This window comes from Mixophyes fleayi, chromosome 5 (genome assembly GCF_038048845.1).
Source record: "Mixophyes fleayi isolate aMixFle1 chromosome 5, aMixFle1.hap1, whole genome shotgun sequence".
NCBI classification, from domain to species: domain Eukaryota; kingdom Metazoa; phylum Chordata; class Amphibia; order Anura; family Limnodynastidae; genus Mixophyes; species Mixophyes fleayi.
This window is the reverse complement of record NC_134406.1, coordinates 214505910-214650088: the sequence shown is the minus strand read 5'-3', so window position 1 is coordinate 214650088 and position 144179 is coordinate 214505910. Positions and strand designations below refer to the sequence as shown.

Sequence of the window (144179 nt, the reverse complement as noted above, 5' to 3'; positions counted from 1 at the left end):
TTTACTGTCAGTCTATTAAAACATCAAAGGTGTCAATGTTTAAAGTATCAAATAGTGACACTACCATTAAGAGATTAAATCATTTGTTGACTGATGCACAAACCATATTTAAAAAACACTTAAAGAAATGAAAGCCAACGTTTTATTAGATAAAAAAAAATACTCAAAATTTGACAAAGCTTAACCTTATACCCAAGGCTGGTGTAAGTTTTCTTGGTGCCCTAGGCAAAGCATCAGCCTTCTGACCTGCCTCCCCCCAATACCTTCTTCCATTTACACGCTTGACTTTTGTACAATAATAGCTCTTGCCTTCTACTGGCTGGCAAGGCTGCAGTCCAGAAACACTGATGGCTGATGCAGAACAATGTCCCGGCTCCACTGCTGACTAGGAGAAAAAGCAACATTTTTAGAGGGAGGGTTCCAACTGCCAGATTTCCATACAAAGCAAATACATTTATTTGTCATATTAAGCTGCTAAAAAGAACTTGTGTTTACTTACCCTATACACACTAATCACTATACACAGGTTACACTGACATCAAACACCTGGCACACGCTCATCACTATACACAGGTCACACTGACCTCACATACTTGGTACACACTGATCACTATGCACAGGGCACACAGATAAAAAGCTGATACAAAAGTGATCACTATTCATAGATTATTGTTATTATTATTATTATTATTATTATTATTATTATTATCTTTTATTTATAAGGTGCCACAAAAGATCTGCAGCGCTGTACAGACAGCAAAGGATGAAACAGTACAAGGCATACAGGTAAATAACAAAACAATGTGCAAATGAATTATCGATCAAGCTGAGGAGAGGTGGACTGGGCAAGGAAGTCAAGACCAAAGCAAGCTGAACCTGTGCCCAGAATTGTGGGCGCAGTTAACAGGATCAGTGCCCAAGGTGGAAAGGCAAAGGCACATATACTAATCTGCCAACCATCTTTTCTCAAATATTCCACCCCCTGCCTACAGCTTTTCTCACATATTTTCCCCTGCCCACAAGCTTTTATTTCACATGCCACCCTTGCCCACAAGCTTTTATCTCACATGCCACCCCTGCCCACAAACTTTTCTCTCACATGCCAACCCCTGCTCACAGCTTTTCTCACATATGCCACCCCATGCCCACCAGCTTTTTTCACACCCGCCCCTTGCCCAGAAGATTTTGTCACAGATGATCCCCTGCTCACCAGCCTTATTCACATATGCTCCCTGACCACCAGCTTTTCTCTCACATGCCCTTCTTTTCCGAGAGAACAATATTACCCCTTCTATACCGATTTTCCTCAAGTGCACTCAGCTGCACAGGAACATTTGCAGCAGACCACCTCCACTGATTAATGTGTTACTGCAGTGTCACGTGACACTGACACTGAGAGAGACAGAGCGACAGAGCGTCAGGAAGGACTGCCCCTGCTGCTGTGTTAATGTATCCAGCTATGTTGCCATTAACTCTTCAGGCTGATCGCTGCATCATGGGGGTGGATGGGTGGGTGGAGTGCCTCAGTGGTGTCTTAAGCTGCCTAATGGTAACACCAAACCTGTCTGTACCATATGGTGTTCAACCAAGGGTTGAGACAGAACTAAAGAAATTAGGAAATTCAGGAATTTTGTTAACTGTAGAATGGAGGGAGTGGGCCACTCTAATAGTTTTAATATTGAAGAAAGGCAAATCGGGAAGCATTTGTATATGCAGAGACTTTAAGTAAATGTTTAATCCTGGGCTGCACACAGTACAACATCAAGACTGAGGACATCTTTGCAGCTTTGTTGGGATGAGACCACTTTATAAAAATAGATTTGGCACAACTGTATTTACAAATGGAAGTTGAAATACATCAAAGAAGTACTTGACAATCAACACACACAAAGTTTTATTTCAATACAACCATCTTGTCTTTGGAATAACTTCAGCTCCAGAAATTTGGCAAAGAGCCATGGATCAAATGTTACAAGGCATACCTGGTAATCAATGCTACCTGAATGGTAATATTATTGCAGGAAAAGATGATGATTATCATTTAAACAATGTTAAAAGTATAATCATGAGGCTACATGAATATGGGCTGACAGCAAACTGACATAAATGTGAATTATTTAAGGAGGAAATTTCTTACTATGACCTGTAATGTAAAAATATAACAAATACGGTCTGCACAACTTCAAAATTGAAACAGTGCTGCAAGCAACACCACAATCCATGGACCAGTTGTGATCTGGCACTATTTAGGTCTAGTGAATAATCACAAATTTCTATCTCAAATATTAATTGTATTACACTCAAAGAATACCCTCTTACAGAAGGGAAACAATGGAAATAGTCTACAAATTATGAGAAGGCTTTTCAAGAATCTGATCACATCAGACAAGATGTTCAAGCAATTTGACTTATCACAACCTATCAAACTAGCTTGAGATGTCTTGCCATATGGAATTGGGACAGTATTATCACATACTCTACCAGATGGCATGAGTGACCTATCACATTTGCATCGTCAGCCTTAAAAGTGTCTGAAAGTAATTACACACAAGTTGATAGTGAACCTTTAAGTCTTGTAGGAGAGTAAAAAAATTCCAACAATATCTTTATGGACAGAAATACATATTGGTCACAGACCACTAAACTCTTGCATTTGTATTCAATCCTCAGAAGAAATTTCTGCAATGACAACTACTACATTACAAATATGGTCCTTTTTCTTTGGAGCTCACACTTGAGATTGAATTGAATTATTTAAATAGCTACCTGTGTCAGACAAAACTTCCTGCTTCCTAGTATCTGACTCTTGCTTGTGACCATTACAATCCAGTTAGCTGGCTAGACCAAACCTTAACATGTGACCCGAATTATCCTGTTTGCTGGTTGAATTAAGTCTTGGCCGGGGACCTTGATTTTCTTGTTTGCTGCCTGGACTAGATTTTTTCTATTGCACTTTTGTCTCTGGTCTTCACTCTCTGGATTCTGCGCCACATTACTGTGCACACCTTGGGTATAGACTTCCACTTGTGCTACTCCTGAAATTTACTTTACTGACACTACTGCTTTTCCTACTGCTCCTGCTTTGTCAAATTTCATTAGTACTGGTGCACCTCCACACTACTACAGCAATACTGCCAAAATACTTGAATTACAACTTGCACATTCCTTAATGGCTTAAGGGCATCACTTAAGGGCAGCACAATGGCTTACTGGTTATCATTTCTGCCTCACAGTACTGGGTCCATGAGTTCAATTCCCAGCCATGGCTTTATCTGTGTGGAGTTTGTATGTTCTCCCCATGTTTGTATAGGTTACCTCCCACACTCCATAAAAAAATACTAGTAGGTTACCTTAATTCCCCATGTATAAGACGCACCCTTTTTTCGAAAAAAAATTGGGTCTAAAAACTGGGTGCGTCTTATACAGTGGCAGCGGGGTAGGGGGAAACCAGAGGGGGGAGTGGTATTAGGTAATGTTTTGACTGCATTCATGAGGGGGCAGCGGTACAGTGGCAGCGGTATTAGGTAACGTTTTGACCTAATCTGGGGGGGAGCTGTGATCGGGGCAATGCAGGGGCTTTCTGCCGGCGGCTGCACATTATGTGCAGGTCTGTTCGGCAGAGACAAGCAGTGTTTTAAACACAATCAGAGCAGCCGGGCAGCACACTTTCCCTGCCTGTCTCTGATGAACATAGTGTGCAGCCGAAGGCCATATATGACAGTGATTCGTCATCAAACACAGATGAGGACAAGCTAATGGATGAGAGTTTTGACAGTGATGAGTAGTTTTATGATGAATAAAACTTGAGTTCAATAACTTTATGTAATAAATTTTATTTCAAATTTGGGGGCCCAAAATTAGGGTGTGTCTTATACATGGGAGCGTCTTATACATGGGGAAATACGGTAATTTGCTACTGTTAAATACTCCTACTACTACTCATGCAGTCTGTGTGTGAGTGTGTGAGTGTGTGTGTGTGTGTGTGTGTGTATGTTAGGGAACTTAGACTGTAAGATCTTGTTGGGCAGGGACTGATGTGTGTGAGTTCTCTGTACAGCCTGCAAAATTAGTGGTGCTCTATAAATGGCTAATGATGATGATGAGCACTCACTACTGCCAAAGTAGTATTGGTTGAACTTGCATACTGCATCCTGCCAGTTCCACCATTCGTACCTGCTTTATCAGTGTGCTATTTTTGGTGCATCATTCATCTAAGCTGTCATCATCATCTAGATATATATAGAAGAAGCTTGTTTGTTGGTGAATATCTTCAAGGGAAAGCTGCCAAATCTTACATAGTTATTTAGTATCGAAAAAAGTAAGATACTAGACAACAGCGACAACGCAACAATGCGACAAAGCGTTAGAGCAACAAATATTAAAAACATAATTTTTGGTTGTAAACAATTATTTGACTGCTGGAAGGAAACTTCGCCATAACATGACATAACGACAACATGACAGAGCAACAAATCTTTTTTGCTAAATTGCATTTTTGGTCTATTTACAAAAAAATTTGCTAGTATATAAAAACTTCTACACAATATAAATCGGACTCGTGCTCCACTTGAACCTGCTTGTTTATTTATATAGTGCCATCAATTCTGCAGCACTGCACAGAGTATATTTGTCATTTACATCAGTTCTTACCCCATTGGAGCCTACAGTCTAAGTTCCTTACCACACAGACAGACACACACACAAACTAGGATTAATTTTGTCAGCAGCCAAAAAGCCTGCTAGTATTTTGTGGAGTGTGGGAGGAAACCAGAGCACTTGGAAGAAACCCACGCAAACATGGGGAGAACATACAAACTCAACACAGATAAAAACAGAAGTGCTAACCACTGAGCCACCATGGTGCCCAGAATGATACTCTCAGGATAGCCTATTAACTTGTATACTATCACACCAACCTTTGTCTTACCACTACTCAAGAATAAGACCGGGGGCAACCAAGTAGTTGCAACCATATCAATTTCCATGGGAATGGGAGTTGCTAAAGGTGAAGTTCTTGGCAACAAAGAAGGGGATTTGTAACAATAACAAGCAATTCAAAAATATGCATTAAAAAACAACTTGAAAGGAACAGCTACAAAAAGTTCATGAAAGAGCAAAATTTAATATTAAATTGTATTTCACAAAACTTACCTGCTTCACACTCCTGTGCTGCTGATTTCCTCTGCCTCTCAGTAGAAGTCAGCACTTCCTGGTTCAGGCGGTCACATGATCGTGGTTGGGAGGCGGCATAGTCAAATCTGCAGAGTATATAAATCTCACTCTGACATTGCAGTTGTGTCAGAGCAACAGTTATTCATACCCAGACTGACTCCTTGTTATGCTGTATTGATGCTAACCTTGCCTTCCATTGTATTTTCTTCTTGGATAGTGCTTACACCTGTTAATCCCTCATATACCAGTCCTTGCCTGTATTGACCACTCTCTCTCTCTCGGCTAGCTGACCTGCTTTTGGATTTCCCTTTTGCTCCCAGTGTTACACCTAGTGGCTGATCACTTGCATGTTCCCGGCTGCAAAAGTCCATCCTGCCTTGTGGCGGTTCTTGGTGAAGACCAGGGACCCGTTAGACTCTGTGCCTCTGTTTGGCCAGTGCTAAAACAGGCTAACATGTGTATCCATCACCCCATGGCTCTCTTCCTGACACAATAGTTACAGTATTTAATTAGAAAATTAAATCATGCTAAGCAAACATGTTGTTAAGTACAATAAACAGGTTATGATTTCCTGCACATATGCATAGGAAAGATATATACATTCCTGGAACTATGCAAATTAGGCGTGTGTAATAATACATATGGAATAATGCACTCCCTACTGTAAATTATATGAATAATAACAGGTGTCCCCAAGGACTTCTGCAACCATATAAAAGTATGAAGCTGTAGGAAAAGTGCTCTTATGTAAGTCTCACAATTCTGAAGGGAGCTCTAATACTTGTAATAATGTATATGCTGGGGTAAATCCTCTGAGCTTGCACTGAGCTGACGCATGCACAGTAAAAAGTAAACAAAAAAGAGAGAAAAAAGAACTGGATCTTAAAAGTGCACTGTGTAGTATTGGGTCTCTTATTTGAAATGCAGATGTACCAAGTAATTGGAATAAAACATAACTTTTATTAGTAAAAGATAAAAAGTTTGATTCTAAAAAGCAGCGAAATATAAATGTGAAAAAGTGAAATTAAAGTGTTTTAAAACTTGCCGTGTTTTACTCCGGAACCCGTAGCAGTGATGGTGGCTCCACCACTGACAGACTGGTAAATGGACCCCTACTTTAAAATATAAGATAGTGGAAATCACCTAGGAGCTCCATGACTACATAAATGCATACAAATGAGGTACAATTGGGTATTGATTTTTAGGATGACTTCTAATTTATTGTAGGGAGTATGTTATTCCTTATAATACATAAGTTACACACAACAGTGAAGCAGCACAATGTTACTAAAACATAAAAAATGGAGAGAAACAGACACCCAGAATGACACAAAGGCATACATTTTTTAGAATACACAGGTTTTCTTTTTACAATTTTTGTATTACATTAATTACTTAGGAACTATTAAAGAAAGATTTCATATAGCTGGATCTGGATCCATTGATTTTAAATTTGTACAGAGTTCTCCCAATCATGGATTATGGAAAGTATTGTTTTAATGAATATTTCCCTACTCCCTTTCTAGTCAAAGACATTCCCCAATTTTTAGCACCTGTGTATGGGGCATAAAATATAGTTGATTTTACATCTTGGACACCAGCTACCTCTGTATAAATAATCCAAGCTAGATAACAAACAAAGCAGGTTGTTAACAGTGAACACACCACATCAAGGACATAAGTAAGTGATATTTGACTCACTGCTTACCAATTACACACAATTGACAAAAACCAACTTGTGGACTGGTTGATTGAAGAGCAAATTTAATTTAAATTAATTTACTACATTTTGTGCTGCTGAGGTCTATTACACGCTTTATTAGAAATGTGCATTTAATACAAACCTTAAATTGCAAAGCACAGTTGTGTGTTGCTGTGACAGCTGTGACACCACTGGGCCATGGAATAGAGGATTTGGGAAAGTAACTTTAGCTATTTCAAGATTTTGTTGCTCAATTATATATGAGTTTAAGCCAGTTATCTACTGCTTTAAATAGCAAATCTTACTAATGTTGTTTAATGCCAGTAAGAACATGCAAATGAATATGGGGTTGTACCTATTGGCTACAATTACCCCATACTCACTTTCACTTACCTGCAGTCAGCAGTGGCAGCATCATGGCAGCCTTTTTGAACATTGTATGCTCCCACTCCCAAGGGGGTCAATGGTGTGCTCTCCATTGACCCCAGACTGCAGGTATTACATGCCACATGTCAAGCTCAAACGTTTTATTAATGCCAATAGGTAACCTGCCTTGAACCTATTTTTCCTGAAGAGTGGTAAAAAATTATCTACAATGTCTAACACTATGATAAGTTTGAAATATAAAACAAAGATAACCAATGGACTTAAAGCTTGGTTTGTAAACAAAACACATTCCATGCTTCCTTTGGCTAACAAATGTACTAAACATTATCTATTCCCATTAATTCTGTTAAAAAATGGAACACTATAACTACAGGTGAGTGAATTTGACAAATTTTGTTAAATAATTACTTTGGATCTATAGCCCAATAGCTCTATTTTAATCAATGCATTCAGCGGAATCTCTATTTTTTTTTATTAAAAAAAAAAGTGGGTGCAGGAATAGTAATGACCAGTGTTGCAAATCCATGAAAATAGTTCTAGCAATACAATTTTTTTGTTTTTATTGAAACTGATGAATCTTGGGAGAACATTTTGAATATATTGATTTTAAAACAATTTCAAAGTCACCTAAAATCTGATACCCCATGGATCTACTAGTTGGAGAAGGAAAGGATTAAGGAAACAAAATGTAGTGTTCTCCTTTAATGATATATCACATGGATAAAGTATCTTTAGGCAGCATGATATCAATCCATATTAGACTAAATTATGGTAAATATACTTACATGGATTATAGAATAATTGCATGTGTTCATTATAACTAATTTATTGCTAACTTCAAATTAAATATATAGCTATTCTGTCTCCACTTTATTTTTAATTGTTGTAGGTACACTGTGTATTGTTCTAAATATATATACACAGAGGTCACAGCAACATTTGCAGGATAAAAGCTATATTATTATTGCAGAAACAATATGTGAACATCTTTTTTGCATTAGTGTATTGAAATATGTAATAGCATTTAAATATCAATTAAGCAATGCTCTTATCTACTTAGTGCACACATCACTGTAGCTTTTTCCATTGTTACTATGACTACTGATGAAGCACACTGAAGTGAAATGATGTTGCTAAATGTTTGAATAGTAAATCATTGAGAATATCGCATTTGTATAAATTAACCATGTCCTAGCATATAGCAAGTCTCAAATATATAATATAAAATTAATAATATCATTGTTTTTAACTGTTTTTTTTCTATCTTATAATTATAGAAATGCAAATGTTTCAGGCCAATGTCCTGTACATAAAGCATAAATATAAGTTCTGTGTTTTCAAAATGTGATTTCTACAGCAAGTTGAGCTGTTATGTGTTTTGCTGGGTTCTGGAGTGATTTCTGTAGTTGTAAAGAGTGGCTCCAGCCTCAAATGTTTTCATGATTCTCTAATACTTACCTGTAACAAGTACATCATTTAGCCTTTTCACACAATGGAAGGATTAATTGTATTATTATTTATATACTTGGATCCAGTTGTTGGCTTATACAGGATATACAAATCTTGTACTAAGAAATGATAAGTTCACCTTAAAATATATTAAAGTGCAATTTTTATTTTATTCAGTGCTCCAAAAGTTTTTGTACCTAATTTCATGAAAAGTTGTATACTGTAGTTTGTGCTAGAAATCCATTATTGCAGGACTTGGATGGATTAAGGAATAATCCACAAAATATCAAATACTAATAATAGCAAAGGTGTTAGCATATTTCCACCAGGAATGTATCTTTTTTAGCAAGTACATTATATTATTAAGTAAATTATTTTGGTTTATATAGAATTATCCAGAAATTCACATTATTAATTAAATGCACAGGGGCATTTTCAATTAGCATTCCCGTTCATGGTAATGCGCGTTACTGTGAAAAGTACGCAGTATTGACGGTAATACGGTACCGCAATAACACGGATTTTCCTTCGCAACACTGTGGAGTGCGCACGAACATCCACGTCATTGCGGTACCATGGATTGCGTTTGCGGCACGTTCCACCACGTTAACGTGGACGGGAAACCTAATTGAATACCCCCCACAGTCTTTAACTGCTGGAAAGAGGTTTTAATTTTTCACCTTACTCGATCTCACAATTGTTTACACTTATGTGATGTTCTAGTTTACATTTAATTGATTAGACTAGTAGATTATATGTATGTATATATAATCACTAATGGGGCTTTCCTTGTTATTGGAGTCCATATCTATTGTAATTATTTTATTGCTATTATTTAAGGGGGAAGCATTGCACCATGTTTCTGCCCTTTGTAATTTCCATGTAGTAATTGCAGCACTACAAATATATCTCTAAATTTGTACTACTGATTTCAATATATTTTATCCTTGTTTTGTTGGCCATAATAATGTTACTAGAAAATATATTTGTATTTGAGTCTTTGTGAACACATGCTTTGGTACCTAGGATGGAGTTTTTGTGCAGTGCTTATCTAGCTCAACATAAACCTACATGATCTGCTTGATTCACAAAGGCCCAGGTGACAGCATTATCTGAGATGGGACCTTTGGTCCCATTCCCGCTAACTTAATCACAGTCACTGATTGAGGTTAAAAACTCAAACCCTTTCACTGCACTCCTCTATGCAAATATTCAACTTTACCATATATTATGCAAGTTTTTATTCATATGCAAAACATAAGAGAAAACTAAAGTATATCTTTCAGTATAAAAGCCTATAACACTATACCCAAAAAGGATATATCTGAGAGCTGACTTTCGGCACAATAGACCCCAAATTCCAATTGAAGAAATGTGTAAAAAAATCTAAAAAAAAAAAAAAGGATAAATATAAAGATAGCCACTACTCATATGCTTAGGAGAGGATCAATGCTGCCCCTTCATAGATATTGTTGTGTGTCAACTTCTAATGAATTTATACTAAACAAATAAAAAGTAAAAAAAAGAAGAAGCTCATTGGACCTTCTCTAAAGTTAAAGTACAGCTACTTTAACTGTGGAGAAACACGTTAGATTGGCTCCTAAAAATTACTTATAAGGGATTCAAGAACAACCTGACTTGCTATATTGAGTACCGTATTTCCCCATGTATAAGACGCACCTTTTTCCCCAAAATTTTGGGTCTAATAACTGGGTGCGTCTTATACAGGGGTAGTAGCACTTACCCTGTCAGATGACTCCTCTGTCCGGTAGGGTCTTCTCTCCGTCTGATCCTGATGCTGGAAACCCGATTAAGGTCCTCTCTGCGATGTCCGGATGTTCTTTCAGGACCTTGACAAGGTCCTGAAAGGCATTCTTTCAGGACCTTGAGGTCCTGAAAGGATTGTTAAGGTCTTGAAAGGACATCCAGACATCGCAGAGAGGACCTTAATCGGGTTTCCAGCATCAGGATCAGGCGGAGAGAAGACAGAAGACTTTACCAGTGAGGAAGCATCTGACTAGGGTAAGTCAGAATTCACTATAGCATTGTCGCTCCTCTGTATAAACTGCACAAATACTCTGTGAAAAAATTGAGGATAATATTTATCCTCAATTTTTTCACATGATTTATATAGGTGCGTCTTATACAGTGGAGCGTCCTATACATGGGGAAATACGGTATATGAAATTACTTAGCATTTGTTGGACCTAAGTATTGACTCTGCAAGATTTTTTGGATCGAGTTATGAGGAGGCTAAGACTGTCGTGGTGAGAGTGCAATTTGCCAATCAAATACAGAATTGTAGTGCAGCTGTAGCTGGCAGTGTCAGAAGCCGCTGGCACGGACTGCATGAATCAGGCTCCTGATTCTGGTTTTACCTCTTTCAAGCTGTCTATACACCCAAACAATACTTCAGTGGATACAATCCTTAAAAAAAAAAGACTGATGCCTTTAAAGGATCTTTGACTTTGTTTATTTGTTACCGATTTTAACAATCCAGAGTGACTTTATGAGACATCAATTATTGGAATACTTTCCCTATATTTGCACAATAGATGAATTGTGATCATAAAGACAAGATTGGAGTGGGTCTAGTTACTAATTTACGAAGTGAGCTTAAATTCAGGAACATATGACTAACTTATTAAATAGGTGTACTGTGGTTTTGGTTTCTATATATATTTCTTTGGATATTTTGTTTTAAATAAACTGTGGTTTTAAAAAATTACTGTGGTGGTGCTTTTACTTTAGAGAAGATCCTGTCAATATAGATCTAGGTCAATATATAGAGACATCATCTGAAGGTGAAAATTACCAGGAATATCTGTAAATAGATACTCAATTTTTCATATATTATTGTTCTAAAACAGTGGCTACATTACAAATTATACTGTCTCAAACTCATGATGATTACATTTATAAGTGGGATAAGTGCCTGAATCTCCAGCAGCCCCTGCAGAAGTTTGCACATACACATTAAAGCCCCTTTGGGACATGTGCCATCCTCCATATAACCGCGCCTATTCCAATCCTTTCTCTGCTCACAGAGGGAACTCAGAATATAAGCGGCACAATGTCCATGCTAAATATCCTGTTGCCCTGCTTAGTGGCTTACAGTGTTCTGTCGGCCTTGTAATAAGGTACCTCTTGTTACAGGTCACAGATCTCTAGTGTCACATCTTATATCCTCAATAATTTACAGTAAGGGGGGTATTCAATTGTTAGCGAGATCCCCGGAAAAACGAGTGCTCAAAATATATTAGCGTTAATACGGTAATATGCGCGTAAATACCGTTAATACGGTTGTTAACTCGCTGAATTTCATCTCATGAAATTCAGCGAGTAATTACCGTATTAACTCTAATATTTTTAGAGCGCTTTTCCGGGTATCTCGCTAACAATTGAATACCCCCCTAAGAGTGCATTATTCTTTGTAATACACTAGTTTTCCTAATGAACATTAAAGTAATGTTATCAGCAAGGCCTGATTATCCAATTGGTTGAGTAGACTGCAACCCAGTACGCTAGATCGTGACCCTTTTAAAAGCCAAGTGGAGATGAGTTCACAAATCACAGGAATATAAACAATGTTTGGGGGGGTGAAGGATTTTAAATTAAGGAGGGGTTTATTTTAACCTAACGCATATTAGCCTAGCATGGAAGGCGAGGGGGCACTACGTGCGTATTAGCCTATGGTGGCTTCAACCATTAATCAGACCCTGGTCATCAGAACTCACATATCATAAGCTTGGACATCAGAACTCCCCGTTTATGAGATATTATTTATAGCAGTTTAAACATATATTAGGAAATGTTGTTGTATTATATATGTATTACTGTATATTCTAAAAACAAAATGTATAATTTGATGTACGTTATTACATTTTAATGAATAAACAGTAATTGCTTTACTATGCCAGCACATAAGGAAGACTACTTTATTGAACAATCAAACTACTGTTAGCTGACTGCAAAATATTTTATGGTAACTATGTACACAGTTTGAAATACCTTTTAAAACACACTTAGCATTTAAGTAAACATTGAGTAAAAGGCAAATGCTTCAAGAAAATAGCAAATAAAATTTTGGAAACTTAGGAAGCCGTATATAAGATTCTTAACACCAGAGTTTTAAAACAAAACAGTATATTTACTTTATTACATTTAGCAGCACCTTCTGCATATAAATCCCTTAAAAAATAAAAATCGCAAACAACAATTTAAAATCAACTGTGGCATTCACTAGTGAGGACATTTTCCTTAGTAGTTTGATCCCAAGTAGAAGGGTCCCCGAATAAAGATCAAGCCATGATTTCTCAATAACATACTTTTTACATGAAAAATAGCCTGATATTCCAAGTAGTCTAAAATTAACAGCAACAGCAGCCCTAAGTTTCCCGAAATATACTTGTACAACCTTAGAGTTTAAATGTAGAAGGTCTGACCTTTTACAACCCTAGGACTTAGGCATCTGAGCAAAACACTCAAATTATATTCAGCCATTGGCCACCCAAATAATGTCTAAAATCAGTCACTTTTCTAGCCAAAGTGAGTGGGCTGGGTTGATTTCTGGGTAACATGATTCTGGTTAATGTTAGCCCTGTGTTCAATTGTGCTTCATTCAGTTCAATTCCTGTAAGTAGCATAAACAGCACAAATGCATTTTTAAGCACTTTTGCACTTTAAAAATATGTTTTTCAGGGATGTCTTCAATTTAATGTTATAATGCTGAACACATTAAACAGTATAGGTTCTTCATGTGCTGATGCCTATATTCAGGGAACTAAAAATTATTATAATGAGCCTGAAAAAAAAAATAGTAACTTTTCACCTTGGCAAAACCATGTTGCATTGAAGGGGTAGGTAAATTTAAAATATGTGGGACAGATTTATAGTTGGGGTAGGGCATGTCCTAGATCAACTTTACATTTCTGTGTAAAAATAATACTATCAATCATTTGTGAGCTACATAAAAAAACAACCACTATTTATCTTATGTGCACAATAATAAACTAATTTCCACCCCTTGCGTTGTAACATGGTTTTGTCCAGGAGAAAACTTAGTCAATATTTTGCCTTACTTTCCCTAATGAATCAGGCCCAATATGTGCTGACACCGGAGTGTAACACGCCTAAAATATTCTGTTGCACTTTTAGGAGCTTTGATTAGACCTTCACTTAACATTCACAACCCTGCAACTTACTATCAGGGAAGGTTTATGTCAGGCAGTCGGCCATAGAGATTTAATGGGTCTTTCATTGCTCCCTGGAACAGGTCCAGGATGTTCAGGTTACTGTTATGTTTAAGGACATGGTATACAAGATCATTTCTAAATGGGCTGTATGTTATTACAGGTTTGAAGTTATAGAAAACTGAACTATTATAGTCATTGTTTTGTTTGATATTCATCATCTCAGTATGTTGAGTAGTGTCCTGTACATGGATGGCATTCAGGGCCGGATTAAGGGAATGGAGGCCCCTGGGCTAAGGGCGCCTCCATTCCCCCGTGAGGCCCCCATTGTAAGCCGCCCACCGCCCCCGTCCCCCGTGAGGGCCCCCCCCCCAAAGTGCTTACCTGTCAGTTCAGTCCTCCGTCCCCGGCGCGCTGTAAGCTCCTTACTGAGGAGATCTCGCGAGAGTTCACTCACGAGATCTCCTCAGTAAGCAGAGTACTGAGCGCGGGGGACGGAGGACTGGACTGACAGTGCTCAGCAGCATTGATCGGGCTGGGGGCGCCCCTGCCCCCGGACCAATCAATAATGCTGCTGCGGACTTTAAAGGGCCCCCTGGATGCCCGAGGCCCCTGGGCTATAGCCCAGTTAGACCTCGGGTTAATCCGGCCCCGATGGCATTATTGATAATGTTGGGAACAGACAAATATTAAGATTTTACATTACTCAGGACCGTTGGCCTAAAGAAAAGACTATTAAGCTTTAATGTCTATCCCTAGCACATCAGGTTTGCATACGTATATAGGATATAAAATAGTTGATTATTTTAATATGTTAAAGTTAGTGTTAAAAAGAAAGAAAATGAAATGCAATCTAATTAAAAACATAAAATGATTTATTAAATAAAAGTCTAAAGCATACACTGGAAATATTATTTTCATTTTGTAGCTATTCTGCTCAGCAAATATATTTGGTTCAAAAGTTATAGCAAGGACCTAATTGAATGTATTCTTACCTGCAAAAGTAAAACTCTGTTAATATTATTATTTTTAGATTTTCTATGCTGAACAGTAGAATGTGTGGGGGCGGGGGGGGGGGATAGGCAACTCCTTGAATCATATCCTTAAATGTTTAATTCCCGAAGAATCACACACTGGATAATTTAATGGTTCATGGAGTCTATCTTATTGAATTCAGTCACCTAAGTGGACAACCCCACCTATGGCATATATGATTTATTATTTGATAGGACATACCACCCATTCACTCATCATTAAATCATCTCCTAAAAAAATATTACATATACACATACATTTATACATATGTACGTTTTATATATCCCCTTTTCTTACTTGTGTTTCATTACATATGTTACATTTTTGATAACGATATTAACATTTTATTATATATTGGTAGAAACAAGAATTATTTGAAATTTGTTCCTTTTATGAAACTAATATATACTAAATGTGCTGTACATGAAATCAATGGAGTGCAGTATGTGTATTGCTATTTGAAGGAACCACTAAACAATTTACAATGATGTATGTTATCCAGTAAGAATAAAGATTCTATCTTCTTCAAGAACCTGTGCTCCCCATGGAGAGATATTTGACTGATTAGTATTTTGTTTGATTTTAGTTTAGTCTTTAAATGAAAGTGCACACACAAACCAAGACATTCATCTTCGCTGCCTATAAAGTGCATTGGAGAGCTGAAGAATTTCTCCAGGGAGACAATTTGGCTTATTCTTCTAGAAAACAGAAGATTAATACCTTGCATTCATTGGCAGTTAGTAGGTATTACTTGTCTCTTTGAATGCCACACAAGACTATTTGGCATGTAGATTGTAGTTGAATTAGTGTTACGTTTTATAGGATATTAGGTATCATATCCTTCCACTTGTAAAAATATGCTGGATACTAAGGTGATGGCATATAAATATAAACATTTTGTTTGCTCTAATTTTAATACAGAGTTAACCAACTAAAGCTCACTGTAGAAAATAGGCAATTGAGAGTACGCTGTTGAAATAGACCTAAATTAATGCTCAGACTTCTGGAAATGTAAATGAGGCAAAGAAATACATTTTCACTTTGTAATTCTGTGTATGACACCTTCAAGATGATGCTCGAAAATAATACTGATATAACAGCCTCTATTTTATTTGTCAGAATGGCAGACAACTTACACAAAAATTCATCCTCTGTGATATCTAGCACTAATCTAATACAGTTCCACTCATTATTACATCAGTCAGCTTGTCCAGTATCGATCACACCACCCACAGCAAACACACTAAGCTCAACAGATCTAGAGTGATTGACAGGTGTCAAACCCATGTCTTCCTCCCACTGAGACTGACTCATTCCACCTCCCCTAGATAAAGGTTATTAGCACAGGTCTCTGCTTGGCCTGTTTGCAAGGCTTTATTACAGGCACATCCTGCAGCCTGCTAGTTTAGCTTTGCTAAATACATGTGGTAAGTCACTCACTTTACCACACTGTTGTATCATTTTTTATTTCTCACAATGTTTAAATTTACCGCGATTCAGTTCCTGTGCTCATTCCCGGAATTCTGTTTATGAAAAATAAGTCAAATGATTTAAAAGTCTATTTAAGTACTAAAGAAGCATGCTGTTAAGAAATACTTGCCAACTCTGTGTGGCAATCTCCCACATCTGCCCACTTCCTAGTGAAGGAAATCGCGGCGTTTGGCCCCGCCCCCTGCTGCAAAATGACGCGGGTCCAAAATGACGCAAATTTTGGAGCCCCGCCCCCCATCACACCCACCTTCCCCAGCAGGCTCCTGAAAGCCAACTTCAGAAAGTTGGCAAGTATGTGTTAAGGTGAAGTCAAACCATAGTAACAATTCCTAAGAAACTAAAGTATGTATTTAACCAACTCATAACCCATCCATATCAGGAGGGGTTCGCCCCTACATGACCAGTCCACTTTTTTATGTTTGTCCAGCTTCACCAAGGATAACTAAAAAAGTAATTTGTATGCTGTCTTTTATCAGGAATTATATATATATATATATATATATATATATATATATATATATAAATACATTTTTTCTATGAATATTACTATATATAAACTTTATTTTATTGTTTAGTTGTTCTAAGCATATCAGTAACATATAACTATATGTGTGTACACAGGGCCCTGTGTTGTTTGCGGCTTGCACTTCACATGGACGGCTGCAAGCACAACATCCTCTGTCAGTCCTCTGCTTCAGAGCATTGAGACAGGGGACCAAACAGACAGAAGGACACAAAGAAAGAGAGAGACACACACACATAGAGTAGACATGGAGAGAAAATGACACAAGAATAGAGACAGACAGAGGCACATGCACACAGGAAGAGAAAAATAGAGATAGTCATACACGAAGAGAGAGTTAGACACTCATGGGCCTATTTATTAAAAAGCATCAATAACAATAAATATAATGTTAGATTTCTTTATTAACGCATGCAATTTTTTTGCCATGAGTTATAGCATATAGTTTCTGTATGTAACATGTTATTTAATAAGTGCTGGTCATTTTTTAGTCAGCTTTTTTCCATCTCAGATAAAAGACAGGATGCAGACACTTATATACGACATACTGCTTTTTACACTTTTTCTTTAAAAAGACATTTAGCCAGTAGATTATAGTAGTGGTTTAGTAAGTATCATGCGGTTGCTTTTCTTGTGGATTATGCCACAATCCAATTGAAATGTGTGAATTATATATAGCTGTAAGAATTACATTTTACACATTATTCATTTTTTATTTTCTTATTTATTTTCTTTCTTCAAATAAGATCATTTGAGAGAGATGTTGGGTATAACTCCACTCTAAGATTGTCATTCATACTTGCTTACTACTGAATTTCAGCTTGAGTAAGCCACTGTCCTGGATCAGGCTTCTCTTTCTTCTGAAGTGGTGGCAACATGATTTGTATCATCAGCCCCTGCTTCCAATGTGTCATTGTGCAGCGGTAGCCTGCACAGCAGTGACAGTCATTTGCCGGCAGCCATGTCAATATTGCGGGGAAGGCGGTTGCCCCCTCTCGGAGCCCCTACCCCTTTCCCATATGTGCTATGAATACCGCTATTTTTGGAGGTATTTGAGCTAGGTCCTGGGAAAAAAATTGACAAGAGTATATATATGGATTTGTATGGCAAAGGGGAAGATGCGCCTTGAACATATGGTAACTGATTGTCGGGGTTTGTGGTCAGCATATTTATAAACTACACCCAGTGAACACCAGGAGATCTTGAAATATTTATATATGATCCATGATATGCACATGGCTAGCGCAAATACAGTTTGGTGAGCATATAGTGTGGAGTTCCACAAGAAGCAGAGTGGAGTGGAGAACATCCAGTTTGACTTCAAGGATGTAGAGATTTGGATGGCGGTCTAGCAGGCTAACATGTCAGGATATACAGCGGCGTTGTTGAAAAGACCGCCTATCCCGGGTAGAACAAGCTCAACTTTTCCTAGCAGGAGTAAACACACAATATGAAATGTGGTAAGGGTGCACTTTGCAAGTTCAAACATGCTTGCTTGCGTTGCGGAGGTCATCATCCAAACAAAGACTGCCTCTCTAGTCCCAGTTCCTCCACCACTGGTAGGGGCCAGCAGGGAGCAGCTACATAAAGCAGAGTCCCCTATATTGGTCGAAGCCTTGTCTAGGTGGCTTTACTTATATCCCAACAGGGAGGGGGCAGGTTTCTTGCACCAGGGTTTTAAAGAAGGTTTCTGGTTAGCCATAGTAGAAGCTGTGAGTGCGGCTGCCAATAGAAATTTACAGCCCGCAAATACCCCCACATTCTGTTGAATAAAGTTAAAAAGGAGGTTGATTTAAGTCACCTGTGTGGCCTGTTTCCCAGTCCATTGGATGGTTCGTTTATTTCATCTGTTGGTGTTGTTCCCAAAAAGGCCCCAGTTAAGTTCCCCCTTATCCAAAGCCAATTCTACCCGGATGGCAGATCAGTAAAATGACGCCATTGTGCCACTGCACTCTAAAGTATTATACCAATCTTTTAAGCTTGACTTGGGCTTGGTAAGAGGTTTTGGCACAGGGGCAAAATTTGATGTTGAATCAGCTTTTCGTTTGTTCCCTCTACACCCTGACTCTTTTATTTCGAACAATTCAGCTTGTTCTTGCATTGGTGCATTGGGGCCAGCACTGGTCATACAGGAGTATGCCCACTACCTGGATGACTTCCTTTTCATCAGTGCGCGGGGTTCACCACAGTGTATTAAAGTGTTATTCGATGCCAGGCTCTGTTTCGGGTACTTGGGGTGCCGATTGCACACGATAAAACAGTAGGCCCAGCTATGTGCAAATTGCAGATTCTGAATAGATTTACTCGGGTGGTGGGTAAAGTTTTATCCCCATGGGTTGAGAGTTTTGTAGGGAGTTGCAGAGAGCAACTGCGGGGGTATCCAAATCGCATGTCCAGATCAGGTTCTCCCAGGAACTTAAGGAAAACTTAGCGATTTAGTTGCATTTTCTGGCTGACTTATGGCCCATTCCTTCAGTTTCTAGTCAACAGCTCCAGCTTTTCACAGATATGGCGGGTTCCTAGGGTTTCAGGGGAATTTCTCCAAGGATTATGGTGTGCTGCCCCGTGGCTTTTGGCATGGACCATGTTTGGTTCATTGTCCAACCTGTTAGTTTTGAAGTTGTGCCCTATCATTGTTGCAGTAGAGCTGTAAGCACATCAGTTATGGGACTGTAATATCACATACTTGTGTGACAATATGGAGGTCCATAAATGAACAAAGCGCTACCTCTTCCCCCCACAATTAGACTAATCAGGCATTTAGTGTTGAGCTGTCTCAAGCATAATATTAGTTTCCATACCAGTCATGTGCCAGGTGCTGACAGTGAACCTTCGGATGAACTTTCCCGTTTTCAGAAGAAGCTTGACCCCAAAGCTGTCATTAATGGTGCACCTTGGCAGGTGGTCAAGCTGGTATAGAGGGACTTGTGGAGACACCTGTGGACCCTTCCACCATGAGGACATATAGGGTGTTCTCCCAGGACTGGGTGCATTTCTTGGTCAGTAAGTGTTGCCAGCACATGGGACAGCAGCAGTGCATGCTTGACTTCATCTAGCAAAAGTTTACATTGGGCATTTCTAGGTCTCTAATATCATCCACGCTGGCTGACATTTCTTTCATGGCCCAAATACATGAAAAGGTGGATTTTACTAAAGTGTTTTTGATTTGGAAGGCTTTGAAGGGGTGGTCTAGGGCACACTCTCCCTGGAAGAATACCAGGTGGCCCATTGACAATGTTGCATAAACTGATTGGCAGTGTACGGACTGTGATGACTTCAGACAATGACGCACTGTCATTCGCCACTGACTTTTCAGATGGTTATTTTGGTGCATTTAGAGTTGGGGAACAAGTCTCAAGCTTAATTTTTCTTTTTTTTTTTACATTTTTTATTTTCAATGGTCAGTAAAGAGTCTACAAAAAGCAGAACAATAATACTTTGTAAGATACATAGGGAAACAGCAGATATCATATATCGTGTTCAAGAGTAAAATTAGACAAAAAGTGACCAGATTTTATAGGTTAAAGAGCGATAGTAAAAATAGGTAATGAAAACAAGAAGGATTGGGGGATGTTGGGAGGGAATGAGGGGGACCACGGCATTAAATGATGTGAGAATTCAGAGGACAATCAGGGTATAAAGAGCCAAGAGCAATGGGGAGGGTGTATATAAGTGGAGGCTATGGTCATCGCACATGGGTCGGGCTAGGGTAGCAGATGGTAGAGGCAGAAAGGCTTGTTCCGTGCTTACCCATGGGCCCATACTGGGTTGAAAGCATGGCCTCCATCATAGAGGTAGTATATAATCTCCTCCATGGTGGCCACAAGCCAGATCTGCTTTTTGAGGGCAGATAAAGACAGGGACAAGGTATTTTTCTAATTGAGGGCTATGAGTGAATTGGCCGCTGTCAGGATGTGGGCAGTTAGTTTTTGGGAAAATTTGTCCAAGTCTTGGGGAGGATAACACAGAAGAAATATCTAGGGATCCTTCAGGACTGGGGGTCCGAATAGGATGTTTAAGAGTCTATGGACCAAGTCCCAGAAGGAGGTGATTGTTGTGCAGGTACACCAAATATGAAGCATAGTACCCCTGAGGCCACAGCCCCGCCAACAGTAGGGCGAGGAAGAAGGAAATATTCTATGAAGTCTAGAGGGGGTAATACCAGTGGTAGTAAATTTTGTAGGAAGTTTCCTTGAGTTTAGTTGAAATGGATCTTTTAGTTATCCCCAGTCTCATGTCTTTCCAAGCCTCTTCATCTGGGGGAGGATCCAGGTCTTTTTTCCAATCGCCCTCATGAGGGTTTGAAGAGGGAAGGGCCGACATGAGAAGGATACTGTAAATTTAGGAAATCATGCCCCTGTCCAACGGGTGTCGTCTACAAAACGTTTCGAAGGGAGTGAGATCCCTTAGAACATAAGATGGTGGAAGGGATCGTAAGAAATGGCTAATTTGAAAAAATTCTGCCCAGCCAGGAGATAATAAGGCGGTTCCAGGAGGTCAGGTCAGATTGCATCTTATAGATAAATGGTAGGAAGTCCTCACAAAACAGAAGATCGTAACGAGATGTGAGGAAAATCCCTAGGTACTTGATCTTCCTGTTCTGCCACTTGAAGTTAAAGTTAGTCCGGAGAAGGTTGGTTTCCTAAGGGGAGAAGTGGAGCAGCATTGCCTCTGATTTAGAGTAGTTTATCTTATAACTGGAAACATAACTGTAGGTGTAAAGATTCGTAGTGGTTGGGTAGGGAGATCTTTGGTTGGGTGAGGGACAGGAGGATGTCATCCGCAAAGAGCGAGATCTTAGAATTCATATTTTCCACCTTAACACCTTGTATGCTGGGGATCAAGCTTAATTTTTAAAAATGTGGTAATACAAAATGCATCCTTTCTCTGTAAGTTACATAAATCCAAAATGGATCAGCTTGGCAGGGGTTGCTGGGTCACGATGGCAGCGCAAATTGATATGGACATTTGCCCTGTCACCTTGGTTAGGCCCCTCGGGGGGCATGTTTTCATCTGGACTCAACGCCTCTGACCAAATATCAGTTTGAGTTATTTGTTAAGAAATGTGTGTCCTTAATAGGTTTGAACACTGATTATTACAGAGCACACTCCTTCAGAATTGGTGCGGCCACATCAGCAGGAGCAGAAGGATCCTCCGTGGAGCCCATGTAGAAGTTAGGTGGGTGGAAATCCTCTGCCTATAAGAAATATATCAGGCCCACTAAAATATAGTAGTTGCTCTACATTTGGTAACCCGGCATTGGGACTTGCTTGTCACATTTGGAGGTGGGAGCGTGAAGGGATTTCCCTAATTTTTCCTCCAATTAAAGGATCTCATAGTGTGAGCACCTTTGAGGTTTTTAAGTTTTCAACCTTTACAAGGGTTGCCACGTACCTTCCCCTCACCGTTTTCTCCTTCCGGCTTTGGTTCACTGGTAGGGCCTGCAGTGAATTAGAAGTTGCATCTCTTCATTTATTGCTGCTATGTATGTTACAGTGTTTTCTCTTTTAGGATTCGACATGCAATTGTATTGATATTCGTGATATTGTCTAATTTACTAATGGTACCCTGAAACCCCTGCAGATTTGGGTGGTTGGCAACTCTTTCATCCATTGGGATGCCAGACATTCCTTTGCTCAGGATTTGTCCAGTTTAATTACCCATGTGGTAGAAGGGGTATGTGCTGACCAATTTTTAAAAAAGTAGTGGTTGAGAAGATTGCGAGTGGGTGGGTCCCTGATATCTTAGTGATTCATTTAGGAGGGAATGATTTGGGTAATGGTAAGTTGGCTGACCTTGTTAGGCATGTCATTGATGACTTTAGGATCATCGTTGCCAGGTGGCCAGTGATTAAGTTATACTGGTCCCACATGATTCCCAAGCTGATTTGAAGGGGTACCTGTAGTGGTCTGGTCATGGATAGGGTCAGGTGTCAGATTAATAGGTCAGTTTTAAAAATCTTGAGGGGCTCCTGCGGTTTGGTAATCCAACACCCATCTATCAAGTTTGGCCTCCCTCAGCATTATAGGCCAATGGGGTACATCTCACGGATTAGGTTAGGTTTGTTTATAACGAAAATTTATGGCTTTCTTTCAGAGATTTTGAGGGCTGGTGCTGGCGGGCTTTGTGTCCTTTAAAGGACCTCAGCTTTTGGTAGGAATGCACTGTAGTCATTATTTAATACATGGTGCATGAAACATAATATGTCTCTGTTGGGGTCATTTGTACGAACACTCTGGGTATAGTTTTTTTGCAAACGTGCCCGTTGAGACCAGAAGTTGCGTAGTTTAACTTACGCTGTAATTTAGTTCCTGGAATTCAGGGCCAGCTGGCCAACCCTTTATTGATTTGTTTTTAGCTGTTGCATCTGCTTTCGTTGCCGCCATCAATTATAAAAAAACTGTGCCCTCGGTGTGCCAAAATATAAACAGGCATCCATCTTTTTATTTCAGGTAATAGATAAGGTAATAAGTTAAGACATAGGAAGGGTATGTACCTAACTGCAGCTCAGTCAAGGAATTTTATCTGGTGTTAAAGTGGATTGTCTACAGCCCTATAGAGAAGTTATTAGGCCCCCATCTCCCTTGGAAAGACAAACACTCTGATTAATCAGTCTGGGGAAGTGTGGGTCTGTCAGTAATGACTATGTGGATAACATGTTTACCTGCTCAGTTACTTGCGATAAACCACATAATTTAAAAATACTTCGCTCAATAATTCGATGTAGACATCACACGATATAATGCAGGTGCATAACTGAATACATCAAATACGTTTCCCCTTTTTTACTGGGGCATTAACTGCAACATATATTTCTGCCACAAAAAAGTCTGTGATGAAGGGTCCAGAAATAAATAGTATAGTAACTCATTCCCCTATTAGTGTGAGAAACAAGGTACAGTTTGTCTGGGTCATAAGGGATAAAATAAACAATAATAATAATGTTGTGGAAAATATGCACTGTACTGCCCCCTACTGGAGCCTACCACTTTCATACAGTGTGCATGTGAATTCTACATGCAAGTAACATACTTGCATAAATAATATACATAAAAAGAGGAGCAGAATAAAACATGGAGGAGCAGTAACTACCTGCAACATATGTGGATGTGCAACACACTTATTTTTGCGCAAATGCGTCTACTTGTCCACTTATAGGTATAAGTCACATTTAGCTTTTGGGAGCAATCACGACCTTCAGTCATTGTGGGTCCAGATGGAAATGCTCATGTTGCAAAGATTACAAGTGTATCATTGCCATGTATTGTAATGTTTTTGTTACATTAGTAGAACTGCACTTATAAAACAAATAATTTGACTAGTTCTCAAATTGAAGGTAGGGGACAGCAAAGGGGAACCAGTGGAATGCAATCCTTGATATAAGAAAGGAATGTCCTGCCATAATATATACACAGGTGTAGAACACTTTAAATTGACAGTTAATGTATCACATGTCATTGAAATGAATGGTGTGTGATGCATTAAATGTCAATTTAAAGTTTGCTAGATATGTAGATAAATAGAATAGTATCAGACACAATGAGTATTGCCAATAACTCAGACAGTACTTAATAATAATGATGTGGCAAAAAGATAGTCAGTGGAAATAAAATTGAACAGTGTATATAAGGCAAATAAAACAGTATGAATAAAGATGCAGATATATGGAAGGATGAAAAAGAATTAAGTACTGAAAGTAATTTTAGAAGATCACTCATCACTAGAACTGTCCTTATTAATATGTTTGCAATCCTAAAAAGACTCTGCAGTCACCCACTGGACTGGGGATGTCCCACAATGTGCAGTCTCCCCAAATGATATTGATTTAAATGTTTCTTACAGTATGACATCTATTTTTTTTTTGCAATTAGATGTAACATAATGTGTATGGTTGCATTCATTAACATCTACATTATGATCCCCCAAGTTAAAGCCACATTCACCCATAAGAAGATGCAAACCACCCACGGACTTCACCATCTTAAAATGCTAAATATAATGTAATTTGCACTCTGGGCCCATATTTTTACAGCTTTGTAAATTACCCTTACTAAGTAAAAACAAAACTACTATATGTATTTTTCCCTAATTAAATATATTCACTGTTAAATTATATTTAACATGTCACAATTTTTAAAATCTAATATTTTAATTATAGTTTTACAAGTTAAAAAAAGTTTATTAAAGAAATTATTTTTATATGGTGAATGTTTAATTTATTTTCAGATATCCAAGTATTATAAGATCACCCTTTTCTTCCAAATTACTCTTCACATTCCATCAGCAGTTACCACTTCTCATGTATTGTGCAATATGAAAAGAATGTTGATAAGATTCATAGATTAACAAATGTTTACAATGTTCACATTCCCTCTTGTAGTAAATATGTTTTATTTCTCCAAAATTCTAAAAGGTTTATTTATCAAGCTTGTACAAACATAAACATTGCTGAAAGTGCCTCATACTCCCTGGTGTCAATTTTGTGCATTGTACTTGCGTTTTTATCCCTAATACAGTGCATGTATGTGGGGCAAAGATGAAATTGTTTCCAGTGACCTCATACTCTCTTGCCTCATACTCTCATACTCTCTTACGATGTTACATGCGTTTGGAAGCTTTTCTAAACGCTGTGTGCAGGTAAACACACTGATATAGCCTAGGCAGCCTACAATGATCATACTGTAGTAAAGATGCCATTAACATGCATATATTCTTGCATTGTTTAATGCAAAACTAGCAAACGTGAGTATGAAGCCGTAGATATAATAGAAATATAATAATAATAATAATAATAATAATAATAATAATAATAATATAATGGAAATATCATAACAAACTGCCTTATTATTCACTTGAGTGTTACTATTTGATGACAGAATGCAAAAAAAAAACACAACATTCTAAAACACTAATGTAATATTTGTCATAAATATCTTTTACGTGTTTGATTCATTATTGCATCTCATTGTTCATCTCTGCTGCTTATGGCAGAGATAGATTACTAAACAAGTGCCATCTCTATATAATCTTTGAGAAGTCATTTTGACCAGCAAGTTAGACTCTGGCAGTGATCAGAGATGAGCAGCTAGGAACATCCAAAACGGTGGCTACTGTTGAAACCAAATGAAGCTGAACCTCTGAAATTGTGATGTTACCGCTGCCCAACTGATAAAAATTGACATCCATGTGAAATAAAAGTTTTTAGGGCCAGTATAATATTAAATATCACTCATGCCCTCACTTGAAACCTCTGTACCCCTAATACTAGAATGCAAACCATCTCTATTGAATATTGTCTTATCCATCCAAACTATGCCATCCCTTCCTTGTTGCACCATTTTGATAACCAATCTCTGTTACAAAGCATTCTATCTTCCTCAATCTTAGGAACAGACAGAACTTCAGAGGAAGAAAGTGGCTGCCCAAGCTCCTTTCCTAATAGACAAAAACCTTCAGCAATGTTCCAACATCAAATGTATGTATATCATTAGTACAACATCTCTGCTCGGACTCACCAATTCACCGATCTATGACTCTTATCTCTCTGAGCTTTAGCTATTTACAGACAAAGCGAGTAAAGAAAAGATACACTCACATTTTTTTTTTTAAAAAAATAATGAAATAAAAGACATCCCAAAACCATATTTCCCCATTTCATTAAATTTAAAATATTTTAAAAAATATTTCTTAATTAATTGTATTCAAAATGGAAATTGTCTTTTCTTTCTTCTTCTTTCTTGATCTATGGTAGTCCAAATGGAAAAACAAGACAAAATCCCTGAAAAATCCCTACAAAATGACTCACATGAAAACTAAGACCAAATCACCTCAGAGATCTACACTATATGGACAAAAGTATTTGGCCACACCTGTTAATTACTGAATTGAGGTGTTTCAATCAGACCCGTTGCCAGAGGTGTAGAAAATCAAGCACCTAGCCATGCAGTCTCCATTTGCAAACATTTATGATACAAAATGGGTCTTTCTGAAGAGTTGAGTGACTTCAAGCGTGGTACTGTCATAGGATGCCACCTTTGCAAAAAGATGGTTCGTGAAATTTCATCCCTGGTGAATATTCCACAGTTAATTGTAAATGATATTAATAGAAAGTGGAAGCATTTAGGAACAACAGCAATTCAGCCACGAAGGAGAAAACCAAGTAAAATCACAGAGCAGGGTCAATAACTGTTAAGGCACATGGTGCGTAAAAGTTGCCAAAACTTTCACTGGCATTAATGTAAACACAAATAGCTGTTAGCATGCACATAATAATGTGAATGTGACCTGTGTGGCATAATCCTTTTTGAAAGTAAAACATTGTATTAAATAAAAAATGCACCTTGCCCTAAGAAAGTTGCATTTGAGGGGGAGATAAATCTAAAATCTGAAGAAAGATTTATCATTGTGGTAGAGCGTGTAGTCGATCACGTTTGAACGACACAGTAAAAATTAAGCTAACAAGTGTTTGTGTGATACAATAAAACAAACCATTACTTTCCTTATTAACTAAATACTATCCTAATACTAGCCCTTGCAATAGCAAAACATAGCCTGTTTTGGTCAAAGTTCCTCGTGTTCCTTTCAATTAATGAATAAGGGCCACAAGTTGCACACAGACGCTACGGCCCTGCTTGGTATTTGAACTCCTGATGCCAGTGTTGTGAGACAAAGGTGCTAACCACTAAGGTAGCCAAGCAGATCTAAACTGGCATATATTTGTGGGCAATAATCCCTTAGATTGTACGCTCCTTCGAGCAGGGCCTCCTCTCTTTCTGTGCTCCACCACCTTAACTCTGCTCTTCAGCTCCTTGTCTCTTCCACGAGGTCCTCCTGCCCTTCTACCCCTCTCTCTACCCCGCTTGGGGCTCTCACCTCTCATCTAGCTGTACATTGAGCTTCGTAGTTACTGTGCTTTTTGTTAACTGTACCATGCTGTCTCACCCTTTATCGTGTTTCTGTCTGTCCCTGTACGGCGCTACGGATAGCTAGTGGCCCCCTATAAATAAAAAATAATAATAATAATAATAATAAGGAAGAGTACTATTATGTAGCTCTTACATCTGTTGCACACATGCTGATTTGTTGTGCTTCTCGCTGTAGTCTATAGAATGTATTTATACTTCCAACTGAATGTTGCCTTACTGGTTAGCCAGTCCACCTTCCAAGAATGGAGTCATGAGTTTGATTCCTGACTCATATACCTTTACCTGTGTGGAGGTTGTATGTACTCTACTTTGTATCGATTATGGAAGAGTACGCTAAGCATTTTTTTATTTTAGCTATAATTTAATATAATATAAATTATTTATAACATAATTTAATTCTATAAATTTTAATAATACAGTATTATTTATTTTAAGGTGCATGTTTAGGCATGCTAGCAAATTATTCAGAGATGATTTTGCATCCAAATTCTTACTTCGAATCTAAACTCATTATACAAACTTTTATGTAGGTGTATTACTTTAGCAGATTAAACTGCAAAGTAATTTGCCCCAGCCTATATAAACATGTAAGTGTTACAAGGAATAAAAAAGTAACAACAGTACTGCATGACACCTTCCGAATGTGTTTTTACATTTGTAAACAAACCGTTTGCACCTCCCACATTAGCCGTTATGTCACACTTTCTTATCTTTAATTAAGCAGCGGATCTTAAGAATTGAATCTTAAGATGGACTAACAGCTTAAGATCTGTTGCATCTTATTTGCCGTTGCGTAAGGACTGAAGATGGTCGTGTTTTTGAACTTTCCGTTCCTTGTTGAATTGCTAATTTCTTATCTCCCCGTTTGTTTTTAAAATACGCATCGCAACTTCCGCACAAGAAAAGATCAGTAATGAGTCAGGCGCTATATTATTAACAGGTGACATTCAGTTAGTAGGTTTATTTTCTGTATGTTCTTTTGTGGCTTGTTATTCCACATATGTATTGAATGTATTCTGCAGTGTCTTGTCTGTTAGAGTAGAATGGACCTAGACCTGTATTCACCAACAAGTGTTTCTTCAGATCCGCTCCTTGTTGATTATGGACGTGCGTATACTAAATGTACAATCGTTTTACGTTTCTTGATGAGTGAGGTCCTTTATGTTCATAAATACCAATATAATGCCTTATTCAAATGTCAAAAATTGATATATGTAATAAATAAAGTCCCACTCTCATGACATATTTAAGACAGCATTTAAAGAGACAAATGTAAAAGTTGAAGATAAAGGGAGTGGCCTTCATGTGAAATTAGAACTTTTTACATAGTGATATTTTAATTTTCACTCTGTAAATTTCCATTTGGGCATCCTAAAAATGATTTTATACAGTGCTTTTATGGAGACACTTTTTTAAAAGGAAAGTAGACGTGCACCATCCTATGCATATTCTGGGGGACACATAGGTGCATTTGCACAGAATGAAATGTGCTTTTTGTACACTTATTCTACAATAAATAATTGACCCTTATAAAGTTCCCAATATATTCTCCTGGATGTGGCAACATGCATGCAGGAATACGTGAGGATATTATTCAGTGAACTTTATCTATCTTGCTATATATTAAAAAAGTCCATTATGCAACCATGTCTGTTAGCTAATAAAATCAGCAAACACATCCATAGTGAAGGTCAATTCAATTACTCTTCTACCAGGCAAGCACTTTTAGGATTCATAAAATAATAATTGTTATATTGAAAAATGTATTTAAGTCGTCAAGGGAAATGTACGAAACGACATTTCATAATTTGTACAAGAAGTGATAAGGCTAAGTAACATCTACAAATTCAAGATATTCAATAGTAAAAATGTTAATGATGTACAGGATTGATATTCTTAAAATGGAAAATAAATTGTATTATTTTAGAAGTGATACAACCTATTTTGATATCTGAGGCTTCCTGTCTGCTGAACTTTAGTGCTTTTAGTCCCACTTCAGATATAAATGAATCTAAAATCTTTGTTCCTGCTGAAATACATCAATAGGGATTTATTTCCACTTTAGCTTTATAGTATAGTTTGTAGTCTCCTGAAATTTATCGTAATTGTGTCATACAAAGATTTCTACTGCAAATGTAGACTTTAAATAGAACAATTGAATATACAGCACATTAAAAGTCTTGAAGAATTAAGCAGAACATAAGAATATTTCTTCCTGTTGGAGGAAATTTTCAACTTATATAAACTAACTTAACTTATATAAACTGTAACTTATATAAACTATATTTGCTTTTGTTATTATTTATATATAGCAGCTGATGGACCTGATTAGACATGATCTGACCAGAATAATCATGCTCTTCCGCAGTTATAATAGTGTAGTCTGAAATCATATTAAGGAGGCTCATAGTCACCAATAATAGCCTGGCGAAATTTGGGAGGGACACTGGGGGCTTAGCAGGGATACAGAGAAAGAAGCTGTTGATCTTTATAAAGCAGATAATTAAACTGATATAGGTCTAGATCTGTTTAATTTGCCTCTGCAAGATACAGCTGAGGAAGCCATGGCATTGAAGGAGAGCCTGCTAATTTAAGGTAAAGCAGCATGCTCTGTGGAGGGTCAATTTTGTATACAGAGGAGATTGATTAATTGCCCATTGATGTTCCCATTGTGCCTACTTACTGTAGTCTGTATTATTGGTACAGATTTAACCGTTGTTAAATTGAGACATGGAGGTATATTTACTAAACTGCGGGTTTGAAAAAGTGGAGATGTTGACTACAGCAACCAATCAGATTCTAGCTGTCATTTTGTAGAGTGCACTAAATAAATGACAGCTAAAATCTGATTGGTTGCTATAGGCAACATTTCCACATTTTCTAACCCGCAGTTTGGTAAATTTAGCCAATGGTGTGTTACAATTTTGCCACACCACTCCTGAGTTACAATTTATAGTTATAAAACTATAATGTAACTATCTAAATCAACATTACTGCATTTATGGCCTGTACTGGCCTCGGGGGAATCTTACTGTATATTGCAAAAGTCATTCAAACTAAAATACAATTTCCTGTAAAACTAAAATAAAATACACAAAAAGGGAAGGATGCCTCCAAAAATGAAAAACCAGCACTAGTGCTGTAGCCTGGTCTGATGGGAGAAAAACTAGCATGGGTGCCCATGCAAAATCAGAATCCAGAACCATGCTATGTCAGGCTGGACTGGTCACGCTATAACATTGGGTTTTGGGTGAAAAGGAGTATTCACTATTATATATTGAAAATACTGCACTTTGATTGGTTCCTGTGTTTCCTGCTGTGATATATACTTCTGAATAGCTGTGGACTTTTATACTCTTACTATATATATATACTATTATATTCTATATGCTTGGTTCGTCTAAGCACAACCACTGGGTGTAAGGTATATGGTTTTAAAAAGGTAATACCCTATTGCTGTTTTTTCCATATTTTGTTATTCCTGGTTTATGATTTGGAATCCCTGAGGACCTGCTAAAGTGAAGGTGTGAGGACCAAAACTCTGATAAGCCCAACAACAAGAAACTATTTGGTACGCATATTACTTACCACCATATTTAAAGGTATTGTCCCTATAATATTACACCACGAGACACCCTGCCTTTTCTTTCTTCTAAATATGTTCTTCCGGGCTTACCATCCAGTTACTACACAACGTGGCTGTGAACATTGGTGTTCAAATCTAAAGACTTAGGAATAGGTACAATCATATATCTTTATATTTTGTATATAAAGGTATATATTGTGACATAATCATGGGAATAGGTACCATCTCCTGGGGAAGATGGTGACGAACAGCAGCAGTAAACCATACAAGTACAAAAGGTTTCAGTTTAAAGCCACAGCTAGGTATATTTACCAGCTTGCAAATAAAACATAAACAAAATCCTAGCCGTCTGGCTACTAACTAATACATTTGTGGAGACCCTCTCTCCTGTGCAGGACCTTATGTCCGACACACAAATCAAACATGTATTGTTGCTCACCACAGCAGAGTGTCTAAGGAGGCAACTCACCTCCTCCCCAGGTCTGAGACAATGATTGCATATTCTAGCTGCCTTTTCACAGGCACCTCATAGGTGCATCTCTTGATCAGTCTGTTTAGAGATTGGCAGGCCAGAAGACCTGGACTGGGCCTTATGTATTGAGCCCACCATTCTCTTTCTCCATACATAACACCAGGGAACCTTACCATGTTTTGTTACCACATGGAAACACTCTGTAGGATGCTTTTCCCACATATCTACACATTCTCTCTGGTGTTTTAATGTACACAATGCTGGAAGCCTGGGCCACATACCTCTGCCATTTAGCCTCCTTCCAGGGACTCTGCCACAATATATATAATATATATATATATAGACAATATATATATATATATATATATATATATATATATATATATAATTATAGACAACATAACATTTTACACTATAAGAAAGAGGAAGTATTTTAAAATGCATCATATTCATAATATAATGCTGCACCCAGGTAAATATTATACAGTATTATTGTAATACATTGTAGTGTAGATACATAATATTTGTATAATAACACTACACTTAGGTCGATGACACAGTGCTTTCTGGCTCCATTCAGTTCTATGTCATTTACTAGTGGGGCTTCATAAGGAGATTTTGCATTCAGTTCAGTTCTTTTGTTTTTTTTATTTTATTTCCCTTTGGATTTCTCCATAGTTCAAGATTCCCTGTGGAGCACTTCAGGAAGAAGATTCTCTTTGGATTAAGCAGTTGATTACAATGGCAATTGAGAGTTTAGGAGAGTCTTTATTTTTATGAAAATGATTTTAAAAAATGTAACAGTGTTTCTGTAATGTATGATACCAGTTATATAAAAAACTTAAAGAAGGCGGAGGGACACTGGACTCTGTCCAAAATGAGCCTTGACTGTACAACATCTGCTTTATTCAGCTTCATTTCTATTGCCATCAAGTGGTTTCTACATAGCACAGGTGCCAATCAATCAAAAGTTATCTCACAACAAGCAATATCAGTGCCTCCAGGTGGTGCATTTGTTTATGTCACTAACCCCTATACCATGGGGTCCACCTGTTCCAAACAAGCTTGGAAACACCTGTGTTCCCATGGCTTAGCTCAGCTTATGTGATTGGGGCCATGTTCTTCCCCTGACAACCTACTAACCATATGATTTGACCCAAGTGCCCAGAGGAAGGGTGGCTTAGCAATTTGAAGTTTGCCTATTCCCTTCTTTATCTATTATTATGAGCTCAGAAGAGAATCATCCGTCCAAAGAAGATCAAGGCTTCAGCCAAACCAGTTCCCCCATTTCTGCTGCATCCAGACCATGCTGACATCCTTGAAAGCGGAGGTGACTTCTGAGTTTCGGTCGGCGTTGAAGGAAATAAAATCAGAAGTGTCAGTACTTGATGTCCGTACAGATCACATTGAATCCAAATTGGAAGAACTGATTTCTTCACATAACGATTTGATAACTGCCCATGAAGCACTTCAAGACAAAGTAACAACCAATAAGGCAAAGCTTGCTGACTTAGAAGATAAATCTAGGCGCAATAAGATAAAAATTAGGGGCATTCCTGAATTGGTAGCCAACGCTGATTTGTGTGCTTAAGCAACCTATCTGTTCAGTAAATTGCTTCCATTGGCATCAATCTCCGATCTTCTTATCGACAGAATTCATAAACTGCCGCAATCCTCCTCAGTCCGACCCTCTTCCCCGAAAGACACCCTTCTTCGTCTCCATTTCAATAATATAAAAGAGCAGGTCCAATCTGTCACCATAGCCCAACAAACTGCTGCTATCCCATATAAATGGGGCTTCCCTATTCCTCTTATTATACACAGAAATGGAGACCATACTGCAGTTTTGTCACCAGAATCTGCTATATCTTTGTTGAAGGTTTGGAATATACAGGTTGATCAGTCGCACCCCGTTGCTCCTCAACCGATCTGGAAGTAATGGACTCATGTAAATCCTTGATTGTTGGGCTGAAGCTCAGCCTTGGCGAACTCCTGATGCCAGTACATGAGTATAATTCTTGATTAATAACCTTATTTCTTTCAGAGCCCACACAGCTCATTCTCTCCAGATACACATTGACTCTAAACTGCAAGAAGAGTGGGCTGGGCATCCTAACCGACCTGAGACTCCAGACTGCTTGTTCAGTTATGTATGTTGTTGTGTAGTTACGTTTTGATTCTCACTTATAGAATTCTTTGGTATGGACTCGAGCCAGAAAGGTACATCTGCAAATGTTGGTGTGAACCCTCGAATATGTTTTGCATGCCGATATCTTCAGCCGCCTTGTGCTAGCTCTATTAGTCATTTATAGCTATTTATAATATTGTATTTTATACATGCTTGTTGCTGCTCTAATGGCTTCTAATTTTTGATTGGTATAATACTTTAAGCATAGAGGTCTGTTTAGAGGATTCCATATCAGAAATGATGGTGATCCTTGATTATGTTTTCAGTGTTAACTCTCTTTGTTAACATGTACTGAGCAGACTGGGAAATTTTTTCACTGGTATTAATAGTTTTTATGGCACTTGGGTTACTTACTTTCTTACTTAATTACTTGTTTACTTACTCACATATGGTGCATCTATGATATAGTTATATTGGATTTGTTCTTCCCTGTAGGTCGTTGAGTGGGGCATTCGTCCCACCCTTGTCAAACACTTTTTTGCTGTACTGTCCTTGCAGCAAAATCTCTAGTTTCCAATATGGAAACTAATTCTGTATTTTTTCATTGCCCTCCCCTTCCTGTTGTTAGCTCCCTAGGGTTTATCTCCTCTCCACGTCCCCTCTTTTTGGCACTCGTACTCACTCTGCTTTCTATCAACTCATTGCTGAGTATGACCTGTATGACATGTGGAGAGTCAAACATCCAACTATGAGGGACTATACCTTTTTTTCCCATGTCCACAGCTTATACTCTCGTATTGATTTGTTTCTCTCAGATAAATGGTCTCTGCAATATATTACCTCTATAGACATTCTTCCTATTACTTGGCCCGATCATGCCCCCTTGAAGTGGCACTGGGAGGTCCTATGTAATTTCCAGCTAAACCAGGGAGAGGAGGAGAGCAGGTACAGAGTACAAGGTCCTGTCGGTGGCAAATGCGTGGTGGCAAACAGGGCTCTGGCCCCATCCATGGCACTATTAGAGCAGAATTATAGGGGAGGGAGAGTGACTGTATGGACCAACAAGTTCCTCTTGGTAACACAGTCACACCCGCTCATAGCACCTGCTTTGCCAAAGTAGCATGCACAACCTGCGGTAAGTCACAGCGGACACCATAGTATTCACTCACATATGTTTTCATTTTATAAACCTTAGCAGAAATATTACATCAATAATATTGATCATAATAATATAATATCAATTAATAATATTACATTATTAATGTAAATATTACATTACAATTAGATTGTACGCTCCTCTGAGCAGGGCCATCTCTCCTCCTGTTTCCACCACTTCTAACTCTGCTCTCCAGCTACTTAGCCCTCCTCCTCAAAGGTCCTCCGCCCCACGTTCACTTTCGCTCCCTCCTCCCCCCTGGGGGTCTCCCTGTCTTCCGCGCCCCCCTTCTTGGGCCCCGTCATTTTCGGATCCTCCCTCCCCCTTCCCCGCCCTCTCTAGCTGTGCATTGAGCGTACTGAGTTGCTGTGTTTACTGTACTGTGCTGTCTCCCATTGTATTGTGATTTTGTTTGTCTCTGTACGGCGCTGCGGATGCCTTGTAGCGCCTTATAAATAAATATTAATAATAATAATAATAATAATTACATCAATATCTGATTAGTTGCTATGGGTAATGCCTTTAATGCCAGTGGAACATTTTTCATAAATGCCCCTTCAGTGGAAAATGGCACATAAGTTTTAAAATAACAATTAAGTAATAATAAGTCTTTAAATGCAGATAATGTATAGGTAATGGAAGGAGAAATAACTTTTTTATTAAAATAGTTATAGCTAACTTGTTTTTTGGTGTTTGTCTCCTGAAAGCAGATCAATAACATTGATGTTTTTTTTAAAGACAGTAGGTTTTCTCTTCTTTTTATTTTTTTCTGTTAAATTTCACTTGTTTCCAGAAGCTCCAGTCTAATTATCACCAAGACAACACACCTCAATTGTAATGCTATATGATCCAAGCTCTGTCTTGAGGATTGAAATAAAACACACTTGAAAAGGTTTATTACCCTTTCCATGTACAGTAGGTGTTTTATGTGGTTATATTATTTGTATCTTAATTATATCGTAGAGTCATACCTTCTTAAAGTGTTCAGCTCCAATGCATATAAACATAATAAATGTAAAGCAGTGAAAAGAGTATCTAGTTTATCTGCAGCACAAAAAATAAACTACTAGAGTTAAGCTAACATATTTAAATTTCTTTCATACATAATATCACCCACATAATAGTCTTGGTGACTTAGTGTTTCAGATTCTCCCCAAGGACATCAATTAAACCTTATCAACTAAGATATAAACAAGGTCAAATTGGAACTGTTCCTTAACCAAATATTTGTTAAAACTGATAGGGAAACGGTTAAAAAAGTTATTTTGTAATCTAAAGTTTCCGGAGTCAGATATTATAAAATGAGAGTTTAAGGAAAATGAACAAAACAAGTCAGGAAATTATTGTTAAGGTTATATACCCAATATGGTTAACATTGTTATTGTATAGGTAGATATGAAATGAAAAAGAAATGTTCCATTTTACCTTTGCATTTAGGATTTTAATAACCAGTCTAAAGGGATAAGAACACTCTGAATTAATCAAATTTGAGTTGGGCAAAGATAACTAAGGTTTGGAGGTATTTACCAAATATGGGGATATAAACAGAGGCTAGAAAGTTAGAATTTGAGATATTTAAGAAACTGGAGTACTGTTCTGTGCAGAAAAATATATGCTGCTGTAAGCTTAAGGGATGGATAGTCATTTCCTGAAGACAATATATGATAGTAGATCATTTGTTGGTAAGCTACAGGGAGATGAAATAAAGTGAACTGGAAGCACCAGAATAGAGTGTTTAGCCTTCAACTAGGTGGAGAGAAAATTAAAGGGGTGCATCACCATTTTTGTTTCTTTATACCCCCTCAGACTATATTAATGTAGATGAAATGTATAAAAATTTAACATGCAAATTTATTCCTGAATATAAACACCGGTGTCTTGTATTTCAGATATGTATTGGTGAAATTTAATAAAAAACATATAAAGTAACAGAAGTGTAGCAGAAAAAAAAAGAGTGCAAAATTAAAAGAATCAAACCCTTTGCTGGGGATCAGAAGTATGTTTCAATATGAGTCAGTATACTAATTCCACAATAGTCAATCTTTATTAATTTCCACAATATTAGACACTGATCTTCTATCAACATTTTATATCAAACTAGATCTGCAGTATCAGTCTACCATCTATAGTTTTAGAATATTACAATTAAAGGAGGGTTGGACAAAAATAGGGGGGTAGAGCAGAGAGCAGAAGCAGCAGCCATTTTGGAGGAGAGTGAAGATGGAGAGTCTGAATGAAAGAGAGGAGCCTGAGCAGTATATTGAAGCTATTTTGAGTCACTGCCATTGAGGAGGGCTGGAGAAATATAAAGAGACAGAAGTTATCCAGAGTGCTGAGAGTGTCCAGTGTGAGGCATATGTTTTCCAAGGGACCTGTGGCAGTGAACCCCTGGGCAAGCACAGTGAATAGTTGCTATTTTGGGCATTTATTGCTAGTCCATGGCCAGAGAGGATGTCACGGTAAATCGCGGGTTAGCATAAAGAACTGCAAGCAAGAGAATGTTTAGTCTCTTCTGATTTCTGCTACCCACTGTACTGCCTCCGTGGTGACAGATAAGTGTGCCCACATTTGAAACATTTAAATATATATTGCAAAGAGACTGACATAAGAGTATAGGTTCCTGAATTGTGACATAGCAGTGTTGCCTATATGTTTCAGTTAAAGACACTGGCAATTCTGTTAACTGTAATTCCCTTCACAGAGGATTTTTGAAGCTAGCCATTGCAGAGATATACATTATAGACATTCTAATTACCTGGGTTATACACTTAGTGCACCAAATGTACCCAATGTTATAATTGTGAATGTATTGTTTGCATTAGATAGAAAGAATGAGGGGATTGTTGTGTCTGGTGCTGTGGAGTTTCTTTATTCATGGGTATTACTCATGCACAGGGGGATGTTTATGTGGCAGCATTTAGTGACTGAGGGTTATTGCATTCCAGTCCTGTGTGGCTTTCAAGTTAGCTACTATCCTCAGTTTAAGATTGTGCTAAATCAATCAATTTAAATAAACATACATTCTAAAATTGACAATTCAATTCCATTCTATTTATTCCTTGCTCTTTGTCTAATTTTGCTCTATCAATGGAGTGGTAGGACTGTAGGAATATTTATTCTGTTTGTGAGATGTATATTATTATAGTATGGTAATTGACAAGTTTCATTCTAACTGTGATTGAGTACTGTATCTGAGTTACACTGTATATTTTGTTTTGTATGTTACAACTTTTGTAATCACTCCTTCCTTTTAATAAACAAGAAAGGTGTTTTTATATATGCTGTGTTGTCTTATCCCTAAGAGATCCATGTGGATTCAAAGTGGCCTCTCAAGTCGTCCCTTAGTAAGACAAGCTAACTACACCCCCAAAGCATGCAGCACAAAATACTTGGTACGAGGCACTGTACCAACAAGAGTGGAGGTGAGTAAAGTGGACATATCCATCATTCAATTTCCCTTTCCATTTCCTGTAAATCCAAATCTGTAAAGAGGCTCACTAATATCTGTAGGCAGGCGCGGGCTGGGAGAGGGAAGCCCGGGGGGCAGACAGGCGGCCGCATCACATGACAGGGGATGCGGCCGCCTGTGCGCTGACGCTGCCGCATCTGATATCATCAGGTGCGGCCGCTGGGGGAAATTATGTATTTTGCATCGGTGGAGGGGGGGTGGCCGGCCGGCCTACCCCCCGGCCCTAATATCCGTCTGACCCAGCGGGCCAGCCCGCCCCTGTCTGTAGGCATCCTTTTCCAATCTACTGAAATCTCTCCTTCTTTCTTTGAGAAGTAGACCAATTAATGAAAAAGAATGATTAGATTCCTATCTGAATCAGAATGAGATCTCACGCTCAGCTAATTATAAAACATATAATTATATAATTATAAAACATATAGAAAAAAAACAGATCCTTACATTAAAGCCTCTATAGGGAAAACAATGCGCTCATCATATTCCACATCGACTATTGCAATTCCCTCCTTACAGGTCTTCCTAAAATCAGACTCTTACCCCTACAATCTATTTTGCATGCAGCAACTAGATTGATTTTTCTTGCAAATCGTTCTTCCTCTGCTGAGCCACTCTGTCAGTCTCTACATTGGTTGCCTGTTTTTCAATGAATCCAAATTAAAATTCTTCTAATAACTTACAAGACCTTCAACAAAACTGCACCCAACTTGACACCTCTGTTCTGCACAAGATCTGCATCTCTCTTTCACTCTCATCACATCCTCCCACTCCCGGTTACAGGACTTTTTTTGGACTGCACCTACTCTGTGGAAGTCCCTACTATGCACAATAAGACTTTCCTCTAGTCTTTAGCCCTTTGAGCGTTCTCTGAAAACCCACCTCTTCAGACAAGCTTATAATATTCCTCAACCACCCTTTTAATCACACTAGATTACCCTATTACCACCCTCTACACGGCTATCACAAGACAACAACCTTTTGACTAAAATTGCTGTGTGACTGATCACCCATCCCACTCAATACTTTTTACCTTTGCATTCTAGCTGGACCAATATGCAATATGATGTAGCACTAACCTTTGTTTATCAAACTCCCATTGTCCCATATATTGTAACCCATTACAGGAAGAGAAAGTGTGTGTAAATATTGGGGCATTTCAAAAAAGATCCTATTCTAGCTCCTTGCATCCCATACAGACCTAAGTTTGTTATCAGTAAGGCCCATAATCTGAAAAATGTATTAGTTAAAAGGGCTTTACCTGACATTGTCAGAAAGGGATAATAAGAACTGCTGGTCTCCACAGATGTGGTTTATGTCTCACCTGTAGGAAAAATAATAGTAGATTTATTTATTTTTCTGGGAAAGTATATAAATAACCCACAAAAAGATTTATCACGTCATATCAAGAATGTGGTATATGTTTTAGAATGCGAATGTGGATTATTTTTTCTGGGCCGTACCTCACAACCATTGATGGTTCGTATGAATGAGCATTTGAGATATATAAATTATTATTATATCAAGTCATTGGAGAATTTATGAGGTATAGATCCTGTGGAGAGTAATTGGAAAATATGGACATTAATGACATATTGACAAAGCAGGACATTTGATGGATTTATAAGCTGGATACTATCTATCCTAATAGACTCAATTTAGACTTTGAGCTATTGTGTTTTTTATGTTAGAGAGCACAGTTTTGGCGTCATCTTAATTGATGGTCATTTCACTGAGCTATATACATCTGAATATGCACATTTTACAAGTTGAAACAGCCCGTTTTTAATATTCTGGCTAACTTTGAGTGACTGTTTTTAAGTATGATGTCTATGATATACTTATAGGGGGGTATTCAATTGTCATCGGAAACGGCAAAAATCTCGCGGTCCGCGCACTATTACCGTTATTACGGTAATAGTGTGCGGAAAAATCGTTACTACGGTAATTTTCATGCTGGATTTCAGCTCGCAGCTCCCTGAGCCGTGAGCTGAAATCCAGCTAACTACTACCGTAATAACGGCAGTAGTTTTTACGCGCCGTGGAAACGGAACAGTTGAATATGCCCCATAGTGTTGTTATATTTTATGTGAGAATGTGCCTAGAAAACATATAGAAATTAGTAATTCAATACTTATGTTGAAGTCCAATTATAAATCATTAGCTATGTGTTCCTCCAATGGGAACTGCCATCCGTAATGAAAATGTCATTAATGAGGTGTAAATACTGCTAAACGTCCGTAACCATTTCAGGCCTGGACTCGATGTATGATGCTGCAAAAGAACAATAGCCCGATACCTAAAGCGGGATTTATGTGTGTCCTCTCCTATCCCCCCATTTTCTTTGGTTACGGCTAAGTCTTTCTTGGCTTCTTCTGTGAGCTCGAAAAAAATCCACGTAAAAGCCTTTGTTTATCCTGTCCTTAATACTGGGGCGAATCCCTGTCAACAAGGCAGTATTAGAGCATTTAACTACGTCTGCGCTGCACCCTTGCGGCCTGCTGTATATGTGACTATTTTATGTTGTGATTTTGTGCCACTAAATAGAGCATGAAGAATTTTAATTAATTTACGTGGGTCTTGCTTGTCATCCGACGATCCCTCGCTAGTGGAAAGTAAAGGTGGGCTGTGCATTCTTGAATGTGCAGCAAAAGATTGTTCATGCTCACCTGCAACTAATAAAATCTAATTCTAAATGAACTTGTGTATCTTTAAAATGGGTTTTAATCTTTATATTATTATCAACTATTCTAATATCCAAGTCTAAAAATATAATCTTAATTTTTTGGAATTATTGAAAGTAAACGGTAAATTGAGACATTTATCTTCCAAATATTGCAAAAATATTAATAAAGAATCTTCACTTCCCTCCCAAACTAACAACTCATCATCAGTATATCTCCTCCATGTCTTAATCTGTGAATGAGATATATCACTTAACACACCAGCTTGCGCCTACAACCTTTTATATAGATTAGCAAATAAAAATGCAAAATGTATCCCCATACCTGTCCCACACATTCTCCCCTCAAAAACAAAGTAATTGCATGTAAGAATAAATAATGTAGAATGTAATATACATGTTTGATGCTTCAATGGTAATGAGCTAATCACTAATCAAAATGTGACAGTGCCTTATTCCTGAAGAAGCCTGCACTTCAATGGGTGATACACAATGGATCATTAATAGATCACTTGACCATTTTTCTATTGCCAGCCTCAGTGTCTCCCAATATGCACTGACGTCAGTGTAATTATTGCAGAACAAAGCCCGGAGATTCAAACTGAGACGAAGCAAAGAAGTTACATTGATTCTGGCATTTAGCTTGGTTTTTAACTGTTTTTTAATCATGCAGCAAGTTGCTTATTTTATCATCACTCTACTTGTATTTGTTTGCAAAAGATTACTTTCTGCAATTCAACACAGACAATCAATGTTCTGTCTGGATATTTCTTTCATAACATAAACTACTTATATTTTAGCACTTTTCAGTTTAGAACTATATTTTTTTTTTCATTTCTTACCAACCATCTGCAGCTTTAGTTACTTAGCTTTGGTACAACTCTAATTACTATAAAATAATTTATTGACCAAGTAATTAGTGAAAGTGCTTGTAATAAGTTGTGCTTTTTAATTAAAAAGTTAACTGAGAAACCAATCGTTGTAACAGTTATTCTACATAACTGATAAACATATTATATATTAAACATAACTTCTTATTTAAGTCTCCTGGACAAAACCATGTTACAATGCAAGGGGTGCAAATTAGTATTCTGTTTTGCACATAAGTTAAATACTGACTGTTTTTCCATGTAGCACACAAATACTTGATAGCTTATTTGTACACTGAAATTTAAAGTTGATATTTGTGTGCTACATGAAAAAACAGTCAGTATTTAACTTATGTGCAAAACAGAATACTAATTTGCACTCCTTGCATCGTAACATGGTTTTGTCCAGGAGACTTAAATAAGAAGTTTCTTAAGTTAAGATCCTTAATGAATAAGGCCCAAAGTGTTGAAAACTATCCCTGAGACTATAGGACGGCCCGTGGGACTTGTCTGCTGTTCAGTGAGTGATATAATACAGGGACAACCTGGTTTTCACCAAAAATATAATTATATTGGGTTTTGATAAGTCAATAAGCTATATTTGATTAATCCAATAATATTTTTAATTGTTTCCAAAAAGAATCCGTAGGGTTAAGGTTTTTGGGTCAATATTTTTATTTATAGATATTGTATCTGACAGAAAGCGTTAGGCTTCCTAACAATATTTTTCCCTCTATTGCACAACCACTCCTTCACATTGATGTGCTATTTCATCACTATTTGTGGATCTTCTTGCAACATTTTTCTAAATAATTCAATAAAAATTCTCAATCTTTAAATCTGGCCTAAATTTTATATATCGTCTGGAAACGTCACTTTTCATACACAGGTTTGTAAATGAATACTTGAGTTTCATACTCTGTTGAAACAAAGTTGATAATTACAAATCGCATTTCGAATAATAGATACATTTTTCTGACTTGTAACTTCATATTTTATTTGGTTAGTGGGGATATATCTCATTTCTCTAGATAGATTTTCTTGAGAAGACTGCTCAATATTGTTGGAGAAGGGGGCACTGATTCTTGTTGGTACCTTATTCTTGACTTCTGAAACATCCTTATCTGAAATTTCCCTTGCGGCTTGTTATCACAGAGAAATTTCTCGCTTTTAATGCCCATTATTTTATTTCAAATTAACCAAAGGCAGGTGCAATTTATTAAAGTTGTGTATATTGCTTAATGCATCTATGAGCTCTATTTAAGATAACACAGATATTTGAAAACTATATAAATACCCATCTCTATCACACACACATACATCTGTGCTGCCATATAGAATTATTCTGCTGCAGGAATAATATTTACTTTTTTCTCTGTAAAGCTGTTCATTATAGCATACATTTCTACAGTATGTGTTTAAAGTATAACCTTATAGATTTATATTCTTCTGTATGTTACTTCTGCTGAGAATATAAGGGGATCATAGAATAATCCTGAACCTGTGTCTATGGAAAGGGCTAAAGATGAGGGATCATGTTTCCAACAATATTTGAGTAAAAATTCATATAGCAAAATCTAAAGTATAATTAACAGTTTAGAGCAAAAAATATATAAGCCTATCAGCCACAAAATTATAACCACCTGCCTAAAATTGTGTAGGAGGGGCAAACGCAGGATTTCTAGAGGGGGTTTTGCCAAAGTTTCATGTGTATGCCTATTTAACAAGCATTGTGCTGGTACATGTAACACTGGAATGCATGTACTGTTATCGCCTACTCAGGATGGCGATAATAGATTAATTTCATTTAAAAAATGGTTTATTCTTTGAATATAGTATTTTTTTACTGAATTTTTTTAGCTTTCGTTAATAAATTGAATGTGTGAGCCACTTAAAGTGGCTCTGGCAAAAACTCTGAAAGTGGCCTCATGTAGCATCGGTGGTAGATGATGCAACATGAAATGGTAGATAAAATCACAGCACTGGCAGGAGAGGCCTGCCACAGTAGGTGGAGTGAGCATACAAGCATATAAAACATTGTTAAAAGGAGATCAAAATAGCTACTGCCATATGCTACTCTCTTGAAAAATGTAATATACTTAATACTTTAAGAATGCAGCTGCAAGGTATCCTCTGGTTTTTGCAAAGGGGCTGTTAATGTAATCTTTGCACTAGGACACTAATTTCTTGAAATGGTCCTGGCTGATGTCACAAAAAAGGTGCAGTTTAAAGAATGGGGATCATCAGTGATGTAATTATGTCAGTCACAGAAGTGTGCATGATCCATGGGGTCTTCTCTTGTTATTTTACAGGGTTGCAGTCACACTCAGGGTGACATTCACGCTTTCTCATTTTCACTTTAAGATCACTGTTGCTTAGAAACAGACACATATGGTAATCTATAATAATTTACCAGTTAATGCTTAGATTTAAATTAACCAATGGGAGCCTGGGGGAGGAGTAATCCATAGGCCATATATTGCGCATGCACTGTGGTTTGGGTTTCTTCTACTGCATGAATCCCTGTGGAGAAGAACATCAGGCTCAGTATCATTAAGTTGACTGTGTCTTATTAAGCGCTTTGAACTAGTTTCATTTCTTTTCTGACTTCATATATTATCTTTATTTCCACTTCTTATTTATTTATTTATTTTCACCTTTTGTCACCTTTTTCTCTTCTTTTTCTGTCACTTTCAATTTCTATTCCCCTTTGTTTTTCTTGCTCTTTTTCTCCTAACTGTCATATTGTTCCCCTGAATCCCTTTGTTTAAAATCTCCTACTTAGTTAATTGCCCTTTACTCTTTAAATAAAAAATGTCCCGTCCAAGAAGGAATGCCCCACCCCCTTCGGGTTTTTTGGATGATACCCCTGTTAATGTTGCCGGTCGTCTGGTCAGTGTGCCCCCTTTGATGGCACAGGGTGCTTCCAGCGCCAGTGGGGGTGACGATCACCGGAAAGCCGTTAGTGTGGCATCCCTTCCCCAGTCAGTTTCAAGCGCTGCGAATGTTGGAGGTTTGGAACTAAATAGGAGCTCCGGTTGGCGGGATCGCGCGCCGGTGAGGACAGGTATTGCCTGGAAGATTTGCACATGCGCCGGAAAGGGTAGTGACAATGCCTGACTCCGGTGTATTAATCAGGATAAATAGAACAGCGTGAGTGGAGAGAGAGGGATCCCCTTCCCCTACTCGCTTCCACATGTCTCCTGCAGCACAACAAAGGAGGACCACAAATTCTCCCACCGAATCCCAGGCACAGATGGAATGGGCTCAGCTCCTAGCTCTCGTGTAGGTACTAGGTTTCTATCACAGGGGAGGCCTAGTACTCCCTTTACAACTAAAAACAAATGCTTTGCATTCAACAATGGAACTAGTACAAGAGGGGCATCCTGCAAATATAAACACATTTTCTCTAGTTGCCAAGGCCCACACCCAGTGTGTGAGTGCCCTAGAACCTCAGTGAGTAAGGGAGGAGGAAAGCCTACAGCACCTCCTTCAAAATAAGGCACACTCACCAATAAAGTTTGGGGCGTTGAGCTGTTGGCTTCACCTTTTCCCAGATAAAGAGCAGGTGTATTTTATTATTTAAAGGTTTCAAGGTTGGTTTTGAGTTGCCCATAAGGAGTGAAGTAAAGGTTATAGCTGATAGGAATTTAAAATCAGTTTTAGTTTTCCCACACATTCTCACTAAGAAGGTTCGTAAAGAAGTCAAATTGGGACGTAAAGTAGGCCCATTTTTGACACCACCTATGTCCAATTAAGTGATATCACTGGTTTGGGTTATACCTAAAAAAGTGGCAGGTAAATTCCGGCTGCTACAGAATTTGTCTTATACCCCATGGGGGGGGGGTCGGTTAGTGATGTTATTTCGCCGGAGAATAGTTCAGTAATATATCAGTCTTTTGAGGCAGCTTTGGATTTAGTAAGGTCTTTTGGGAAAGGAGCATTGTTAGAAAAACTAGACATTGAGTCATCTTTTCGGCTCCTGTCTTTGAATCCGGTTTCTTTTCGATACATGGAATTCAGACTGCGTGATGTTTCTACTTAGATAGTTGCCTTCCAATGGGGTGCTCTGTCTCCTGCGCCTTTTTTGAAAAATTCAGCTCTTTTCTGCATTGGTGTGTACAAGCAGGAACAGGGCACGCAAGCATCACCCATTATTTGAACAATTTCCTGTTTATAGGACCAGCAAATTCAAATGTTTGTGCAGACACTTTTTTTGCGGCCCAATCCTTGTTTAAAGTTTTAGGTGTTCCAGTTGTTTAGGGTACGACAGAGGGACTTCTGTCTTGCGTGTCCTTCTTAGGTATAGAAATTGATAAAATGGCGGAAAGTTGTAAGTCACCATCTGATAAAATTGTTAAGATAGTGACCATGATTCAACTAGCATGGGATGCTAGGACACTTCAGTTACGACGAGTTCAGTCACTTCTGGGTTTGTTTAGTTTTGCCTGTAGAGTAATACCTATCGGGAAAAAGTTCTGTAGGAAGTTGCAAATGGCAATTGCAGGGCCCACTAATCCACATGCTTGGCTTTCATTTCCAGTTGAAATAAAGATAGAGTTGCGCATATGGCTGCATTTTCTTTCAAATTTTAATGGACTACGCATATGTCTATCACCTCAGGTTTCTAACAAACAGCTTGAGTTACACACGGATGCCTTAGGAGTTTTTTCAGTGGAAAAGGACAGACATGCTAACATTGATGTAATTTATTTGTTTAATCACAGATTAATCTTGTCGGAAGATACAAATTTGGTTTGTCGGGCATTCATACGTGTTCTGGGCGTCCAGACACGATTTTGCAATTAAAAGCCCTTAATTTTATAATCTGGTTGAATTTAAATGGTTGGGAAGTTGAGGCTTAAAGTGGGCCTCTCTTCTACCTCTTCTTAAAAGTGAACAAGTAAGAAATGGTATACCCGATATTTTGTTAATCCACTTTGAAGGTAACGATTTAGGTTTTGGGAAATCATTAAATCTTTTGATAACAATTAGAGAGGACTTGCGCACGATTAATGCCCAATGGCTGCAAGTGTGTATTGTCTGGTCCAACATGATACCTAGAATGTCTTTGAGAGCCCCATTACCTGCATCTGTTATTAAGAACCTTTTAAAGAAGGCAAAGTGGTTAGATCATTGGGTGGTTTGGTCATTTCACACCCTTCAATTTCAGTTGAGAAAGGTCACTTGTATAGATTGGATCATATTTTTAGAGAGTTAGGCTTACTTGTTAGGTCTAGTGGTGGCAGGCTGTGCATCCCTTAAGGAGTTCAGTGTGTCAGGAGAGCTCTTGCAGTCAGTGACTGATTCCATATGGTGCTATCACTGATTGCCCACATGTCACTGCTCCCTTCGAAGCACCTTGGCTCTTGGTTTTTTGTAAGAGTGACCCTTGGCTTGTTTTGAGAGAGCTTGTCATTGTGAGCCCAGAGGGGAGCAGTCACGATGTCGCCAGATTTAGCACCGGCCAATCGTAAGGGACTTTTCCCTGGTACCAGTGGTTGTGCCTGTGGTCGTACACTGTTTGGCTTCTGGGTATTAGTTGTTAGCTGACTTTAAGGTTGCTCTAACAGCACCACTTGATAAAATTTTCTGAAAAAATTTATTTTGAGGAAATTTAATAAACTGTGACCTAAATTTCCAAATTTAAGAAGTTGACTGTGTCATTATTTCTATAGGTTATTGGTATAAATTGAACAATTAATATAGGTGGTTGTTGTAGATGAAAGCATCAACAATATGGAGTTTAAATGTTTATATTATTATTATTTTAAATTGTCATGTTCAATTAGGTTATAATCCATTGAGAAAAGGGCCTTGCTTTCCAATAATGCCATGGCTGGAGGAGATAAAGGCCAGCAATGGTAAAAAGAATAGACATCAGTTCTCTCTTGTTTCCAGCCTAACCCAAACACATGTGTTACGTTATGGTGAGGTGAAATGCACTCTGAAAATATAATTTAGTGTATTTGATATTATTCAGTGAAGTTTCTCCTTAACATATCTATAAAAAGATTTATTAAGGGAATTCTATCCATGGCTTAATTATTCAATAGACTCACTGACTGAAGCCTAGGCTACAAGGATTTTGGGGGGAGGCACACAATGGAATAATAGAATTATAAAATTGTGATGGGAAAGGTATAAACTGAAATTAATTTAAAATAGTTTTTCTCCAAACTAAAAAGAAAACATGAAAGAAAAATGTAGTATGTCTTGACTTATTCTCATGGTAAAGGCTGAAGACAATGAGCCATTCTCAAGCGTGCACTTGAGAATAAGTGAGTAGGAGAGACAAGGATGGCGACTGGCGCAGGTGTGAATGCCCCTTCCCCCCTACATATTAACAATTGATTCTGGCATGTGTGTGCTAGTTTGGCGATCTGACCATATGGCCAGATTACGCTGTACATGGGCACCAGTCTACTTGTTGCTTTGTTAGATCAACAGTCGTACTAGAACTTGAGATTGGGAGCAGTGGTGGTATAGCAGCATTTGTGGACACTATCTGCTCTATTTCTTTGCATTTAAAATGTGGTGTCACTGGCATTTACTAATGCCAAAGGGGAACCAGCATTAGAATCATGATTATGTCACTCATAGTATTTGGTACACAGCTTTATATCCTGAGGGCAAATATAATTCTTTAGCAAACAAAGAAAGAACAAGCTTTCCTTTCATTTATGTTTTTTATGTGATATTGAAATAAGTTAATTGTGTTGTGAATTATACTTTAATGAAATACTATAGTGTTAATAGGGCAATTTATTTATTGGCTTGTTATGTGTGAGGACATTCTACAGAAATAAGATTTTATGAATAAAGAAACAGAACTGGAGGAGGTGCACAGGAATAATGATAAATGGCTCCGTCACATAGACTTGATCCATTTTGTTCATGGGGGGGGGGGGTCAATTTAAACTGAAATGTGTACATAACTAACTAAATACATTAAGTGTTAAAGATTCACTCTATAAATGTTACTAACATATGTTCAGATAAAGTAATTGTTGATCTTTTCTTGTTGGCTCCCCATGACCCTTTTTAGAAATCATGATCAAGTATCAAATAAGAAACCCAGGAAGGATATAGTATGAAATAATAACATGATATAAAAGATGTCAGCTGTATATAGACACCCATAGTTTCCATCTGATCCATGTCTCAGCTCTGTGTCGTATATCCTGCAAAGCAAGCAGTCTCACGAGATTAGACTGGCTGCAATGACAGAAACACTGGCAGCTGATTTACTGTCAGGTTGTCTGTATTGGAATGAACACAGTAGGGGAAACCCCTTTTGTGTCAGGGCCTCAAGGAGACTATGCCGCTGAACAGCCCTCCCACACTGCCGGATAAAAAATAAATACATCATTTATTGATTTTAACAAAAAGTTGGGGGCCTACGGGCAACTGGAAATCCCCCTAAGTGCGCACCTATGTAGGTCTCCTCGTACCACCAAAACAGCTTTGACCTATTGAAGCTTGGGTTCCACAAGACCTCTGAAGGTGTCCTCTTGTATCTGGCACCGAAACTTTAGCAGCAGATCCTTTAAGTCCTGTAAGTTGCGAGGTGGGGCCTCCATGGCTCAGACTTGTTTTTCCAGCACATCCCACAGATGCTCAATCCAATTGAAATCTGGGGAATTTGTAGGCCAAGTCAACACCTTGAACTCTTTGTCATGTTCCTCTTATCACTCCTGAACAATTTTTGCAGTGTGGCAGGGCGCATTATTCTGCTGAAAGAGGCCACTGCCATCAGGAAATACCCCTGCCATGAAGTATTGTACAGGGTGTGGAATAATGTTCAGGTAGGTGGTGCATGTCAAAGTAACATCCACATAAATGCAAGGACCCAAAGTTTCCCATCAGAACATTGCTCAGAGCATTACAGTGCCTCCATCAACTTGTCTTCTTCCCATAGTGAATCCTGGTGGCATCTCTTCCCCAGGTAAACGATGCAATCTTGGTGGCATCTCTTCCCCAGGTAAACTATGCACATGCAACAGGCCGTCCACATGATGTAAAAGAAATGATGATTTATCAGACCAAGCCAAACATTTTTCCATTGCTCCATGGCCCAGCTTTAGCACTCACATGCTAATTGTAGGTGCTTTGAGAAGCGGACAGGTGTCAACATGGGCACTCTGACCGGTCTGCAGCTACACAGCCCCGTACACAGCAAACTGCTATGCACTGTGTGTTCTGACACCGTTCTATCATAGCCAACATAAATTTTTTTCAGCGATTTATGCCACGGTAGCTCTTCTGTGGGATTAGACTAGAAACAGTAGCCTCCATTCCCCATGCGCATCAATAAGCCTTGGGTACCCATGAACCGGTTATCCTTTCTTGAAACACTTTTGATAGGTACTATCTACTGCATACCTGAAACACCCCACAAGGCCTGCCATTTTGGAGATGCTCTGACCCAGTCATCTAGCCATAACAATTTTGTCCTTTTCAAAGTCGCTCAGATCCTTACGCTTGCACATTTTTCTTGCTTCCAAAATATAAACATCAAGAACTGACTCTTCACTTTCTGGCTAATATATCCCACCCCTTGACAGATGCTATTGCAACAAGATAATTAATGTTATTCACTTCACTTGTCAGTAGTTTTAATGTTGGGGTTGATCGGTATATATTGTATGTTGCATACAAACAGCTGTGATTTTGCACATAAGTTTATAGTTTGACTAGGACCCATCACACTCTAAAATCTAGACATTCTTTTTATATTGTCCCATTGCAGCACAAATTGACGTGTTATACATATTTAATGTCCTAAGTATACATCATACCCTATTTTAACAAATGTTTACAACGTATAGCGAGTTATAACATATGTAAGCAGACATTTGTTTATATGTAAATATGCATTATTTTAACATAAATAAGAAAACACGAACAGTTTAGCATGTGCTTAGTTGTTCTCCTTTTCTCCTCTGGGCCTTTCTCTTGAGAATGGTGGTATCACCTCTGCAACCAGAGGGCCGCTTTCACATGTGCCGGATGCAGAGCCGGATTTAGACCTCATGGGGCCCTAGGCAATATTCTGGTTTGTGGCCCCCTCCCTGAAAAAATCCATACCATTATAGTTTTTTAGCATAATATATACCCTTATTCAGGGGTGGTTGACAGACTTTAGCCCGGGGGGCAAGCATATAGCACTGGCCCATAAGTAGCGGCCCATTTTTAAAAGGTGGTCTCACCGCTGGCCCTGGGAGGGCCCTCTGGGGACCGCTGGGCCCTAGGTAATTGCCTAGTTTGCCAAGTGGTAAATCCGGCCCTGGCCGGATGGTTCAGTGTTCATTACCTGTTCTATCAGTTTAGTTTCTCCTTGATTTGTTTTTCAATTAAATATAAGATGAATAAATTCTGTTTTTTGCAATTTCCTTCTACTCAGCATTCATAATTTTAAATTCCCTCTCTACCTGCTCTACAATGCATTTAATATTTTTCCTACTCTTGGCATGCGATGAGGAGCTGGTTGTTTTGCCATGTCTGGTTGATGAGTATTTGTGTGGTGGAAGTTGTGGTTGGTGCTGTCGGTGGGATGCCCATTTCATCTTCACATCCAAATGGTGGTCATAATAAAGCATGTTTGACAAAATGAAGCAAAGGCAGAATGCAGAATATTAAAGAAGCATAAATGCAATAATAAAAAGTAGAGCATAATATATAAAGCACAGTACACAACATGTAGATAGTCGAGGTGGGATCAGACAAGGAAACAGAAGAAAATATTGCCCTGCTTGTGAGTAATCAGTTTACTTAATACTAATTACTTGAAGCAGTGTGGACTGGCTCAGTTATGGTTGCAGCACATGTGGCTGGTATCCAGGGCTTGATTATCCATATGCTTCAGATGTATATCATTTATAAATATATTTTAAATTATATTCATTTTTCTACAAATGTATACATAATTGACATTTTCTATTACACAATACACATCGAGCATATAATGTGATTTTCTAACAAAAACACTTAAAACATGGAAAATTAAAATATATATTATGTTACATAGAGCTGTTACCATGACAATGTGTCGCTAAGGAAGAGGAGCACCAACAAAAGGAGCAGGAGCAGCAGGATTAGCAGAGGGTTAAGTAGCAATTGTAGACCCAACTGAGGTGAATGAGCACCAGGAAGGGGATGAGAGTTGCAGATTAGGAAGAGAAATGGAAGAAGGAGGAGGAGATGGACATGGTAGAGGTGGAGGTGAAGGAGCAGAAGGAGGAAGATGAGCTGGAGGTTGTGGAGATGGAGGAGTAGTGTAAGGAAGAGTCATGTGTTAAACATTAGCAATGTAAATACTCTGCATTACTTAAAATACGTTTCTCACATGGTGCATGTCTGACACTGTATGAATTTTTTATACAAAATGCTACACAATCTGAATAAGTGAATATGTGTAACTTAAGATATTATGGTAAATTATCTACAGCAGAAGTGCCAAATGATTTGTCTATGTGGAAATATTCAATGTAGTAGCAGCATTTGCTACCAATTCTATATTGTCTAAAATTGTTTACTGAACCACTTCCGGAAAAACCTGCTATTATGTATTATGCATTATACATTATTGTTACAAAATAAAGTTAACAATGACCTAATAATAATAAACTATTAATAATTTTCCACTGCTGTGGAAACTCAATGTTATCCTCAGAACCTTGAGTAGTTTAGGCCCTTATTTCCCTGTCTAATTTGCACCTTTATGAATAAACATATTAATTAGCAATGCTAAAAGACTGAACAAAATGCATATGGTGTAAAGAAGAAAGCAATACTGACCAAATTACAAATTATATTTTCTATTGCACACTTTTGAAACAGCTCTAGAAGAATGCTGTATTTATGTCATGTTATATTAAACAAAAAGAAGTATTACATGACATATATTGGAGAGTATACCTCAAAGACATGCAAAGCCATTTAGGGTCCATAAGATACAAATTCCAAACATTACAAGAAGATTTAGATGGATACTATGAATTAGTGTACATTAGATTGTTGTTGTTGTTGTTGTTGTTATTATATCATTGTTATTATTGGTTGTTAATATAGTTTTTTACTTTAAGAATATTTATATATATATATATATATATCTACTATATAAATGCCTAGTGGCGTGTGTGAAAAAAAAAAAAAACAAGCTGCAACGCCACCTGCTGGGCAGAGTTATACACTGACCTATATATTTCTTGAAGGAGAAGTGACAGTTGGGAGTGGTTGGTGGTTGCCAGGGGTGACAGTGGGGAGTTTTTAACACCTTAAGTAGCTTGATGAAGGATGTGGCGATGAAGATGAAGGATGAGGTGATGGAGAAAAATGATGAGGTGGTGACATGTGGACAAAACCACGTTAAAAAAGGGCGCTTGCGTCAGGAAGTAACGCTCTTCCCCTGAGGGGGCCTGGGCTAGGCCCAAATGCATGACAAGAACCTTTTTAACACCTTAAGTAGCTTGATTTGACTAGAATGCATGAGTATCATGCACAGGTTAACTTTTATGTATATATATATATATATATATATATATATATATATATATATATACATATACATATACATATACATATATATATTTGCACCGCACGCAACTACGTGCCAGACACATATTTGCTCTAAATGCATCACTATGCTCTATTTAAGTTAGACATACATAAGATTCGTCCAACACTGAATACAGAACAAAAAATGACAGAGTATGTATTTTTGTGTCTACATTTGTGTTACCAACTCTCGATCAGACCCGAAATTCTAATTTCTTTTTTTCAGCAATGTGCAGTAATCCTACAAAATAACCTCTGAAGTTATAATGTTTACGTATAGTTTTAGATTATTTTACAATATATACCATTTATATCATATTATATCATATTATGTAAAATATGTTTCACTAAGTAGACATATAGGGACCTATTTATCAATCTCCTTTTTCTTCAAAATCCCTTGAAAATGGCAGTTTTCGGGGGTAGCCGCATATTGACTGACCGTATCCATTTATAACTAAGGCATCACAGCAGATATATCCAATATCTTATGCGGTCCCAGTGTCTTTGAATGTAAAACAAGTTCCTATAGGGATTTCGTGCAATTTAACAAATTTCAAAAATTAAAGATGCACAGAGCATGTGTAAGAGGGATCATTGGATCCCCCATCTCACATTCTGCATCTCCTCCTTTTTGTCTACAGGGATATTTCTGCACGTACCCAAGATTTTCAGATGGAACATGCGCACATTGAGTGTCAACACTGGTCTGCATCACAAATCTCATCAGGAGTGAAGAAACAGAGTAGATAGGTACAGTTTTGTTTTCGCAGAGACAGCAGTTGTTCGTGACTGCTGTTCTGAAACAACAATTTTCATAAATAGTCATGAGCTTTCATTCCTTATCATTGCAAAAGTGAATGAAAATGATAGTGTAAAAAACGTGTTGATTTTTAAATATGCCCCATAGTTTGGTGTATCTTGTTTTTCTTTCCACAATAAGTGACATTAGTGCATTATTGTTTATTAAAGAACATGGATCTGCATGAGTGACAGTTGAGTTTCAGTAAGCTTACTAAATAGAATGAAACTAATTGACCTGAGTTCACTATGGTTGCAAGTAAACAGACACTTGTTATTCCTGGAATAAGTATGAAACAATTCTAGATCATCTGTAAAATAAAACACTCAATCTGTCTATGAAATACGATAACCAAAAATATTTTCATAATAATCAAGTATACATTTCATATTGCTCAACCCATTGTGACAATTCAAATAACATGATTGTTTGATATTTTATGAAAACAACCATTAATCTGAAAATGTTAGTGAATATAAATGGAATAGCTACTAAGGATTCACAGATATGTAAATGTTTTAAGAAAACATAAAAACCAAAGGAGATGAAGGAAAGGAAGTGATCAATGTAGTAACATTTTTCAATTAGCACGGTGGCTAAGTGGTTACCCCTTCTGCAGAGCTGGATTAAGGTTCTGGGGGGCCCGGGGCACTTAAGACAGGGGGGCCCCATATTGTCGAATATGATATTCATTTTAAACAAATAAACAGGCAATGCTATGTGCACTACTGTTAGATGCACACAACTCTGCCTTCACAAGCATAACAGTGTGAAGTAGGACATACCTCCCAACTGTCCTTGTAGTCAGATCAAATCCTGACTAAGTGAGACAGTCACCCAAATTCTGGACAGTCCCACAATATTGAGAACAGTTGGAAGATGGTCCTGGTCTCTCCTACCTGCTGTTGTCACTTTCACCACCTGTGGCTGCTGGTGTCTTAAGCTCAGTTGCTGCTTGTGTAGATTCTGGGATGTCGGGGCCCTATTTTGAAACAAAAACAGGTACATAAAGTTTAGGAGTCCCCAAAGAGTCCTGGTAATAAATCAATAGCACCCCCTTTAATAATTAGGCCTCCCTCCCTGCAACCAGCCCCAAATTTGGAATTAAATTAAATTACTACTATTAACTTTTAATAATAGAACTATTTTCCCCAAGTAGCCCCGACATTAAATTAATAGCGTACACATTTAATAAACTTATTTCCCTCCCCACCAAACAGCCTGGTATAAATGAATAGCATTTACATGTAATAAATAAACCTATTTTTCAAAACCATTGCCAACATTTTATAATTCATATTCACATTTAATAAATAGCACTCCTTCTCCCCAAACTCAAGCACACATTAAATACCTCACAATCACTCCACAAATAATTAAAAAAATAACCTTACTATATGTAAGTATATATTGGTTATCCCTAACAGCCTAGTCCAGCTAAGCACTAGCAGGCCTGATTTGTTGCAAGGCAACAGAGCTAGCATGGAGGCATATTACATTTTGTACATTATACGTTTCCATATAAAGTAAGTGTATGTCCACTTTAGGAGAGCTAATAGAATGAGTGGCCATAATTTTGTCATTTTTCCCATAATACCCACTTTTAGAAATGCTACTTCCCTGGGGCATGGAGAGAGGGTCCACAATAAATAGACAATCTAGGTCTGAGCACATCGTACTTCTCTGTTCTCCATTTATATCCCCAACATCCCACTCCTCAATCCTCTTCTTCATCTTAATCCTCTATCTTCCCTCTCACTCCTCATTCCCCACCTACTTAGCATCTTCAACCCCCTTCTCATCAGCGTTGGTTTCCCTTCCTGGGTTGTCACTCTGCAACCCCCTCTATTTGTATAATCACATCCTCCTTGTCCATAATCACCCCCTCTCCTTGTCCATAAATCACCCCCTCTCCTTGTCCATAAATCACCCCCTCTCCTTGTCCATAAATCACCCCCTCTCCTTGTCCATAAATCACCCCCTCTCCTTGTTCATAAATCACCCCCTCTCCTTGTCCATAAATCACCCCCTCTCCTTGTCCATAAATCACCCCCTCTCCTTGTCCATAAATCACCCCCTCTCCTTGTTCATAAAACACCCCCTCTCCTTGTCCATAAATCACCCCCTCTCCTTGTCCATAAATCACCCCCTCTCCTTGTCCATAAATCACCCCCTCTCCTTGTTCATAAAACACCCCCTCTCCTTGTCCATAAATCACCCCCTCTCCTTGTCCATAAATCACCCCCTCTCCTTGTCCATAAATCACCCCCTCTCCTTGTTCATAAAACACCCCCTCTCCTTGTCCATAAATCACCCCTCTCCTTGTCCATAAAACACCCCCTCTCCTTGTCCATAAAACACCCCCTCTCCTTGTCCATAAATCACCCCCTCTCCTTGTCCATAAAACACCCCCTCTCCTTGTCCATAAAACACCCCCTCTCCTTGTCCATAAATCACCCCCTCTCCTTGTCCATAAATCACACCCTCCTTGTCCATAAATCACACCCTCCTTGTCCACAATTATCCCCTTCATTTTCATAATCACCTCCTCCTCTGGCTGAAACACACACAGACACAGTCACACACACACACAGTCACACACACAGAAAGTCTCACACACACACAGTCACACACCCAGAAAGTCTCACACACACACAGTCACACAAACACACACACACAGAAAGTCTCACACACACACAGTCACACAAACAGAAAGTCACACACACAAAGTCACACACACAGCAGATCTTAACTTACCTTATCCCCCACAGACAGGCAGGGCAGCTCTTCTCTGCTCCTCCTCACACTGTCATCTACACGCAGCTAAGGAAGCCCAGAACACTCAAAAAAAAAGAAGCAAAAGCTTACCTGTGCTTATAGTGCCGACAGAGCACTTAAAAACGGAACCCTGTGCTGCCCCCTGTAGACTGACATTTGGGGGCAGCAAAAAGAGCCACAGCTGGTCCGGGGGGCCCCCTGAGAGAGGGGGGCCCGGGGCACATGCACCCTGTGCCCCCCCCCTTAATCCGGCCCTGCCCTTCTGCCTCACAGCTTTGGGGTCATGAATTCCCGACCATGGCCATATTTGTGTGGAGTTTGTATGTTCTCCCCATGTTTGCGCAAGTTTCCTCCGGGTGCTCCAGTTTCCTCACACGCTTCAAAAACATACTAGTAGGTTAATTGGCTGCTATCAAAATTGACCCTAGTCTCTCTGTGTGTGTGTGTAAGTTAGGAAATTTAGACTGTAAGCGCCAATGGGGCAGGGACTGATGTGAGTGAGTTCTCTGTACAGTGCTGCGCAATTAGTGGCGCTATATAAATAAATGATGATGATGATGTTACTGGTAACCTGCCTGAACCTATATGACTGACAGTAAGGGACAATAGCTTTGAATGCTATAGACAAAAAAAAACTCAAATAATTAAAAAATTAAACAAATTGAAGTATATGACACCAGTCACTCATCTTTGTTCCAAATGTGTAACCACTTCAGTTCAACTCATTGGGTTTTAGCCAGTTCTGGAGACCCAAATAACATTTTGAAACAGGAATGCTATTATGCTTGTAAGGAATTATTTAATATGTGAATGCAAATGTTCTTTATGAAAGATACATTATATCATTACAAAAATGATTGCAGGGGGTATATTCAGGCGGGTCACCAATTTTCCACAATAACAAATAGAAGTTACTTTTTGTAGATATTACAGTTATGAAGAGATTGGTTCTATATCAAATCATAAATCTGTCTGCCAGGTTATCTCTTAATGTGTCTCTCCTGCAATTTCTACAGGTAGACACTCATGCCATCAAGCTTAATTATCAACAACAGCAAAACTCCTCTTTTCGACGACTAAACAAGATGGACAATGCAGGTGCTACACTTCATGAGTCTAGCTAAATTCTTTAAATTGTTCCTGATATAAAGCCCGCAATACACTTTGGAATTATACAAAGTTTCACCTGTGTCCTGTGATGCAGAATACACTACTGTGTTTTTTTAATGTATCAAAACAAATTGTAACTAACTTTTTACCTAAATTGTAATACAGTAAATTGTGAAAAGAGCCAGGTAATTTAGAATGGCATGTACAGTTCCAGGAGTACAGTTAGAGAAGCCAAGAACAGTCCAGTTAAATTGATTGAATGTGTCAAGAGAGCCTTTGGAAAAGGGCCATGGATGTTAGCATTTCTTGAATGATTGGACAGTGAATACTTGCATTGAATGTCAGAAGAGGAATATTAATCTACTCATATCAAAATTCAACCTGTGGAGGGCTATTTTAGCACAACATACTATACCTTACTAATCACAGAATATTCAAAACATACAGTCCTGGGCAATATTGTAAAGAAATAGGATACACAATGTCAGTAGCTTATTAAAGTGCAAATAGCTTTAATTTATATTCACAGATATATCAGTTGAAGAGTCCCTAGGACTATGAGTACTTGGATACTAGGTTATCAGTATTTGTGTATTAAAACCTATTTACCTTTCACCCTAAGCATCATAAAATTGGACTTCTATTGGATGTTAAATACAACACAAGTAAATAGAACTCTTTGGAGGAAGCATCAATCCTTTAGCTGCTAATGCTATTCTACTACTCATGTTCATGTCAGCAGACAGCCACATTATGGTTCTAATTAATAGTCAGTGACCACGTTCAAGAGCTTCTGTGAGCTGGTAGAAAACTTCCTAATATACAGCATGGGATCGAACATCCTTCTAGATCTCTAGCCAGTCATTCAGTACCATGTGGTTTGAGCTAATTACAGGTTTTCCAGGAACCTAGGGCCTGATTCATTAAGGATCTTAACTTAAGAAACTTCCTATTTCAGTCTCCTGGACAAAACCATGTTACAATGCAAGGGGTGCAAATTAGTATCCTGTTGTGCACATAAGTTAAATACTGACTGTTTTTTCATGTAGCACACAAATATCAACTTTAAATTTCAGTATACAAATAAGCGAGCAAGTATTTGTGTGCTACATGAAAAAACAGTCAGTATTTAACTTATGTGCAAAACAGAATACATTCATTGTAACATGGTTTTATCCAGGAGACTTAAATAAGAAGTTTCTTAAGTTAAGATCCTTAATGAATAAGGCCCCTAGTCATCACTGTCAGAGGGAGCCTATGACCATTGTAGCATCTACTTCTGTAACATGAATTGGTTCACCATCGCTAGAAAAAGCAGTGGTCTCCATATTGTGCCAGTCTTGCAAGTTGGTCACATCAATCTGTGCTACAAGCATCATCTTGCAAATTGGGACTGCCCGCTATGTCTGGAAAGTGTGAGGATGTCCCACAGAGCAAGCTACAGATGGCAGGTAGAAGTGCACTGTCAACACTGAAAACTGCATATTCTTTTTCACTTACTGCAATAAGCGATTTGCTAAAGGTCAAGTCAATTAGGACTATTAGACTTCATCTATTTGCAGTCTTTATATTTTCACTCCTTTCAATCTTTGTATAAACAAATTTAGAATTTAATTTCTCTGCAGGCGCATCTAAGAGTTTTGTTTTGTTTTCATGTTTATTGACTTTGGCTTTGTTCCTCACAAGAATTTTTATATTTGCCCAGCCATTTGGCTGGGATGATAACAACATGGCAACTATTTATTTATTTATTTATTCAATTTCTTTTTTGTCTGTCACCTGCACTTTATATTTTTGTATTTTTCATGCTCTCTTTATTGAATATCTGTCACGCACATGCTCTCTGCATTGCATGGTTATAACTAAGTGCCAATATGTAAATCCAGAAAATCCCAGTGACTGGTAAACCCCTAATACCTAATAGCCATCTCTGTAGATGCAGTAATACACTCAATGATACATATAACAGACAATAGGAACTGCAGTCCAAAAACCATAATATTGACCCACGGCGCTATGAATCACGGTCTGAAAAATGGAAGTGGGGTGCAAAATATAGCAGAACTAACGATAATAATATAATGACAACAGTAGGCACTCTGGAAATAACCAGAAGGGTTTAATAGATATATTCCTATATGATAGCTAAAAATAATCCATTATATGTATGACAAAAAAGGGAAAAAAACAAAAAACAAAAACCAGGGGAAGTATAGTTGTTGCATTCATTTACTTCTGCATTTCTAATGTGGTATTGCAGTTGTTTTCTACCTCAGTATTTGACATATTAAAGTATTTTTTACTATTGTTTTTTATTTTTTTACATATTTATTTTTGAAATATTTAAAAAAAAATAAAAAATTATTTTTTATTTTTATTACATTAATATTCAACTCAACATGGGTGACTGTCCTTCTATATACTTTATTCGTATAATTTTTGATATATGTGGTATACATTCATATTTATGGAGATAAAAGTCTTTATTTATCTGGAATCAGCCTCTTTTTAAGGCATGTTTACTTTTACCAATCAGAACTTCATTAGGGGGATGTCTGTAAGGGTTGTCTTCTATATAATCACCGCCCCCTTTCTGAAATGGATCTATACATTTTTTCTTTCCCTGAGGGAAGCCCCCGATGGAGGGGTGAAACGCAATGGTCATTTGTTTTTATTATTCTTTGCAAGAAGAGGATACAGTGCATTTTTATCAGCTTTTATACTTCATAGCATTGCTGCATATCTCCGCTGCTCGAAACCGGAAGTGCGGCACTTGGAACGCAGGCTTGCGTTCCAGGATACAGGAAGAGAAAGTGAGCTCACTGAATCCAGCTACAGTCGGCGGTGCACCGTTTCCGAAGAGAGAGAGAGAGCCTCCATTCCTAGCCCCGGAGGGCTTTACAGACTTACGAACTTAGATACCCGTTTTTGAGACTTATACAGAGGTAACTTTTATCCTTCCATCTACATTGCTGGAATTGTGGTTTTTACTGACTTACATCATTACTGTTTTTTATTTTTTGCTGTTGGAACTATACTTCCCCTGGTTTTTGTTTTTTGTTTTTTTCCCTTTTTTGTCATACATATAATGGATTATTTTTAGCTATCATATAGGGATATATCTATTAAACCCTTCTGGTTATTTCCAGAGTGCCTACTGTTGTCATTATATTATTATCGTTAGTTCTGCTATATTTTGCACCCCACTTCCATTTTTCAGACCGTGATTCATAGCGCCGTGGGTCAATATTATGGTTTTTGGATTATAGTTCATTGGGAAGTTTGGAATTCGTCCCACACAGACCCACATTGGCAGCTTTACATTTTCTTAGAGCAGCGCTGTTATCCCTATACCTTTTTTATCCTAAATAGGAACTGCAGACCTGTTCTTAATATTTGAAGTTGATCAAGAAAGGCAACAGTCATATTAAATATTATGTGATATTAATCATCTAATAAATGGAAATGTTCAGAGAGAGGAAGGAAGTAGCACAGCAATATTCAAATACAGTTCCCAAAGAATTCTGAGAGAAGTTCCAACTAAGCCAGCATGCAGGCTAAAGAAATAATCCCGCAACAGCAATGGCCATGTACATATATATACATCAAAATTCTGAAGAGTAGGATATGTATATAGGGCCTGAACCATTAAGGACGTACTACACTTACGACCATTTACAATCTCATTATACAACACTATATAAAACCAACAGAGAGATTACTATGCCATTTTGACAACTGGATTTATTACATTATATTATATTATATATTACATTATATTATATTGTTTGCTGAGAATTATAGGATTGTGATATATCAGAGGTAGGTTTCTTATTTTATATTTTACAAGCACTGCATATTTGTTTGAATGTTGATTTTGTCTCTGCTTGTCAAATTATTTTCAGATATTTTAATGTAATGAATCAATGCTTGTCTGTTTTAAAATGTTATGTGCGTGTTATATAGTTCCTACACACTTGCATACATTTGCATTACGGTTGTGTGCTTTAAGAGCTTGTGAACATCTTGCCTATGTCATCTATTATGTATGCAGAGCACAATACAATAATTTTGATATTAAAAAAAACATTATTTAATCTCAGTCACTGATCTTCTAACTGGAGCCACGGCATTGACCTGCACAGTGATATCATTCCAGATCTGCAGTTTAGCTGAGGCAGAGAGATGCTGGTTAGTTGTATTCAGCCTCCCCCTCATTAGCTCTACCAGCACTTCCACCTATTGCTGAAAAATTTGACAGCCTCCCTTTAGAGGCATAGGCAGAGGATCGAGAGCCTTGACTTGGGCCAGGTTGCTGTGGCTCAGCCATCATTCTAAACAGGAAACAAAGGCAGTAGTTACTAAAATGCATTTCATGCTCCATACACAGTCCCACATATGGGCTTGGAGGGCACACATAAATTTAGATGAAGCCTGTATCACAAAAGCCTGTGTCACACTGTAGCTGAAGTTGTGATCACAAAATGACAGGGCTATATGATTGCCTCTTCAACTATTATATAGCATAAGCAGGAGCGTTCTCCTGCGGATGCCTGTATGTGAACAGCTAATTGTCACAACCCTAATTGCCTGGGTATGGCTGATTATTGAGATTGATTGACAGATGACATTTTAGATCTGGTATAGGAGGGAACCACGACTGACACCCACACATGGCTTGAGAGCCAATCACTGATGAGAATGTTGAAATCTCATTCTCTTGAAAAATGTGAGCCAGCACCTTCACAAATCTTCATCTTCGTGCCCGAACCTGCACTATAGAACGAATTCTCGGTCATTCTCATCGTTACATCAGAAACCAGGAGAAAAAAAACGTTTATACGGCTTCAAAAGTGTGCCTGCATCGTAAATATGGCAGCAGGCATTCTATAGTGCAACTCCTGAGCACCTGGAGTGAATTGAATAGAAGAGAACAGCGGCTCCTTGTGGAATTGAGGAGGGAGATTAGAAAATATTTTTATTTATTTTATGATAAGTTTACAGTTATAACTGGCCCATTACAAAGCAATATGGCTTTTTATAGATTTAATTGGACAAAGTACAAGGCCTCTGCTTCAGAATCAGTATGTGATTAATATAAACCTTCCAGGTGACGTTCATATGAAAGTGATGTACGGGTGTGTTTATTTGGTCAATGAGGGTCCCTGTGTGGTATTGGATATTTAACATTGCCAGTTAACATTATCTGTATGTATCTATGTGTGAGACTGAGATAACGTTTATAAACAAACTAATGTGTCATATTTATTCCAACAGCCTGCCGCCGCCATTAGCCTATACTACCAACATCAGGAAGTTAGGGAGGAGTCCCAGAAGGAGATCCTGGAGGAGGCCCAGGAAGTGGGCCAGGATGAGGCCCAAGAACTTTACCTTTCCCCAGAGGATTCCTTTTCCCCACCCCCACCACCAAACCCATTTGCACATCCTTCAGGAGTTCCAGCTGGAGAAGGCCCAAGTGGAGGAGGCAAGTTGCCAATCCCAGGCCACTGCAAAAGAATGTATAATCTTGATGTTATAACCTAGTCTAATATTAATTATTTGTTTTGCAAAATAAAAAGGTAGTCTTCAGAAAGCCATTCATTTCTAAATGTGACTTTCCCTAGGCCTAGGCAGTGGTGTCTGATATCATGAGCCTAATAAGTGATTGCTGCCAACCAACCCCCACCCTCACCACCAATATATCTGCATGTGCCTCCAAAGTGCAGTCCTCTGGCGACTGCTGTGTTCTGCATAACATGAACCTTTGCAGAGATTTTCACTTAATGTACCTCCACTCTGCTGAGTTCTGAGAATGTGTGAACAGAATACACCCATAGAGCCAAGATATGTTATCAAAATGTCATAAGATTACGATTGTAAAATGTTTTGTATTTTCCTTTTTTTTTCCAGCTAGCGAACAAATACCACCCGCACATTTATGAAGTTAGTTGTTCACCAAAAAATTGTCTGTGTTTTTTTTTTGCAAAGAAAATGTGTGTCAATGTATATTTGTACCTTTCAGATATGTTGCTTTTCGCTTTTTTCATATCAGGCAATATCATACAAACAATATACATACTGCATCATACAAACAGTTAATAAGCAGGGTTAGTATGAAATTTTGATATTAAACATGATTACATAACTTGAGTGCATGGAAGGAATACCACACCTGTGCGTTCCTCTGTCCTTCGGTAATCAAATGTATGTCATACGCAAACATGCATCTGCCAGAGAATTAGCTAATGGAGAAAATAAAAACGCACTATTATCGGCCACTTTGTAAGTGACTTAGTACCGTATTCATCAAGGAACGTATTACCTATATACACTTGAACATGTATTCAACAAAAGACGTTTGTTCAGCTCTGCTCCTTGTTGAATATGGACGTGCATATTCCTTAAAAAAAACACACATTACGTTTAGTTTGCATTCCTTGATGAATGAGGACCATAATTATTTACTAAAACTGAAGTGTGGCTTGGTCACTTATAAATAACTTATTGCAATAATATATTTAAATTACTAGCACAGTGTGCCAATTTATATCATTGCAAATGTACTGATTCTTGATACTGTGCATTAGAAATGTACTTATTTTATTATATTGTGTTATATTTCTGTATAGGAAAGTGTGGATTTGTATGACTTTTCTAAAGAAAGTCCCTCATGTTAATCAGACCTTTTCATCTCAGTGGCCAACATGTCTGTTTAGCCTGTACACAGTAGGGAACCGCTGCCTCTCTGCCTGTGTGGCTTTTCATTGTGCTTCTTAGATCCTGTCCAAATAATGCAACCAGTAAGTTTTAGGATATAACAGATTAGTGCATTTAAAACCATGTTTTGGGAAACATACTGCATCCTGATACTAAAAATAACTCAGACATGGCAGAATCATCCCGGATCAGGAGGCTGGATTACCCCCGCTGACATGTGTGTCAGAATGTGTATAAAAAGAGTACTGGTTTGTACTGAAATGTATCATTCCATCTGTACCTTTCTAGATGTCGCTAGTATCTTCAACTAGTGGCTGTAACTGTACATTTTAGGACTTCCTGAGCTAATAAAAATCAATGCTTAAGGAACTTGCTTTGACGCATTATTCCTGTGATCTGCAGATTAGAACAAATCTAATCCATTTTCCAGCTGTTCTGAGGTTTGGACTCAGCTTTCCAGTACCAATGTTTTGCCCACTACCTGCAGCTCTGGCCAGTGTAATAGGCCAGGGGTACCATTCACAGCAACCCTGATCGGAAGGGGTACCAGCCCTGGGGTACCAGCAAGGGTGTATACCAGTGACAGTCACCCAGAAGGACGCAGTTCTGGATGCCGCTAAGGAGTCCAGTGTTGGCAGCAGCTCAAGCCCCTCCTACTGAGGTTAGAGGGCACATTTGGGATAAAGAAAGGGCACGGTGACAAGGGAAGCCAAACCGGTCTTCAGCAATGTAACAGACAGGGTGGCATCCTGTCACATGAAGCTGCAATGATTATCTTGGTACAAGATTACAAAATGGCAATCTCCAAAAGAAGTACAGGCCCAGAGCAATCTGCATTGTGAACAGCCAGTGAAATTCAAATGAAACCTGTTTCAGTATTATGCAAAAACAAGAATGACAAGCATATCCCAAAATCTGGAGCAGCATTGACAATCTTGAATACAGTAGTATTCTGATACTGGATAATCTGAAAAGTACAGCGCTGGAGTTACAGCAGTGCAGACATTATACAGCTAATTTGAAGTAACAAAACTGCTTCAGCACTGAACAGGATCAGGAGTTAATGGTGACTGTCTAATAAGGAATAATATCATCATCCACAAATTGCATTCACTATTGTATATTATTTATTAAGTTGCTCTCTGCATTGTATGCAACAGGATGCTCTCTGTATTGTATGGTGGCCACTATGATGCTTCCTGTAACGCATGATTTCCACCAGGTTACCATCTGTATTGTGCACTAGGATGCTCTCTGTATTGAATGGCGGTCACTAGGATGCAGTCTGTACTATAAGGAGATCATTAGGATACTCTTTGCATTGTCTATAAGTCTATAGAATGTATGCAGTGTACGGCAGTCAATAGGATGCTCTCTGTGTTCTATGGCAGTCTTTAGGATGCTGTCTCTATTGTATACCAATCACCAGAAGTGGGTAAATTATTATGCAAAACAGTATAATACCCGCATGGTCTTACTTACAATACATTTTGCATAATGCTTTTATGGGTGTACGTTAGTTTAATTCGAACAAAAAAGCATCTCCTGACTTGTTGATGTCAGTTTTTATAAGTAATCACAGTTATATTTAAAAGAATGCATTTATCTTTGAAGCCACCCCTGCCTCAAGAAAAGGTATAGATGGTATTGGGAAGGTGGAATCTAGTTTGGGGGTAATGGTATGCCCACCACCCTGACTGGGACAACCTAAACTTTTGGGTACAAGTAGGCAAAGACAATGTGATTTTTTTTTTATTTTTTTTTTACACTGCTAGGGAAAATTTGAAATCAGAAGAAGTTTGACAGTGGATGAGACCTCTAAAAGATTAATCTATTTTACAGTGGTCACGCTTCATGCAACAGTAAGGACTACCTAGACTCAACTACTATCACTTCCGTGCTAATCCTCGGAAATCCCTGCTGCTGGATTAAGCTGCATCACATGTACTTCAACCACTGGGTTGCTGACTCTGCCTATATGTGTTTGCTTTGCTTACCAGTGCAATGCTTCCTCTACTTGTGTGCTAACCCCACCTATCATTGCAGTGACTCCGCATACCATTGCGTGTTGCCTGAGCCACGCTTGCCACCATTGTGGCAGCACTAACAGAGTGCTAGCCCTGCCTACTTTTGTGTCGGCCCCTCCTATCATTGATTTGACCCGCCTACACAAGTCCACCGGATGAGCCTAGAAGATTAAATATTACCTTTATTGCACTGAGAAGCAGCTCTGTGTCCTGTGCACAGAAAGTGCAGGGAATGCATGATTTAGCTGTATGTGGTTATAGTAATAATATTACTTTATATCAAATTGCTATGGAAATGACCAGTCAAGGCTGTTTTCATTTTATTCATATATTTAATATGATTTGGCACCAGTGTAACTGTTACATCACACCTGGAACACATAGTACTGTCCATTCCCACCCCATCTCTAGGAAAACCAATCAGACAAGGTGTTGTAATCTGACTCCTTGTGTTCTTCTAGTGTGGGATATTGGAACATTTCATTCTATCCTAAGGAGGAATGAGTGACAGACCTGAGACAAGAGTTCGAGGGTAAGTGCTTTAGCTAATACATATAATACATTTAATCATCATTAAGTCATTGCAGAAATATGTTTACATAATGCAAAAATTGCCATTTTGTAGTAAACGTTGTAATAACTCCATTGTTGCTTTATTTACATAGTTATTTTTATACTCCTAAGCAAGTAGGATGGTCTAAGTGACTTATAGAGACATGAATTGTGTTATGGTTATGATTTTATGAGCGACTTCATGCTTTATAGGATGTGATTTGAGAAATTAGGGGTTATTTACTACAAAGTGCAAATTGCAAATATACATCATCCCTTAGCAACTAATCACACATTTTCCTTGTCTATCACGCACAGATCAAATAAAACTTATTCAGTTTGTAGGTGAACAACCTGCAGTGTAATAATTAACAAGTTGTTTCTTCAATGGTTTTGGTTCAGTATGCTTTGTGATGGCAATAGTGCGATATTTGATATGGCTTTACAAATTACATCCTTGGAACAGCCTGACACAAAGTAATATTATCTCTTATATTAATACTGGATTTGCTGTAAATTGGTGGAAGTCAGTGGTTCATTAAAACTAGACAGTTCTAAGCATTAAACTGTGATACAGTAACAATTAGCGGTTTTGAGGAGGACCTTAGATTTCAATTCAGTGTCATGAAGTCATTATATATTATTATTATTATTATTATTATTATTATTATTATAAGTATTAAATTCAATAGTTTTAAAAGTGTTTATAAATATCTGTGATTTTGATTGATAAATTAATTGAGTATATGTCCAATGCTTTGTGAAGAGCAGAAAAAGTTAGAGCCAAGCACAGAAAACTAGACAGAGGCACTCTACTTTGTGTCTATGACAAATTCTTTATAAACTGCCCTTAAAAGAATTTATTGCAAGAGGATACATAATCATAGCACACACTTATGCAGTCATTCTCAGCTGACAATATTTGTGCTTAAATGTTACATACTGATGTGATTTAAAAATATATTATCTTTTTGTATAAATAAATATTACACAGTTACCCTTTCCTTATATCTGATTCAAGTAATGAGGCTTTCTAGTACTAACTCTAACACCCCCTACCACACACACACACACACACACACACACACTACCACCTATTCCATCTCAAAGTGATTGGAGGGGCATTGAACATAGCGGAATTTCAAAGGGAGGCGAACTATGTTGACATGTGCTCTGCCCATCCAATCAGGTGCTACAGTCCTGCAGAGTTCCAGCAGAATTGAAACTTCTCCAAGTAACATGCATAGAGATTACAATAATCATGTGGTTGTATTTTGGTAGCATCTGGACTTCTAGGGGAGGAATCCATAATGATCTGCTAATCAGAAACAAGAGAGTTTGTGTACCATGATTACATCCGACCATTACAAGACACATGTCGATATAATAATAAAACAGCCTCAACGATATTATAGAATAACATTTTAAAGAAAGACGTATTCAAATAGATAGATAGATAGATAGATAGATATTGTAATTTTTGTCCATTCGCTTTCATGTATAACTGTGTGTACCCTGCTTTATTGATCTGTTGCTAGAAAAGTTTGATACATACGTACGTGTATAATATTGTATCGAATAAAATTTCCAAGCCAACCTTAGCCTTGCTACATGATACTGCGGCAATCTGTCATGGTTCTAGCTGCAGAAACAATCTATCTTGCTGATTTAGAACATACAGATGAAACATGTTGCAATGTGTAACTGAATTTTATAAAACAATACAAATACTATATTCCCTAAAACATTTTAAATATCTGGGGTTATATAATCCCCATAATTAAGTTAATTATTTAACTCTTTGTTTTCACAATTACTTTTTTATTTTAAGTACACACCATGTGAGATGGCCTTTAAATTCTACAGTGCTGGCAAATTATCCTGCATCATGTTTGGCAGCAAGCACAGGCAGACGTGTATGTATTCATCAGATGTAATCCTATTTGAGGACAACTGGATAATGGATAAGCATGATATATGATAGCCTAACAAACAGATATAACACTTTAAAATACAGTACATTTACAAAGCATCATGATCAAATCAGACCGCATGCATATAGTTTCACAGTAGTAATTACGCCATATACACTTCCTTAACTTGTACAGTCCATATTTTTCCTTACCTGCACCTACATGATTGAAACTGAGCAGGATCTACATTATATTCTCATGAGACACAAGGACTACATTACTGGATGGAAACATTGAAAGGACCTGTACCTTCACTGTTTTCACTTTGGGAAATAATCTACAATCTAGACTCATTATGATTTAGGTAAATATAGGTTAATATTTAAAGTAAATGATTCTTAAACTGCTGTACATAAATACATGAATATTTCCAAATATGATATAGAGAACACAAGCTGGAAATCTTAGGAAGTTTTTCAGGTTAGTTCAGACATTTTCCTGGTTGTATAGATATTTAAAATCAGTTTTAGTACACACTAAATTGCATTGCCTGCAGTTGGCTTACTGTATATTTGCAGTTATTGGCCAGCAGCTCTTAGTGGGCACTGTTTGCTGAATGACTTGGTCTGTGCAATTTGGTCAAATATATATGTGCCAGTATAAGATAGCTTAATGAGCAAGTAAAGCTACTATTAGTCCTTAATATAAATAAAAAAAAAATACTAAGCTGAAAAATATACATGAAATGACTGGAGTGTTTATACTTAATTAAATATGTTCTCTTTCAATTCTCTGCAGCATGTTAGGAGGGAAGTGCTTTGCTAACAGAAGTTGATTGGTTGATTTATACACAGAAGTAGGGCTAGTGATACCACAGTATATTACCATACTGCAGTCTTTAACCATTATTAGATCCCACTAGGACACTATCTAAGAGATGAGGGCAGGGCTTCAGCTCTGTATTGGAGTGGGGAGGTAATCCTTTATATTTTAACAGTGCAGCATTGGAATGTCAGGCTAATACTGAACAATATACTTTATTTTAATGGTCTATATCTGAAATATTACATGTCGAGGTTTATTGGCCCTTTAAATCATTATGGGTCTCATTTAGATTGGACGTAAATTTTTGTGGCATAAGTATACAGGGCAAACCTACCAAAATATGTCCATATCTATATTTGTGTGTATCATAGACTTGCGGCCCCTTATGAGAGGCAAAACGGACAAGGGTAAATTGAGTACAGGACACAGGGACTAAGTAAAGTGCACTCAACAGAAGAAACACCCTTAGGGACATTATGTAGATTGTCTCTAGGTGCCCAAGAGAAAACAAGGGTTACAAGGGGAGATGGGTCCCCAGCTGAGTAAGGGACTGTGTAAGGTTCAAGCAGAGTTCCTGGAGCTGGGATATAGTGCTCCTTAAACCATGAGTGGGAATGTGAGGAGAAAGATGTTCACTATGTGAAGTGCAAGTGAGGTAATGATTATCCATCTATGCACCACAGGACCACACACGCACACAGTGACAGGGGTTACAATTGTATTTCGATTGAATAGGGTAATGCAGCTTTCACATTTACTACTAACACTGTCAAGCCGAACCTCTACAATATTATGGTGATAAGTATATGCATTTGTATGCCTGAGGTAGAAATATTTCTGTATTTTGAATGGAATTAAGAATTGAGGGCTGAATTAATCAGTAGGGAAATTAATAGCTGAAGCTATGTTCATAACTAGTTGCACCTCTCTTAGGGTTAAGGAGCAGGCAGGGTATGTGGGTACGCCAACCGGCAGTATCACTAGGGGAGGCCAAGGGTTAGTCTAGAAATGTCCTTGGCCGAGAGGGTTTCTGCCTCTAGGATCCAGGAAACTGGAGAAATAAGTACCCATTGTGGCTCCTTCTGTACCTTTTGTTCATTTTCATTGCATTTCTCTGTTTTTGCTGAGGTTGTGGTACCCCTGTTTGTTTTGTCTGTCTGCCTATTTCTTTTCTGACAATTTTCTTTCTCCATTTCCCCCTTTCTTTTGTTTTTTCGCTATTATTTTCTAGGGTTTTGCTGCTTCCACCCAGCTTTATTTTTTACCTGCCCTCCTATTTTGTCCCCCTTCACCAGCCATGCCGGAGGCTTGTTCCCCTTCCCCTTTTTTATCCCCATTTCCAGGTTGTCAAATGGAGAGCCCTTACAGCACCGTCATGGATTCAAGCCACAGTGCTGCCCCCCCAGCCCCCCTTCATCTAGCACACCAGAGCCCCCAGCATCTCACCACCACTGACAGATGGGGTTCGCCTTGGGATGCTATGAGGCCCCAGAGCAGGGTGCAGTTCCTTGAAAGCACTAGCTGCCTGCAGGCTCACGAGCAGCCCATTTCATGCTGCCTCACTGTTCTTTTGCTGGGGGGGACGCATGTTGCTGGGAGTACTGTACTCCTCCACACTGATGGGGTGGCAAGCCCAAGTGTTGTGGCTCCTCCCCCAGGCACACTGCCTCCCCTGACATGTTTTAAGGATCTTCTTGGGCCTCCTCGCTGGCACATGGTATCCGGTTAGATCACAAACTTTGGCCATTGCTGGAGGTCCTGGCAAAGGTACTGTCGGCATATGGTTCGCTCCACCGGGACCTTTTCAGTTTATACAGCGGGGTCCTGGCCTTTACGACCCGGTGTTGTTCCCCCACAGTGGGACCAGATGGTTTAAGCATTTTCCTGGCCGCTCCACTATCTTGTTACTCCTTTACCAGGCCTGGCCTTTCCAACATATTTGCAGCCTTGTCCTGATCATGCCCTTAGGTCTTCTGGACTATCATTTTGGAATCCTCCAAGTTCTGCCCATTCTAGCCCTGCATTACATTGGGTTAGCAGAGCACACTGATGTGCTCAAATACCACCACATGATCCATGACATGTACGTGTCGTCCAGGCCCTGTTCCAGGCTGGAGTATGATGGACATTTGGGTTTATACTTGGGTTTAAGGATGTGGAGGTCTTGTTAAAAGTGTCTCAAGAAAGCATGGTTGGATCCAAGACTGCATCAGGGTGTAGGCTGCCGTGGCAGGGGAGCCTGGCATGTCTCTTCCAAAGGGAGGTAGGCATTACTAATTTAATAATGCCCGCTGTCCGCAATGTGCACCTGTGCTACAGAGGAAATCATGTGGTCAGGACCTGTGATAAGCCTGCGAGACGGGTTGGGAATAGGAGCCCGCCTACCCCCATCATTTTGAGCAGTTTGTGTCATTGGCTGGCTCTCTATTTTTGGCTGGGTTTATTCGGCTTCATTGCCAGATTTCCCTGTCCTTCTTGAGCCAGGAGGATTTGGCAGTTTGGGATGTTTTTCTCTGTGCTTTTAACGGCGTGCATTTGTGGTCCAGTTCCTCTGTGTTCAGCAAGGAGTTGCAGCTCTTTACAGACACAGCAGGGGTGGACATGTTTGGTGCCTATTTTCAGGTCATTGGTGTGCTGCACCATGGGCCAGTGATCAGGTGCGTTCCAGCTGAACTTGTAACCCTGATACTGCTGGAGCTTTTACCTATATGCGTGGCTGTCGATTTATGGGCATCTAGGTTTCAAGGACAGCAAATCATTTCTAGTGTGGTAACCTTGGGGTAGTGCAGGCCATTAAACAACAAAGAGCTTCCCCCATGAAATTTGTTCAGTGTGTAGAGTATGGGCTGGCTGATGCTTTACTGTGTGGTTATTAGAACAAATTTAGGTCACTGGAACTCGGATGATCCTCATTGGTTCTCCTTGTCCTGCTTATGTCTGGCAGTTTGGCAAGCCAGCATAGAAGGCTTAGTGGAGCTATCACATATTCCATGACTCTGGACCTGGTGGTAGTGAAGATTTACATAATAGCATGTTAGCTTTTATTTGGGCTAGTTACAATGATAGTAAATCCAAGTTGGCGATGTCTGCCTCTCTGCCAGGTATTTCATGTTTTTCCAAACTACATGGCCATGAGAATGCGGTGAAAGTTTTTCTCATTTCCAGGGCGTTGTGGGGCTGGTCCTTTAGAGATACCATGCTGTAAGGTTTTCTGAGGGCAATTGCGGGAGTGGCGCGTGATGCTTTCGAATGTTCACTACTTAGCGCTGCTTTTGTAATGTTGTAATTTGGCGATTTTATGGTGAGCAAATTTATTTCCTTTTCCAGGTCTGCTCTATCCTCTGTTATGCTCGCATGACATTAGATTCTGCCGGCTCCTTTGGTGAATTGCAAGGTGCGCAGGTCCAAATCAGATCAGCTTGATAAAGGGCTTTGGGTCATGTTATCTCCCAACAGTGGCTGCTCGGTTTGCCGGGTTGAAGTGGTCACTGATTTTTAAAATCTGTCTTTTCAGGGAGCCATGCCATGGCTTGTGCATTGTGATGGGTATCCCTTCACGAGGTACAAGTTCTCAGTGATTTTTAAGTGCACGCTTGTTGTGATGGGTTTGGATAGTGCTCAGTTTGGCATGCATTCCGTTAGGATTGACACTGCCACATCTGCAGCTGTAGATGGCTCATTCGTGCAGTGCATTAAAAATTTAGGCAAGTGGAAGTCTTATGCTTACAGGCATTATGTGAGTCCTTCTCTCCTCCCCTGATGCTCTTGTCTTGCTCTCTCCTACCTCTCTATTGCAATGACACAAGGTTTTAGTTGCTTGTTGCTTTTGTGGTCAAGGACGCAATTGAGATTTCGCCTAATTATTCCTCTGTATGTGGGCCACAAGGTCTTATATGGTTTTACCTTTACATCTGTCTCTTGCACCCCCTTTATCTTTTCGCTTTCTTCCTTTTGCAGTTGGTTGCACGATGGTTGTGCTCCTTTCAGCCCAGAAGGGATGCAGGTTCTGGGATGCCTGGGATAATTGATCCATCCCCAAATGAAGATGAAGGATACTATATATGCCCCGGTGAAAATGCTACCCACACATTGGAGTATCCGGTATTGCGCCTTGCCGTACTGCCTACTGTTATCTCCTCCACCATACAGTTTTAGGTCCTTAATAAACTCTTTTATTTTTCCACAATTATATCTTGTGTCAATTATTTAAGGAAAATGTTAAGATGGTAAGAAAGGGTATGTCACGACTTGCACTCTGCAGCTGCTGTCTGCAGGGACTATTGGATTCATTATGTATTCCACTTGTAGTGCCACTGCCCACCAAGGGGCCACTGTGCTACTTTGATTATTCTCCTTGATCACTGTGAGTGGTTTCAGCTGCATGAGGCCTATTTAAACCTGCCTGCTTCAAACAGTCTGGGCCAGATCATCAGGTCACTCCTGTGAGCATTTCCATGTGCTTTGTTCCAGTCTGCATTATCAAGTTGTTTGTTCCAGTCTGCATTATCAAGTTGTTTGTTCCAGTCTGCATTTCCATGTGCTTTGTTCCAGTCTGCATTATCAAGTTGTTTGTTCCAGTCTGCATTTCCATGTGCTTTGTTCCAGTCTGTATTATCAAGTTGTTTGTTCCAGTCTGCATTTCCATGTGCTTTGTTCCAGTCTGCATTATCAAGTTGTTTGTTCCAGTCTGCATTACCAAGTTGTCAGTTCCAGTCTGCATTACCAAGTAGTCATCTCCAGTCTGCATTTCCAAGTTGTTTGTTCCACTCTGCATTACCAAGTTGTTTGTTCCACTCTGCATTACCAAGTTGTTTGTTCCAGTCTGCATTACCAAGTTGTCATCTCCAGTCTGCATTACCAAGTTGTCATCTCCAGTCTGCGTTACCAAGTTGTCATCTCCAGTCTGCATTACCAAGTTGTCATCTCCAGTCTGCATTACCAACTTGTCATCTCCAGTCTGCATTACCAAGTTCTGTTAAATTGTTGATCCCATTGAACTGTTGCTCTGTCTGTCCATTTCGGTATATCTGTGCCACAATCCGTGGTGGATTGTTTTTGTGTTCTTAATTAAGCCACTTTAACCACTTATGCTCTCTCCGTGGTCATACCTGGGAAATCCTGACAGGGTAGTTCAGATAAAAACATCAACCATTCAACAAACATTTTAACATTCGTCCAACTCTAAATGAGGCTCCATGTGTGTTATAAGTATTCTGACCAATTATATCTGTTAAAAGTAAGATATTTAGTTTTATTCCAGCAAAATATTTATTTTACATTTATACTTAAGCGTAATTCATATATTCTTTATTTGTATTACATATTATGAAAACACTGAATTGATAAGGATAAGAAGTTGCTGTGCAATTAGACCACCTTCAACTACAGTACTATGCTTGAAATCATAGAAGAGTATACAATAGCAATAGATACTATAAATATATATATTACAGAAAAAAATATAATACAAAGCAGCAGCAAAACAGGATTTATAAACACTTTAGAATAAATATATGTAAAAGTTTTTTTTCTTTTTTTTAAAGCTATAAAACATTTGTACTGGTTCCTAAATCAGAGCACTACTCTAGAAAAGGTATCAAAGTGTGCTTTGTCTGTTGTGCTCTTTAGAGTACAATATTACAGGTGATAAAAATATCTGCTCACAAAAACAGTAAATATCCATGTGAAATATCAATCAATACACATTTCAAAAATGTTGGGTACTAAATTGCAACACTGGAACCACCGGCATTGGTCTTTTATTTAATGTCGGCATTGTGATTGTCGGCATTGTGATTGTCGACACTGTGAATGTTAACAATCACACTGTCAATATTTTTAAGCTGTCCCCAGAATGGAAGTGTCGGCATTTCCATTATTGCAGTTGTGACCACATCCTTTCAAAAAGCAGCAAAATTCCAAAGCGGAAAGAGGGAAGCCGCAAACCAACAGAAGTACTAAGACAAATTTCATATATATGGTAGGCAAGTTAACAAATTTTGATTTTCTTCTTATATCATAATCTAAAGATAGCCCTTTTATTGGCCAAAATTACATATGAAAATGAAAATTGAAATGAAATGAAAATGAAAATAAAGACATGTAAATCCCTCACTAAACATAGTGACAAGCTGGTACAGCAGGTTTATGTTGCGACGTGCTTGGAGTGGAAGCTCCCCTTAGACTCTTTCTATTCCCCTCCTGGGGGGGCCCACTTACTTTTTTGTTTTTTCTATCATATCAAACTCTTTAACCTTCTTTTCATACCCCATTCCCCTTCCCCCTCTTCTTCCTCTCTTTTCTCTCCTCATACCATTCCTTTCAACCTAAACAGAAAGACACAATGACATGTAACTCTACTAGGCATAAACATGGCCTATATACAATGTACTAATTGTCATGGTACTGGGGGTGCATACAGGATGTTCATAATAATTGAAATTGGACTATCTTGGAGACCTGGACTGCCCCACTTTTGCTCAGGCCTAATGCTATTTGTACCATCCTCAAGCGTGTTACACTACCACTGTAATGACCATTGATTGCCTTAATCACCTTCTTTTTTCTGAGTCCATATGCATGTTACTGAAAATAAAGAGATTTAAAAAAGAAAAAAGACATTTTATATAACCCACTATTCTTTTCTGTGCACTGTCCCTGAGCCTCTCCATAGGTTATGGATCTTTATGTGAGCATTCAAATCTGCTCCATGTACCTGTCAAAAAAAATAAATGAAAAATAAATTGATTGATAAGATGCCCTGTATACTTAGCCTAAAGCTCCAAAATAAATGCTGGAATTGATTTAGAATGTCCCGCAGAAACATATATTACGTTATTACTAATATATATATATATATATATATATATATATATATATATATATACCCAATCCTACAGAAGAGCTACTGTAGCACAAGTTGCTGAAAAAGTTGATGCAGACTATGGTAGGTGTCAGAGCACACAGTGCATTGCAGGTTGAAGCGTATGGGGTTGAGTAGCTGCAGACCGATCAGGATACCTATGTTGGCCCTGTTGTGCCAAAACTGAACCATAGGGCAATGGAAGAAGGTTTCCTGGTATGATTAATCACATTTTCTTTTACATAATGTGGAAGGCCGGGTGCATGTGTGTCGTTTACCTGGGTAAGAGATTGCACAGGATGCACTATGGAAAGAAGGCAAGCTGGCAGAGGCAGTGTGATGCTCTGGGCAATTTTCTTATACAAATCCATGGGGCCTTGCCATTCATGTGGAAGTTACTTTGACACATACCATCTACCTAAACATTGTTGCAGACCAAGTACACTCCTACATGGCAACAGTATTCCCTGTCAGCAGTGAACTCTTTCAGTAGGATAATGTGCCTTGCCACACTGCAAAAAATTGTTCAGGAATAGTTTGGGTAGTATGACAAAGGTGTTCAATTGGCTTCCAAATTCCCCAGATCTCAATCCGATGGAGCATCTGTGGGATGTGCTGGAAAAAATGTCAGAGCCATGGATGTCCCGCCTCGCAACTTAGAGGATTTAAAGGATCTGCTGCTAATGTGTTTGTGCCAGATATCACAGGACACCTTCAGAGGTCTTGTGGATTCCATGGCTTGAGAGGTCAGAGCTGTTTTGGTGGCAAAAGGGGGACCTACACAATATTAGATAGGTAGTGTTAATGCTATGGCTGATCGGTATAAATAAATATATATATATGTATACATATATATACAGGGTCAAACGCAGCAGCTCCATTTTGGCGATGCTGAATTGTACAGCAGCCGTGGCGGTGTCAAAGAAGCGTCCACGGCAGTGCTGTATTGTAGTACAATACAGCACCGCCGCGGATGCTTCTTTGACAGCGCCGCGGCTGCGTAGGGGCAATGTTTAGTGCCCGTTAGAAACCCCCCTGCGTGCGCCCCTGATATATATATGTACATACACAGTATATATACCTAAGCCTGTGAGTGGGGCCTCCTTAGCTTACCTCTACCATATTTATACCATGTATGAATGTATATATATATATATATATATATATATATATAAATAAATATATATATATATATATATATATATATAATATAAGCTGCAAAAATGCTGAAGGTATTTTACATATGTGGATAAATTTCAGGATGCAACAAAGAAGCTGTTTCTTTCTGCTTTGTGACATCATGCTTGTAAACAATTGTGGATTAAAGAATAGAGTTACATAAGAAATAAGAAATTAAGTGATGGTGGTTTAAAATAAAAATGTGGAAATACTTTTTTTTTACACATGTAATATGTAAAAATGTCAAATGGGTGTATGCTCCAATGTATCAGCAGAAAGTAAGCGCATTTGCTCAAAATAAAATGCTCTGTATCTCCAGAGTTTTCTTGGCCAAAACTGGCCCCAGTGTGTTTAATAGTGGACTCTTTCCCATACTAAACGGTGCCACCTATTTTTATTAATATAACATTTCTAAATAAAATAAAAGTAAACAAAAAACTTAAAAATAGGAGCCCATAAACCGGTAATGTAAACTCTTCCTCAGGACCAAAATAATGCCTGCAACCCAGAGATTTAAGACTCAAAATGATGATTTGATAGAGAAATGTGATAGATGCCATAATGGGCAGAAATGGTCCCGAAGTTATAGTAGATTTTAGTTCCTTAATTTTCTATTATTTTCCTGCTAGCAATCTATTTCTATTACAATTATTTTATCCCTATTGACATAGACAATGGATTTTAGTTGCTGTGTTTTGATACATATTTTGCACATTGAACTAATGTAAACTTACCATATTCCACACTTTTTTCTCTGGCATTGATATTTTGTATAATGTTGGTAAACATCTGTTTATCACAAAAAAGTTGAAACTGGGAAGGGAAAAATAAATTTGGCTTTTGTGACAAAACTGCTATAGTGCAAAGTCATTGGGTTAAAATGTGCATTCATACATTTAGATATTATTATTATTTTGTTTTGCTACATACAAAATAAAATGTACATCTTATTGCTACATTAAACTAATTTAACAGGTAAAACTAAGAAATAAACAAAATACAATAAAGACCAAACATGAAGCCACTGTTATTTATTTCTTACCTAAATAAAGCTTTTGAACAGTGATTCAAAACTCATACTGCATTAGCCTAAAACATTGATTTATATTACCATTGAAACTAATTTTTAATACAAAAGCGCCCTCTATTGATGAATATGTGACAGTTCAGTTAAATTATAAAACATTAATTTGTGACTGTAAATGTGCTTCATAGCACATATTATTTTTTATTATAATGCAACACTTTTGTATATAATGCAACACAATGTAAAGAAATGTGCATATTTTTAAATGAATGGCTTTATTGTACTACTGCATAGTATAGCCTAAAGTCTGTGGGCCTCATTTATGAAGCACATAAATGGTTTTGCATTTGAACGCTTAGATGGTTCAACCAGCACATATCAAGCTGTACATGTATTCTCCACTCTCAGGAGATACATCTGAGAAACTACAAGTGTGAATAAACGTGCATACAGGTGGAAATGTCTCAAGAGGCTCACTCTCCTTATGTGCAAACATCACATGAGAGTCCAAGCTCCCACTACTCAATACAGAGCTCAGTTTAGCATAATTTATGGCTTAATTAAATAATGAGAGTAAGGGAACATTTGGCCTATTATAATTAGATGTGTGTTTAGTTTTATTTTACAGTACACAACATGTGGCTAGAAATGTGCTTCTCTGCTGTAGTTTAGTAAGAAAGCCCACAATGGGTTCTAAAAGTATAGGATGAGACCAAAGAATGACAGATCTGAGTTGGGAGAAACATCAAGTCCTTTTGAACAATGAAAGACTGGGGCATAAAGGGCCCACTGGGGAAATGTAATGGTAGGGCCCCATGAAATAGTGTTCGCGCCACCACAAAGGGGCATGATCAGCCTCCAGTGGGGGTGTGACCAGCCCTAGCGGGGGCGGAAGGAGAGAAGAATCACTGACTGGGTCACGTCGCCTTAATGATTCTTCGTTCTTTCCTGCACAGTGTCAGAAGTAAAGCACTGTCCTGCTCTCTCGTACCTATTCTTGCAGCTTTCTTTACCTGCTACTGGTGGTGTCTTAAGCTCAGTTGCTGCTTGTCTGGATCCTGGAATGTTGCAGCCTTATTTGGAAAAAGGAATAGGTACATGAATTATGAAAAGCCTAGCAATGAGTTTACTCTCTTGGCCTCCTGCCTACAAACCAGCCCTGATGCTAAGTCATTGACACCCACTTTTAATGATTAGGTCACCCTACCTGTAACCACCCCAGACACATAAAATAATAGCATTCACATTTATTAAATAACCCATCTCCAAACAGCAACAACATTAAAATTAGTATTCCCATTTAAGGAATAGCCCTCATCGCCACAAACTCAGACCCATATTGAATTATCAGTCCCCAAACCACCCCAGCAACAAATAAATAGTACCATCATCCCACCTTAAATTAACAGACACTAGCATGACTCCCTATTAAATTAAATTAAACAAACCTGCCATCAAATAAATTGCCTACATCATCACCCCATCAATAAAACATATCTCCCAGTGACTGTTAAATGCCTAGCTCTCACTCTCCCCATTAAATTAATAACTCTCGCATCCCAATCCACATTAAATAGCCCTTCCTTCCCATACACGTATCTTCTCTTCCGTATCCCAAATTCTATTACGGGACAAAACAGCAGGGGGAGTGTTTATTGATAACTGAAATTGAGATGTGCATAATTATATTCTGTTTGGGAATTTAGAAGTTAGGGTAATTAATACCCACCACTTTTCCCTAATAGTTCATTCGACTGGACCATTAGCCATGTCTCAATCACGACACCCCCATCCCATTCAGCAGCTTTTGGTTACTCAACTTATAATGTGATAGATGCCATAATGGGCAGAAATGGTCTTGAAGATATAGTAAATTTTAGTTCCTTAATTTTCTATTATTTTCCTGCTAGCAATCTATTTTCATTACAATTATTTTACCCTATTGACATAGACAATGGATTTTAATTGCTGTGTTTTGCTACATAATTTGCTTACTAACTTACTTGCATCTACACAACAAGGATTCCATCTAAAAAATGTGCCCTCTTCAACCTTTTATCTTGGTTCAGTAATGTCACTCCATGGGCAACATGGAGCGGTTAGCACTTCTGCCTACAGCTATGGGGTCATAAATTTGATTCCCAACCATGATCTTTGTGTAATACATAAATAAATGGTGATCATATAATAAAATCCAGATTTTGCACACTTGATGTACTGGTGTGCAAGGAAGACCCTCACTCTAGCCAACTCCTTCCTTTGTCCTGTGCAAACTTCTGCTCCTCCATAAATGCTGACATTTTGATAAGGAAACCTCTATGCACTTGGTTGGAAATCTAGGAGCATCTGTGCAAATTGAGGAACAACCAGCCAGCGCTGCATGTTGTTTGTTTTGCACATATTAATTAACTTCCAGTGTTGCTATAATTATTCGTATAAACTGTGTGTGCTTTAGTGTTATCTGAAAGTACTGTGGTTTATTTCTTTGGTTCTGTGATCATATACAGCTGAATTTTGTAAATGTGCCCAATAAAAACAGATGGCACCACAATCATTTTTATTTTGAATTGTATCGAAGTCATTAATCTCCACTACATAAAATAAAATAAATTAGGTAAATAAAAAGTAGATCATAAAGAAATTTATGCACGCTTTATCACTTGCAGTTGGTGGCATGTTATTCTATTCAAAGTACAAGAGCAATGTACAGATAATAACTAATGGCAACACAGCTAATTATAATAGGGATAAAAACAAATGACATTAGTTTATGTGCCATCTCCAAATACGTTTGTAAATGGTAAATAGGGAATAGTGATGTAATCACATATAGATTATGCTACATGGGGCAAACACAGGATTTTTAAAGGGTGATCTCCAGAATAAAGCAACAAAAATGTTTTTCTTTACTATAGATAACAATTACGCTTGAGGTGCCAAGTGCTGCAGAAAGTATATACATGGTCAGCACGGTGGCTTAGTGGTTAGCACTTCTGCCTCACAGCACTGGGGTCATGAGTTTGATTCTCGACCATGGCCTTATCTGTGTGGCGTTTGTATGTTCTCCCCGTGTTTGCGTGGGTTTCCTCCAGGTGTTCTGGTTTCCTCCCACAACCCAAAAACATACTGGTAGGTTAATTAGTTGCTATCAAATTGACCCTAGTCTGTCTGTGTGTGTTAGGGAACTGTAAGCTCTATTGGGACAGGGACTGAAATGAGATCTCTGTACAGCGCTGCAGAATTAGTGGTGCTATATAAATAAATGATGATGATATACAGTAGGTCTAAGACTCAAAGCCCCCTTAGTGTGTGCTGACATGTCAATGATAATGAATATGCGTTAAATTAGCCTTAAATTAGTAACACTGCAGCTGTTGGTTCTAATTGAACAAGTAGTTTGGTAAATTATATAGAAACAAATTAAAACCAATCCAAAAACAATTATATATAAAACATTGTTTTGCTCACCATTATTAAACAATACTACTTCTTGGCACCCTAGACTTACATGTTGGATCCCTGAACATTTATCAGTGTCACTGAAATATTCATTATGGTTTATGGAATATCAAATACCTTAAATGTAAGCAATTATAGATAATAAAGTAAGGGATAATGCATACCATACTGTAAAACAAAAGTCACTTAGGAGTTCTATGACTATATATTGGTCAAAGAGGTAACTTCTAGCATTATACTTGAATGTAAATAAAGCCCGGTACAGTCCTTCCCAAAGTATGTCATTTAAAACATAGGTCTTGGCTGTGGTCTGCAGTCCATTCAGTCTTTGCCATGGAGAGAGAGAACGCCATTGAGAAGAGAGAGATAATGCCCAAGCTAACACAAGATTCCAAACTTAACTCGACACTTTAGATGGTTGACATCTATTAGGAGTTACAAGGCTATAAAAAAAGGAGATTTGGTAAAAATTTAAATAATACATATTGAACTCTGTACAGTATTTATAAAACACTTAATAAATTATTGTAAAGGATAAATCAGAGTTAACTAATGTCCATTTCACTAAGCGTTCCCTTTTCTAAGAGATCTGCGCTTTGTGTCCTCAAGGCGCTCAAAGGTAATTGATTAGCTTTGCCTCATAGAGCCGTTTTCTAATTTGAACTAAATTACTCCAGGTGAAGAGGTATCTGCTCCTGTTAGGAGTTCAATCCCTTAGTCAAATAATTATTTACTATTTATTAACAATTGTTTATAACTCCAGTATATTTCGTAGTGCTTTACAATTGGGAACAAACACAGTGATAATACGAGGCTGGGAATTAACACACAAACAAAGAGGTAACAAGGTTCTGCTCGCAAGCTTATGAGTTTGATACATGAGGTTAAGTGTCATATATTTCATATTGGTTCAGCCAGATTGCAAGAGTAAAAAGTGCTTAATAGGCTATATGATCCAGTCTGGATTGAGTTTGAGGTGGTGAGAGCTTATTAGTCTTCCAAGAGAATTGGTACAGACAGAGAAGAACAGATGACACAAGACTAAGTCTTGTGGTATTCCAAGGAATAGAGGGAATGTAGCATTTGTATGAGAAGAGGGACAAATACAGCAGAGAGGTTCAGGAGAATTAGAAGTGAGTCATGGCCTTTAGATTTATCAATGATCAAATCATTGGCCACCTTAGTCAGTGCAGTGTCTGTCGAGTGTTTGGAACAATACCCTGACTAAAGAGGACGCTTGGAGGGCATGGGAACTGAGAGAAGGGATGGTAGTCTGAGAGAGAGTTCGGGTTAGAATTTGTTTTTCTTCAGAATAGCAGTAATCACTCGGTGTTATAAAAACAATGGACAGATTCCAGTGGAAAGAGAGATATTACAGATATTAGTGGCACCTAGCTATGATGTCACATCCTGGCGCCACACACCCAAGTGGAGAACATGCCGTTCCACCCACACACCACACAAGGTAAGAAATAAGGTGGGGCAGCATTCAACAGGAAGGAAGACAGCGCCCAATAGGATATGGGCGAGGCGCCACCTAGAGCCCTGACTTTAACCCATGAGATGCATGTATCAGTCCCATAGTGATTACTTCAATAGAAGGATAAAATCCAGGGGAAATCACAGTATCCAGATAATAATAATATATACCACAAGAGAGGAAAGTCCAGGAATAACTCGTAATAATCACAAAATTTCCTATCCTATAACCATTGTGAGTGGTCCATCCCAGTGATCACAGTGATTATCCAATCACAGTGTTCATATGGCAAAACAGTGTTTTGCAAAAACTGGCTTTATCTTTAGCTCTTACCCTCTTTGCTCATTCTGTCATAGAGAGTGAGGCAACATTACATTGTGTACTTGTCACTGTTACAATTGCACAAAAGCCTTAATCACTTATTTTCCTTCTCTGCTTGCCTGATCTTTTTTGGTTGTTTGGGGCTGGGTATTTTTTTACAGTGTATTAATTTGTTGCTTTAGGATAGTCAGTTAATATTAGAGTCTCCCCCTCCTACACAGCACGGCTGAAAGAAGGTAAGTGTAAGGGAGGGGGAGTTTGTCTTGATGTAATGAGTAAGGGTGGGTTGTCTTAAAGTAATGATGGGAGAGGGGTTGTCTTAATATAAAGAGGGAAGGGGGTTAGTCTTTTTCTTAATCTAATGAGGATGAGATACGGCCTAATAATTTCATGGTGGACTGTGGGTGGGGGCTAATTATTTAATGGTGGGTGCTATATTTTGCTTTGTTTGGTGATGGTGGGGTATTAAATTTAATAGTGAGGCCTATTAATTTAAGGTGGGAGAGAAAAAGGTCTAATATTAAATGTGAATACAATTAATTTAACGTCAATAACTGCTTGGAGGGAAATAGGTCTATTTATTAAATGAGAATACTATTACTTTAATTTTCATGCTGTTTGGGGGGTAAAAGGGTTATTTATTAAATAGGTATGCTATTAAATTAACATCTAGGCTGCTTGGAGGGAAATAGGTCTATTTATTAAGTGTGAATACTATTCATTTTATTTTGTTTAATAGTTGGCTGGTTGCAGGGGGGAGGCCTAATTATCAATTTTGAGTGTTACTGATTTAACGCTAGAGCTTGTTGGGGTTTTCTATATTTTATGTACCTGTATTTTCTCCAAATAGGGCACCAACATTCCAGGATCTAGTTATGTAGCAACTGTTAATAAGAGACATCAGAAGGTACAGGTAGTGAAAGCTGCAAGAACAGGTAGGAGACAGCAAGTTAGCCAGCAACGGGGGTAAGAGTTATTTTAATTTTACATAAGTCATATCTGACCTATGTATGAAGATAGAGGCAGATGGGCAGAGTGGACAGATAATAGATAAAGTGAACGTTGAAGGGTCACAAAGAAGACATAATGAAGAGGTGAAGAAACACAGAAGTGGTGGGGGACACAGGGCGGGTAGACTTGTATTTTTTAATATGGTTTATAATATACTATATTCTGTAAAAATGCATCTAAAATCAATATCAAAATCGCCAAATTCTTCTGGAGGGTGTAAGTAGGGCCCAGCTATTCATTTCAAATTGCCATACAAGCACCTCTAAATTCCCACTTCAACCACTGTGTATAATGGAAGAGAAGCAATAAAATAAAATTTTCTGTCACTTAATACCAATGAATACCAGCCCAAAAAAAAAATCAATATTGTGAATTTCCCCCTAGGTGAAAACAATGAGGGAAATCCCAGGTACTCAGCTATGGAAGATTTACCCCAAAACACCAAAATGTGCTCCATTGTTTGTGGGCTCAGTCACGTGAACAAAGCAAATACATAGCATCCCCATGCATAGTACCTGAATACAAAGCTGTATTTCTCTAGGCATAGAAATAATGAAAAGAAAACAAAAATATCCAGCACGTTGAGAAAAAATATATATTTTTTATTTATAATGAAAATTGAGAAGCAAAACTGCAGATCCCATTTTCAAACTATCCATAGATAAACACATTGCCTACTATTCTAAATGTAATGCCTTTAAGGGTGTTTAATGTGTTCTAGCAAGCTAGGGCCTTTGTTCTAGTGTCACATTGTGAAAAAAATAATTACATTTTGAAAGTTAAACTACAGCCCTTTGTTTCTAGACCATATGATGTTTTGAGAACTTGAATATAAAATATGTACTGACAACACATTTATAGATATATTCATGAAATAGCACTAGTTTTCTTTACATTTACATTTTTAAAATTTACTGTATGTACCTGAAAAAAACAATGTACAAAAAGTAATTAAAGCTACCATGGGGGCTGCTATATACAGCTGTTTTGATTTGTCTGTTCTTCATTAGTATTGTATTATTATTATTATTATTATTATTATTATTATTATTATTATTATTATATCATTGCTTTATAAGGTGCCATAGAGCCATATAATTAGGAAAAAGGGACATTCTTAAATATAAGGACAGAGAGGAAGAGGATTTTGAGATAAGATTGTAGATGTGGAGTGGAGAAGTGCAGTTGTTGAGGGCTTTGTAGGTAATGGTGAGTCATTTTAATTGGATTCTGGAGGACATGTGAAGCCAACCTAAGGATTTGCAAGTGGGTGAGGGGAATGCCAGATAAGAGAAGGTTGTAGCAATCAAGTCAGGAGACATAAGAGTTTTAGTAGCATCTTGGGTAAGAAAATAGTGTATCCTGGCAATATTTCTAAGGTGAAGGCAACAGGACTGGGAGAAAGACTGAATGTGAGGAATAGAGCACAATGGCAGTGAGCTTTGGAGTCTGAGGAAAGTGTGGTGTTATTGATGCTGATGGAGATTTGAGGGAGGAAATGACTCTGGGTGGAGGGAAACTGTGTTTTGGACATGCTGAGCTTTAAGTAGAATTTAAAAATCAATGTGGAAATAGCAGAGACAGATGGTTACACAATATAAAACAGAAGGGGAGAGGTCAGGGTAGATGTAGATTTGGGTATCATCAGCATAGAGGTGGTACAGAAGACCAAATGCCCAAATTAGTTTTGTATCATGAGAAAAGCAGAGTGCAAACAATAGAGCCCTGAAGGACCCCAAGAGATGGAGAGTGGAGGTAGGATATGCCAGAGGTAAACACTAAAGGAGTGGTTTGATGTGTAGGAATTGAACCACGAAAGATCTGTGTCATAAAGGCCAAGGAGTGGAGGGTGTACTGGAGAAGAGCATGAGCAACAGTGTTGAAAGCAGCAGAGAGGTCCTAGAGGATGGGTATGGAGAAGTGACCCTTAGACGTTGCTGTAAATAGATCATTGATCTCTTTCATGAGTGCAGTCTCAGTAGAATGTTGTCACCGGAGACTGATTGCATAGAGTTGAGAATGGAATGAGAGCAGAGAAAGTAAGATAGGTGGTTTTACTCAAATTGTGCACGTAGTTTGGAGGCAAGGAGAAGGTGAAAAATAGGGCAGTAGTTGAAGGGAGAGGCTGATCAGAGAGATTTTTTTTAGGATTGGTGAGGTGAGTGCATGTTTAAAGGAGGCCAGAGATGTGCAATTGGAGAGAGACAGTTTGAAGAAGTGAGCTAGAGGTGGACATGCAGTAGGGGAGAGTGATCAGATAAGTTGTGAGGGAATAGGATTGAGGGGCAGGTAATAAGGGGAGATGATGAGATCAGTGCATCTTTAGTAGCAGTCCCTGGGGCTTTGACTAGAGGGAGAGGCATGCATTTATGTGATCCACCTAATTTGCAGCTATAGAACACACAGGAGTCAATGTGGGACAGCAATTTGTGGCACACTTTTAATATCTTGGTGAGTCCATGTACTGATGAATGTAGGTTGTGCTGAGGACATATTGCTATTAAATAAAGGTATCTAATAAACTTATACATCATTTACTGTTTACTTATCACATTTTCTTTAGATTTGTATATACTTGCATATTAGCAGAATTTTTTCACAAAATAAAAATAAATTTATTAAATTGTAAACACTTATAATGCAAAGAAATTTTAACACAGCTCTGAGAATACAATTAGTGTTATATACCAACGAATGAATCCATGGGAAAGGATACAATCCAATAAGCAACTTTAATACAAATATATATAACAATCATTATAAACAACAGTACCCTGCACACCTACTTATTGTATAATGATTATCAGTTATTCCACCCAGAAAACAAATATATATCAATATTTAGACATCGCAATGTCATGATAACTTTTTATAGTTCCTCAGTGGATAATATGATGCAATAATCTTTAAATGGACAAGCAGCTCGTTCCACAGCCGAAACCAGGCTGATCCTCTAAAGAAATCATGTGTATGTGATGAAACACGCTAGTAAACTATTTAACAATAGAGATTGAAGTCTACGTATACTATACAATACAGTTGTATTTCACTCCAATGGAAGGACTCCAGTGAGCAGGATTGATCAAGATGATCAAGATGATCAGGACCTGGAGAAGTTTGTTCAGGATCACTAAGGACTATATCGGTGGCTTCATAGCTAGTATCAGACCTGAAGTTTAAACCAATGTTTCCACGAGGAGACACGGAAGATAAGTGCATTGCTTCTTCATTTGCTAATTTGTGTCAAATTCAAGTGATATTTCAAGCCATTAACTCATTTTATAAGTGTAGAATCGCTTGTGCTATGGAATATGTGACGGCACGATTATACATTATGCATAAGTGACAAATACTAAGTCAATTGGCAGAAGGCTTATGAACTCCTAAGTTATATATACTACTATCCACTGTTGGATGTTCAGACCTGTGATAGCGTAGAATGAGCCACTTGTCCGTTTAAAGTTTAATACATCTTATTATCCACTGAGGACTATAAAAAGTTATCATAAGATTGTGATATCTAGATATTAAAACATTTGTTTTTCTGTGTGCAGTAACTGATAATCATTACACAGCCATAAGGTGTGTAGGGTACTGTTATTTTTAATGATTTTTAAATATATTTTTTATTAAAGTTGTTTATTGGATTGTCTACCTATCCTCAGACTCATTCTTTTGTATATAACATTTATTGTTTCTTCAGTGCTGCATTATAATTTCATTATTATTATACATGTTTTAAAGGAGTGTACAGCTTTCTACACAACTGCAGAATACAATTAGTAGTAATGCAAGTTTAAGCCTAAGCTGCTCATCAGCTGGTGACAATTTTGCTTTTTTTATCGCTAAATTGGAAACACTTGTTGTTACTAAGAGTTGAGGAAGTAAAAGTTATATCTGGCTATGAATGTACAAAGTGAGTTCTTGTATACACCTCCACCTGCAACAGAATAAACCTATTATGCTAAGTAGAAATCAATGTTGTTACCACATTGATGCCATGCTTTTCAATTAGTCTTCCAGAAGCTCAGGGAGAAGAATTGGGCGTGTGCGGGCAAGGCTTGATGAATTGCATCATTTTTCCCCGCCCCTGCTCTGAAATGCCGAAATTCACGGCATTACATAGCAGGGGCGGGGCTTAGTGGCGGAATTGTGTCATTAATGTCCGCCCCCATAATGATCTGCGAGGATGCCGATTCTTCCAGGATTCCGAGAGGACTCCCCGAAATTCAGGAGCCTCCCTGAAATCCCAGGAGAGTAGGCAAGTATGTGTTACAATGCATCTCCTTTACTCCTCATGACATTTTTATCTGTTCTTTTCTTATATAAATTTACTTGTGTACTCGTATATTACACTATGCTTTGATAACAGTAAATATACAAAGAAAGTTATAGGATCAAAAATGTTGTAATTGTATATTACACCCAAAAGTTAGATACTTTTTTACTGTTTTATTTGCCAACTAATAATATAGATGTGTAATACTTTTTATATGTGTTTGGTCAGATTCATAAAAACAGCATGATGACATATTCAGATAAAAAATGGTTCATAGCACATTGCTATTTATTTATTAACATTTACAGATGATTCATCAAAGTCTTTAAACACAGTTGGAATGATTCCATGTTGATTCGCCCTTTTGCTAAAATCTGAAGTATTAATCAAGTGCTTCCTGTAAAAACACAGTGTTGATATGCGTCCAATATTCCAGCATAAATTCATCTATTTTTAACCAGAACTTGGAATTGCATCAGTAGTTCTGTACAAAACTCATTTTATTGTTTAAGTTCTTCATGGTTGCCCAACACTACTGCCCAGAGCAATTTGTTGGGAATAAATTTGTCTACAAACTAAACTGGTTCCTTTCATTGAATCAGAGTCAGGGGCTGGCTAGAATATTTTAGCTTGGGGGTTAGGACTCACCACTGGCCAATGAGCAGCGGCTCGTTATTAAAGGTGGTTTTAGGTATAGAACACAGAGTCTGATTTCTCAGAGGGTAAAATGTCAGTTTAGACATGTGAGTAATACGGAACAAATTAATATTATTGACAGAAAGTTTATATATCTAGGCCCATGGGATTGTGTTTAATTTTTTTATGCAAAATGTAAGTATTGGCATATACGTTCCTTAATTAATCATGTCCTGCATATTTACTGTGCAATGTAGTTTATAGGCCAGGGTTTCCATTTACTAACACTATATACAATATGCACTATCGTATAATGTCTCACATTTCTACTCACTGGACTTCACATTAATTAACTGCTTACTGAGCAAAAATGGGGACATTTATGAAAGCGGGTACACAGATAACTAAAATACTGTCCTTATTAACATCATAGATACCATGTTCCATTTTTCCCAGATTGCCTGGTAATATCTTAGCCAGGTGGCAACCTTACTTGTGCATTATTCTACATAAATATCCTCCATTGCGCAAAGATTGAAATTTGTGATATAACTGTTGTGTGCCATTGATCAAGGTAAAACTTCTACAAAAAGCTTGCTGTGAACCCCTTAGATTGCTGCTTCAGATGGAAAAGTAGATTAACACAATGAAATAATCCCTCTGCTTTCCTGGGGGCCAAGTGCACTGGTCCCACTTCAGTAGTCGAACCAGCTTTCTATAATACCAAGATCTTCTAAAATCAGACATCTGTGCTAGCCATTCCAGGAAATTCAGCATTGTAGGGTCTATATCCATAAAATGTCAACCAACCTTAATAAATAAAAAATATTTATTTAAAAAAGTACTGATGTTTTTTTCTGTTATTGATCTGATACAGTCCATGTACGATCTGTGATGATCACCAAGTAGATATGCTCTGTCCTCAATTTTTAGTTATTCATTTTTCTTTTTAAAACCCCCTAGCTAATTTGTAGTTTAAAAAGTGGTGCCGAAAGACTCCAGATTATAGAGATGAGTGGAATTGCTGCAAATTTTAGTGTGATTCAAGCTATGAAGTACAACAGCCAACAAGTGCAAAGTTGTGGTTATACAGTCCTGCTTTTGCTTCACCTATCTGCATAATTCCACACTGTACACGTACATTTGAGTTTATCTACATGTGTAGTCTATCAATAGAGCTGGGGCAATGGCAGTCAATTCATTCTGACTTGTGGTGTGGTTGAGGTAGGACCGGGATCACTTAAGGCCAAATTCTACTGGTAAAATGTACCACATTTTTCAGCTAATTGCCACAAGGTAAATAGTTTGTGGGATGGTTTTGAAATTGTTGCTCTCTTCTACCAGATTGGTTACCTGATGACAGCTACCCAAAGAAATAAAATTCCAGCCATCACTGAGAAACAGTTTGTATAAATCAAAATCATATCTCGACTCTCACCATAAGGTATAAATAAATTATCTTAAAATTTGTATATTCTATTTATTCAGATATTAAATGTATTAAGCAAGTGTTTATATTTGTAACAAGTACTAAAGAAATATGTACTATAACTAATGCATTAATTAAATAAATTTGTACTATAATACACAATACCATTTAATAAATATCCCATACATTCATCCAAAATGTATTACTTCTCCTAATGCCTTTATTGTAAAACTTAAGTATCCAGTAGCTGAAGCAATGTCTGGCTGCGTGTATCCTAGTCGGGGATGCGTAGCAAGTGACAGCAGCAGTACTAAATAGTATGCAAGTAAGAGGACATTTATAGTTTGACGTGACTATTCCTGCAATCTTCTGTCTTCTACTCTTTTGCTTCTGTGTCCTTCCTTCTAATTTCTCTTGTTTATGCTACCCATGATAATGGACAAATTCAGTACAGAATCTTTTGTATAAACCCTGCCCAGAACTGTGATTGACTGACCTTATCAACCAGATGGATGCAAGGAAAATTGTAAGAGGAACTATTTCCTATATATCTATTTGGTTGGTATTCAGATAGGTCAACCAATCAGGGCTCAGCATTGTGTTATAGTAGACCCTGCTTTGAATAGGGCTAATAGAGCACTGAAGTGTATTAGAAAGAGAGAGGCTGTGTACCATGTTTATGTTAATTATCATGCTTGGATATGGTTTTGATGTTTTCTTGCCTTTTTTCTTTTTCTTTGTATAGTGGTCAGCGGTTTAAGTGACCCTGTTTACCAGTGTACATAGAGACAAATTGAATATTTGTCTAATGTCTTGTTTGCTTCCGGATCAGTACATATTTTGGCATTTTACTTCTTTGTTTTGCCTTTGACAAACACACGGTGGTGTTATCGATGTCCCTCTTCCATCTGCTTCTCATTCACATTAATGGCATGTTCACAGTGGAGGGACATTGATAACACTGCTGTCTATTTGAATCAGACAAGTGGTAGTAGGAGAGCAGAGCTCAGTGTTGGACAATTGGACTCTTCAGAGAACATTCCTTGTCAGGTTAGCGCCACAACATCGATAAGTAAGTCTTTGTATTTTAAATATATCTTCATTTTCTTTTTCCCATGGCAGAGATAGTAAGGAAACAACTACAAATGCATTATGAAATGCAAATACGCTAAAAAAGTGTCTAGATTACCATATGTCCATATGTGTAATAAGATAATGTATATTTTTTTTTAGTAAGTGTGGACCTCTGTGCAAGTGTGATTCCATCATGGTGGCGTGTAAAGGAGTGTGGACACAACCTTTCTGGAAAGCAGTGACTGGCGAGTTTTTGGCCATGCTCATATTTGTTTTTTTGAGTGTTGGTTCAACTATCAACTGGAGTTCAAAGGATAATCCTCAACCAGCAGACCTGGTCCTTATTTCACTCTGCTTTGGACTTAGCATTGCAACCCTAGTCCAGTGTTTTGGACACATAAGTGGAGGCCATATTAACCCAGCAGTCACTATTGCAATGGTTTGCATGAGGAAGATCAGCATTGCAAAGTCAGCCTTTTATATTGTTGCACAGTGCTTGGGAGCAATTGCAGGAGCGGGGATTCTCTACTTAGTAACTCCATCAAAGGTCATTGGCAATTTGGGAGTTACCAAGGTAATTATCAGATCAGATCTGTCTCTTTTCAAAGCACTTGTTTTGTATATAATGTATGAACCCTGATTACAGAAAACATTTATTAATATATGGCAAAATGATTTAGAATTTTAAATGTACTTTCCAATGTACCCTGTAATACTTGTATAAATCCACACCAGTGTCTTTAACATGGGATTAAGTTGAAAAGTCGACAGTCAAAATGTAGACAGTCACAGGACCTGAGTCATTAAGGAGGACAAAGCATAAAAAAGGAGTAACTTTGCACCTGGGCAAAACCATGTTGCATTGAAGGGATAAGTAAATAAAATGTGGGGACAGATTTATAGTTGGGGTAGGGCATGTCCTAGATCAACTTTAAATTTCAGTGTAATAACACAGGTCTGCAACCAAAAAGCTGTTTTCATAATTTTATCTGATTCTTATGTTTTTTTGGTGCGCTGAATTAGAAAATGACCACCGTTTTTTCATGGGACATCAGGTTTTTTCCCAATCGAAATGTGCTTTGGTCAAGCAGGTAGCTGGAAATCGCTAAATTTCAAATTCATCATACTTGGGGGGAAAAAAACTGAACATGGAAAAACAAATTTATTTTCACTGCCAGTGCTCCCAAAAACATGAAAATACATGTTTATTGGTCCTGATGGTGATCACTGCATTGTTGAGTGTGCTTGATAGGGCCTGCCCGGACATGTTCTTTCATGCATTAACTTGTTCGCCGATTCCTCCACAATCTTGTATTTCATTTCAGTCGTCATCCTGCTATTGTCTGTGTGGTTCAAAATTAGTGCAATGCCTCCAAGAAAGTGTGTAAATTCGCCTGACAATTTCTATTTTATATGTGGAGAGTTCGTGGTGAAAAAGCAGCAGAAACTTCAGAAACCAAAACTGGTTGTTATGTGGGGATTTAAAAGTATTGTGTATACTGCTGGAACAACAGGCTGGGTACCCCAAATACCCTTGTTTTCTATGTTTATGGGACAGTAGAGACCGACAAAATCACTGGAAGCAAAAAAATTGGCCACCAAGAAGTCTAGTTGTTGGTGAATGTTAGGAACCCCTCCAGCCGGCACAACACAACCCGGAATCTACTCTGCCAATCAGGTGTTCACTGGAGCCCCTGATGGTGGGGACAGACTGGGCCGCAGACTGACAGAGGGTTGTAAAGTGTGTACCGGCTGGGGAGAACCCAGGCAAGCGGAGTGAGGTCCACGCAGAGGTCAAGGGCCGGCAGCAGACAACAGTACCAGTAAACAAGCTGAGGTCAGGGGTCACAAGCGGATAGCAGAAATGGTAAACAGGCCAGAGATCAGAGTCACAGGATACACAAGCGAAGTCCAATTCAGAGCCAAGGGTCATACATGGGAAATGAGTAGAGGTTCAGAAGACAGGAATGGGAACAAGCAGGTCAGCAGACTGGAGTGCAGAAGCTATAACCGGCAATGAGGTAGCAGACCTCATTGCCTTAAATATCAGTACCAGCCAATCAAAGCCTGGCAGTGGGATCACATGGACAGAGGTCCTGATACAAATTACCTACTTAATTTGCCCACAGGCTTGCCTATTCCTGCGCCTGCGCCCGGCTGTCCCCAGCCGTCGGGACGCGGCGCTGCTGCAGTTAGCATCCGGCCGTTGCCTAGGCAACGGTCAGGTAAATCTTGGAAGTGACGTCCAGGTCGTCATAGCGACGGCCGGGACGTCTGCAGACAGAAGGTGAGAGTCGCGGCGGTGCCCGCGGCCGCCGCGACTGCTAACAGTGAAAAGAATGTTCTCAGAGATATATTGGTACCCCCTGAGAAGGTTTTATCACCACCACTCCATATAAAATTAGGATTAATGAAGCAATTTGTTAAGGTACTTCACAAAGATAGCGAATGCTTCAAGTACTTGGGATCCAAGTTTTCCAAGTTTAACGGAGGCAAAACTGAAAGAGGGGGTTTTTGTTGGCCCGGATATTAGAAAACTCATATCCGACAAAGACTTCACCAGTTCAATGACTCCAACTCAAAAAGAAGCGTGGGTTGCCTTTACTGTGGTCATAAAAAACTTTTTGGGAAACCAAAAGAACTCAAATTACACGGAAATGGTGGAAACAATGTTGAAAGCGTTCCACAAGCTTGGTTGCTCCATGAGCTTAAAAGTCCATTTTCTCAACTCACACCTTGACTATTTTCCTGGAAATTTGGGAGCAGTGAGTGAAGAGCAGGGAGAACATTTCCATTAAGATATAAAAGAAATGGAAAGAAGGTATCAAGGGAAATGGAGTGTTACGATGATGGCTGACTACTGCTGGATGTTGTACAGGGATCTTCCGGAAGCCACCTACAAGAGGAAAACTCAAATAGAAGTTTAGAGTTTAAAAAAAAAGACGATTTTACAAGCAGTCTACTTGAGTGTGGTGTTAATTTTGTCGTCACCTGTGCAAATGAGTTAATATTTTTCATGTAAATAAAATATTTGCGCTAAGAGATTTTTTTAAACGAAGACCTGACGTCCCAGGACAAAAAGGCTGTACTTTTTTGATTCAGCGCACCAAAAAATGTAAGAATCAGTCAAGTAAACCAAAACAGCTGTCCAAAAAATTTTTTTTGCAGACCTTTGTAATAGAGCTATTAAGTATTTGTGTGTTAGATGAAAAAGTATTTCAATTATGTGCAAAATAATAAACTAATTTGCACCCCCTGCATTGTAACATGGTTTGTCCCGGAAAACATTTACTCCATTATTTGCCTTACTTTCCTTAATGACTCAGCCCAAAATGTCTACACAGTTATAAGGTTGGCAGTCATAATGTCTACATGTTGATAAGCTCGGCATAGTTAAAATGTCGATATATAAAATGTCTACATTGTTGGAATGTCGACATTCAAAATGTCAACATAAATAGGTTTCAAACGGCAATACATGAAAAGAAAACAGCAAGAAATGTAAAAAAAAAGACAGCATTATGATTGTTGACCTTAAAACTGTGTAAACATTATGACTGCCAACATTTTGGTAGAAACGTTTTCACTGTTGACGTTTTGAATGTTGACTTTTCATACCCAACCATTTGTATACAGTATGATCATTTGCATACTTGTGTTTTCTCATATGTACTTTAAATTGCACGCATCTTAAGAAACATATAGATGTATCTGGAGCAAAGATGCCTCAATTATGATCATCGGCTCCAAATCATTCACCCATTTTAACTAGGTCAAAAATTACATCTTGTAGCAAATGTATTTCCAGATCTGTGTAACTCAAAATAGGATGCACCTCAAAGTGGCTTACTTAACTTGTGTCTGTACCGCAGTGGCGGATCCGGGGCAATCGCCCCCCCTAGCAGACACTTGCTGCCGACGGCTGCACAGTATGTGCAGTTCCATCCAGACGTGACAGGCAGGGACAGTGTGCTGCCCGGCTGCTCTGACTGTGTTTAAAACACAATCAGAGCAGCCGGGCAGCATACTGTCCCTGCCTGTCACGGCTGGACGGACCTGCACATAGTGTGCAGCCGTTAGCAGCCTAAGATGTTAGAAAGGGGCGGGGCCTAAATCGCCCCCCCCCTATCTCGCCCCGGGTACAGCATTTTTCTAGATCCGCCCTTGCTGTACCGCCTACTGTGCTGCACTTATACGGTTACTCCCTTGATGCCATCACAAGCTGCCATAAGTGCAAGATACAGTACGTGGAAATTTAAATATGGACGCAAGTAGTATCAATTTTGCACCAAATCGCATCTTTACATTGCACATATGCACTTACTCTTAGGGATGTCAGACATAGGGTGCCAGTGAATAAAGGTAAACAAGGTACATAAAACATAATTTCTAGAACTTCAGTATATCATAATGCATGTTTTTTTTATTTAATATTATTGATTTACAATATGAACATAAGTAATGTATGGTCCTGTTTAAAAACTATTTTATAATTACAGAGTAAAATACATAATTCTAGTGACTGATTACAGATGTTAAAAAGCATTTTTTTTTCCCAATTTATAGTTTAATCTAAAAGATTAAATCATTTCCTTGCAAAACCTTTCACCAAAAGCTGCTACCATCAACCATGAAGCTGTGAGACCATTCCTTATAAACAGGGACTTTGAGTAATGTGCAATACATAGTCTTGATGTTTTTCTTATCTGTTCCTAGGTGAATGAGCTGCTTTCCCCTGGCCATGGGCTCCTCGTTGAATTAATAATTACCTTCCAGCTGCTTTTCACTATTTGTGCAAGCTGTGACTCAAAGCGCAATGACATCACTGGATCAGTAGCATTAGCAATTGGATTTTCGGTGGCCATAGGCCATTTATTTGCAGTAAGTATGTCAAATATATATGTATAGTGTATGTATAGTGTATTATTCAAATTAGTATTAATTTTATTTGATGATTACTGAACAGTCTGCAGATCTATGCTTTTGTGACTTTGTGTAGTAAGTGAAATGATAATGAAATTAAGTTTTGGGTACAGATTGTGAACAACTATGCCTATGGCCTCAGTGTCCACCGTCCATAACTGAAAGGCCATTTACCAAAAGGATAATTAGGGCCAGATTTATTAGAGTGGGGTTTGGTGAAACCACTGGTTTACATGCGCTTTAATGTTTGGTTCTTAAAGTGTATGATTTAGCAAATGTCAAATCACTCATCAAAGTGATTAAATGAAAGCAGGTATCTGATCTGTGGGGGGTCTCTTACACTGCTCAGCCAATCATAGAGTCACACCGCTCAGCCAATCACAGATAGCCATAAGCATAAGAGGCTCCTCATGATTGACTGCCCGACTATTAACTAACCAGGCTCACCGGAGCTTATTTCCTTAGTTAATATTCTCTTCAAAAGATTGGGTACATAATAATTTAAATATTAAAGAGGCGGTACTATTTTATTATTTTGTACTGGGGCACTACAATTTTATTATTTTATACCGAGGACACTGCAATCACATTTACTTCTACCAGGAGCAGTACTATTTGTTGGTTATACCTTCTGATGGAATTAAAGGTGTCAGCGGTGTTATTGTGGATGTTAAGCCACAAGGCTTTTGTAACTTAAACAGGTTGCTGTTTATTAAACTCCTAGATACTAACACTATTACATTTAATTCTACTGGGGACACCATTATTGCATTTACTTGCATTTATAGCTAACAGGGGCACTAGGCCCAACCACCTTAAGGCCCCTATTCTCCCTTGAGGCCTCACTCTGCTCTCAAAATAGCAGAATGGAGCTAAGCCCGTGCATGAGCAGTGAGTGTGCAAGAACAAAAAAGATCACCAGGACCCTACCCACGTTTTGCTATGAATCCAATGATGCACTATTCCACCCCGGATTAGTATTTGACACTTTAAAATTCTTATTTTCTGCATATTGTGTGCGAAAGGGGCACCAGAAAATCTCTTGACGAAGTCTTTTATTCAAAACCTCGAGCACATATTTTGTAGTTGCTACTTGTAATTAAACCTCCATAGAGGTTGCACAACAAGTGACAAACCATGCTTTAGAGATAATCAATCAGTCGTGTCAGCTGCACAGACCTTTAAAGCAGCTGTTCCTCCTGCATCAGGTTATTGTCACAAAACTGCAGTGAATCTTGGCCATTCACTTGGCTCTGACCAAAGAAGAGTATCCACTGTGACCAGAGCCGGATTTACACCTCATGGGGCCCTAGGCAAGATATCGGTTTGGTTGCCTTCCCCCCCTCCCACACACAGTGGCCCCTCGCACACACATAATACACGCACGCAGTGGCCCCTCACACACACATAATACACATAATAATACATGCACGCAGTGGCCCCTCACACACACACACATAATACACGCACGCAGTGGCCCCTCACACACACATAATACACGCACACAGTGGCCCCTCACACACACACATAATACACACAGACAGTGGCCACACACACACAGACACAGACAATACACACAGACAGTGGCCACACACACACACACACACACACACGGGGCCTGATCAAGGGTTCTGGCAGCCCTAGGCTAATACGGCCGCAGCGCCCCCCCCGAATATATATGTGTATAGGAACACTCCTGAATATGAATGTTCAGGTGTATTCTCCAGCATTCAAATTTAGACAGATTGTGCCATTGTCTCTTACCTGTTCTTGCTCTTCTCTCTTGCAATTTTGTTATCCTCTCGCTGGCTTCTGGAAAGTTGGCATCCTGTTTTGAAAAATAATAAATTTATTATAATGCAAAATGTTAACAAACCCTGAATGATTAGGCCCATTAGTTAAAACAAAACACCCCATTATGGCCAGCTAAAAGTACCCCATTGTACAGGCATATATATGCAATATCTAAATATTTGTGGTCAATCAAATATAAACCTCTACCAGCCCCATCTCACTAATATTTAGTATTCTAGTGATTGCTGAGACCACAGAGAGCATCCATGTGACCACCACACAATCATGAGATTATGCCCTCCAAAGCTGCTCTATTTTTTAAATAACCCCTGCAGCCATTTTCCTTAACCACCCCCCCCCCACAGCCATTTTCCTTAACCCCTGCTGCATCCATCCCCCCTGCAGCTATTTTCCTTACCTCCACTCGGTAGCTATCCCCCCGTCACATCAAAACTCCCCCAGTCACATATATCAGCCCCCCTCTTCTGCCCTCCTTCACACATATCAACCTGTCTCCCTCCCTATAGATTTTCATGGCAGCCCCCCCTCCCACTCTATAGATATGCAGGGCAGGTTCCCCCCCCCCCTCCCTATACATATGCAGGGCAGGTTTCCCCCCCTCCCTCCCTATAGATATGCAGGGCAGGTTCTCCCCTCCCTCCCTATAGATATGCAGGGCAGGTTCCTCCCTCCCTATAGATATGCAGGGCAGGTTCCCCCCTCCCTCCCTATAGATATGCAGGGCAGGTTTCCCCCCCCCCTCCCTATAGATATGCAGGGCAGGTTTCCCCCCCTCCCTATAGATATGCAGGGCAGGTTCCCCCCCCTCCCTATAGATATGCAAGGCAGGTTCACCCCCCCCCTATAGATATTTAGGGCAGGTTCCCCCCCTCCCTATAGATATGCAGGGCAGGTTCCCCCCCCTCCCTATAGATATGCAGGGCAGGTTCCCCCCCTCCCTATAGATATGCAGGGCAGGTTCCCCCCCTCCCTATAGATATGCAGGGCAGGTTCCCCCCCCCCTCCCTATAGATATGCAGGGCAGGTTCCCCCCTCACTTACCTGTAGTTGAGTAGTGCTGGCCAGCGTCGCTCCTCTGCTCCTCAGATCAGCAGACAGGAAGTGAAGACGTCCTGCTTCCTGTCTGCTGCACAGCAACAGGCAGCCTATCGATTGGCTGCCTGTTGCTTACCACTGACCACCAATGCATTTGATCGTGGAGCACCAGACCCCCCTCCTCCGACTCGCGGCACTCGGGTGCCGCGAGTCGTGGGAGGGGCTGATTTTTTTTTTAATTGCTCCTGTGTCCCCCGCTGGACCCCCCGAAACCCGCTAGGCCCTAGGCAGGTGCCTAGGTTGCCTAGCAGTAAATCCGGCCCTGACTGTGACTACTAGATACTACTCTGCACCAATGTGACAGTTATTGGGTTACACTGCAGCCTATTCCATTGGCCTCAATAAGGTAAGTATTTCACACCTAGGCAAATATCCATTGTAAGACAATATCAACTTTTTTTCTTAAAATCACCACAAAAACGCTATAATCACTTTAAACAATAAATATCACAATAAAACTTAGTGCACTGATCTGGGGGCAAATACATACCACATATGAGAGGCATACAGTATACCTGGGCAGGATTGTTACTCAATAGTTCACCCTTACTCTATGTCACAGCAGTTCAGCCATTAAACTGCCCCACGGGCACATACTAGATTCTAAAATATGTGGACTTCTACATCAATTTATAAAATCCACAACATTTTATTGATTCCTCCTTCACAGCTACAGTGCAGTGTAAACTGTAATCCCGAGCCAGCACCTTCTCTAAATATCTCCCATTCTCCTGGACAGTGATCCTTATACAGGTTCCAAGTATAGATTGTTCTATGTACAGTGGGCAGGTATGCACTTAGGAGTAGTTTTGAGTTGCCATTTGTATTGTAGAGTCAAATGTTCTTACTGTTTTGCATAAATATTTTTTATTTGCTCTCCAACATAATTTAGATTTTGTCTACAACTGGTTATTGCAAATGTTTTACTTTTCTTTGTTTTTTATTTAAAAACATTCTGTTAACATTTTTGTGTGCATTCTATTCTTCGTTAGATCAATTATACAGGAGCTAGCATGAACCCAGCAAGATCTTTTGGACCAGCAGTCATTATGAACATATGGGAAAACCATTGGGTAAGACCAACCAAATGTATTAATACTACTAATACTATTATTATTATTACTATTATTATTTTGTTATTTGTACTAACTTAAAAAAAATTATTGTCGCCTGTTCATGATATAGCCATTAATGACAAAATCTTAAATAACAAAATATATTTTTTTGTATCCCCCCCCCCAATAAAATACATTTATTAGGATGTCCTTGGTGTCTGTACATAAAATAAATTTTTACAGTTGCTCCTGAGTGCAAACACATGTTCTAGTACACAAAGCTGCCAGCCCTAGTAGTCGGCACTTACACCAAACCTGAGGCTGGTGTAAGTGATACAACTGTAAATTATATACCTTTGAGATGCCCAAAGGTTGATTTGGACGCTGCTGTGTGCGCTTGAGCTTGGCACACTCTTAATGTACAATGACTATATGCATATGCCCATTTCCCTCCCTGTTACACCCCTGAAATTGTACGCTGTATTAAGGGTCCTCTGCGTTTGAAGATGAATTGGACTTTCTGCCTTGTCTGGTGTCTTCCTTGGCCACTGCGTCCTAACTCCCTTTGCTTCATAACTTAGGAGGCAAGAGGTGGGGATAGCATCCTGTGCTCTGCAATCTGAAGGAGCATTGTGCATGGCTGTGACATCATAGCCATGTGCCATACTCCCAGCATATCGCTGACACTGAGGGTCAGCAGCCAATAGCTTCAAAGCTACCTGCTGCTTCTCCTTCATGTCAGAGGCCGGCACTCTGTGTGGGGCCTCTGTAGGGGCATTAAAAACACTGTATGTGTGACATTTTTCCACCCCTCCATTATTTTAGGTGCCCACTAATCTTTGGCACCCTAGACCACTGCCTAGGTTTGCCTTCAAGTAGCATCACTTCTGGTCAGCCTAAATATGAAGATATGTAAATCCACAGGATGACCATTTCTATTCCACTTCTGAAACTTGGAAAGCAAACTGACCTGATGTACCATATTGCCACATACTTTCCACTATGACAGTGGATCCAAAACTTTTGCAGTTCGCGGCACCCTTAGAGTCTCCATAATTTTTTCAAGCACCCCTCCAAAATAATTACAGAGAAGTCCTGTTTTAGAAGTATTTATATAGAAAAGAAATGGTAACTCCAGGAATGAGCGCTAATGTAAAGCCCCAAGCTGCCAAAGGTATAAAGGGATATCCACAAATAACCAAAATACAAAGCACAAAGATATAATACCTTATAGCGCTAAAAGGGTCTCACACAGAACATCGCAGAATATTCTACAATAAAAAAAAACATACATAGGGAAGTAGAGTATGACATTTAGTACTAGCACGAAGGGAGCCCTCTCCTGAGTGAATATAACGATAATCTTCTTGAATTCAATCCACCACATGAAGGGACTCCCCTAAGGGAATATGCTTACAAGATTCCCCTTGAAGTCAGGCACATCAGGTATGTCTTTTAACACTTTTGTAGCTTGCTTCCATGAAACTCCAGCACCTCACAGGAATAAAAATGGAGCAGACATAGTATAATACCATTTATTAAAGATACCTATGGTGCCGTAGACAAAAGTAAAAACAGGAGCTAATGACTCCTATTATGCGTACCACAAGATTTCTTGGTAAAAACAATATAAACAATGGGAGATATAGTCCACGATCCTACCACCAGATGTAGGACTCCGCGATGAATAAATAAGGTCTGGAGTTTCATAGAAGCAAGCTACAAGAAAGGTGGGAAACTCTGAAAGAGCATCTCCCAGCTCCTCTGGGGCTGGGAGTGATGTGAATGATAAAATATGATGAGTATGGAGGTGCTATATGAAAACCTGTCAATAAATAAATCTCATGTTATAAATGCTAAAATAATCCCAGCTATACTTTTATCTTTTGATGCTAAAAAACGTGTTCAATTGAATATCATGGAAATTTATGTCCCTCACTCTGGAAGCGGTTGGCATCTCTGAAGATTTGCTTGCAGACTTATTTGCTCCATATTCAGATCCATTAGCAATGATAGTGATCAATGGCCCACCATTCGACAGGGTTAATATCCGAAACGGTACTAGAAAAAGATGTCCGCTGTCGTCCATGGTCTTCACTCTGGTTATTGAACCTTTACCGGCAGTCATTAGATATTCACAAGTTTACCAGGAAAATTTTCCTGCGTTCACTTTCAGATTACAAACTGATCTGCCTTTGTGGCGCCCATTTAAAATTTTGTGGCCAGGCAGTATAATTATGTATTTTATGTATTCCTTATTACCTACTCAATCCGATGCCAAAAAGCGCTATAGGTATATAAGTTTTCTATATGGTCGTAGACTCCATTCTGTCTGGTCTTCATCATTCATTTACTTCATTGCAAGTAATTTGTAACTTGCTTAAGTTTCTTTGGGAGTTCAACAAAATGATTTTTGCAGACCTGTGCTCCACAGGTGAAATTTTCAGTAACAATACAAGAATGATAATGCCCAAGATTTCAGTGACACAAAAATTTTCCTGAAGTGAATTTATAATAGAAAATTTAAATTGTGTACCGTGGCTGCCAATCTTCCCCTTCACAAAATACCTTTATTAACTTAAACTAGCTTATCTAAATTAACAACATTTGTAAAGTGGCTAAATAGGTCACAGTTTATTAAATAAATTTGGTGGCAGAGAAAGAGCACTGCGGGACAGCTGACCAAACTGATTACGCAAACCAAGTGTGGAAATGGCGAGGCCGATATGCATCCACTTACCACAGGGAACTAATCCCTATCTGCTTGGCCGCTGCTAAACCTGGCATCAGAGTGACTGCACCCCCTCTAAACTCACAATGCCATACCCTCACTGACCCAGACAAGGGATACTCCTTACTGAAGGACCAATAGTTACCGGTGCCTCAAAGGGGGCAGTGACCTGCGGGCAATAAGCAATAGCAACGTATGTATCAGACGCTAATCGCAGTGCCTTCCTACCAACTGTGCCTGCTCTGAGAAAATGTGGGTTAAAACAGGCACTTAATCTATAAAATCGTCACAAAGGTGCCGGTGGGCGGAATCTTGTGAAGAATAATGAGGCAATCAGGAAGTGATAGGACCTATATAGAAATCCAGGACACTCCCATGAAACAGCCATTGGTTGGCCTGTAGCTGGATGATAACCCTTGCTGGTAAGTGTGACATTACAGAGGCACACACTTCCGCTATTTAAGTGCTTTCATCTATAGGGACTCTATTGTCAAAGTTGGAAAGCGAGCCAAAGGAACTTCTTACAGAAATCCTAGAACTAGGACTTTCTGGGGTGTTTCCCAACATCACAGTTTCTTTGCACATTTTCCCCAGTTTGCCAGCATCTGTTGCTTCTGGTGGACGTTCAGTGAGCTGAAGAATGTAAAAAACTATCATTGCTTAACTATAGGGCAAGAATGATTGAATGTGCTGGCCATGCTCAATAGTACCTATAACGTGGCATGAAAGCTGGAGTTTTCCAAACTGATTGTTGCATTTCCAACAACAACAAAAAAGCTAGAAAAACACTTCTAATTTGAAATCTCTAATAATCCAGTACATCAGTATATATACAACTGCTACATGAAAAAACAGGCAGTATTTAACTTATGTGCAAAACAGAATACTAATTTGCACCCCTAGCATTGTAACATGGTTTTGTCCCGGAGACTGAAATAAGAAGTTTCTCAAGTTAAGATCCTTAATGAATCAGGCCCATGGTACCTGGTGCTCCAGACCTTTACTTTCCAAGTTAATTTTCATCCAGGGTGCCTGGACCTCAATGCAGATTTTTAGTCTTGGACAAGACTGGAGTTCTGGGCGTCCTTCATTGCTTGTCTGAGACTACCCTCTAACGTAGATGGTATGTGGCAGGGGAGCATCAGCTATGTATGAGGAAGAGTTAGCTTCTCCTGAAGTACAGGATAAATCCCCCTTCTCACAAGGCCCATAAAGAGATCTGATGTCCAAAACTGTAAGAAATATTCCACAGAAGGGAAATCGTTAACTTTAACAAAATAAATAATGACATCAATAAACACAAAATCAATGTGCATAAACTATATATGTAACAAATTCATAGGTGAGGAATAACTTATATATGTATATGTTTATCTACCAATTTACACACTCAGAATTAACTTGAGTTCAGTTTCATGCATAACACCCATTGTATTTATTTCTTAGGTCTATTGGGTTGGACCAGTGATAGGCGCAGTTCTTGCAGGAACCCTCTATGAATACATCTTCTGTCCAGATGTTGAACTGAAGAATCGCATAAATGAAGTCTTAAATAAGGCAACACAACAATCAAAGGGGAAATACAGCGAAGTAGAAGAGAGTAAAAGTCAGATAGAGGCAGATGATCTATTACTGAAACCGGGGACTGTTCATGTTTTAGATGTGACAAAAGGAAAGGACACACCTGGTGAGGTATTATCTTCTGTATGACTAGCACCGATCACTGAAGCCAAAGAGAAGCCATCTACAACATCACCAACATTTTTTCCAATTAAAGAAACGGATATATTATAAAGCAGCTATATTATACAATCTAAAAATGCTTACCTAATCTGATGTATTACCGAACCTTATATCAAAACATAATAGTATGTAAAACCTGTACACTGTATAACATATTTACACATTAGGTCTATGTCCTTGTGGCAAATCTAAGGTAAATAAGAGTGATCCTTAATTTAACAAGAAGTCAATATTGAGCCTAAAAGCTGCCCGTTTAGCATTTAGATTGACAGTGCACATTAGTTTTAAACACCCACTAGCAAATTCAAACAAATGGTTTTCCCTCTGGCACATAATTGGCTGTTGTCAGCACTGATTAAGATATGCCCCAATTTAATCACTATCCAGGAGCATTGCAACAGCAGATGGGCAAAACGAAGAATGTCAAAGTATGACATAATTAAAAAATTGTATTTTATTAAAAAAAAAAAAAAAAAAAGCATTTCACATTTTGTTAATTACAGTAAAGTTTTGAAAAAGTAGTTTACAGACGAAGAAACAGGTTGAAAAACATCAAATGGCTTCAGGAAGTGAAAAAATCTTTAAGTACCATTCTATCTTTTCCTGTCCATGTATCTCTCCCTTTGTTTGATCTGTTGAATGACTGCAGCAATTTATCAGGACCACACAAAATAGTCTGAATCACACACTAAAAATAGAAAAGGCAGTTCTGTTAGTTTAATAAAAGAATGTTTCCAGTGTGTGTTCTGAGTGTAATGTATATATTTTATTGTTATTTTTATATTTGTAATTATTATAACACTGACATTAAAATCAAGTGGTCAAATTGTGTTTAACATACATCAACAAAGCCAAGTAAGTGTTCTCTGACATTGGGGTAACAAAATAAAATGTAAGGGAAGTACCTGTACACGCACACTTTATAATTAGTGTTTGCTTTGCTTCAAGTCAATATCATCCTTGCCTACAGCATTCAGAAGCATTAATGCTCAGTAAAATATAATGGAGTTTTCTGGGAGTGCTTATTAGCAACATAGCAAACTATGCTGCTGGGAAGCTTTGAGAATACACTAATGCTCTGTTAAAAGCAAGGACAAAACACAAAGTTTAGGTATCTTTTAACAAGTGTTGTTTTGAACACCTGTGTGGACAAGGTCTATGAAATATACCCAGCTTGATTTCTCCAAATTTGAAAAATCCTTAATTCTTAACAATGCTCCTCCCAAATAGTATTCATATGGCAACCCCACACTGGCACCTAGCCATTTACTATCAGCCTTGTCAATGGCCAACGACGGAATATGGAAGCAATGTGCGTCTTGTCATTGAAGAATTGTGGCTCTATTTCAAAGAGTTTTCCACTGACAAGAGGCATATCACTTCCACATTCACCCATACAGATTACTGGCCATTATGGGCAACCACTTGTCTTTCATTTAAGTTAATATACCATATTGGACTGTTATATAGGAATGTCATTAAATATTCTGAGGGATTGCCCAAAGGTGGAGGACTACATTAACTGTAACATATGAATTGCAGACAATTCTAAAATTCTGTTTTGGCAAATAATGTATAGTGAAACAGTCATACATATCTATATACATAATCAAATAAATGTACAACTTAATTATTTTCAATAGCGAAATCACTTTAATGACTGTATATGTTTTTCCTAAAATATCAATATGCTCTAGTGCATGATTTTTTGTTTGCAGTAGTGTTGTGGGAGTCTAAATTATAATATGACGGCACAGATAATCATTAAAATATTGTTGTATTTATATATCTGCATGCATATGTAGGATAGCATAGTTGAATATAGAAGATTACATTATTTACACAATTATTTAAAGATATATATATATATATATTTTATTTAACATGCAAAACTATTTGAGAATGTTTGTCTGATGCATTATTTAAAAATGTATTCACTGATCATTTGTAGTTTTGCAGCAGGTAGCATTATTTGATGTGCGACGCAAAAGCTCCAAGGCTAGAGAAGAAGATGTAAGGCAAACACCATGCCAGAGTTGTTAAATCTCTGATTATTATCCTTTATTTCTATATGTACCAACATTTTTTTTAGCTCTGCACAATAAGGAAGGCAATGAATATAATAACATACTGTACATTGAAAGTGAGTAAGTGAGGTAACCCAGCTTACTAGAGTTCACACTCTAACGTAAATTTGAGCGACCAACAAAAATCTAAAGGAAATGCATGTAATCAGAAAGTTGAAGATAGATGAACTTTATTTTATATATGTGCATTTCACTATATAATATTCAGTTTGTCAGGAGCCTGAACAAATCTGTGATGTTGGAGGACCCTGCTCCTTCCACTATTCAACTTTCAGTTTATGGCTTCCCGCTTGCCTCCAATACTCTCTTCAGAACATGAAACTGCCCCTATGCAGCCCTCTACTCTGCACTGTCAATCTAGCGGACAGTTCCCTGCTTGTCACTAGATCAACAGATCCTGAAATAATATGGGTTACTGTGAACATCTCCACGCTCTGATTGACAATTGTTTATTGTATCTGTGAAAACTTTAAAATAAGGGCAAGTGGAGGAAGAAGCAGGAAATTAAGCTTGGTGACAACAAGATGACACTGGTCTAATACACCTTAAGAATGAAAGTGCGTTTAGTAATCTGCCATGTTTTTATGGTGCTCTGGATACATACTGTGTCATGCACAGTAATAGTATATGAACTGGCCATCCAGTTAGATTCTGTGCATGTACATAGGTAAAATGCAAATCAAGATAGTAATAATAAACAAGAATGTTCAAATAATGATAACAAGTATTTTATACAAGTTAACCCGTGCATGATACTCATGCACATTCTAGTCAAATCAAGCTACTTAAGGTGTTAAAAAGGTTCTTGTCATGCATTTGGGCCTAGCCCAGTCCTCCTCAGGGGAAGAGCGTTACTTCCTGACGCAAGCGCCCTTTTTTAACGTGGTTTTGTCCACAAGTCACCACCTCATCATTTTTCTCCATCACCTCATCCTTTATCTTCATCGCCACATCCTTCATCAAGCTACTTAAGGTGTTAAAAACTCCCCACTGTCACCCCCGGCAACCACCAACCACTCCCAACTGTCACTTCTCCTTCAAGAAATATATAGGTCAGTGTATAACTCTGCCCAGCAGGTGGCGCTGCAGCTTGTTTTTTTTTTTTCACACACGCCACTATGCATTTATATAGTAGATGATCAAATACAGTAAAAAAAGTAGATAAGTTGATCTTGTGGTGGAGTCAGAGAAAATGCTGCTTAAAAATATTCAATTGAACCTAGTAAATGTTTATTATAAATAAACTTGCATTTACAGTAAATGCTCTGCAACGCTCACCAAGATGATGAGTATTGTCAGATATTATTATTATTATTATTATTATTATTATTATTATTATTATTATCTTTGACTTATAAGGCACCACAAATCGTCCGCAGCGCTGTACATTACATATACAGAAAACAGAACCAAGACACAACATGATACAAAATTATAAACAAACACAGGTGACAGGGTAAAGCAAATCAGATTATTTCTGGGACAGATAGTGAAAGGGAAGGCAGAAATCAGTGAGAAGAAGGACGAAGCTTAAGAAAACAGGGAAAACAGGGCTAGCGAAGCAGGCCAAGAGGTACAGAGGGTGATGGAAAAGTAGAAGGAGCACACAAGGAAAGAGGGCCCTGCTCATGAGAGCTTACATCCTAAAGGGAAGGGGAGACACAAATAGGGTTGTACTAACTGGGGGAGAGAGCCAGGACAAGGAAGTTAGGAGGAGGACTGATAGACTTGAATAAAGTAATGAGACTTAAGGGCACGCTTGAAGCCTTTGAGAGCAGATAGGGGTTGGAATCTCAATGTAGTGACATACAAGGAATTAGTAGCAAGTGCAAAGGGAGGATTAACATTTTGAAGTCCAACAAACAGCGCAAAATGCAAACAATCCTCACTTCAGCTCTCTTTGCAAAATCCTCTTAGGGCTGTTTTATTGCACGGACAGAAGTTATTGTGCATAATGTTTCATGGAGACAGCCTTTCCTCGGGTGCCCTTGAGGTTTATGCAAAGGAATCTGCAGTGAGTGTCTGTTTGCCTTTTACATTGGTTGTTGGCTGCCTATAGCAACCTTCATACTTTATGGGAGAAAAACATTCTTAACTAAGATGTCATCACATCTCAGGAGAGGAAATCAATGAAACTCCACTAGAAACCCCCAATAAGATGGAATTGACAGCTAAGAATTCATCACAGCCAGCAAACTAAAAAATGGTGTAGACATTTACTTCATCTACAAGACTAGCCAGATAACCAGAGTAGCAAAGAGCAAACTTCAAGGTTTTGTGATCACATTCAAGAAGGTTGTGACTCTGTCTATCTCATTCTGACGGTTGCAAGCTACAAAATGCTGGTGTATTGACTCAGAGGTTTGTTGTCAATTCTGTATACATCTCAATTCTGTTGTTACAAATGTAACGTTAAGCATTGACAAATCAAGAAAATGTGGATATTTTATGGTTTCTTAATAATTTCTTACTTTTTAGAGGATTTTTTGAAGGATAAGTTAATTATTGTTGATGTGATAAACATTTGAATATAATGAAGTGACTTATAATACTAATGATAATTGATCAGAATCATTTTAACTATAAAAGAGACCATTTTAAGCACCTTGTTCGCTATGATCAAGTGTCGGATATGTGTGCTTTATTTTCCAGTTCATGTTCTTTTACTTGTGTCAATGTCTGAATAAACTGATTTACTAGCCATCTTCTCCTCTGTGATCAAATCCTTAGTCTATCTGGAAATTATACCAATCTTAATCCAATGATTTATTTTGTAATAGCAATGTGAGTGCAGTCCTGTTGGCAGCATTGAATGCACTCGCGGTTGTGATCATTAGGTAGAAATAATTATTGTGTTTGTATTGTATTAATCTGCACCCTAATGAGTGCATGATTCACGCCTGAGTGTTTGAATTTGGCATGTTATAATAATGCTGTCTGCAATGTTGCTTCCAGCCTGCAAACCATAATTAATTCCAGGCAGTCCAATAAGGTGCATGTAGAGGACTTACCTGTCCGGGGCCGTCGTCATCCCTCGGGCGGCGGTCCACTCCGTTCAGCCAGGACGGTGAGCCAATCAGGGCTCACCTCCCGGCCATTTCAAAAAGAAGCATGGCGACGGACCAATCCGGGCCCGCCATGTCATCACGTGGCGTCGCGTCGACGCTACGTGATGACGCTAGCGCGGCGCCGACTATTTAAGTCGGCGCGCGCGCCGCCATGTTCAGTTCGACGGCGGAGAGAGTCAGAAGAGGACGTGTCGCGGAGAGCTGCGGGATCAAGACCAGAAGACAAGCCAGCGGAGACCAGCAGTGGCGGCAGAGAGCCCTTGTTAGGGCTAAGAGCGCCTCTGCTGCCTGAAGACCGGCGGGATCAAGAACCGAAGACAGCGGAGACCAGCAGTGGCGGCAGAGAGCCCTTGTTAGGGCTAAGAGCGCCTCTGCTGCCTGAAGACCGGCGGGATCAAAAGCAGAAGCCGGCGGCAGAGCAGAGAAGCAGCGGCAGGCGGGGAAGGAGTCCAGGAGAAGCTCCCCGAAGACAGCCCCAGGTAAGGCCTTGCCAGGCAACTCCTCTCCCGGGCCCACGCCCGCAGTACATACAATAAAGTCGGGCACAAGGCCCGTTGGCACTCTATAGTAGGGGCACAAGGCCCAGGGACCTGGGCACTAGGCCCCAACGTGGTAGTGGGCCAGTAGGCCATTAGTATCTATATAAAGGGGACAAGCCCCTGCTAGTTAGAGAGGGGGACTCTGAGCCCCAGGTACAAGGGCACAAGGCCCTAGGTAGTTAGTGGCCTAGAGGCCATAGGAAGGCCATAGGGCCTGGTTAGGGGCTGGTAGCCCATCTGCTATTAAGGGCACAAGGCCCCCAGTCAGTTAGGAAGGCCACAGGCCTCAGGCAGGGGCTAGGACCCCTAGGTAGTAGGGCATAAGGCCCTAGTGAGTGGGCTCAGAGCCCTGGGTTAGAGAGGGGGCTGAGGCCCATTAGTCAGAGCAGAAGGCTCTGTGTGTAGCTGGGCAGAGACCCATGGTGTGTAGGGCCTAAGGCCCTGGTGGTGTGAGGTAGAGGCGTGGGAGCCTCGTGACAGTAGGCGCGGTCCGGTGTGAGGTGAGCACACGTGGTTAGGAGGTACGGTCGAGCGTAGGCTCCCGTGGTGCTGTAGCAACCTGCTGGTTGGCTAGCAGCGGTGTGTTCGGGTAAGTAGCGGCAAAGTACTGTAGACTGTATCTATTTATTCTGTCTGTGTGGCGAGTGTAGTTTACATTACAGTATTTTGGTGTGCTTTCTAACTGTGTCCAGGGGCAAGACGTCAGGCCCCCATTAAAGGTAGGCTCTTGTTTCCTGCGGTTTTCCTGTGCTAACCCGTGCTGTGTGGGGACAAGTGTAAGTAACAGCATACACATAGTCAGGGGAGAACACACGTAGTGTCCCTGTCCCTTAGGTCCCCGGGGTCACACTGGTACCCAAGGGGGGTGGCTGAGTGAGTTGGTGGCAGTGCAGCACACCTTGAGGCAGTTCCAGGGGCGGCCGTGGTTCTGATCAAGGGTCCTCAAGGCCGGTTCCGTGCAGGTGGACCTGTGGTTCCGGACGAAGGGACACGTGTGAGATACCCGAGTACAGGCAGTCGGGCGGTTCAGTTCGATCGGCTGTTCCGTGCGGCAGTCGGCCCGCGGGTTAGTGTGCTGTTTTACTGAGCCTCAGCCGGGCTTAAAGAACCCGTACTTAGGGCCTGTGTGTGACTCCATAGCAAGAAGGCAGCTTCTTGGTAAGACCTGGGTGAGGGGGTTAGGAACCGCCCTCCGGTTTAGGCTGTGAACACCGGCTGGTGTTCCCCGTAGCGTGTAACTATTAGTTCCGTTAGTGCACCACATTTAGTAGTCCTAGTGTTTGACGTAGTTGCGTTGCCGACCATTAGAACGTTGTTAGGGTCGGGTCGCCGTTTGTAGTTAGTCCAGTTTGTGGGTGCCATCTTAGTTCACGGAGAGCGTAGAGGGAGGCTGTGTGTCTTGTCATCCGCAGGAGTCGGGAAGGTGCAGGAGAACCGGATCGGAAGTGGGAGTGTCCCGGTGAGTATCACGCTCGATTCCTCCTTTCGGTTAGGCCCTCACCGGCAGGTGTGTGAGGCACTTGAGGCGGGATTAGTCCTCGGATTAGTCTTGGCCTTCAGTGCCTGAAGTCCCCCGCGTCTTGGCAAGAACAAAGTGAGGAGGCGGCAAGGAGCTTGGACTGACCGTGTCTTCGTCCCTTGCCGTAGTCTCGGACAGCCCTTACTTGGTAGACTCGGTTTAACTGTGTGTTTCCCTCTTAGGCGTTACTTGCGGGCGTCCGGAGAAAACCCAAACCGGGACCGAGGTGGGATCCAGTCATCCACGCGGATCGTGGTAAATTCGGAGGTATTAGGAGGTAGTCGCCCTGTGAGGCACATCTCCTTTAGGGACCTTACATTTTGGCGTAGTCGGCAGGATCCGCGTTAGTGATGACGGATTCACGACCAACCACGCCTTCCCCCGAGCGCAACCCGCCTAATGTGATGGCTGTGGGTGCCGCATTGTCCCACCTGCCGAAGTTCGATGGAAAGAATCTTGCTTTCGCCGACTGGCAGGAACGGCTGCATGGCACTGCCCGGTTGTATCATATCACCGGTGCCATGAAGGTGGAGCTGGCTCTGAACGCCCTGGAAGGGGATGCCAGGAAGACGGTTCTTCTTCGACCCAAATCAGATAGGGACACCCTGGACGCCATCTTCAAAATCTTGGGAGGATTGTACGGTGACACCTCCTCTGCGGCAGTTCTGAGGAAGAGGTTCTTCGGGCGTGTGCAGAGAGAAGACGAGAGTCTAACCCAGTTTGGCAACGCTCTCCTAGAATTGGCGGGAGAACTCTGGCAGAGAGACCCACGGGGGTCGGCCGCCATGGGAGACTCGGATGTGCTACTGCGAGACCAATTTGCCCTGGGGCTCTGGAACGTGCCACTCCGGCACATTCTACTGGACAAGGTGCGGGACCAACCTCACCTGGCGTTCCAGGAAATACAAGCGGAGGCTGTGTCCCGGGACAGAGATGATCACTACGGGCCTTATGCGGTAGCGCCCCAGCAAGTCCTGCTCACCAGTAGCCCATCCGAAGCAGAGGCCCAACCGTTGGAGAGTTGTGTGAAAGATCTAAAGGAAGCTCTCTTAGCCATAAAGGAAGAAGTCGCCCAACTGCGGCAGGAAGTCCGTCGGCCGAGGGATCGCCGAAGTGAAGGGGGACCTATGGAGGAACGGCGAAGCGCCCCCAGGTCCCAGCAGGGCCCAAGACCGGGCGTTCGCTGCTGGAGATGTCAACGCGTGGGACATTATGCCCGAAACTGTCCCGAACCTCCAAACCAGGCACCGTTAAACTAGAGTCCCTCGCGGTGAAAGGGCCACCCGCGGGGGAGATGGGGGCAAACCCCAACTTCACCAACTCTGCTGATTTGGTGGGGGAGTGCCCTACCGTAGTAGCCACGTTAGGGGGTAAACCACAACAGTGTCTGCTGGATACGGGGTCTCAGGTGACCACTATGTCGGAGCGGTGTTTCCTGGAAAACTACGCTCACCTGCAGAAGAGCCGGGCCCAAACGTGGATTAAGCTGACCGCCGCCAACAATTTGCCCATCCCTGTCGTGGGAGTAGTCTGGTTGGAAATTGAAGTATGCGGACAGACCTTGGGAAAGAAGGGCATTCTGGTGGTTGGTGGAAAAGAGCTTCGTCATGGCCCGGTGATCCTGGGGATGAACGCCCTACAAAATTTGGATCAGGCCTTATTCCACGCCAAAGGGGCTCGATACTGGAGAGAGTTGGACGTACCCCGGCCCGTGCAGCAGGTTTTCCAGAGAATGGTACGACGGTGTGATGAAGAACCGACTGAGTCGGGACTGGAGCTCCTTGGCTACCTACGGACCAACTATCGACAGACGGTCGAAGTACCCCCTGGTCAGGAGGTGCTGCAATATATGGAAGTGAGGACAAACCGGAGATTAGAGGGAAGAGTGGTGTTGGTGGAACCGGTCAGTCCGGAACGAACGGCGGAAGGACCTCTTGTAGCCCGTGCGTTGGCCAGGGTACATCGAGGAAGGGTACCCGTGCGGTTATGTAATGTGCAGGACCATACTCAGACGATGGGGCCTGGTACGACTGTCGCTCGAGTTATCGCCGTAGAAGCAGAACAGATTGGAGATGACCGGCAGATACGTCTCAAACCCGCGTCAGGACAACAAGGGGGCCTGGCGGTCCAGGTGGAGGGTGACGATAGCCTGTCCCGCGAGTGGAACGGCAACACCATTTTGGAACAAATGGATGTTTCCTTGGAAGGGATCGAGCCTCGAGATGTTACCCGTTTACAGCAGATATTGTGGGCCAGACAGAAAGTGTTCTCCCGAAGTGAAGAGGATTTTGGGTACACGGAGGAACTGGAACATAATATCCGTACCGGAGACAGTCTGCCCATTAGGGAGAGATATCGGCCAATCCCGCCCAAGTTGTACCAAGAGGTCAAGCTGATGATTAGGCAGATGTTGGATAGCCACGTGATTACCGAAAGTAAGAGCCCGTGGGCAGCTCCTATCGTCTTAGTACGAAAAAAAGATGGCGCTATCAGGTTCTGTGTGGACTATCGGCGGTTGAATAGTTGTACTGTCCGCGACGCGTATCCATTGCCCAGGATTGAGGAGTCGCTAGCTGCGCTAGGAAAGGCGAGATATTTCTCCACTCTGGATCTTGCCAGCGGATACTGGCAAGTACCAGTGGCGGCAGAGGACCGGCCGAAGACGGCCTTCATCACACCAATGGGTCTGTTTGAGTTCTGTAGGATGCCGTTTGGGCTCACTAATGCTCCCGCCACCTTCCAACGGTTAATGGAGAGATGTCTGGGAAACCTGAACTTCGACGCTCTCCTGATCTATTTGGATGATATCATCATCTTCGCTCCCACGGTCAAGGAACATCTGGATCGTCTCGACGTCGTCCTACAGCGCTTGGAGAAGTTCGGCCTGAAGTTGAAGCCGCGAAAGTGTCATCTTCTGAAATCTCGGTTGGAATACCTGGGACATATTGTGTCCCGGGATGGGGTGAGCCCCACTCCGGATAAGGTTTCTGCGGTGTTGGACTGGAAGATCCCTCGAACGGTGACGGAACTGAGAGCATTTCTGGGGTTAGTGGGCTACTATCGGAGATTCATCAAAGACTTCGCGAAGGTGGCTGGCCCGCTACACGAATTATTGAGGGGCGTTGCCACTACGGCTAAGAATCAAGCCATAACCTGGGGAGACGCTCAGGAAAAGGCTTTCATGACGCTCAAAGAAGACCTGACGACGGCTCCAGTGCTGGCGTACGCTGACTTCGAAAAGCCCTTCGTTCTGTATACTGATGGAAGTCTCAAGGGCCTGGGGGCCGTGCTAGCACAAGTCCAAGACGGCAAAGAACGGGTCATTGCCTACGGAAGCCGGAGCCTGCGGGATTCAGAAAGAAACCCCGATAATTACAGTGCCTTTAAGCTGGAGTTGTTAGCAGTGGTTTGGGCAGTAACCGAAAAGTTCACGGAATACTTGACCGGCGCTGAGTTCGACATAGTGACCGATCACAATCCCTTGGCCTACTTGGGCACGGCCAAGTTAGGGGCGCTGGAACAGCGCTGGATGGCTCGGTTGGCCAAGTTCGGATATAAGATCCGGTATCGACCCGGAAAGGCTAATGGAAATGCGGATGCGTTGTCCCGTTATCCCCTGCAAGGGCCGGAGGGGCCTAGTGATGAGGACAGAGAAGGGGAGGAGATCCCGGATCTGACCCAGTTGACATCTCCTGTTTGTGCTCTGAGTGTGCCCAAGACGACCGTAGATTGGGCCGAACGGCAGGCTCAGGATGCTCCATTGCGGTGTGTCCGCCGATGGAAGCAACAGGGACATTGGCCCTCTAGTGAAGAACGGCGTCGACTGTCCATAGCCGGACGACGGCTATTGCACAGATGGGATCAACTGGCAGTGAGGGAAGGGGTGCTAGTTCGCCGAGCCTACCTGGAGCAAGAGCTCCGTCCTGTATGGCAGGTGGTGGTGCCTGAGTCCATGGCGCGGGACTTGGTACTGGAAGCCCATGAAAAAGGCGCTCATCTCGGGGCGGCCAAGACCCATCAATGGCTACGCAGACAGTACTGCGTACCTGGCGCCAAGGCGTTGGCGGAAGAGGTCTGCCGAGCCTGTCCACGATGTGGGGTAAGTAAGGCTGGAGAGCAGCATGCGCCCGTGCAAACCATTCAGACGGGGCGACCCTTGGAGCTGCTTATGATTGATTACGTCCTGGTTGGGGAGTCAAGTAGTGGTCATAGCTACGCGTTGGTCATGACCGACCACTTTACAAAGTTCACCGTCGTTGTGCCCACACGAAATCAGACGGCGGAAGCAGCTACGCGCGCCATTGTGGAGCACTTCATTCGGAGGTATGGGTGCCCGGAGCGAATTCACTCGGATCAGGGAGCCTGTTTTCAGGGACGCCTCATGGAGGGTCTGTGTGACACTTATGGGGTACAGAAGTCCCGGACCACTCCTTATCACCCTCAAGGTAATGGCGCCTGTGAAAGGTTCAATCGGACCTTGCTGCAAATGCTCAGGGCTCTGGAGGCTGGGCAAAAGAACCGCTGGCCGGAGTACGTGCAGGACTTGGTGTGGGTATACAATAACCGGGTACATAGTACCACCGGTTATACCCCATACTTCCTTTTGTTTGGGCGGCCTGGAAGGGAGTGGCGTGATTTGGACTTGTCCGTCCCCGAAGAAGCGGACAGATGGACTCCCAGCGGCTGGGTGACCGAGCAGAAGAGGAAGCTGAAGATTGCCGGGGACGTGGTGAGGGGGCAGCTACGGTCCAAAGTCCATCACGGGCCAACCAACAGCACGGCTTCCCCCTTCGTAGTGGGTCAGCGGGTACTGGTAAGAGTTAAGAGGTTGGGAAATAAACTCAGCGATCGGTGGGAAGTGTTGCCACATGTAGTGCAACGGCGCATGGCTCCTGACCTTCCTTTGTATGAGGTGGTTCCTGCGGAAGGGACTGGAAGACCGCGGGTGCTACATCGGAATATGTTACGTCCCTGTGGTTTTCTGGATTTGCCTTCCGACGTCCAGGAGAGAAGTGAGCCAGATCCTATACCCGCCCCGACGGGGGTGGATTGGTGGGCACCAATGACCGCCGACGACGTTGTTACTCCAGATGCTACTCCAGTGGACCTGGACCTTCCGACACCGCCGCTTCAACCCAGAAGATCGCAGCGGCCAAACTTGGGCCAGCCTGGAGGACGTTATACTGACCCGGATTTCGTGTGGACCAGGGTTTTGTCGGCAGGGACTGCCGACATTAAAAACGGGGGAAATGTAGAGGACTTACCTGTCCGGGGCCGTCGTCATCCCTCGGGCGGCGGTCCACTCCGTTCAGCCAGGACGGTGAGCCAATCAGGGCTCACCTCCCGGCCATTTCAAAAAGAAGCATGGCGACGGACCAATCCGGGCCCGCCATGTCATCACGTGGCGTCGCGTCGACGCTACGTGATGACGCTAGCGCGGCGCCGACTATTTAAGTCGGCGCGCGCGCCGCCATGTTCAGTTCGACGGCGGAGAGAGTCAGAAGAGGACGTGTCGCGGAGAGCTGCGGGATCAAGACCAGAAGACAAGCCAGCGGAGACCAGCAGTGGCGGCAGAGAGCCCTTGTTAGGGCTAAGAGCGCCTCTGCTGCCTGAAGACCGGCGGGATCAAGAACCGAAGACAGCGGAGACCAGCAGTGGCGGCAGAGAGCCCTTGTTAGGGCTAAGAGCGCCTCTGCTGCCTGAAGACCGGCGGGATCAAAAGCAGAAGCCGGCGGCAGAGCAGAGAAGCAGCGGCAGGCGGGGAAGGAGTCCAGGAGAAGCTCCCCGAAGACAGCCCCAGGTAAGGCCTTGCCAGGCAACTCCTCTCCCGGGCCCACGCCCGCAGTACATACAATAAAGTCGGGCACAAGGCCCGTTGGCACTCTATAGTAGGGGCACAAGGCCCAGGGACCTGGGCACTAGGCCCCAACGTGGTAGTGGGCCAGTAGGCCATTAGTATCTATATAAAGGGGACAAGCCCCTGCTAGTTAGAGAGGGGGACTCTGAGCCCCAGGTACAAGGGCACAAGGCCCTAGGTAGTTAGTGGCCTAGAGGCCATAGGAAGGCCATAGGGCCTGGTTAGGGGCTGGTAGCCCATCTGCTATTAAGGGCACAAGGCCCCCAGTCAGTTAGGAAGGCCACAGGCCTCAGGCAGGGGCTAGGACCCCTAGGTAGTAGGGCATAAGGCCCTAGTGAGTGGGCTCAGAGCCCTGGGTTAGAGAGGGGGCTGAGGCCCATTAGTCAGAGCAGAAGGCTCTGTGTGTAGCTGGGCAGAGACCCATGGTGTGTAGGGCCTAAGGCCCTGGTGGTGTGAGGTAGAGGCGTGGGAGCCTCGTGACAGTAGGCGCGGTCCGGTGTGAGGTGAGCACACGTGGTTAGGAGGTACGGTCGAGCGTAGGCTCCCGTGGTGCTGTAGCAACCTGCTGGTTGGCTAGCAGCGGTGTGTTCGGGTAAGTAGCGGCAAAGTACTGTAGACTGTATCTATTTATTCTGTCTGTGTGGCGAGTGTAGTTTACATTACAGTATTTTGGTGTGCTTTCTAACTGTGTCCAGGGGCAAGACGTCAGGCCCCCATTAAAGGTAGGCTCTTGTTTCCTGCGGTTTTCCTGTGCTAACCCGTGCTGTGTGGGGACAAGTGTAAGTAACAGCATACACATAGTCAGGGGAGAACACACGTAGTGTCCCTGTCCCTTAGGTCCCCGGGGTCACACTGGTACCCAAGGGGGGTGGCTGAGTGAGTTGGTGGCAGTGCAGCACACCTTGAGGCAGTTCCAGGGGCGGCCGTGGTTCTGATCAAGGGTCCTCAAGGCCGGTTCCGTGCAGGTGGACCTGTGGTTCCGGACGAAGGGACACGTGTGAGATACCCGAGTACAGGCAGTCGGGCGGTTCAGTTCGATCGGCTGTTCCGTGCGGCAGTCGGCCCGCGGGTTAGTGTGCTGTTTTACTGAGCCTCAGCCGGGCTTAAAGAACCCGTACTTAGGGCCTGTGTGTGACTCCATAGCAAGAAGGCAGCTTCTTGGTAAGACCTGGGTGAGGGGGTTAGGAACCGCCCTCCGGTTTAGGCTGTGAACACCGGCTGGTGTTCCCCGTAGCGTGTAACTATTAGTTCCGTTAGTGCACCACATTTAGTAGTCCTAGTGTTTGACGTAGTTGCGTTGCCGACCATTAGAACGTTGTTAGGGTCGGGTCGCCGTTTGTAGTTAGTCCAGTTTGTGGGTGCCATCTTAGTTCACGGAGAGCGTAGAGGGAGGCTGTGTGTCTTGTCATCCGCAGGAGTCGGGAAGGTGCAGGAGAACCGGATCGGAAGTGGGAGTGTCCCGGTGAGTATCACGCTCGATTCCTCCTTTCGGTTAGGCCCTCACCGGCAGGTGTGTGAGGCACTTGAGGCGGGATTAGTCCTCGGATTAGTCTTGGCCTTCAGTGCCTGAAGTCCCCCGCGTCTTGGCAAGAACAAAGTGAGGAGGCGGCAAGGAGCTTGGACTGACCGTGTCTTCGTCCCTTGCCGTAGTCTCGGACAGCCCTTACTTGGTAGACTCGGTTTAACTGTGTGTTTCCCTCTTAGGCGTTACTTGCGGGCGTCCGGAGAAAACCCAAACCGGGACCGAGGTGGGATCCAGTCATCCACGCGGATCGTGGTAAATTCGGAGGTATTAGGAGGTAGTCGCCCTGTGAGGCACATCTCCTTTAGGGACCTTACATTCACACACTGATCCTCTCTACTCTGCAGCATATTTCACCTGAAGACCTCTTTCACATAAAATTCTCTGAATTAGCACTTGCAATAGTTATGTATTAGAGATATTCAGCCCATAATGGTAAATGTAAGATACAGATGTATAAAGTGATGATGTCACATGGAAGAGGCAGATAGAGGCTGATTCCGAGTGGGAGATCAACTGAACTCTACATAGATGCATGTAAAGATAGCATATTAACAGCCATATGCAGACACACCTCAAAACACGTGCGGCTCAGCACCAATAGAATATGCACTAGGTCATAAGGGCAAAAAATTTTGTTGTTTTGATGGCAAAAAAAAAAATTCGTTATTAGATTTGATTCAACTAAAACCTTTATAATAAGCTTCCTTCTTCTGTACAAATGAAAATAGCAAAATGATTAATTTTATAATACAACCACAGAATCATATATTATAGGCACAATCAATGAAAAAAGCACTATCAGCTTCAGAGGTGGACCCGCAATCAGATAGGCAGATGGGTAGTGCTGCAAGCCGTCATCATCATCATCAGTGTGTATGTGCACCAGCCGTCAGGCACCCACATGTGATACAGCTACTTACAGGCATATCTGTGCCTCTGTGTGGATTTGCCTCAGTCGCAATACAGTGAACACGCCCTTACTGTACTCTAAGTTTGACAGCACAGTAGGCCTTCTCCATTCCGCCAGTCCAAGCGCAAGGAGTCGCATATGTCAGATCTGCATACAGACTTAGGGCTAGATTTACTAAGCTGCAGGTTTGAAAAAGTGGGGATGTTGCCTATAGCAACCAATCAGATTCTAGCTGTCATTTTGTAGAAAGTACTAAATATATGACAGCTAGAATCTGATTAGTTGCTATAGGCAACATCCCCACTTTTTCAAACCCGCAGCTTAGTAAATCTCGTCCTTAGTCTTAAACATTTTTTGCAGGCATGCATAGTACAAACTTGCATATTTAGTATAAGTTGCATCCAGTATTTGCTCCACACTGTTTAAAATTGCTATTGGATGCATATTTGCAATGGATTATGTGACTTGGAGTTTACCACCACAATCATTGCACTTAGCTCTGAGATATCACTGCAGGCTGCTTTACCCTCCTTGAAAAAATACAAAGGCAGAAAACTGCTACTGGATTCAAACAAGCCTCTCCACAGGAAATGTCTAGATTTGCATACTTATTGGGCAAATATTAGCTTTATTACAGAAATTATTTATATATGGAGAGATCAATTATTTGATATCGTATCTGACAGTACAATTTACAAATATTTTCAACATTTCCAAGCATCCAAGGTTTTTCCACCAAACCACATTATACAGTTGCATGGGTTAAAACATAAATCCATGTTGATGCAATGTTGTTATTTTCTTAATCATTAAGCCATACTATGTATTTACTTTAGCACTGAGAACTGCTCTCCCAACAATATATACAAAACTGTCATTGCTAATAACAAACTCTATTAAATCATCATCATCATAATAATTACCATTTATTTATATAGCGCCACTGATTCCATAGCGCTGTACAGAGAACTCATTCACATCTGTCCCTGCCCCTTTGGAGCTTACAGTCTAAATTCTCTAACTTACACACACAGACAGGGAGAGAGAGGGAGAGAGAGAGAGAGAGAGACTAGGGTCAATTTTGATAGCAGCCAATTAACCTACCAGTATGTTTTTGGAGTGTGGGAGGAAACCGGAGCACCCGGAGGAAACCCACACAAACACGGGGAGAACATACAAACTCCACACAGATAAGGCCACGGTCAGGATTTGAACTCAGGACCCCAGCGCTGTGAGGCAGAAGTGCTAACCACTTAGCTACCGTGCTGCCGAAATCATAGTTTTGTGGATCCATGTTGTACCCTGAGCTAATATTTCATTACGAAAAATATATATATATACCTTACATGCATGCTTGATGAAAAAAAGCACTTAGCATGCACGCTCAAGAAAAAATGATGTTTGTCTTTTGAGGAAGTATGGTGACAATGTAAATCTTCACTGCACATGGTATGTTAGAAATACCATAAACATCACACCAAACTGTTCCTTCCTATGTCTCCATAAAGTCTCACATAAATCCAAATAGCCAATGTTCCTCCATATACCTACATATACAGTAGCTTCACATGCCACCACATAATCAATATACCTACATATAGCCTCACATGCCACCAGATAGCAAATATGTCCCATACGGGCAAAATACTTTCATATATTCTCACATAGATAGCCAATATGCACATATAGGTTCACTTGCCACCAGGTAGCCAATATGTCCCCTATACATTTCTATATGCTCCAATAGAGTATAAGGAGGTATATGAGACTATATTACGTAGCCTGGTGTCCCTACTCCCTTCACCAAGTCTCAAGGTAGTCACTTATTAGGGGATCCCTCTTATCATCCATAACCTGCAGTTTCTGACCACTTACTGGTGTTCTCACACACTAGACATCCACCGACTGTAAGTGCCTACTACACACTAGTTGTAAGAGAGTGGTCTCTGCCACCACTTGGCTCCTTCACTGGCACCTGGAACAACATATGTTTGGGTGTACTTTAGCTGCTGCAGCAACTCTTTGCTGATGACTGTCTGGTTCCTCCTAACCGGTTACTTTGGATCGTGACTGCTGGTAGCAGGCAGACTATTGACACAGGATGCTGGGTTGTACTCAGAAATGCTGTGGAACAGATATAGTTTAGCTCTTCTCTGTAGATCAAAGGATATAGAAGGCAATAGGCAACAAGCCAGATAAAAAGATGTTTATTGCTCTTAAAGGGTCCTTACAAAGATCATTTCCACTCCGTACTGGTGTTCAAATAAAGTACACACTGGAATGATTTTAGCATGCGCAATACAGCTCTCTATATACAGTTTTCCACATAACCTGGCAGGAGGTAGTCCAGCCTCTAATCTCTTTAACCATTTCATGCTGATTCCTGCATCCAGCACATGAAGAAGCTTGAAGGGCAGGCCCGGCATTAGGCAAGGTTAGGCAATTGCCTAGGGCGCTGGGGCTCTGCAGGGCGCCTCAAAATTAAAAAAACATTGACTATTGTCGTTTAAAACTGCGGCGGCCGCCCCGCACAGCTTCCGAGAAATCCACGGGGAGGGGAGGGGAGGGGGGAAGGGGCTATGAATCTTACCTGCATTGAGCTGCTCCTCTCTGCTCTGTCTCCTCCCCTCCGCTCACTGACTGTCGGCCGTGACATCATCATCACGGCCCGACAGTGTCTGTGAGTGGAGGGGAGAAGACAGAGCAGAGAGGAGCAGCTTAATGCAGGTAAGGGTAAGATAAGGAAAGACGTGGGATGGGGAGGGAAGCGCCGATTTTGACAGGGTACCAGCGGCGGGGGGGTGCCGATGTTTAAAGTGTGCCTGCGGGCAGGCAGCCGCGGGGGGGGGAGCGCATATATTTAAAGTGTGCCTGCGAGCGGGCGGGGGCGCAGATTTTCACAGTATGCCTAGGGCGCCAAGGACCCTAGCACCGGCACTGTTGAAGGGGTTTCACACATTTTTACATTGCTGCTAGTAGCAAGGGGGTGTGTACTTTCTTCTGTCCACAAGATGACTGGGCACTGTTGAATCTAGGGTAGGAAATATAGGGCCTGATTCATTAAAGGACGTAAACATCAATTTTGTGTGTGTAATCTGCTCAATTACTCTGCGCATGCCCAGAAGCAGACCATATGCCACAGAATGTTGCAACACTAATTTTCAAGCGCAAAGGACATTTGCAACAGCTTACGATTTCAGGGAGGGAACAGGGCGGGGAAAGGGCGTATGCCGATGATCAATGTACAGTAATGCCGTGGAAAGCTCAAGTGCATGTAGCAGCATCCGAATCAATCTCTCGGTATGTCTCAGGTGCATTCTTCTGTGAGTTTATATTCCACATAGGTGTTTTGGTGTTTTTTTAAATTACATTCATAATGCATCCCTAGAATAAATGAGGTCCTTAACCTTTAAATCTCCCACTGAAAATACCTCCAGGAAACCTGTCTGGGGTCTGGCTCTCCCCTTAAGCCATAAATGGTGCATTCCTTACTGAATGCAGGTTACTATTATTTGTTTATTTATATAGCGCCAACTGTCCTGATTTGCTCCTGGCTGCAGTTCAGTATCTCTCTAGATGCTGCTGTGCCTTCATCTGTTCCTGCCTGCAAATTCTCATCATTGGATCTGGATCATGATCAGCTTTGTCTGGCCTTTATAAGATTGCCTTTCCCTACAAACTGGGCCAATTCATCAATTGTCACTGCTACTTGTCACGAATCAGGGTCTTAGTCCTGTTTACACCACTTGGCGGTCCCATATCACCGTACATCTCCCTCCTGGTCAAATGCAGCATTCTATCCTGGGACAAGCGTGACTTCTGTCTGCAGTACTGGAGGCTCCCATCTTGGGTGAGACATCTGCTAAACATCCTGCTGAGTTTGAACACTTGATCTCATCCACCAATTGGCTTCCTCTGCAGACGATAAGAGTCACCTCCTACACTCAGCAAGTTGCCAGTGCAACACTTTCCTAGTTCCAGATCACCACAGTTGCTGTTGGTTGCTGCTTCAATCCTGTCTGCTGTATACAGTTGTCAACCATCATCCTTCGTGTGAATTCAGCTTCACCCTGTTTGCTTTTTAATGGGTTTCTACCATTTACTCTCTGAGTGAGTTCAGATTCATCTTGTATGCTGTTATATGGACTTTTACCATTAACCCTCCGAGTGAGTTGAGATTCATCATGTATGCTGTTATATGAACTGCAAACCAATAACCCTCTGTGTGAATTAAGCTTCATCTTGTTGCTGTTATATGAACTGCAAACCATTAACTGTTTGTGTGAATTCAGCTTCATCCTGTTGCTGTTATATGAACTGCAAACCATTAACCCTTCATGTGAATTCAGATTCATTCTGCCTGCTGAAATAAATACTTTGGTTATTTTTTCCTTGTGTGGATTCATCTTTATTTTATCAGCTTGTGTACAGAGTCCAGCTGTTATCTTCTGTGTGGATCCTCCTCTCACCAATCTATTCCTGTCTCTCCTACTGGCTATCTGGGGTAGTAGGTTGTTCTGAGTCATCCACCTTCTGGAGCCATTTCTGTGTTTCGGGGTACTGACTTCCAATTCCAGGCCTAAATCAGGTTCTGAGTTGTCCAGGGCCAGTTCCAGGCTTAGTCTGTTGCCACCCCTGTATATCCTCTGCCTGAGCTCTGAGTCTTCCCAATCCCAGTTGTGGTATATTTGCCTGAGTCTCTAAGTTCTTGGAGGTACTGAGTCTCTGGTCATGGGTTCAGGTTCCCCCCTGTTCCTGCATTGAGGTTCCAGTCCATCAGCTCCAGATTCCAGGCATTTAGTTTAGTACGGAGTCCTGTCCAGCATTCCTCCTCCTAACTTCCAGTATATGGGATTAGAGCAAGCTCTATAAGCAAGGCATTCATCTGGCTCCCAGTTTCCACTACACTCCTGCCACAGCTAGCCCCAGGGGTCCTGAGGCGGATCCCAGAAACCATATTGCCGTGACACTGCTGCTCTACCTGTGAAAATTCCTGTGAACTGATCCTGACTTCCTCCCTGGTATTTGACTGCTTGTTTCTACATTTTGCACCTCCGCTTGTGACCCAGAACCTGGCTTTGTGTGACCTCCGTGGTCTTCAATTTGGGAATCCTAAAACCAACATTTTCCATAGTGCTGTAGTGAAAAAATAATTGAACTTACAAAGACTAACAAACGTGACCTAGCTAGTTTTTATTATTTGTAGACATCTCCCTATCACTTCAGTCTGGGAGAATGGTGCTGGGCAGTGACATCATAACCCAGCATCCCTCTCCCAGTACATCACTGACATTAAGAAGCAGCAGCCGACTCTATAGGTAGAATGCTGCTGGCTGCTTTTCCTCCATATCAGAGGATAGCACTTCATGTGTGGGCGCTTAACAAACCTGGCTTAGTGACATTATGTCACTCAATCAGTGTTTTAGGTGCCCCCTAACCGTTGCTACCCTAAGTGATCGCCTTGGTTTTCTTAATGATAGTGCCGGCCCTGTATGTAGGGTAGGTGTAGGTGATAAGTGATGGGTTTACCTACTATTAAACTAAAGCATTTTTGTAAATTTGATAAGCAACCTGAAGTGTTGTGTTTTGGGACTTGCGCAAAGCTTTCAAAGTTGCATTCCAGAGCATAGGTGCAGTGAGAGAAGTCTTTTGGTTGAGAGTGGGTGATGGGGATAAAATAGTATAATAGCTCTAAGTAACTGGAACACTGTAGAGCATGAGTAAGATGATAAACAGAGATAATTGAAGAAGTGTTAAAAAATGTTTAGCATTATAAATGAGAGTCAGAATTTTTATGTTTATATAAACTAGATACTGTAATATACCTATTTTCAAAAACACACAAGGAAACAGGGGTCCAATTCATTCAGACTGGTTTAGCACTACCTACTGAAGGTGCAGAGTCTAATGTGGAGCAAATGTCATAAGACCCCAACAAGGAAATATGACTTTGCAGATGAAAGAATTAGCAGGTAGCAGCAAAATTGCAGATTTAGGAGAGCTGATAAATATATATGATTGCTACTCAATGGCACAGCGTATTCTCCGCCTAGGGTTTGTTGGATTAAGATACAGGATCATCTGCCTTTCCCTCCACCAAAGCTGACTTTGCTAAATTAACTGATTTAATCATGGAACGTAGAAGTTCTTTCTCAATATACCTGTAAAATATTTGAAACAGGAACTGACACTTCTATTAAAATGGACCTCGAAGTTGGAAGATAAAATTAAATCCACAATCAAATTCCAGAATGAAATGGGACACGTCTTAGACTACCTCTTGGACTTCTTGGAGGATAAGCTTGAGGACTTGGAGAACCGTGAGTGTCGAAACAATTTGAGACTTCATAATGTTCCTGAATGAGTTGAATCCAGAGACTTAGAAAGCTATATCACCAGAATTTTTTCTTCTTTGGTTCCTCACCTGTCGAATCACCCTTTCCAAATTGAACGGGGCATAGAGCCCTTTGTCCTCACCTGAATGATTCAGACCCTCAGAGGGATGTAATTCTGTAATTGCTTCTATTCAAAACCAAAGATGCAGTGTCTATGTCTGCTAGGAACTTCCCTCATGTGCTATTCAAAGGGTCTCGTTTCAGATCTTCCAAGACTTCACTCATTCTACTATAGCTAAAAGATGTGACCTTAGAGATGTGACCAGAAAATGGCTAGGAATCCCACTGGGGCTTTACCTTCCATCCTCCTATTGAGGTTGAAGGTCGACAGATCACTGTCCGCACGCCAAATGAATGTAAAGTCTTACTTCATTGATTGAACCTTCATTCTCAATCTAGTGGACCACCCACAGTCCATCAACATTCACTGACTGGTTATCCCCCATGATCTTCATTCAGCTGAGTTGTTGTGGTCTAGATTGTAATGTTTATGTTTTGTTTTGTCTTTAGGCCTTCACTTTATGTAGCATAACTGTTACTGTATTTTTTGCTAAATTTATCTCTATCCACTGACTATGACACGTTATTGATACATTATGATACGGCTCCTAGCTCCCTAGCCCTGCACCCACTCATTCATACGGTACCAGGAATTATAGTTAGTCCAATGGTTTTTCAAACATTCATAGCTCATTATTTCAGGCCATCCCAAAATCAGTGCCCAGGTTTATTTCACTTTTTAGCATTTCAGGTTTATATTCACTTAAGTTCTCTACCAGGCTCCAAACGCATAGTCAACTCCTCTCCCTCTGAGTCTTTTTTCTAATGGAAGGCCAAGATCAGGGTCCCCGGGTCAAAGTTCTGCCCAGCGTACACCAACAGGAGGTCCGACCAGGACCTCAACTCCCTAATATGTCTTCTGGGATCCAATATTAACACTCTGTGACGTTTTCATCCAAATCCATCCAGCGGAAGGCTCAGAACAGGCTCGCAGAGTCAAAGTTCTGCCCAACGTACAGCAAAAGGGGGTCTGCTCGGGACCCTAACCCTCCTAAAACCTGGCCAGAATCCAACTGGACCCCCTTAAATTGATTTCATCCCAATCAGTGCAGGGGTGTTCGAATGCATAACTAGATTTGCAATGGACCTGGACCCAATTTATCCCAGGTTTGCAATGTGTTACTTCATTGTGGTACACTCCCTCCAGATTTAACCCATTCTACTATCATTGTTATACCAAAACCGAATAAGGATACCTCCTATTGACCAATATTGATTTTGATATCAAGCTCTTTGCAAAAGTTTTAGCTAATCATCTCAGCTATTATTTGACTTTATTGATCGACCCTCACCAAGTAGGCTTTGTCCCCACTAGACAATCCCTGGATAATACCAGGAGAATGATTAAAATTGCTGCACATATTAATACGCCAAAAACACCTTCAATTATTTTGGTGCTTGATGCCGAAAAGGCCTTCAATAAACTAACATGGCCTTTTATTTTCAGCACGCTACAGCATTTTGGCGTTCATGGAAATTTTTTACACGCCTTTTGATCACCTTATCATCACCCTTCATCAGCGGTATTAACCAATGGATAACCTGTTCTGTCTTTACTTTGGGTTATGGCACCAGAGAAGGTTGTCTTCTTTCACCCTTATTATATGCTTTGTATATCGAATATCTAAACTCTAATGTACAGGGAATACAAATCTTTATTTTCTCACGATGTCCTATTGACCATATCCAACCCTGTGATTTCCTTCCCTAATCTCCTAGAGGATCTTACCACATATTGTAAGCTGTCAGGCTTTAAAATCAATAACTCCAAGTCTGAAGCTTTAGCTCCACATTTACTCCTCTAGCAAAATTCTAGAAGCAAATTTTGAATTTCAATGAAGGCCCTTATCCATCCAATTCCTTGGCATTCAGAACATTAGGACGTGAGTTAGTACACTGGTGCTCTCTTTACTTCTCCTGGTTTAGTTGGATTAGTGTGATCAAGATGAACGTTCTCCCCTGCATTCTGTACTTATTTCAAACACTTCCAGTGCTGGTACCAGGCTCCTTCGTTGCTACTCTGCAGGCACTTAGTAATTGGTTTATTTGGAATGTCAAGAAACCTAGAATAAAATGGTCCTACCTTGCCAAAACGACCAAATCTGGGGGTTGTAGTCTACCTATTTTTTTGTTTGTCAAAGGGTTGTTGTCTTGTGTGAATTGTGTAACGGGTGGTGGTCTAGTGAGGATAAGAAGGTGGTTGAGAAATATTATAAGCTTGCCTGAAGAGGTGAGCTTTCAAAGAACGCTTGAAGGTTTGTAGACCAGAAGAAAGTCTTATTGTGCGAGCAAGAAAATTCCATAGATTGGGTGCAGCTCGAAAGAACTCCTGTTAGCAGGAATATGAGGATGTAATGAGGGTGGATGAGAGACGCAGATCTTGTGCAGAATGGAGTTGTCGAACTGGGAGATATGTTGAGACAAGGGAAGAGATGTATGTTGGTGCAGCTTTGTTGATGGCCTTGTAGGTTAGTAAGAGTATTTTATATAGGATTCGGTAAAAAACAGGTAACCAGTGTAGAGACAGACAAAGTGATTCAGCGGAAGAATAACGATTTGCAAATAAATTCAATCTGACCTCTGCATGCAAAATAGATCTTAGGGGTGCGAGTCTGTTTAGGGGAAGACCAGTAAGGAGGGAATTGCAATAGTCAATGGGGGAGATAATGAGTGCATGAATTAAAGTTTTTGCAGTGTCTTGTGCAAGATATGTGAGTATTCTGGAAATGTTTTTTAGATGTATATAACATGATTTATAAAGTCGATGTGGGGAACAAAGGATAGTTCTGAGTCAAAGATCACACCTAGGCAGCAAGCTTGAGGGGTGGGGTTTAAGGTCATGTTGTCAACAGAAATAGAAATGTCAGGAATGTTTCTGTAGGTGGACGGGAATATTATTAATTCTGTTTTAGAAAGATTGAGCTTTGGTTGGCGAGAACACATACAAGATGAAATGGCAGAAAGACAGTCAGCACAGTCTCTCGACATCTGATCCATCGACATAGATGTTGAGAGACCAGGAGAGGATATATAGATTTGGGTATCATCCACATAGAGAACTTACTGAAATCCAAAGGAGCGTATTAGTTTTACAAGCGGTGGTATAGATAGAGAGCAGCAGAGCACCTAGGACTGAGCCTGGTGCTACTCCAACTGATAAAGGAAGCGGAGCAGAGGTTGTTCCAGAGAAATTAACACTGAAAGAGCGATTAGATAGGTAGGATGAGAACCAGCATTGGACAGTGTCTTATAATATGCAAATAGGCCATTATTATTAAAGAGAAAATGCCAATTGTCTGGCTGCCTTTCATTCAGTTATCCACTGTGTTTTCAAAACATGACACAGACCAGTGGTAAAAATATAATCACACGTATAGACAGTCTGTTTCATCTTTTCTCCTGCTCTGCAGTGCAGGATAGGATTTTCTACTCAGCTTGTTAAGCGCTATAGATACCTCACTAAAAACAATAAAAGGGTTTTGGAAGGTTTTACGTTAGTCCCGTGTGAAGCAGTGCTCAAATGAGATTTCAGTTTGTGGCATGAGACAATTGCGGTGAGATAAAGAGGTGGAAGTGGAGCATTTATTACTGTGCAGAGAGACAGACAGCCATTTTCACTCTGCAAAGGGACTTTAGCTTTGCAGCAGCTCAGAGCTGGCTGTCATAACGGGCTCTGTTATACATTTTGCGTTGTACACAGTTCTAGGTGTACACTGGACAATATGATAGAAAATGCAACATGCATACAAATCCCACATGTAATAGAGGAAGTTGTAATGTCTCCTCACTGTGATGATTGGCGTAAGCAATAAATGAGACTGAAATGAAAAGTAAAACATTTCTTTTATTGAAAGGAGTGGTACTAAAGTGGGAGGAGGCTGGACTGATATGACCTTTGCAGTTTTGCACAGTGAGCCTCTTTACAATTGCCCATCTCTATGTGTACATGGGCACACTTGTAGATTGTAAAGGGGTTTCCTGAGTGCAAAGCATAGGCATGTACATTAAAGTGCTCTGGGAACCATCCAGACACACCAGTCCAAAACCAGGGTATATTCCTGAGCGTATTAGGTGTGCTTTGTAAATATTCTCTAGTTTATTAGCACTTTTCTATATAAGACAAGTGTAATTTAGTGTTTCAGGGTTTGTAGCAAATGTCAGTTCATATTATATAGAGAAATAAATTAAAGCTACATAATAATATGTAATCGTTATTTATATATCAAGCTGAAAAGATTATTTAGATCCCCAAAGCCCGCAGGTGGAAACTAATGGGTTAAGTTTCTCTGTAAACTGCATAAAAGAACGATTTTGATAAGTTGTATAACTCAAACAGGACAGATATACTTTAAATAAGGTGGATAAAAACTAATGTAATGAGTACAAACTGCATTGAAGAAGGATCATCCTTTGTTACCCAAAGCAATGAATTGACAGAGCTAGGGATAATAGCAGCAAGGTGTGAATCTAACAGGATTTAGGGAAACTGTCTGGTAATCCAATTATAATTGTTTAATGTAAGATCATTATAATTTTATTTTACTGTGTCAATATATAATTATTGGCAAACACTTGCATTTGTAATTTAATAATGCATCTGATCCCTCATTTCATATTCTCTGATTTTATACTTTTCCAGAATAAATGTTTTATTTTACAGTACACTCTTTTTCTTAATGGTTCCATTTCTTTGATTTTATATAATCTTTTCTCTTAGCATAAGACAGTGTTTATGTTGTGTATTATTAAAGTGTTTAGCACAGAATAATATAGTAATTCATATTTTAGGAATGCAACAGTTGCACAATTCTGTATAGAAAGCAGTGGTCGAAGTGGAAATTTAGAAGTTCCAGGATGAAAAATGTAATGGCAATGTAAGTGAATGGAACTTAGTAGTTTTACAATGCAGGCAGCAGAAAGTAGCAGCATGGCATACCACTGTATACACACCCACCTCGACCACTGATATAAAGTATAGTTGCCTGGATATGTTTTCCCGGATCAGAACAGGTTTGATTTCTCATTCACATTTTATTTTAAATCAGATTCTTATTGGAAAGTCTGTCATTTGAAGGCATTTTACATGCCAGAACAAACTAATACAAATACAAAGTAATACATTGCAAATTGCCATGTGTTTTGCTCCTTTATGTTACTTTATTCCATTTGGCATGTATTAATTCATTTTACCCCTTCCTGGAATTTACACAATTTTTTTCTCATACCTTGAAAACATAAAATGGGGGTTTGGCTGTAATTACAAAAATATATTTCATATTATAAACAATTGGTTTTATTTGTATATTATAAGTAACTCATTTTGCAATTTATATAATTTTTTCAGAATTTACAATTTAAAATAACTATTTCATTCAGTGCAATTGTATGCTTTTTTGGTATACTGAGAATGTTATGCTGTCTGTGAAGTTAATGATAGCAAGTTCATCAGTAGTCAAAAGAAATTACATTTGGATACAGGCAAAATGCAATATAAATATATTTTCCACTGCTAAAGGCATAGGAAATGTTGCATGTCATCCCCAAGATCTGTGACCTCTGAAGAAAGTGATTATAAAAAAACATTGTACATAGTTGTCCAACTTGTCCCTTCATCTTGCAAATAAAGAAACCAGTCGATTTACAGTAAGAGAAAGGTGTCAACTAAACAGTAAGTCTTAATGATTAAATACGACAGACTGTAGACAAAATGGACCAGAAGGATCAGGAAATGTACACAAGTGATGGGCTGTGCTGTTCTCGCCTCAGGTACGGCTCCGGAGAAACAGCTGCATAGAATCCACCAAGATACAATTGAGGCAGCTGTACTGTCTATTATGTATACAGAAAACCACATATGCTACAAAAACACTTGTTTCTTAAGACAGTTCAAACTGAAGAGGTCACAATCTAAAATCTAAGAAAAGGATTCTCTATTAGCTAAATAGTTTGACATGTAGTGCAGTGGTCTTCTCTGAAAAAAAATGTGTCTTTAATTTAAGTTAAATGATTTGGTAAGATGTAAATTTGACCTGTTATTGGCAAGGAGCCAATAAAAAAAGGAGATAGAAAGACAGATATAAGTGTTTATAGACAAGTAGATAAATAAATAGAAACATCTAAAGAAAAAACACATGAAGTCATTTATGAACCTCAAAATGGTTGAAGAACAGCGAAAAATACTTTTGGGCCTCAGTCATTAAGGAAAGTAAGACAAAAATTGAGTAATTGTTCTCTGGGACAAACCATGTTACAATGCAAGGGGTGCAAAGTAGCTTATTATTTTGCATATAAGTTAAGTACTGGCTGTTTTTTCATATAGCACACAAATACTTGATAGCTTTATTTTTTCTCTGAAATTTAAAGTTGATTTAGGACATACCCTAACTCAACTATAAATCTGTCCCCATAAATTTACCTCCCCCAATGCAACATAGTTTTGCCCAGTTTCAAAGTTACTCCTTTTTTATGTTTTCCTCTCATTAATGACTCAGGCCCCTTAAGTGAAGCTGGGCTCCTAAATTTGTACAGGTGCAGAGAAATGTCTGCTAAAGCCTATGGTTTTGTTGAGTAAGAGGACAGCGCTTGCAGTGGAGAAGCAGAAATTTGCACCTATCAATGAAGGAGTTGGGCAGAGTGAGGGTTGTTCATGTTAAGTGTGGTGTATTTTGTGATGAAGTGCAAAAATTAGTTTCCATTTTGCAGAATGAGATTTCTGAAATCAGATAAAGTAGTGGAAAGGGAGCATTCTTGGGGCATGTCTTGCTGTGCGGAGGGGCACACTCTGATCTCCCTCAGAGCTTGCTGGGATCATGTCTTACACTTTACTTTTGTAGGATGCACATTCCGTTGCATTCCAGCAATGAAGGAAAATGAAAGGTTAACTTTGTCTAATATAAAAACATGTGTCAAACATAAAAAGTGAAGCACGCAATAAAGGCAGTCCCAGTGTCCTTTCGCTTTGCACTGGAATGATCATTTAAGCACACTGGTACAAAACCAGGGTGGTTTTTAGTGCACATACAGTGTTTCAATATGCTAATATATCTAACCAGGAAAGATGATATCCATCTTCCATTAAAAATTGACCATAGTTGTCAAACCTGCTCCAAAGTCAGACTAATAATCTCTGATCCTTACTAGTTACAAGATCTATGCTGTAACCTCTGTTCTGGGTCCTCTCTCTCATGCTCTGCATTCATAAGCTAACACATACATGATCTGGCAACAAGCAGCAAGATGCATTTAACATAATCTACATTTAAATGCAATATTTATGAACTTCTGGATTTAGTCATTATAGTGTACTAGGTTAATAGGAATGTATCCATACATTTTACACTGTGAATATAACTGTGTCCCATAACTTTTTAAAAAACCAAGACAGCTATGTGCCCTGAAATTTTGTTCAAGCCATTATGTGTGGGAAATATAATGGGAAATAGATATACAAATCTTGTATACTGTACATTTAAAAACATCAGGGGGTAAATGTATTAAGCATCAGTTTCTCTAAGTCGCAGGATATCGGCGACTTTGTAAAGGAAATTTAAAATGGCAATTGCTTTCAAGGCAATTTTTGCCTTGAAAGCCATTGTTGCTTTAAATTTCCCCTGCAAAGTCACCAATATCCAGCGACTTTCAGAAACTGATGCTTAATACATTTACATCCAGGAGTCTAAACTCCAGGAAAAGAAGCATTGTGAGGTAAATATTTCCAGTGAAAAGGTACTGTCCAGAGAAAAGAGACACATGGAGACTCTAGCAATTGATCAAGATGAATTTACTAATGCAAGCTTACTGTATACCCCATCACACTTTCCCCAAAGGAAATACAACACCAAATAGATTTTTGCAATAGAATTTTAAACTCTTTGATGTCAGGTGCATGTTGTATCAACACTGGATATCCCACAAATACTACTGTCTACAGATAGAGGGGATTTTCTCTAGCAATAAACAAAATCTATTTACAGAAAGAAAAAATACAATTGGTGCTCAACAAGGAGACAACATACATAGGAAAGATGAATAGTGTATATCCACACGAAATAAAACACAATTAAATAAATATGATTATAAATATAGAAATCTTCTTATGTCGGGGGAGTAATCACCCAAATGTTCAATCAATGCTGACAAACGGTCCTGATGCTGATGCAGTGTATGTAAACAGACCTGCGATAATAATCCAGCCTTCTACCCCTTAAAAGCAGTGTGGTGGGATAATTACCTTGTGGAAAGGATAATGCGCATTATGACTGCTGGCTCTGTCCTGAGCTGCTGTAACTCCCAGCTGTGTTGACTCCAAATCACTGCTTATGATCTCACTGTTCAGCTGACTCTCCATGTGTATTAGTCAACTGACCGCTGCTCTCCGCTCATAGGTGGATTCAGTGCGGGTAACTTTTTTTTCCATGCTTGGGAGTTACAGTAGCTCAGGACAGAGCCAGCAGTTATTGTGCGTCAGACCTTGTGACGCATTATCCTCGCCACAAGGTAGGGCGAGGATAAAGCGCTGGCTTTTTTGATCCTTGCCTGGGTAACAATACTATCTGAATGTAACAGAGAATCTTGACTTTAGTCCAAACATCTACAAAGAAGTATCTATTGGTTTAGCAGAAATTTACTCAATATCACTTACAGTATCCCTAAATATTATTACACATAGATAATGTGGAAGTCAAATAATTCGATGAAGTAAGCTAAATTAATTAGTATTGATGATGATGATATTGTTTTACTGAGCGATTGCGATTAGTACGATACATCATAACAGGGTTACTAATGCAATTGCATAGCTAAAAAACACACATATAGATTCACACTTACATATTGTAAATAGTAGACATTTCTTAAAGTTTCAAGTCACATTCATTTATTAGTAAATGTATTAGAGATTATTTATGTTATTAATGTATATTTTACTGGCTGAAATCTGGTGTCAATAGTGAAGCGATCGCATATTGAATGGTATGAGATTAATAGCACTTTTTTGTTTATGGGACAGTTTATACTGGTTTTTCGGTGGGAAGACACGTAGGCAACAGTTGGAGTAAGTTGCCCCCACCCTTGGAAAAGATCTGATGAACTGACCTATGACCAGCTGTCTACTGGAACATCTTTAACCCTGAACCTCTGTTAGTGCTATCTATATTTTTTCTAAACTTAACATAAAAGCAGACTTGGATTTAGCAACAATCTCTTTTTGCCAACAGACATCAGGATTGGCGGGCTGTTCCTGGATCCAGGGCTGCACAGCGTATGTTTCGGTTGTACTTTGCATTATTATTATGTTCTGCTTAATTTTGTTATTAAATCTCTTTTGTGCTTTGGAACCACATTAATCGCATCAGACAATATTTATTGATACCGACAATACGACTATTACAATCACACTTACTATTTTCTCTCACCTTTCCATTAAAAAGTCATGTGGTCAACAAACAATATTAACCTTTCATAATCATTGGGGGAATTCAATTGGCAGTGTTACTGCTGAAAGTAACGGCGTCTGCGCACTATTACCGTTACTACGGTAACAATGCGCATTATTACCATTAGTACAGTCATTTTTAACGCAGATTTTTGCTTGTGGCTCAGGGAGCCTCAAGCAGAAATCGGGGTTCAAATTACTGTATTAATGGTCATAGGGCGCAGGCCACGTTTCTTTCAGCAGTAACGCGGCCAATTGAATTTCCTCCATTGAGTCTGAAGGAGCCAGTGTAGGTAAATTTAAGTTATATTAAGTCAGGGAAAGTAACTAAAAATAAATGTAAAAAATATAATGAAACTGCTATTTCTTATCAGAAACAAAGTATTTTGTTATAAAGTTACAGTTCGGTATGTGGTACTAGCAAGTTACAATATTTCAAATCTGTTATTTGACGAGAGAACTTGTCTTATGGTTATCAATATCTTTTGCTAAAGGGAATCCAGCATACAAAAGAAATTCTTCATCAGTCTGGTGAAGGAAAGCTTGGAGGTTCCTGAATCATTGATAAAGTAGGTAGAATATTGAAAGTTGAAAAATTTTGAAATACAACATTAACAATTTTGCTTTCTTGTCAGTTATATAAATATGTAATTGTGTGCTCTTATATCTGCATCAAACTTCATTGCAGGAGAACTGAAGACAAACTCTTCAATCTCATGTAACAGTATCCACTATGCACATAGGAAATCAGAGAGAGATTCTGGTGATAATCTGCCTGTGGACGACTATTTTACTGTTTGGAATTTTGCATCTGTTTGGGCATGTGAGATGTTGCAGCATACAATTTCAGCACCACTGAAATCGAAGTAGTAAAAAACCTTGTTAGACACATTATATACTGTACAACATTTCAATTATACTGGATGAAGAGATTAACTATGTATGATGGCTTAGGTGTCCAGTATACACCCCCTTGACATATTACACATTGTTGAGTTCATCTTATTCTGTTTGGGTAAATATGCAGTCAGGGTAAGTACAGACTGTATGGACACTATGAAAAGCATAGCTAAGCTGACTAGGTCATAATTAAGTGGGACTATAAAGCACCACAGGCTGATAAATGTCAGTATGCAGGTTAAGGTCAGTAACTGAATAAAAACTATAACAGCTGTTAGGAGCTGCCGCGGGCACCACTGCGACTCAGCTCCAGCCCCGCCTGGCGTCCCGGCCATTTCCTTGACGCCCGGGACGTCACTTTCTCCAGCTAGTCCAACTGTTGCCAAGGCAACGGCCGGGTGCCGTGTATCCCTGACAGCGCGCCCTGAGAGGAAGTACAGCCGGGCTCATGCGCTGACCTTGTTCCAGCCTGCAGGCTGATTAATTAATATAGTGCCCATTAGTCCAGCCCTGGGGGTTGTTACAGGGCATAGCCCTGATTGGTGGATGCTAGTATTTAAGGCAGCGAGGGCTTAGCCTCCTTGCCGGTTATAGCGCTTCTGACCCAGTCTTGCTGACCTGTTCTTGCCTGTTGTACCCTGTCCTGTGGATACTCTGTTGGATTTTCTGTGTATGACCCCTGCCTGGACTTTGGACTCTGCCTGTTTGCTCGTGGCCCTGACCCTTTGGCCTGTACCTTGGACTCTGCTACTTTGCCTGTGACCCTGACCCTTGGCATGTTTACTGACTACCCTGCTTGCCTGTGACCCTTGACCTCGGCTACTGTCTGACTATCTGCTGCCTCCTGGCTTGCCGCTACGGGCCTGCATTACCAACCCACACTACACCTGGAGTTAAGTTCTGGGGGCATCTGAATACCGGTGAGCACATTAAGCTCTAAGGGAAAGGCGGCTGCTATAGGCGAAGACCTCCACCATCTAGTTCTGTGGGTTGGTGATCAGACCGTCAGCCTAACAATAGCAGGAAGAGCAGAGTTTCACAAACACCTGATTGTCACACAGTGGAGGTCACCTACAAAATGCAGCACAAATGCAGTGTTGGACTCGATTTGTGCAAGTGCACTTAGAGTTCCATTGATGCACATGTCTTTCTGGGGTGGGGTACGGTTTTCCGAATATGATTATTGCGATACATACTATAGTGACTGAATAGTTCTCGATTATTTTAAAGGCAACAGGAAACAAATACAGGCTTACTCTAAAACACACAGAAGCAATTTCAAACATGACTGATATAAATTCAAACTACAGAAAATGCTGGCAGTGGGGATTGACTTCACTTAAAATGGCGAAAGTGAGATTGCCGGTTTTAAGGGTTCAATGCCAAGACCTGTTACCTAGCCCTAACCCTAACCCTAAATCAAACCCTTAGATTCGATTAAACCAACGTCCGTTCCTAGCATTGCCCTGGGGCCATTTTTCACTGTAGCAGAAGGACCTCATGCTCATTGTCTGCCTGCTACAGAGGAAACCAACACAAGCTGTTTAGTGCTGAGGATGGTTGAGAGGTTTGGGAGGAGGGCACACTGCCTAATTTTTTTATTTTATTTATTTTCACAAGAAAATGCCCAAACACCAGTATTTAGCAGGATAATGCATTTCTACATGTACTTTCAGCAATGTAATAAAAATCTTTGAGCACACAAAAGGGATATATGATAAATACAGTCCTGTTGTTTCCTCTCTCATGATTTATTTCAGACATAAATGTGGCTAAGTCGAGCAGTATTTTAGGGGACAATTAAAAACTTTACTTAATTGAAAGAGGTGTAAGTGGGCACCTTCATGTGTGCTCGGTGGACCAAGGCACTCTGTGGTACCCTTCTTAAATTACCTGCACAGTGGAGTTTCCAATAATGTGACAAATTACAAAGTAGTAATGGGTCAATCTCTGCAGAAAAAAAATGACAAAAATTGAAATGTATCTGTGAAACAGGTGGGTCTAGGGCACAGCTCATAACCTGCACTCAGTCAGTCAAAATAATAGTGTTACATTGATGTTTTTAAGGACATTGTGTTGAATTAGAAACTTCAATTTTATGTTTATTAATAATACAATGTTGCCCAACCTCAGTCTTTTTACTGCTACCTTTATATGTGTAAACAGATAATTTAAACAGTTACTGCAGCGCCATGTGTATAGGTCAATATGAGGATGTAGGCGTTGTATTGATGCTATAAAATATCATTTAAATTCTGTTCTATTGTCTTACAATTTAAACAGTTGCTGCGACCACAGACAAAAGGATAAAGATTAATTATGTTATAATATATTCTACTTGTTCATTAAACTTCAAGGCAGGTTTATATCCACTCAAGCTGTCAATAAGACATACATATGGTCTGTTAGGTTATAAAATACATATATTGCTTCTAGAAGACGGACCACCAGGAAGGGAGTTGTTGTATCATCTGTGGCTGCCAGAATGATATAAATAAAAATTGTTGGTACATTTAAGCATGCTTTGCTAAAAGTATCTTCAGGCAAAACAAAGTGCATGTTATCAATATGCATATGGAATGTCTCTGAGGCAGAGCTGCCTGTAAGTTATATTGTCAGCAGGGCAACATTTTCCCATGTGAGACATTGAACAACAGTAATTCATATGAGTGGGAGGGAAAGCCTGCAAGCTATGTACAGTATCCATTCCCTTTTGTGCCTTGCTTTTCTCCCTTTTTCTCCTATTAGTGGCTTCTTATATTGCAGCTGAAACTGTTCAGTTGGCTGGCAAAGAAGTGACTTTAAGAGATATTGTCTGCTACAGTGAAGACACAGGAAAGCTCTCTACATGTTCACAATTTCCAAATTTGTGTTTTATTTGTATCTCCTAAGAGAATAGTGGCCTAGAATAGTATGCATATGTCTATCAAGCAAGATTGTATTAGATCATTAGTAGTAGATGTGCTCATTTAAATTGAAAAGAAAAAAAACTAGATATCTTAAAATCTACAAATAGCTACTGAATGACATTGACCTTTTTGTTTTGTTTTTTAATCAAGTAGAAGTGCCCCCATTTTCAATGCTTGGACTATGCTAGATCCAGTTAATTTATTTGAAATTGGCGTGAGATGATGTGGATGTTTCTATATTTTAAAAATATATTTTAAAAAAGGTTATAATTACATACTTAAACATATAAACTGATACAATAAAAAAGGTTAAAAATAGAAAGCCTATACGTTACCTAGTATTCTGTATCATCTATTTTTTCAAGGGCATCAAAGCATGAACTTGAGCACAAAAGAACGTCAAAGAATATTTCTAAAATATCATTGATTTATTCCTCAATATATCTAAGCCCATGTCATTAGCTTATCAGGTCACTTCCGGCCCCATAAACTAGTTCTGACTACTGGTTTATCAATATGCGTCATACACCGAGACGGATTAACATAATGGGCTTTCTGGGCTATAGTTCAGGGGCCTCGGGCAGCTGGGGGGCCATAACCAAGATTTTTACTTTATAATGCCGGCGATCAGGTTGGGGGCGGCCCAGCCACCATCTGTCACTGCCATTGCCTCCCATTCATTCTCGCTAGGCAAGAGCAGCTAACAACAAATCTGGTGCTGTTAGAGTGCGGTGGGCAGTGCGCTGCTTAGTGAAGAGGTCTCGTTAGACTATGACTCATAGCTTTGGCAGGGCAAGAAGAAAGAAGAGGTGCCATACGGAGCCTGCAGTCTGCAGCAAAGAGGAGAGGGCCAGGTAAGTGTTTTTCTATATATAAAGGGGGAAGGAAGAGCAGGGGTAATCATTGGGGCTGAGGAGGAAATCATGACTGGGGCCTCTACCAATTACTGGGACCCTCACAGTACTCTTGGCCCAGGGGCCTTCATTGTCTTAAACCGGCCCTGGTCATAAACAGAATATAATACAGGAAGGTGCAAAAGAATCATTCAAGCATGATATAATTAATATGTTTTAATTGGAATTTATTCATATATCCTAAATTATATATGGAGTACATACAAAACCATCATCCATTATCACAAGTACACAAATCATATACATGTATAATGGTCCTGCATGTTTCTATACTGTGGTATGATAATTTAACATGCTTAAGACAACTCTTCCGTATTATTATTTCAGTTGTTCTACCTATTGCAGCAACAATAATGTATCAGTGCTGCCTACCACATTATTGCAGTGTTAGATGTGATAATGTTAGAGTGATAATGACGGCCATCACGTATGCCTGCTAAAACATGTGTTTGCAATAAGGAGCAACTGTAAAAATGCATTTTATGTACAGTACACATTGATAACATCATGATAAATGTATTTCATTGGGAAAAAATGGTGATGATAATTGAATATTTTTTTCTGTGCATTCTGTTTTTAACTTTCTGTTCCAAATATATATGGGATGTATCCTGCAGTGTATTGTGTCTGTCAAAGCAGAGCTCTCCTAGACCTATATTCAACAAGAGACATTTCTTCAGATCTACTTTTAGTTGAATACGAATGTGCACATGCCTGAATTACATACGTTAAAAAAAAATAATAATTACGTTTGTTTTACATTCCTTAATGAATCATGCCCTAAATATCATTTAGGTTTCTTTCCTATGTTTGGCAAGATAGAGTAGAAATTGTTTTAGAAACTTTTTTTATGATGTTAAATAAAACCTGTTCTGTTTTAATAGGAATTTGGGTGAGTAGACTGAGATGAATTCTATACACCTAGGTCAGTGTACATATTTAATGTTCAACTGAGATTTTTGCTGAAAAGGAATCTCACATTTATAAGAGGTCTCTCTCTTCCTCGCTGTCTGTATATTGGGCAGTTTCACTGTAAAGAGCTGAGAGGCCTTGTATAACAACCTCCTACATGAATACAAGTAGCAGCAAGCTGCTACTGGGCTGATATATTTTTTATGAGTAGTATTTTTGTTTTGCTAGCACTTCCACTGGGAGACTGTAATCAGAAGTACTAACTATATGTGAGGTTAACAATCAGATAAGCAGAGGCTGACTTTATAACGCAAGTTTCATTTTACTGCAGGACATGATCAGTTTAATAAACATAGTACAAACCCCACAAAGGTGTCTGGATGATGTTATGTGGTATGTGTGAAAAAGAATCTAAGGTCTAAAAGTTCTAAAATCACAGACACTTTACAAAGTAGAACAGCTTATTCTTATCAGATGGGGCAGATTCAATTATCCGTGATGTTCCTAGGACTTTT

General features: G+C 39.9%; 1 protein-coding gene across 2 annotated transcripts; it reads left to right on the top strand.

The window, feature by feature from the left end:
- The first annotated feature begins 67715 nt into the window (after nucleotides 1-67715).
- On the top strand, nucleotides 67716-111424 carry AQP4 (aquaporin 4). 2 transcript variants are annotated; one of them, XM_075213458.1, is made up of 6 exons: nucleotides 67716-67759; nucleotides 92116-92215; nucleotides 93434-93848; nucleotides 97991-98155; nucleotides 102100-102180; nucleotides 106340-111424. In XM_075213458.1, exons 3-6 carry the CDS (start codon nucleotides 93468-93470, stop codon nucleotides 106601-106603), a joined length of 891 nt encoding a protein of 296 aa, XP_075069559.1. In that variant the 5' UTR covers nucleotides 67716-67759; nucleotides 92116-92215; nucleotides 93434-93467; the 3' UTR covers nucleotides 106604-111424. The 2 variants fall into 2 exon arrangements, with proteins under 2 accessions (XP_075069559.1, XP_075069558.1); XM_075213457.1 differs by lacking the exon at nucleotides 92116-92215 and having other exon boundaries at nucleotides 67727-67759.
- The last annotated feature ends 32755 nt before the right edge of the window (nucleotides 111425-144179 follow it).

What these genes read in the sequence shown, in the direction of transcription:
- AQP4 (XM_075213457.1), top strand. Translation starts at nt 67,728, where the DNA reads ATGAGTGACAGACCTGAGACAAGAGTTCGAGG. An exon ending in GCAATTTGGGAGTTACCAAG is followed by an intron (nt 93,849 to 97,990) that starts GTAATTATCAGA and finishes ATCTGTTCCTAG; the next exon opens with GTGAATGAGCTGCTTTCCCC. An exon ending in CCATAGGCCATTTATTTGCA is followed by an intron (nt 98,156 to 102,099) that starts GTAAGTATGTCA and finishes ATTCTTCGTTAG; the next exon opens with ATCAATTATACAGGAGCTAG.